The sequence below is a fragment of the Amblyomma mixtum genome, chromosome 1 (genome assembly GCF_055824585.1).
Source record: "Amblyomma mixtum isolate Tamu chromosome 1, ASM5582458v1, whole genome shotgun sequence".
In the NCBI taxonomy this organism is placed as follows: domain Eukaryota; kingdom Metazoa; phylum Arthropoda; class Arachnida; order Ixodida; family Ixodidae; genus Amblyomma; species Amblyomma mixtum.
The window spans coordinates 24,560,694-24,697,356 of record NC_143012.1 but is presented as its reverse complement, the minus strand read 5'-3'; the positions used below and the strand labels follow the sequence as shown (position 1 = coordinate 24,697,356).

Sequence of the window (136,663 nt, the reverse complement as noted above, 5' to 3'; positions counted from 1 at the left end):
AGGACGAGTGATCCATGCCCTGAATTTGAAGAACTGATGATCAACACCTTGAGGCTTCGGCTTGACATATGCAGACAGCATTGAAAACAAGAACACAGTACAGAGTGCTGGATTAACATGAAATAAATCGTTGAAGCTGAGAACCAGGCATAATCCGCGGGATACGTATTGAAGCTTCAACGCGAAAAATACAGATAGAAGATACATTAGGTAAGCCCCGAAACTCGGGCCATGTCCTTGAATAAAACCAAGGGGCTCAATCACCTAAGCGCTGTAAGGAAGCGACAACGAGAAGTAAAATTGCAGCACGGACGGACGTTACCTCCGGAGTGAAAAGCGACAGTTATCACAACAAAAGGCAGAGGGCAGTTCGACGACCCCTTCCCGATCTCTTCGAAAAGATCTTTGAATAGGAACATATTGGTAGCAACTAGAAGTCGTCTCTAGCTCCCGAAACGAGCATCCTCCTTTCCCCTTTTTGAGTGGGCCATTTTTATCAACCGAGCAGCGACTGCGCTGTGGCCTCTCATGAGACCGAGACCCTCGAAGACGCCCGGACACAACCGCTATCGATGAGAGCCCGCAGACGGAACAACCGATTAAGAGTGGTTGCTTTTGTCGATACGACTTATCGTCCTCTACCTGTCCGATGGACGCTGAGCTCTGATTGGCCCGCGGTGGTCACGTGGTCGCCGCGGCGGTTGTTATAAAATGGGCAGCCCGTGTCCAGGACTGGCAGCGGCTTGGTGCGGACGAGTCTCAGCTCCGTCCTGCTCCATACGGCGAACATGCGGCTACTATTGGGGCTGGCAGCCCTCGCGGCTGTTGCCGGTAAGTACGCCTTCGAAGTCTTCTCCCTATGGATTAGCACTGTGCTGGGTTTAGAACTTTGGTGAGCATATAATCGAGCTTTACTTCCAGAAGGTATTAGTACGGAGAATACATTTGTGAACGCAAAGACAGAAAGTTTTTTGGGTGAAGCACTTTCTTGGGAAAGTGTTTAACCCTTGCTGTGCCAAGGGTTAAAGGCGTAAAGACTGCGCAATGCAGAGACACAGAAAGGCATTTGATGATGATGATGACGTCCTCAGGCGTAATGGCACATACCCACGGCGGGGATTGGCCAGGGTGCATTTTCTAGAAAGGCATTTCCCGTTGACTCTCTTGAGTACGTCTTTTTTTGTTTCTTCAGCCTTCACAGAGAAATCTATGTAGGTCACAGAGAAATCTGTGAAAGTCAAAAAGTGGAATTGGGGCAGATTGTTTCAGGCTGTTATTCTACGCTAGTCCTTCTAAACGAATGAGAAAATTAGAGCTATAGGGGCGTTGATGAGGAGAAGAAAAGGTAGGATAGGCGCGAATCTGACATCAGCTGGATACTTGCAAACATCTAGGTAAGCGAAGTCCGCGATGTACCCAGCGCTCTGAGAAGGGTCTCTTATTGAGGCTTACTGCACTAGATATTCATTTGAATTTTAGGGCACAAAAAAAAGACGGCGCATTTTAATTATGGTTCTATCGATCACTTCTGTGTGTCCGGTGTTCTACGTCAATGCACGACCGTAACGACGCAAAAAGGTTTTATGTTTTGGGAAAATCTTACTTGAGTCGAAAGCCAGCCCGAATCACAAGAGGATAAACATGGGAGCACCCGTGAAGCGGGAAATTAAGACTAGAAGTGAGACCACGATGATAAGGGCTCAAACCAAGTAGTTGCCATTTCTTTGGACGTGCAAGCATACGTACGCAGTCTCTCACGTTGTTTTTCCCGAAAATCAAGGCTCTCCTAAATGGGTGATCGAAAGTCATAACCCCAATTGAAAGAGTTCTCTAAAACATAGGTAGCAAACTGCAATGAAAGGTACGGATGGGCATGAGTAGGCTGAAATAAACAGCGTTTTCTTGTTCCTCTAAAACCGAATGCATTTATTGTGACGCCTTAGAATCTTCAAAAGTGAATTTTTGTCGTAATTTTAAATATCATGGCACTTAGAGAAAACAACGATGAATAGGAGGGGACAGAGAAGGCTCCTGAGTAAAAAAGAAACAGGTTCTAGCTATTCTGTATAAACCGCCTATATGTTACTCGGTTTTGGGAGCAGATTTACAGAGTGAAAGGTGGCAGTAGAGCGCAGAAAATAGTTAATGAAATAGACGATATAGAAAGAAAAATCTAACCACCTAACTGAGTAGATGTATTGCAAGTGTAGGGCATAATTTCTGAACTTTTTTATACGGCCATAGTACCCAGGCCTTCTGTCTGCCACTGCTTTCATTAGTCATGGTAACTAAAGTTGTGTTAATTAGAGAAAGAATAGTTTGAACGTCGGGCTTCATGTCCCTTTCCATATTGATCAACACATTATGAGAGATTAAAAAATTCTTGATTGAAACGCCATGTCTCGATATAGTTTACCGGAACAGCTGAGGTATATTTAACCATGGCCCTTGGTATGTGCGGAGATGCTGGGGCTGTGGAAAGATAACTCATTATGAGTGACTAAAAGGCCTTATGAGCAAAGATATCAAGTTCAATCAAATAAAGACAAAAATAAATAAAATTAAAGAAGAGGAAAAGTACTGCGCAACAACAAGAACACAGAATATTTTGAAACTTGTGAATTGAAGGAACGTCATCGAAGCCGTAGCGTGGACATATATGCAAAACATTCATAGGAACTTGGAGGCGCTATATAGTCATGTACTCGTATGCTGAAATTGAAAAGATGTTTTTATGTTTTTGTTGCTTCCTCACTTTACGTGATTTTTTCTTTTTTTTCTTATTTCCAGTCTCCTTCACCTTCGGAAATGGTAAGACGTCTACCTCACGAGCGCTGTTTTCTCGCGTCGGGCGTAGATTGTTTCAATAAATGAGCCTTCCAATGCTGCGGATAGTTTTTGAGAGGAAACATTGAATGCATGAGCTTCTACCTCTCAATTGAGATTAAAAAAAAAAGCTTCAAAATTCTTCCGAGCATTGCACGGTATGATGTAGATAATGCAGTCTCCGCAGTGATAGAAGCGTTAAGGAATCGGTGAAGGCCACAAGTAGTTCATCGAAGCTGTCCATTGTGCAGCTTAGCTCAGTTAGCAGCTAGATTCAATTACGCAGAGTTTGAGTATGAAGGCCCTACTAAGAGCAAAACTTCGCCCTAGACCTTCAAAGGAAACACAAAAAGATGCTAACAAAAAATGTAAGAAATGAGAAGAGGAAGAAATACGGATTAAAAGCTTTTGAACAACGCAGCCATTCCAATCGTCTGCTTTTAGCAGCGGATGACAATTCTACTGGCACTATAAAACATGGAAGAACGCCCAAACCGTCAGCAACAAGGCTAAATGTTCCGGTGCGAACGTACCACAAGCCTGTTAATTGGGTATAAAGAAGCCGTGAATCACGCTTTTCATCGCGTGAAGCAAAGTGCAAATCAGAAACACATAGCATTCTCATTTCCATCTTACCTAAATGAAGTCTTGACAGGAAGAGATACTTCATCGCGAATGCATCTGATGCACTAAATCCACAGGCTACGAGATCGGACGAGAATATGTGTACACCTACTACGGTAACCTGCACACCATCATGCCGGGAATGAGCCAGCAGATCTCCGGCGTCGTCCTAAAGAGCAAGATCTTGGTCCAGCCGAAGAGGGACTACCTCATCTTCAAGGTTAGGAGTAACCCCTATCTATCCAGCATTGTGTTTTCTTGCATAGAGTCTGTTATTCTATCTAGATGTCAGTCGGTAAGAATAAGATAAGTGTAGTTAAATCTGCCGAGATGAGTAAGGCCCGCTGAAAGCGTTTCTTGATCCCGTTCTGCATCTCTCCCTTTAACACATTAAGAAGGGACCCTTCCTCTTACTGGAGTAGGAAGAGGCTTCGAAATCTCGTCTAGTAAGAGCTGTGAAATGAGGTGGTATTTTTATTAAAGTCTAAGAAGTTCAGTAGAACTACACTTATGGTGTTATTTGGCCCTGAGATGATTCCGAAACTACCTTAGCGTAAACATCTAAAGGATAATCAGATGACAGTTACTTTAGAAAAAGGGGGCTTTTTATTAATTTGACCATAGGTGCCGCAAGGGTAGTGCTACTATCATTCTACATTAAGAAGCTGCAGCATGCGAGGTAGGGTGACCCACAGGAGTACTTGGTAAACCTGTACGGCCTTTAAGAAAGATTTACAGGAAGAAAATGAGGCTGAGTCGGCAGAAAACGCGGGAGAAGTTAAAAGTAAAAAAAGAATTTCTTGTTGCAATCACTTTGCTTGGCCGCTGGGCTTGTTTCCTCAAAATTCCTGAGAATGGAATTTTTGTTAGGGCACGGCTTTGGCGCCGTCTTCTCATATGGAGACTCCACGTCAAAATGTCGCCTTTTTTCCCTCCTTTTCACTCAGGTGATTGACATGAAATTCGACAACGTTCACAAAGACGTGGATGACTTCTACGAGCACCCGTTCAACTACCGCACGGTTGACGAGCTCAGACGCTTCATTGAGAAGCCCTTCACCGCCCGCTACGACCACGGAAAGGTAGGTATTCCGGCTTGCTCGTTGATGTGCTTCGGTTATTGTCAGTAGTAAATGAGCCAGTAATCAATGCCTACATACAAGACCGCATTGGGCAATTCGAACAAATTAAATAATATAAACGGCGCATCGATGTTGTATCAAAGGCGACTCCAAGAAAAAATTTCTTGTGCAATAGGAGTTAAACCAACATGGTAAAGATTTTATATACGTTTAAGCTGTATCAAGTGCCGCTGCTGTGTGTAGGACGTATGATAGCTGTGGTGCTCGGATATGTTCACTTGAAGTCGAGCAGTAGAGCCAGCCAGTGAAGCAGTCAGGTCCATAACAAGTTGAAATGTTAGCACGCTTTTTGTTTATATTTTTAGAAACAAACAAACGCCCGCTCGATGGACCGTGCCGCAAAAGGCGTCTGTATATCATGTATTCTGATTGTATCATTAAGAGCCAAAATACGTGCCATGTGTCCCAAGACGTCCCGTAAGTATACTAAACACGTCCGGCCCAAATAACTCACTCAGTATTTACGATGGTACTGTGATGATAACGTGCACAACAATGATTTGAAAGATGCACCGCAAGTGCTGTGTAGAAGTGCCCCTATAATGCTACGGCGCTGTTGCACGTGAAAGTCTACAAGTGGTGTTAGAAGTAAATGTAGCGCGCCTTTAAAGTTACAATGCATAACGGCAGACTTTGTGGGACTTGCCACTTTTAGTGCGTCATTCGCACGCCGAAATACTAAGCGCCCAATTTCAATACTGTACTGCTGACTCCAGCCTAAATGGAAGACAAAGCTTGTTCCATTTGCTTTTTACCCGACCCGTTGCAAATGGAAACACATGCGTCGATTACAGCGGATACAAAGAATGTAAAACGAAGAACAAATAATTATGTCGAATTGCATGTGGCCGTCAACCGCGATCGAAGAAGCGAATTGTTTCTGTACATCGTCTGGAACATTTCATCACGAGTTAGGCTTAATGTCTCCTCTGCACCGCAGGTGATGAACATTCAAGTGACGCGCGGTGAGCCGGTGTGGTCCATCAACCTAAAAAAGGCCATCGTGAGCTTCTTCAACGTCGACCTGGAAGGCAACAACGCCATCCTGCCTAGGGAAGAGGCTTTCTACGCTGACTGCGAACGGGGCAACTGCATCGGTGGTGTGCGCACGGAGATGCCCGGCATGTACCGCATCTATGAGGTAGGCTGTTTGTAGAAATGTATACACTAGCGCGCGCTATTCCAGCAATTACAGTATACGAAAGACAGCTAGATAGAGCTCATGGAAGCACAGAGTGTCTTTGAATCGTTTCGAGGTTTAATCATTCCTTATGTGACAAAGGAACACACTAAGACATGATCCATAGGTCCATGAAGTTTATCTTGCTGTGGAACAGAGCCAAGCAAACAATGAAGCACTAAATTCATAGATCAAGTACTGAACCTTTATTTCACTAAAAGAATACAAGTGGTGAAAATGGATGACAGCACGAACGGTGTTCCTTTGGAACTTGGCAAGTTACGACCACCACCCATTGAAAATGATTTACTTGTCTGGTTTAAAGCAAAACAGTAATAATAATGAGCAAATAATTAGTCAATCCCGGGTTGTAAAAAGACATAATATTATGTATTACCAGAAGAAAATGCTGTGTTGATAGATGCTGCAAAGTTATAAAAGCGCAAGCAAACAGGAAAAATAAATTCGTGCTTATAGACACTAGTTTTCACGCGGGAAAAACAAAATGTATGACACTGATATCTTTCATGCTATGGCATATTATGATTACAAGAAAAATGTTCTCAGGTCTCGATCGTTTAGCATCACGGTACCAATACTTTGTTGATCAAAGAAGCTAACTCGGCTCGGTGGTTTATGGCTTACCGTCTGCCAGCTACTTTCAGTGCTTGAAAACGTTATTTACAACGATAATTGTAGATATGGTTACACCCCTTTTTCAGGTTAATGATAGGTTAAAATTAACCTAACCCAGTCGAAAAATACCCCAGAGCGCGCCCCAAAACACGACTAAAAAAATCTGTCCTGTCATTACGACAAATTTTTTGCGGTATGGAGAAGACATTTTTTTTGTCACGTCAGAACTGGCTCTGTCGTTACTACAGAGGACTTTACTACAGTATCGAAAATCCTGTTGTTACTACAATAATTTCAGTCGTCGGGTCCCAAAATGCTACAAGAAAATCGGTTGTGACAACAGAACACTTGCTATTCTGTGTTTCAATAGCAAAATTAGTGCAGGACATAATGAACTTCTCCGTGTTGTTTCGCAGGACGGCATTTACGGTGAATGCGAGACCCTGTACGACATCCAGAAGACCGCGTACCCAGAGAACCCTTTCGCCAACATCCTCAACGTGACCAAGATCAAGAACTACAAAAAGTGCCGCAACACGCCACAGATCTTCTTCGGGATGGGACACGGCACACGTTGCGTGGAGTGCACCGGGGACGAGACTGTGAGTGAACACAGTTCTATTCCTGCAAATCCTTGTTCAGAAAATATTCGAACTTCGAGCAAACAGGTGCACAACTGCTGAGAAAAATTTGCACCCTATTCTATTAAGTAACGTTCGAGAAGAACAGTTCTCCAGGACAATAAAGGCTTGTTTGTTGATTTGTATAATTTTGCACTTCAGTAGGAAAATATCAAGGAGACAGGCAGCCTCCTAAACCGCATTTTTATTTCTCTCGTTGGTGGCAATGATCGACCGGAGCCACAGTTTCAATAATAGCACCGTGGATCAATGTCTGTGAGTGCTATTTCAAGAGTGCACTGGTTTTAAAGCTTCCTTGGGGCCTCTGGGGCACTTCGAAACGCAAATTTTCTATGAAAAAAAAAAAAAAAACATGCGACCGTTCCTGTGTTAAGCATCGAAATCGTTTGACATGCAATTTATGTTTGCTGTTTCCTTTCATAATTGCAGCACCCTCTGACTTCCAACGCTGCTTATCACTATGACATCCGGGGTACCCGGCACAACTTCATCATCGAAAACGCCATTGCTGACGGCGAGATCATGTACAGCCCGTACACTCCCGACGGAAACGTCATTAGAATCATACTTAAGTAAGTCTTTGTTATTTGATCCCAACTTTTAAGCCCCGCGTCCACTCGTCTTAGGAACCTTGACCTTCGATTTCAACGCCTCGCCATCTGCCCAGAGCTGCAAACAATTAGAGCATCAGAAAGTTAAGACACCAACATACACAAGTGTACTTTTACGTATTAAATTATCTGCAGCAGTGTCGAGAGTAATGTGCCGTCATAAGCAGATCTAAGTGATCCCACAGACTATGTATCGCTAGGCCTGCAGTACTGGTGCGCTGGTCCTAACGCGAGAGATATATAACAATCCAAATTTCAGCTATAATTACCAGCTCAGTCTACGTTTAGAATGCTACAGTTACGGTCTTCGGATCGTCACTGCTGTGAGGTTCAAGCAATGATATTCTTATTGAAAAACACTATCATTCATTCGAGCCAACGATATAGCGACGGAGTGACAGGGCGGATATCGGGGGAAAAAAATGCCATCAAGATCGGTAGCGAATAAATTGAACCGACGTTACAAGATGCGTAGGGTTAAAGCGGCCACCCCTGGGGCAAAACAGAGGTTTAAAGATTGTTTCGAAGGCCGTACATAACTTGGCTGGCGACGATAAAGATATCAAGAAAAATTTACTGAATGGGGGTGTCTTTTTAGAGTGTTCAACTGTGCATAACTGGGCTTTCCGGTGCACAGCCGTACTCTGCACCTGGTGGAGATCCGCGACAGCATCAGCGACATGGTCTTCAACGAGGACCTGGTGACGTTCCCCAAGCTGACCTTCCTCTTCTCCGATGAGCATGGCACCAAGCGAGTGGTGGACCTCAAGAGCGCCCACCAACTGGTCGCTACATACGGACTCAAGGGAAATGTCGACGAGGTACGTGTGCTTGATGAAGTGGAGGTTAAGGAAGTAATTCGGTTGTAAGGTAAATTATGGAGTGACCTGAGTCGGCCAGGAATGTCTAACCCAACGTAGAAGCTTAGCCTACTGATATGCACCGCGGGAACCGTCATGATGGCCAGGAACTGGTCCACGCAATATCATATGCTAATGATGTTTGACAGCTCAGGATTTTCAAGATAGGATAAGACAATAAGAAGCGCATTTTTTAAAAACAAAGATGTGTTAGTGAATGCGTTATCGAGCACAAAGTTATCGAACAGTTCACAGAACCGCTGGACGAAGGAGAGCGGAAAATATATACTGTCAACTTAAATTCAGCGCTTTAGTAAGGCATCTAGGACTCCTCTAAGAGCGCGTCGGATGCGCTAGATTACGAGCGGAATGCGACAAGCTTGACACTCAATTATAAGAAAGGACTCCATGCAATGGAAAGCCAACAAACATGGAGCCCATCCAAACTTTTAAAGCAGGAAAACCGAGAACGGGAAGGCGATCTGATGCATGCATCAAGCTAATACGTGATACTACCTTTATCGAAAGTAACGAGCCCGAAAGGTTTCACTCTTAGTCTTGAAGGGGGGTTCTTGCATGCTCTGTGGAGGTCCTAACTTTACGAGAGGCGAGGACGAGGGTGCTTCTCAACTTCATGGCATATGGAACGCTGGCGATGCGTAACCGGTCACGCAGCGCGGCACAGCAGCTGATCCCTTGGCCTCTATACTTTTGACAAAGGCTGCACTCTATAGAAACATGAAGTGGGAATCAGTTCAGGGTAAGACGGCACAGAAGCAGTTCAAGAAAGCCGGAAGAGACTTTTGTCCCGCACTGGAAGTGAACATGGGGATGATGATGATTGTCACATTACAGATCAGAAATTATAAACTCTCAGTTTTCAATATTATTCTCACTTCGAAGCGTACTGAAAACTGAGTTGAAGAAAAAAGGCATCCGGAGGGAATCTCACCTAACGCCATGACGAGTGCTACAAAATAATCTCTTCGCAGGTGGGCCGGCTCTTCAAGAACCTTGTAGAGTGGGACTTCAGCGAAGAGGACCTGAAGGAGGCCATCAAGAAGGACATGCTGCCAATCAAATTCCTCGAGGTCATCTACTCTTTCGTCCTGCTCGACTACAACCAGATTGACGACTTCTACCACCGCTACGTCGAGTCTGGCTCCTCAGACCACAAGTACGTGTCCCCGGTCTACGCCTCTTCCGATTCATAGATTCGATATTTGATGATTTGAAGGAAAGAGCCAAAATGGTTGCAAGAGACCGTGACAGCAACTGTGAAGTTGCGCAGCATGAATAGCCAAGAAAACGTCGCTTTCAAGCAGGGAATAAAGGTGCGCTGGATTCGAAGAGTTGGCAAGCGTCGCAGGAGCCTGCAGAAAATTAGATGAGAGGATGAAATTGGAAAGCTTGCGAGGATAAGATGGTCGCAGCTGGGACAGAACCGGATTAAGTGGGGAGATATGGGAGAAGCCTTGCAGTGATGATGATGATTTAGACAACAAAAATGACAGAACGTTTGCGCGCTTCTATTGCCGTTTGCACGAATGAATGCGTAATATCGAGCGAAAGCTTATTAGTGGCACGACGGATAATGCAGAATATTTGGTATTAGCTAATATATATATTTAATCTCAAACCAGGAAGAGCGCTTGGCAGAATGCAGTTCGTACGAAACCTCGGTAAAGAGGGACCGGAGAAGATAGAATTCTTGAAAATTCAGAACAAATTGAACAAGGGTTAGAAGGCAAGCCGCAGTTTGCGAGCAAAAGCTTGTACAAGAGGACTCGTCTACGGCTGGGTGTTTATATGAAGTTGATGAGACATCGAGATGCGCTTCATGTTTAAAAGAAAGTAGCAGCTATTGAATGCATTTTTGAATACAATTTACCTTATCAGAATTCAACTATTCCTGTATTCAGTTCCTCACACTTATTTCGCATCTGCCATACATACATGTAAAGTGACCTACCGAGAAGCTCAAAAGCAACTAACCACTCTGAATGTGAAATTCTTACACTGTATTCTGTTCTTGACGCAGGGAGACCTTCCTCGAAGTGCTCACGGCTGCCGGAACCAACCCATCGTTCATGTACGCCAAGCACCTGATCCAGAGCAAGAAACTTGACGAGGACGAGGCCTCGGAGCTGCTGATCGACATTCCGCTGCACCTGCGCGAACCCACCGAGATCCTCTTCGACGAATTCTACGTAAGTGCCTACGCAGCTGCGCTTCTGGCCATCGTTGATGCCCCAAGAAGCGTAGCCTGTTTCATGCTTTTTCATAAGCAAGGAACGAACGTTGTGAAGCATTCAGGCTAATAACCAGGTTAAATCTGATGGCTTTGAAAAGTCAAGCATAAAAGAAACTGAGGACGCCACTGCAGTCATGCAGTCTTAACTGAATGTACCGAGTAATAACGATGAATAGGGGTTGTACCTTGCAACTATTTTTCTGTTTCCTTTAGCCGGCGGCTCGAGTATTCGTAGAGAATGTAACGTAATGGAGCAGCCAAATTATGTAGTTGTGATGTTGTATTATCTGTGTTGTTCCAGTAGAATTTTTCATTCGGAGAGTTGCCGATCTAAATTCGTAACAAAGGTGAATTTTTCCTTTCAAGGAATTTTATTAGGAAGAAAAATCTTGCTTGCCCCTGAATATATTAGAGACCACCTCGATAAATTTGAGCGCTGTGGCCCTCCCTCATCCCGAGGAACGGCAAGCATTAGTAAAAAAAATAGGCTACGAAATAACACTGCCAAAAACACAAAGATTTTCTGAACTGCCGAACGGAAAGCTGTCTCAAAACGGGATTTTTCGATCTGAATTTTGGGTTAGGCTTAGATAATCACCATCTAAACCGTCTACAAGGGAGCACCCCTGAACAGATTTTTTGCTCACAGCACCTGAAATAACTATGGCTGTTCTCTAAAGGTTTATTTTTTGTGGAAATTGTTGCATTATTTTCATAGAGACCTCATCTTTATGAGCCGTTCGGTTGTGAAAAAACGCCGTGGCGTCGCCGTCCTGAACTAGAGTTTGTTTCGTTTTATGTGCTGTCATGAAGGACGTCGCCGGCCGGTTCGAGACTCTAACAGAAACAGATGGTTTGAGCATCAATGACAGCGAAACGAAATCCCACCCTAACACTGCGCGAGATGGAGACAAAATGACCCATGAAAAGCAAACGCCATATTTTCTAAGCACATGCCCGAAGCACATAATAATTTGCTGACCCTTTAAGGGTGGCTGTTATGGTCTGACGTCTCTGTTAATCTCTTTTCTTGCAGCGCCTTTGCGAGGTCAGCTATGTGAAGGAGACGTTTACCCTTCACTCGGCCTGCCTGAAGGCACTCAGCACCCTGGTTTACGAGACATGCATCGTCGACTACCACAACACCTGGAATGATGCCAAGGAGCACGCTATCTGCACTCCTGAGCTCGCCACCAAGTACTTCAACGTGAGAACCCTGTTTGGTCTTAGATAGATTAAAGCTTAAAGCAAAGACTTAAGAGTTTTAGCTTTAAGAGCTAAGACTTAGCGAGCGCAGAAAATCTTACACTGCTCGATCGGGACATGAGAATGTGGACAAAAATAAAGAACCTCACTGAAAAAGGCAACAGAAAATTTTCTGTCGTCGCAACAAATTCTCTGCGACGTTTTTCCCATGAACTTGTGGTAACAACATAAATTTTTATAGTGAAGCAGAACTTTCTACAGTTACTGCAAAAAAGTACTACGAAACAACTGACTACGAAAAGTACTACAGAAGAAACCATAATACTACAGAAAATACTGCAAAAAGAACAGAAAAATCTGTCGTTATGACAAACAGACAAAACATTTTGTCGCATTTCTGACAGGCTCTATCGTTTATCTCGACCAGAAACTTTCGCGTAACCATTTCGATTAAGATACTCTGGTTAAAATATATAACTTCTTAGCTTAGCATGTCGCAACAACAGCCAAACGACGTCTCACTTCGTATTACTTGGCGTGCGAAAGTTTTAGTGAGTTCTTTTTTTCCCCAGTACCTGATACCCGTGTACGACAGAGAGATGAGCATTCCCGAGAGGATGCTCTACATCAAGGTAGCCGGAAACTTCGCCATCAAGGAATCCCTGGAGTACCTGGAGAAGTTTGCAAGAGACAAGATCAACAAGTACCCGGCTCACCTGAGGATGATCGCCATCTGGTCCCTCAGCAAGGCAGCTTTCCTGTACCCGGAGAAGGTAAGGCGAGAGTCCGCAGAGTACGTGCTACTCAGCAAGGCTGTGTGGTCAAACTGACACAAGGGAACGGATTAGGACGGAAAAATGAGTCGAATCAACAGAGAGCTGTCAGCATTCACATTGTTCATAAGCGTTTCCTAAGGGCAAGCCCGCTGACTCTATACCTTTAATGAGCAGTAATTGAGATCCTTTGCACACACGTGACGACGCAGCCTGTTTTGAAGCTCGGGTTATCACATACTTTGCAAGAACATGCTGTTGACTCAGGCCGGAAGCACCTAAACATCTATGCAATTTGTAGCAGGCTAACTTTGATAGAATGAAAACTGCTCTAACCTGTAACGTAGCTTCAGATATCGACTTTCAATGCAAGCGCAGCCGTCTTTCGTAATCAGGTCTGCAATATGACAGTGACGATGCTAGTAAAATACGGGGCTAATTTAGGGGGTTTGAGGTCAAGTGTGAGCTGATGGGAGGACTCATGTGTACCCTCCACGAACATAACTTTAGGCAGCACTCCAGCAAAGTTTTCAACATGTTTATCTTTATTTTCTGTTGGCCTGTGTAACATTTAACGGTGTTCCACATTTTTTCATTTTTGATCTGAAGCCGGTCCGATTACATCAGCAAGTCTAGTTAAGTTCGTGTGTTCCATTCTGTTCCGATGAGAACTCATCATGTACTACGTAAAAACGCGCTAAACCGCATCGCTCATCGCTTGAATATTTTTTTCTCCGCTGTAGCTCACCGGATTTTGCACCATTTCTCGACGCGCAGGTTCGCGAGATTGTTCTCCCCATCTACCGAAACTGGACAGAGACGCACGAGATTCGACTGGCCGCGTTCTCGGTCCTGATGAGGACGAAACCCGATCTCTACCTCCTCAAGTCTATCGCCGCCGACTTGATCTCGAAAGAGCCCAACACACAAGTCATCACATACGTCTACACCTCGTTCAAGAGCTTCGCCGAGTCTGAATACCCGTGCCACTTCGACCTGTAAGTTTAAAGACACTTCTCGGCTGTCCTGAGTGATTTAGTCGATGTAGAGCCGTCCTCAGAAAGCTATGCCTCCTTTAGCTGTTTCGGGCCAGGAGTGGTTGGAACAGAGGACTTCTAGGCAGTGTTATTCGCGGCATGTCAGATGCATGGTCAGTTGTGTATCGAACAAAACTAAATGAGATTTCTTCCAACCAAGATCAAATTCTTGCAATGAGAGCCGTGTCTGAAAAATAAGAGGTCAAAGTTTAATTACGCTGGTATTTGTAACTGTCTATAAAGGCTACAGAAATGTTCGCAGCCCTGGATGCTTGCAGCTGAGTTCTCTAAGTTGAAGCGATACAGTGGAGGCACGGCAGATTTCGTATAAAGTCAAACGATACTCTGGATTAGGTGCAGATTTCTAATCCCATGAAACTGCCTGACTTTCTTTCATGATTTCAATGGCGAGTGCAGCTACTGCAAATTCGGCAGTGAGATCTCGTAAAAACAGGCTTTACCTGAATACCAAAAGCAGTCTTTCTTTAATTAAAAAATCACCCATTTTTAGCAGGAATAAGTTTTCATAGAGTTGCTACTGGTTTCAACCGTTTAGTTGCCTTTCTTAAGTGGCGTTCCTCACGGGTACAATTCCGTCTTAAGGTCCCAACATATGCGGTACGTGATGCCCATCCTGGAAGAAAGCGAAGTGCTGAAGGACATCAACGAATGGACCTACTCCAAGATGCTCATGGACACTGGCTACGAGCGTAAGCGAGGCTTTGCACCTGCTATTTCATGCACGTAGTGATTTGCAGCAGGTGCGACACTTTTGGTTACATACAAAAGTGTCGCACCCATCGCGGTGGGTATGTGCCCACAAACGCTTTGGCCTTGTGCGTAAGGCTCTGTAAGCAGTGCAAGCGCACTAACAGAAAAAAGTTTGCCTTCGATTCATGCATGAAGTACAAATTTGAAAATAGACTCAGTGCTACGAACGGAACTGCCTTTGACTGATATCATGGCTGTCCAGCTTGGTGTGCTGAAATAGCCAGCAGTAGTTCTGCCTGTACTGAAAGCATTAGATTCATACCAAGACACAGGGAAGTGCGTTTAAAAAGCGTTGAGACACATTTTTGAGGCGTCAAGAATGAACTGATGGAAACTGTTCTGTCTCTAAGTAACAACTAAGAGTAAAATCTATTATATCGCGAACAACAACAAAAATAGTCCTTGCTAGTTAGGACAGCTCCACTGATGATGATTTCTTTGTCGCATAGAACGTGAAACTTATGTTTTGTACTTTTTTCCTGTCCAGCCGAGTACGACTACGGAGGCTTCACAATGCTCTCGTACATCATGGCCAACGACAGCTACCTGCCGCGCTCTGTACTGCTCAAGTTCAACGAGTACAAGAACAACATGAACTACCACAGCTTCGAGATGACCTTCGACAGCTGGGGTCTGGACCACGTGCTCGACAAGGTGTACGGACCCCGCGTCACCGGAGACGTCGACCCCGAGCGCAGCTTGTGGAACTTCTTCGGCCGCAAGAGGCCCACGCGCGACATCTCAGTCAACAAGGAAGTCAAGGAGATCGACCAGAACGTAAGTGAAAAAGCCTACACCACGGTACGGCTAGCTTTGCCGTATACGCAGTGCCTCATTTTATTCGGTGTAACTTTTCCGTGAAAATGCTTTGTACAATAGTTGCAGAGGAAAGCTTTCGAGGTTGCCTTATCGGCCAGGTAGAAATCTAACTGAAGCACATTTCCAAAAATCTATTAATAACAAAGCTAATATCTTCCCCTGAGTTAATGTGAGAGCATTGAAAACTTCATCGGGGAAAAAAAAACTTGTGGTCCGTCATAATATTCATCTATTGGCTGTAGGGAAGTGACTCCACCACATAGGAGGTGGCGTCACTTCCGGTGAATGTATCAACAGGTTCTAATGCTATCTCATTGCCAACACATAATGTAATTATGTGTCCCTGTCAGTTATGTACTGAGTAAACGAAACGAATTCGAATGTGAAAAATTGCCATGAATATGTGGAACCTAAGTATGCCAGGCAGACAATTTTTTGAGTATTTATTGTGCTTAGCGAACGAAAGTGACAAGTTCACAGGGTGAATTTTTTCTTTTCCCTGCACTGGTAGCTTCACATCGTGACACGCGATTACGAAGATGCGTACGTCAACTTCCGAATGGTTGCCTTCAACAATGAAATCATGAGCTTCAGTCTGAACCAGACCGACCTGGCTCCATTCTTCACTGAAGGTGAGATGAAATGCACCCCTGTTCGCTGTTTGAGTAGTGTACAGCCAATATCATCCATCACAGATCTGAATTAATTAGCTGTGCTTCCCTCCTCCAAAATGCTGCTTTCTCCGCCCGAATCTGGTATGTTGTTAAATGTATGCAGTAAACATTCCTCTTTACTGCTGACTTAATTTGTCCAAATAGCTATACAGGGCAACTATAGCCATAGCCTCATACATCGTACTGGACTGCAACACATAAACGTTTCAAGACTTTGTCTGAGCAGTGTCGATGTAATTCACATTGTGCTTGTGAATATTTCGCAATTGACAGATAATACTTCCATTTACTAATCATAGTCCGCTACATAACACGCACACAAACAGAGAAAGAATAAGTAATATATCAATGCAGAATGTGTAGTAGCTGGAAAGCCAGGTTATACCTCACAAGTAGACAGCACCCAAGGTTCCTTGCTAACCGTATAATAATACGTCTTCTATGGGTACAAACTTGAAATAGCTTTTGGAAGATGAGTGCTTGTGGCTCATCGCTTTTGTTCGAACAGTTGCGGTAGCTGCCGAGGTGAGCTCGCGCAAAATTAATTGGGCAGTTTAAGCAATCAAGGATGATTCACTCAACGTCAAAAAAAAAATTTAAACTCCAGCTCTGGAATCGTTTACTCAGAAGCTCAATCGCAAAGTGATAGGCCAGCCAACTCACACCCCTATAAACAAAAGTGGCTTCGTGAATGAAACTATGCTTCAAGGCATATCTCCTCTGTGAGAAACTAAGCGGCAAAAGTACTGCCGGTATACTGAAAGAACTGAGAGTTCTCTGGTACGTCACTTCCGTGAACGTCAGCTTGCCTCACAACTCTGTTACCCCCTCCAACCTTGCAGGAGCCGACCCCTTCGCGATGATCCACATCTTCGCCGGCGAGGTCAAGGACTTCAAGGTCCGCACCTTCATGATCGGCGAAGACATGTCTCTGTTCCTGCCCACCGAGCTCGGCCTGCCTTTCTACCTGGAGCAGAAGCAGCCAGTGTTCACGCACTTCAAGAACAAGGACTTGAAGTTGAACGTCAAGGTAACCGCAGACGGCCAGCACCTCGAGGAGATCGGCGCCAAGATCCAGGGACACATGCTGTAAGTGAACAGTGCTCCAGTTCGCATCTTTCTTTCTTTCTTTCTTTCTTTCTTTCTTTCTTTCTTTCTTTCTTTCTTTCTTTCTTTCTTTCTTTCTTTCTTTCTTTCTTTCTTTCTTTCTTTCTTTCTTTCTTTCTTTCTTTCTTTCTTTCTTTCTTTCTTTCTTTCTTTCTTTCTTTCTTTCTTTCTTTCTTTCTTTCTTTATTTCTTTTTTCTTTCTTTCTTCCTTTCTTTCTTTCTTTCTTTCCCTCTTTCCTTCTTTCTTTCTTTCTCTCTTTCCTTCTTTCTTCCTTTCTTCCTTTCTTCCTTTCTTCCTTTCTTTCTTTCTTTCTTTCTTTCTTTCTCTCTTTGTTTCTTTCTTTTATTGATGTCCATTTTTACAAAATGGAGGAGGCCGAGGTAAAAGCTGCAACAGTGCAGCTTGAGAGGCCCTCGACCTCTTCTACTTCTTGGTTCTAGTAGAAGCATTTGAGTTGTTGAGGCCACTTACCATGCCCGAACAGAAGCCATGCATGACTGAGAGGACTCTCAACAGACGCAATGAAGTAAAAATAAATCTTCCATTCTCTCCGCAGCAGCTCAGATTGACTACAATACCAGACGCACCTTGGTTAAGTGACTGAAAGATGCAATCTATACTTCAAGTTTAATGGAATTACATTAGGAAGGCCATGGATGCGAAAATTGTTCGGCATAGGTGCCTGTGTTATGCCTACAATTGCCATCCGTGGCAGGTGAGGTTTAAGGCGATTTGCCCTTCTACAGTTGTAGGGTGAGCAAGAAGAGGCCGGTCTGATAATGATTCAACAAAAGTGAATAAAAGGAGCAACTACGAATAGAATTCGAATAAGGATAGAAACATAATTAGAATAGAACAAAGTTGGAACAGTATCATAACTGGAATAGAATCGGAATTAGAATAGAATCAGAGGTGGAATGGATTAGTGAGTGGAAGATACTGGAATCACAACTAGGATTAGACAGGCACTGAAAGACGAATGCTATTGCATTTCCTTCGCATCAATCTAATTGATAGTCCTCCGAGGTGGCTTAGTGGTTATTGATAGTCCTCCGAGGTGGCTTAGTTGTCCTGGCGTTCGGCTGTGGAACCGAAAGACGCGGGTTCGATCCCGGCGCGGTGGCCGAATTTCGATGGAGGCGAAATTCTAGAGGCCCGTGTGATGTCAGTGCACGTTAAAGAACCACAGGTGGTCGAAATTTCTGGAGCACTTCACTACGGCGTCCCTCATAGCCTGAGTCGCTTTGGGACGTTCAACCCCGATAAACCATAAACAATTGATCTCCCTCAATATCTGTCCTGAAGCCTTCATATATATCACTGAAACTCATGCGCTCCTGAACAATTTTTTTGTGAAAGGAAGTTTGTTACGTATGCTCGCCATGCACTTAAGTACCACCGAATGAAAATTTGATTCGTGATATAAAACAGTTTTAATCACGATGCGTAGATGCAAAAAAGAAAACTTAAAAAGGATTCCCGGAAATAAGCTATCGTATCGTGATGCACAGAGCTAAGAGTGCCTGTTGAACTAAATATATATTGAACTTTCAGTACGGCGGTCGCTGTTCATCTAAAGAAAATACATCGCATTTCGCTCAATCCGAGCAAATAAGACTGTTGAAAATTTTTGCGCTGTCAGTATTGTCGCATGACGCTAAAACTTGAGGAGTTGCCACTAGCCGTCTGCCTATGCCTTCTTAAACGCCGAATGTCTGCCCAGAGCAATAGCCACCCATACTCGTGCTGACGTGTGGCGCCCTCTCTTGTTTCGGCAGTTACGACGCACACATGATCGAGACGGCCAGCATCCTGCTGCCCTTCGAGAGGGTGAGCGTGGGCGTGGGCTACGACAGCCGCAGCGCCGTCTCCTTCCCGATGAACATCGACACCGGCCTGAACTTCATCGATCGCAAGTTCAAGATCCACTCGCAGCCCATCACTCCACACGAAGTGTTCCACTACGAGTTCAAGCCGTTCAGCTTTGTCGAGAGCTTCGAGAACTCCCTCCCTGTCGTCCACGAGGAGACCAGGGTCGACCTCTTCCTGCCCGAGGACCTCCACAAGGTCAGTTCTTCTGAGAAGCTCTCAAGGACTAAGAGAGAGAAAAGCCGCCGTGGTGGCTCAGTGCTTATGTCATTCGGCTGCTGACCAGAAAGACGCAGGTTTGATCCCGGCCGCGGCGGTCGCATTTCGATAGAGGTGAAATTCTAGAGGCGTCTGTACTGTGCGATGTCAGTGCGCGTTGAAGAACCCCAGGTGGTTGAAATTTCCGGAGCCCTTCACTACGGCAGCCCTCATAGCCTGAGTCACTTTGGGACGTTAAACCTCTTTAACCAAACCACAAACCAAAGTAAGAAAGGGAAAGAACTGTATCCCAACGCATCTTTAAACATCTACGTTATCCTGCGCCAAGGTCAACAAAGCCAACTGGTCCGAGGCCATCGCCAAGTTCTATACGTTGGGGAAGAGGAGTGTGGGTAATGGAGAGTTCAATGGCAACGGGAATGGTCCAGATTAACATAGGGTTCAGGGCAACCTGCATTGCTCACAAGGCCTCTCCGCGCGTGCGCGTCTCATCTCTTCCTGCTCCATTGGTTGAAAATGAAACTGACTGCTCCTTCTGCGCATGAGCAATTTATGTTAGTGAGAGATGCATGCGACCGATGGCGGCAGCTATCAAGGACAAAAAAAAACTTGCCACTTCGAAGGCGCAGCTCGCTCCTCGTGGAACCATATGGCGCTTCAGTTTCCCACGTGCATTTGTTTTCAATCATTAGCAGATGAATTTTCGCCACTCCCAAGAGGGCGTCACATCTTGTGAAAAAGGCAGATTGTAGCATGCAGGTGAGGATCGGAGACGATGAAAGAAAGAACGGGCAAGGTGGGAAGTGTATTCATATGTATGCGCCGAAGAATGCGTAGTCTTGGGCGAGTGAGAGATTTTCCGGGAACACAAAAGACACGGAGAGATTCTCTAATGTCATAGTGAGGATTTATTTGGCTTTTTCCCCTTTATTTCAGGAGATCTAGGCAGCATCACTTGGGGCTAATTACTTATGCTTTGAATTTTTTAAAATAGGATAACGTGTTGTTAAATCGCTAAGTCGACGAGGAGAATAAAATGTGATTTAGGGTTCCTGCTTCGCGCAGGTTTTCTTCAAAAGATGTGACGTATTTGGCACTTGACGAAGGTCAATAATAAAGATAAAGCAATATGTCGCTACTTTAGAAAGATGCAGTGCTTCATGGAAGAATTAACGCTTCACCCCGAAAAATAAAGTAGAAATTCAACTGCGGACTTGAGCCTTTGTTAGGTTTCAATCAAGCAATAAATAAATAAATAAATCAGTTAATCACTCTATTAATCAACAAATTATTCAGCATTCTTCCGCATATAATAATGCTGATTCCGTCAGAAAATTTCCTAATCTCGTGGCCCCTTTCGACTTTGAAGGAACAAACAGCGCGACGAAACACGGACACACGTAGAAAAGACACACACACGAGCGCTCGTGTGTGTGTCTCGTGTGTGTGTCTTTTCTACGTGTGTCCGTGTTTCGTCGCGCTGTTTGTTCCTTCAAATGCATTACCAACTAGCCCGGAACCTTGCTCTTCTGAACCCTTTCGACTCTTCCCCGTTCTACTTAATCTACCTCCCTTTGACAACCTGACAGATTACCGGTTGCGCGTTCTGCGCACCTCATGTCCTGAGGTGCGCAGAATTTTTCTTCCTTCATTTCAGCTCGATTTCGACAGGCTCTTAGTTTTTAATTGATTTGTTTTATTTTCCCTTTATATCCCTGACATTTTGATCTCTATCCGTCACTGCGCTGTTCATAGCCTCATTTCCGTTTCTATCTATGATTTAAGCTCCCAAGTTTCCCAATGAATAACAGCTCACTAAATATGCGTCCTGTTCAGTAGCCGCCTACAGGCTACCACCCAAGGCATCTTGAAATTATTCTGGGAAGGACGAAATTCTGCTCAAAGGAAAGAGGGTACACACAATGACAAGAGGGCACACTATGAGAAGAGGACATGCACAATCTATGACAAGAGGGCACACATAATCGTGGCATTTCTACCTTTGCACTTTCAGTTCGAGAAGGAATATATGCACGACCAGCTGGGCGTCGGCATCAAGGTGGACGGCCACTACCTGGAGACGTACGACTTCTGGGGATCCTGGATGGACTTCTGGTACTTTGGTGACCTGCAGCAGAAGTTTGACTACATCACCGAGAACCCCATGTGGCACCCCAGGAAGCTGGAAGTGATGTTCACGCCGGCCAACCGCGACATCACCAGCGACGTAAGGGCCCAGCGTCATTTCTGGCATGAAAGATTCTTTTGTAAACCCGGAGTTACGTTGAGTTAGCACACGAGTACTCACGAAGACCGGCGGTTGGCTGGGACGAATTCAGACTGATGGCTGGTTAACCGTCAAAATCGCCTGAAATACCCGGGAAAAGGCGCTTAATATTAACACATCCCGTCCTTGCTTCAATACTTTTTAGGCTCTATAAACGGTAAACCCTGCGGCGTCGCGCATGTCGCCTGCTCTTGCTATAGTGTTGCATGTGCTCTCGTTTGGTCAAGGCTCAGTACAGATTTTAGGTAGATAAGATACGCTAAGTTATAAACACCGCGAGTAGCACTGTCCAAATGCAATGCTTCCTTCAGTTACAAAGTAGGCTTGGATAAATTCGCGATCTGGATTACCACGCAGTGCAATGGCATGAAGCAAAGGATTGTGATGTCAGTGAGCAAACGATACAGAGCTGAACAGACCCAGTGCCAGGAAGAATGATGCAGTTCAGGAAAACACAGCAGACGATACAGCATAAAGCGGATAGGTTGAAATCAAAACGCTTCATTGCTATCAGATGCCTCCTTGGCTTCTAAAAAGAAGAACGTGTTGACAAAACTTGCCAACTAATGACTGCTGAACATCAGGCGGCTAGAGCACAAGACAAATTAATACTAAGCGAAAGAAAAGTATAAAACGGTCAATGGCAACAAACGCTAAGAAGCTAACACTGACCAAAAGGGATGCTTTTGCGTGAACTCAGTAGAAAATATTTATTTGAACATTGCTTCTCAACTCTTTATGTAACGGGGGCGGTTCCAAGGTTCCAATACAGCGTCTTCAATATAACCAGATATACAGTCGAACTTCGTTATAACGGAAGGGCTTAAATGAAATAATGAATATAACGACGAAATGTTGATGAAATGAAACGAAGCTACGGCTATAACGAAGTAATCACCGTGCCCCTTCAACTTCGTTATAACGAGGTTCAACTGTAACTGAAATTCTGTCCCGAGTTATAACTGGCTACTGCGCCTTTTGCTGAACAGAAACAGCGGTTGTGACGAGATGCCGACTCTTCTTTCGGCCAGGTCGAGCTGAACATCGGCTGGAAATTCCTGACGCCCGAGACGCGCGGAAACCAAATCTTCACGTCCAAGTACGCCGCTCAAATCGGCGACCCGGCCTTCTCGGTGCGAGACGAGGCACGCTCCTACACGACAGTCATCGACGCCGAGCTGGTGCTCAGCGGACAGCGCGAGCGCAAGATCGTCTCCGAGCTGGTGTACACCAGGACCAGGGACCTCCTCCTGCACAACATCAACTTCATCTACGACCGCACGCCGTTCGCCATCGGGGAGACTGATCCCGTCAAGGTATGGTGCCCTACAATGCTACTGAGAAAGCTCCTCGTGTCTCCGACTGCGCGCTGCTTAACTGTGGACAGTAGACTCAGAGATCAGTAGTAGAAGTTAGAAAAACAGGTGCAGTGCTGAGTCCCTGGTCACGTCTGTGCGGAAACCAGTATCACGCCAGGGTATATAACTATATTAGGATAAAAATTAAAAAAAAAACAGCTGTTTTTTAACACTGGACCACGGTCCACGGCGTACTATTATTACTCCGCTAGCCAGTCACAACAGTAGACAAAATCAGCTTTTTAAGGCGGAAGCCTTTAATGCCTCATCGTTGTAAGCAGGAGTTGTCGACAGAAAATGTCACGCTTTTCAATTGGTCGAAATGCTCGTGACGTCACAGTGCGCGAATTTCAAATGAGGCCAATTCTACTTTGGCTAGTAACCATGCAACGAATCAAAGGGATCGTAAGTGATGCTCTAAGTGGGACTGAGTTTAGTTAATTGATTAATTAATCAATCAGCCTAATTAAGATAGAGGAGAATGAAGAGGTCAGAAGAAAGAGGAAAAGAGAAGAAAGACGCGCGTCGCAACGACAACAGCGTCCGCGGAAGGAGACGCTGCTGAAAAAACAGATAAGTACGAAGCCGCGTTCGCTCCACCACCACCACGCACTTCCCCACTCTGTTCGACGTTGCTCGTTTCATATACGTTGTGTCGAACATCCTAGACAGTTCCAACATTTGACAGGTGAATGACAGAACACGATGGATAGAAATACAATAATATAAGTATGAAATAGCCTAATTAATCTCTCTAGTTAGACCGCATAAATCAATAAAACCGAGAACGAAATTGGTCGAGTTGGGGAATCGAACCAGGGTCTCCGGAGTGCGATACGAGCACGCTAGCTACTCCGTAATGCCAGCTGAATGGTTTGGAATGAACAAAGGCGCGTCTAGCTAATACGGTGTCTTCGTTCACTCCCATTTTCCCCTTTCCCTTACGGCGAGGTGCAGGTGTCCACCCAGATATGCGAGAGAGATACATTTCCTTTCCTCAAAAAATAAATTTACCGTCCAGCAAGGCGTACAGCCGAATTGGCGATGGCGTTCTGTGGACTCCCTGGCAGCGTTGCAAGACGCTGTCGCGTTCCACTCTTACAGGCGAAGCTTAACATGTTAACCACACATCAGTAACACACGCAGACAGCCAATGGACGCGTCATTCGCTGGCAGCACTTGAATCATCATTCACAACCACATTCGTGGCAGAATGCTGTACTCAGGCTTTCGCCTTGCACCACTTTAGTCGCCAAAGTGACTCCTAATTTTTATTGTTTGACTTTATAAACGAGCCCGGTATCAAAATTCTCGAGCTTAAAACTTTTTTCTCTTGATCAGCCTCTTGCTTAGGCGACGAGAGAAGATTTAACAGCGGACTACTTTTTGCCGTGAAGGAATTCTGTGCGCCGGTCCTGAGTGTGGGCGGAGCTTTACTGCAGACTTAAGTTGTATCCGACTATAGTCCACACTCTTTTACTTTGGTCACTTGTTTGTCTTTCCCGTGCAAATTGTTACCAACATTGAGCGCGCTCGGTGGCGAAATAGTTTTTTTCGCGACTGCCAGTATAGCCCAGCTGTCAATAGAACGTTAGTTTTTGATCATGAAACGCCTGTAGCCAGTGCCGAGCAGGCTTCAGCCGAGCTCCAAGTATAGATTCGTAGTTATTGGCAGCGCCTCCTCAAAGAGCAGCCTGTTACCGATTGTGATGTAACAAGGGCAAGAAACCATGTAAAGCAGGTTCAGCGGATATCTAAACGTATGCCTTGGTGATTTCAAAACGTGGCCACATCAATTAAGTAATGTACCTATTAACGGCCAATATGTATTGGGAGGAACAAGGGATGTCGTGGTTTCAGTGTTCCGTACGTTGCTCTGAAAAATAAAATCTAGATGCTACACAGGAAGAAAGAAACGAGATTGAAGGCATCGCTGGCTTTCGACGGAACAAAGAGATATAAATGGTTTTAGATGCAGAAAAAGTATACAAGTAAGAACACCGACGAAGAAAATCGCGATGGCCTGCCTTTGTAACAGATAGCTCAGGACGGCCATTTCAATGGCTTCCGCATCCTTGCTGCCACGACTGACATGCAGGCACCGCAACTCGTTATTTCTCCACGTTCGGCCACGTCGATAAACTTTATCCCTTACATCCGTCTCAGATCTGCTTCCATGGCAGCATGAAGTTCCCGCAAATCGACTACGTCAAGATCAGCGAGTTGAACCTCGCCTCAGACAGCCACGCCGTCAGCACCAACTTCAATCTCAACTTCGGAAAGGACTGCAAGTCAGACAAAAAGGTGAGTCCACTCCGCTTCCGTAGTAAGGAAAAAAATATTCACGGGTTTCCCTAACACTAAAACCGACTCGTTGTCTATCAGTTGTCCAAGCGTAGTTTCATTGCCTCGGGGATTACTTTCATTCAGGAATATCATACTTGCCTTCAATTCTGCCTCATACTACTACTTGTAAAAGCAACACTGCTTCTAAAATTTCGATCGAGGCGAAATTCTAGAGGCCCGTATACTGTGAAATGTCAGTGCAGCTTAAAGAGCTCCAGATGGTGGAAATTTCTTGATCCCTTCACTACGGCGTTCCTCATAGCCTGAGTAGGTTTGGAACGTTAAACCCCGATAAACCATAAACTAGACCCCATTCTCTGTTGATATCGAATACACTAGACCAGGGGTTCTCAAACTGGGTTCCGCGGAACACAGGGGTTCCGCGGGCTGTCTTCTTGTGTTCCGCGAGAACCCTCACCGGCCCTGACCCGGCAGCTGATATGAGACTGGCTCTGAGTGCCACTGAGCCACGCTTTGACTTGCTCTCAAAAGGGAAGCAGTACCACCCATCACATTAGTATTTGTGTTAATCTGTGCAATAAACATTTAACTTTTGTAACTCTCTCTTTGCAAAAATGCACTCGACAACATTGCTGGTAAGTTAGTGATGGCGTGATGGCGTGATGGTTAGTGATGGCGAGGTGCTTGCTGATCTGCCAAATTTTTCTCTCTTTCGTTCAGATCGTAAAAACGCACGTGGTGGTGGTGTTCTGATTGCGGCAAGTAACGACTTATCATGCACTGCTCTAAACATTTCATCCGACCTTGAATTAATTTGGCTTATCTGTCGATCCGCACCACATTCCGTGCTGCTGGGTGTCTGCTACAGGCCGCCACACAACACTCCCCATTTTTGCCGCCAGCTGAACGCAACCTTGTCTAAATTAACCTCGCGGTATCCCAACGCTCACATTCTCCTCTTCGGGGATTTTAATTACCCGACTATTAACTGGCATAACCCGGTGCACTCCATAGATAATCGAGCGGATACAAGAGAATTTCTTGATATCTGTTCGAATTTTAATCTTGCCCAGCTTGTACTAGAACCTACGCGTGAAGTAAACGACACTGCAAATATTTTAGATTTAGTATTAACAAGCCATCCTGAAAGTTTCTCCTCCATGACTTACTTGCGGGAAATTAGTGACCATAAAGTCATCCACACAGTCTTTAATTTCAAACCAATTCCTCGCCACAGTCCGGGAAAGACAATCCGGCTGTACGATAAAGGCAACTATGAAGCAATAAATAGCGAGCTGCACGCCTTCTTTCCATCTTTTAACGCAACTTTTCAAAGCAGATCTATCCAGGAAAACTGGTCAATATTTAAACAAAAGCTTAACTCTCTGGCAGATAAATACATCCCGAAGACTACTTTTCATGACACTCGAAACCAGCCTTGGTTCACGAAGTCCCTGAAAAAACTCGAAAATAAAAAGAAACGCCTATTCCGCGCAGCTAAAGCCAATCACAGCACCTGCTCATGGGACAAATATTATGCCGCCGAGAGCTCGTATTTATCAGCTGTCAAAAACGCTAAGCAACACTTTTATCACGACGACTTGTCGAGAATCCTAAAAAGTAACACAAAAAAGTTCTGGCAAATTATAAACCCTACCAATACGCATTCAGTTACCCTGAATAAAGATTCAGGAGAGCCATTTAGCGATACTGAATGTGCTAATATCTTTTCAGTTGCTTTTTCCTCTGTCTTCACAAGCGAGCCTGATGAGCCCTTACCTATTCTGCCTACAACCATTCCGCACACCATGCCTGTAACCAATGTTTCTGCTAATGGAATAATGTCTTTAATAGATAAAATTAAACTTTCATCTGCAGCAGGCATTGACGAAATAAATTCTAAACTTTTAAAGAACACAAAGTGCATTTCTGCCGAATATTTATTGTTACTGTTTGCTCAGTCACTTTCCACAGGCACCATACCTGATGATTGGAAGAAGGGAAAGGTCGTTCCAGTCTACAAATCCGGTAACAAAAATTCACCTTTAAATTATCGTCCTATCTCGCTCACAAGTGTACCGTGTAAAATCATGGAGCATATCATCTACTCAGAAATCATGCAGTTCCTGGATGGTAACAAATTCTTTCACCCTGCACAACATGGATTTCGCAAAAACTATTCCTGTAACACACAATTAGCACTCTTTCTTCACGATCTGCATGCGAACCTCGACTTGAATATCCAGACTGACGCAATTTTTTTAGACTTTGCTAAAGCATTCGACAAAGTTCCCCACCGACGTTTGATGCTAAAACTATCGCAGCTGAACTTGCATCCTAACATCTTAAAATGGATTGAAGCATTTCTAACGTGTCGCTTTCAGTCAGTTGCTGTTAACATCCAGTCATCTCCTTCTGCCCCCGTAACCTCAGGCGTACCTCAGGGCTCTGTCCTAGGTCCTCTTTTCTTCTTAATATACATAAATGACTTGCCAGAACATCTATCATGCAATATCCGTTTATTCGCCGACGACTGCGTTATCTACCACTCAATAACTAACACTTCCGACCAAAAAGCCCTTCAGGATGATCTTAACCGCATTGAAAAATGGTGCGATGATTGGCTAATGACACTTAACCCTAACAAATGCAAGCTTATTTCGTTTCACCGCAGGCTTAATCCGTTGTCCTTTTCCTATAGAATTTCTAACAATCCAATAGAGCACATTCATTCATATAAATACTTAGGTATCACTGTGTGTCATGATCTAACTTGGCGGGAACATGTTACTAATGTTATTTCATCTGCAAACAGAACCCTTGGATATCTGAAGCGCCATTTACGTCACGCAACAAAAGAGGTAAAATTACTCGCTTACACATCATTGGTAAGACCAAAACTAGAATACGCATCCCCCATTTGGAGCCCCCATCAAGCATATCTAATCGATGCACTTGAAGCCGTGCAAAATCGCGCCGCCCGTTTCATTCACTCCCAATATTCATACGAAGTCAGTGTGTCATCCCTGAAATCACTGTCCAACTTACGAAGTCTTTCTTGCCGTCGTCGCGTCGCAACCCTATCTCTTTTTCATAAATTTTATTACAGCTCACTCGGCCATGAACCATACATCTGCGCACCTCCGCCGCGCATATCACATCGCACTGGTCACCCCCTTCAAGTTACTCGTCCACGTGCCCGTACCGTAACCTTTTCCACCTCCTTCTTTCCACGAGCCGCGTCAGACTGGAACGGCCTCTCCCACTCCGCTGCTGCTATCACCTGCCCGTCACTCTTCAACGCCAACATTGAACTTCATATGTCATCGTGAAAAAATGTACCAAATTTTTGATTAACCCACCCCTTATGTAATACCCCGAAAGGGGCCTTTAAGGTAAATAAATGAAATGAAATGAAATGAAATGAAATGAAAAAGTGAAAGAAAGGTGGAGGCGGGGGGGGGGGGGGGGGTTCCCTGGAACTTATTGAAGGCTTTTGGGGTTCCTCCAAGCAAAAAAGTTTGAGAACCCCTGCACTAGACCACCCTCAATGACTTTACATCAAGGTACCGTGTCCCGTTCGCTTCTGACGAGGTGGGATCTTGGCCGCTTCTTTGCAGATCACAATGCGCGCCATCTGGGAGCACACAGAGGAACAGAACCACCTCCTGGCGACTCGCGACCACGAGGAGCCGGTGGGCAAGTTCATGAAGAACCCGTACAGCGAGCTGTGGAAGGAGTGCAAATACCACGCGGGCAACGGCATCCCCTGGAGCAAGGCCTGCGACGAGTTCCTCTTCGACGCCACCGTACTCAAGAAGTTCACCGCCGACATCGAGTACGAGCACGTGAGTATGCGTGCTCGCTCTCTCTCTGGGCTCAACAAATAGATAGATCTTGTTGGCATTCCCTCTGAATTAGGACAGTGGCGAGCGCCACCTTGTCTAGGAAATTAATCTGACTTCTTTATTTATTTCGTATTTTTGAAAACTTACAATTTCGTTTTTTGGTTCTTTGTAATGCTCAGATTTTTTCTTCTCAAGTTCTAAGCTATATTATTTCGATTTCGACTTCCACCGCATCCATGCCCCTATAGGTGTCTGAGCTTTCTACGTGCTCCCCACAGTGATTAAGAATAGCCTAACACACTATAAACACGAAACGGGTGAGAAAGGGGTAAACTGTCCTATAGCGCACTCCTTTTTATAAAAAGTAGTGCGCTAGTGGACAGCTTACTTCATTTTTACTGCCATATAGGTGTATTTGGGCTTGGAGTGCACAATCTATGGCTATTCGGCTCAGCCACCACGTGCATTACACCATGGTGCACAACCCAACGCTACTTGCTTTTTCGGTGCGTTGTCTATGAAGAAAGCCTAAAGCAGGGGAGTTACGCCACTAGTTTGATTGCTATGTGCATGCGTCCCCGTCAGGTAATGACAGAAGTGCTGCGAGCACAGTCAATTTAAATTAAATGTCGGGAATGGAGGAATAATTACTTCATTACACTTGTCATGAAACTGTTTCAGCTTTCATGGAGTTAGCTGTCAGTTAATTCCGTTACAAAACAAGCACAATGAAAGTCCAGCCCTGAAGGCGGGTTACTAAGCATATCATCAAAGAGGAGCTCAGGAATGCCTTAAAGGCAAGGTCTTTTCGAAAAGTTATTGATCACTCGTGGCCCACCTCTCCGGTAATTTTTGTGTACTGTTTAACTCCTCCAGCAGAAAAAGGGAAGTGGCTATAACTCATGGCGTAATGAAAGTGTAGATAAATTTGGCCGCCTGGGGTCCCTATTGCACATAGAAATCAATCGATCAATGAATGTAACTTTATTTCTCAGTCCCTGTTGCACATCGGAAGCAATCAATCAATACATAAATCCATCAATCAATCAATCAATCAATCAATCAATCAATCAATCAATCAATCAATCAATCAATCAAGGTAACTTTATTTCTCAAGTTTGCCAGTACACGAGAACATATTTCACTTTTTCCCCACCGAAATAGGTGGGGTGGGATTCATGTTTCCTCTGTCCACGGTTGCCTACTACCGAAAACCGCTCTCACTTCACTGGTGATTCTCCATTTCCCTCTTCCAGCTGTCCAAGGAGTTCGTCAAGTTCATGCACGAGATCCGCCGTCACGTGCGCTACAGCTACTTCCCGTGGCTGTACGACCTGGAAGACTTCGACGTGGCCAACCCCGAGGGCAAGATGCGAATCATCGGCAACGTGAGCGCCTTCCACGACATGTGGGACCTGCACATCACCCTGCCCAAGGAGAACATCAAGTACAAGCAGGCACCACTGCCCGCGTGGTTCATCACCCCGCGTTACTACCCAATGTTCGAGTATTCCAACCTCGAGCAGTACTCGTCGATCTTCAGGCACCGTGAGTCTCCTCTGCCGGTTTCTCTCAAAACACTTCAAATCCGCTCTCGTCGCGGTTATTTACCCGGATGAGACGCAAATAATCAGTCTAGCTGCAGGCTCTCTTAACTGCACCCGAAGCGAAGAAGGTTATACTGCCGATAAGCATGAAACTGGGAACCTGCTTTTCGATTTTACACTTTGTACTAGGCTAGTTTCTTAAATTTTACAGCGAAAGCTCTACTTTTCGCACTACAGCACCCAAGGTCAAGCTTTGTGTGCGTTTCGCCTTGAGCCGGCGCTGCGGAAGTGAGGCAAGTGACGTCATACCACGTGACTCGCTGTGGAGAGGCGCGCAGCTGCGCTGGCTCGGAGCCTCGCCTCTGCTGTATCACGTGACCAGCAGGGGTAGCACAGCTGCTTCGCTGGCGCTCGGGTGCTCAGTCTCCCCGCGGATGAGGAGCGCGCCGGACAGACTCCGGCGCCAAACCATGCTGAGATTATGGGTCCATATCAGGCTTGTTCCATCCCCGGTCGTTCAACCCAGCTCCATGGTTTTGCCCTCAGGGATCTCTTCCAGTGGGCAGAGGCCCGAAACATCTCCGGAATCCTCTGTTCCTTTGACCAAGAGAAGGCTTTCGACGTTGTTAGCCATCCATACATGTTCCAAGTCCTGGATGAAGCTGGCATATGCCCTGAGTTCCAACATATGGTCAGGGCATTGTATTCCAGGCCAGTTTCCTCAGTTAGTGTACAGGGTCGTGTCAGTGAGGCTTTTGATGTGGGCCGTGGAGTCCGGCAGGGGTGTCCCCTATCACCTGCCCTCTACGTCCTAGCATTTGAGCCTCTCCTCCAAAGATTGGCTCGTGACAGTCGCACCAATAGGTTCCCGCTTCCACCTGGTTCCCCGCCAGCTCCCATTTTTGCCTATGCAGATGACCTCACCATCGTTGTCCCAGATGAGGCTTCAGTCTCCTCTGTTTTGGATGTGATGGAGGGGTACTGCAGGGCGAGTGGGGCTAGGCTTAATCGGTCGAAGAGTGCCGCCTTGTATTTTGGCCGTGCACCCTCCAGCCCCCAGCCTGCTCACGGCCTTCCCGTGAAGGCTGAGGTTCGCATTTTAGGTTTCTACTTCAACTCGTCTGGTCTATCTCCGTCCAATTGGTCTATAGCAGAAGACAGGATCGTAGACAGGGCTCGGGCATATGGGACACTATCATGCCCGCTCACGGCTCGCGCTACGGTCACGAGGTCCCTCCTGTTTTCAGTACTGACATATGTCGCCGGCATAACACCTCTGTCGGCTCGTACGAAGCTCCGCCTGGAACGAATTCTCTTTCGCTTCCTTTGGAACGGAGCTCCAGACTGTGTCGCGAGGCCTGTAGTGAAGCTGCCCAAGGACAAGGGAGGCCTTGGCATTCCCGACCTGGGCATCGTAGCTTCAGCCTTGCACGTCAGGTGGACCCAAGTAGCTCTGAGCTCGGACATGTCCCTAACCCGTAGTCTTGCTTCATACTTCCTAAGCACTAGGCTCCGCTTGTTCTCGCAGAGCACGCTATCTCACTGCGTGCCACGGTCAGGTTCTCCATCCGCCTTCTACTCTCAGGCAGCCAACTGCCTTGAGCAGCTCCGCAGTGTCAAGGCAGACATCAACGTTGTTGCGGTTCCATTGAAACGGTTGGTCGAGATCCTCACCCCCAGGCTTCCACCCCGTTATCGCCAGCACGAGCTCTTGAACGAGCGTCCAAGCTGGAAGCTAATCACAGCGGACTTCTTGGAAGCAAGCAGGGCCTCCTTCATGTACCGTCTGGCCAGGGGATTCCTCCCCATCAAAGCCAAGGCGTTCACCCGGGCCAGCTTGCGACCTACCTGTCCGTTCTGTGGTGGTAGAGAGGACGCTGTGCACATCTTCTCACAGTGTCTTCTTCCAGAAGCTCTCCTCCGTCGTGTAGCTGACCTGTTCCAGCTTCCAGGTGTACCGTACCAGACCGTGCGATACTTGAACCCGTTACCAGGTCGTGCCATTAACCAGTTTGTGCTCTTGCTTGTCGAGTGCTCGTACCAAGTCTGGCTGGCACGCTGTTCGGCCGCCTACAACAGCAGGGTCCCGGGCCTCCATGAAGTGCTTGCAAAAGTGCGGAAGGAGGTCTGGTTCCATTTGCAACGGCTAAGGCGTGTGCACGGCGAGCAGAGATTTCTAGACACTTGGTGCCGGCCACCTGTGATTTGTACGGTTCATGGTAAAACACTTTCTGTGTCACTATGAGCACCACACAGGGAATGGTTGTCCTATGCGACACTTTTGTGTTTGACAGAGGTCTGATCACCCTGCTGGCTTGCAGCCGCAGCGGTGACTACGGCCGCTTCTGTGTATGGTGTCCACTTTTTCAGGAGGTGCCACACAGCGGCCGCCCGTGCCCGGGAAGGGCCTTCGCCCGGTACAAAAAATCTCCCCCCTGTCCCCCCTTGGCCCAGGGGGGGGGGGTTGCCGCGGGTGTCGTATGAATGATGAGGGGCTGATGGGTTATGTGCGACCCTGGGACAAGGCACTTTCGGGTGCCAAGTCCCCTTCCCTTCTGACAACGGCAACCATGCTTGACCATGCTTAACAGAGCTTTCGCTCGTATCACTAGGTTTAACAAGCGCTAAACCTCTGCTAGTTGTTTCCTTGAATTGTGTGCTTCGCCGCTCGGCACGGCAGAACTAAAGCCGTCTTTACAGCTAGCGCAAGGCCGCATGAATTAATTGTCCTAGTGGTTTTTGCTCGCAGCGAGCTCCAAAATGTGTCATGGAGACCTTTACAACGTTTCTTTAGGCTGCACGCAATTTTGTTCACCGGGATAGGTTCTTCAACATTTATATTTTCAACTGCCAGATACTCGTATTCTATTTCCAACTGCCAGACACTGCTATCTTCAACAGCGCATACGAACGATGCGAGATGTGTGAACACATTGTGCGTTATTGAAAGGGACTTTCGCTACGCTTTCCTTCTGTCAGGATTCTGCGATGCCCAAGGTCCAATGATCAAGACATTCGACGAAGTCTTCTACGACCTGCCTGAGACTGACTGCTACAAAGTACTTGCGAAGGACTGCTCGGAGAACCAGCACTTCCTCGTTCTCGGAGCCAAGTCTAAGAACGCCAACTATCCTAAGGTAAAAACTGCCGTGCAATGCCAGTCAGAAGTGCGCTTTATGCTCAGAACAGATCACATGACATGCTGACTGTTTCTTTCTATAGTGAGTGTTTTTACAATCCCGAAGCGTGTTTCGTTAAACACAAATCGTACGTTGAGGATTACTGTGCACAGTTTTAGGCTGCAGTACTTCAACATATGTTACATTACAAGCACATCCGCGGTAATGAAAGAATCAGTGCATTAATCAATCACAAATCAAGGATTGTAGGAACGAGTAAAACAACGTGCTTTCGAACAACTGATCCGTCATACAATGTTCTGCTTTCACACTCGACATAACGCTTTGTTTCAGGAACATTCACTCAGGCATTCGGTTCGAGCTATCCAAGTTACCCATTGGTCTCAGCGCAATCTCCGTTCGCAGGTCTACGTACATGCCCAAATGTTCTACTGTTGCCCGCGTACATACGGGAAGCTGCAGGTTGTCAAACTCCCGTTAAGCAGTTTTTTTCTCTAAATGTCCTTTGTTTCGAAGGACCGTGGAACAGTCTGCATTCGAGTTTGCTTTTAGTTGAGGGTGTCGAACTATTAATCAGGATACCGCGGACTGATTCAATTAGGTAGCTCTGTTTTAGTCATCACAAGCGGTTCTCTTGGTCTTGGAGTTGTCCATGATGGCCAGGGTGCTAGCGAGGAGCCTGTTAAGCGCAGATTCAGCTCTTACGCATGTACAGAAAGGCTTATGAGATACAGGAAGAATTTAGAAGAGTCTTTGCTATCCCGAGCTCTCATTAAGTACTCATATCCCTTTCTATATTTTGTGCAGGCCATGCGCATGTTCCTGCACACGTTCAAGATCGAGGTGCTGCCAGTGTCCGGAGACAGCGTGCCCATCGCTCGCGTCAACGGCAAGAAGGTGCCGGTGACGCCCGACGAGCCCTTCCGCCAGTTCATCAACACGGGCGTCCGCGACATCGAGCTGTTCCGCATCGAGACTTACGGCCCGCAGCCCATCTACAAGGTCCTTTCGGAGAGCTTCGGCGTGCGCGTCTCCTACGACGGCAAGGGCATCTTCATCCAGGTGCGTACCACTGGGACATGTGTGCGACTTCAAATAAGCGCAGCTCACCATTAGGAGAGCAATGCACACTCGAGTGGGCAGATCATGTAAACAAGATCGGGTCCTTGCATGCTTTTAAGAATGTTTAAGACTGTATGCGACTGTAAACCGTCCTATCGTTGCGATTTCTACAGCACTAAGCCCTCTATGAACAATCTTTGACGCTGTTACGAACTCCCAAGGCCGTAATGCAGCCACAATTGCTTTAAATAAGGAATTCCATAACATACTTATGCTCAACTAATAAGCTTTTCTTGTAACTTAACTCACCCTATTCGCCACCGCAAGCACGGATCCTGTTGTTAGGTAAACTGTATTCGCTGGAAAATAGACGCTTGTACTGACACTGATGCTTACTCGCTAATTTCTTCAAAAGCTTTTGGCGTCCTAATCTATGTACTCCAGAGCACCGAAATCACATGATTATGGAACAACGCGAAAGCATAGTAGTCTGCCAAGCCTTAACAATTTCTTTTATGCCTGTAAACCCATTGCACGTTTGTATCGTCCCCCTGAGAATTGTATGGCTCTCTCCACAGCTGGCACCGTTCTACCGCGGCAAAGTGTGCGGTCTTTGCGGCGACTACAACTTCAACAAATTCCGCGAGTTCATCGGCCCTGACAAGTGCCTGCACCACAACTCGACCACCTTCGGCAACAGCTATGTGATCCCCTCGGACAACTGCAAGGCTCCCGAGTACCGAAACCCATGCGTCTACACCGGTAAGTGTCCTTCTAACGCCACCGCGACTCTGTAAGTACTGGATAATAAATTATGCTCTCATCGCTAACATAAAACGGTCAATAAAAAGCACTGGCACGATGTCCGGGTTTTTTCAGCCAAGCTCTGGAATCCAGAAATACGACTGGCTTTAACTTGGTATTCCAACCCGGTGGACTTGTAACCTACATCACATAGCTGGAAGGGACTTACCTAGTGCTTCTTAGACCAAAACGAAAAAGCAGTCCAGGGACATTTGTCCTAAAATGTTTGCAACTAAAAACAAAAGAACCGTAGGAGGTAGGATGGATTTCACTTTGAGAGGCATTCACAACTGCCACAGAGGTGCGCAGAGCTATCGACAGCTGGCGCTCAGAAAGGAGCCAACTGAAAAGGAGGCCCCTGGGCCACCAGCTATGACACCTGGCGGGCAAGAAAGCAACTATTTTTCTTCCTCTCGCAGCTGGCGAGCAGTGCACCGTGATGCGCACCATCACCCGCGAGCGAGGTGAGGGCAAGGACCGCGAAGTGTGCTTCTCGCTGACGCCGCTGCCCAAGTGCTCGGATTCTTGCATCGAGACCCGCCTCATGAGCACCGAGATGGGCTTCCACTGCCTGCCGGCCCGCGACGCCACCACCAAGCACCTGCTGCAGCAGGCCTCCATGCGGCCACTCACCGAGTTCCGCCGCAAGCGCCAGTACCTCAAGGCCACCGTCTACTTCCCGGAGAGCTGCTACAGGCCCTGAGCGTAGCTGGCATTCTTAGAGCCGATTGCTTGCAATCGTGTAGTTCTCTCCTTTCAAGTAGAATTCTCCTACGGAGAGGTAGCTTAGGCTGTGTGATCTTAAACTGCCTTCCCCCATGTGTTCTTCATCGCCTACTCGGTAATACTCGTGCGCACTGTAGAAGTCGACGATTTCGTGATGAAATAAAGCTGCTGTGATTGCTTACTCTCTTTTCTGTGCAAAATTCGTTTTCTCTGTGTCCATTGCACACAGTGGCAGAGAGGTAGGTGACTCCTGTCATGATAGCGGGAACCGCAGACGGGGGCATGCTTTCTGCTACATCTGCCGATGTCGAAGCTACATTTCTGACTTCAATCACATCAGCTGCTGTCAGGTCTAGTAAACAAGCTTGTCAAGGGCATCAGGGATTTACTCCACGAACAACAGTAATGCGGCATTCGTGTGAAGCCTTCTACGTGTACATCGGTTTCGTGCTGCGATGGAGTTCGACTCACTGCTTACACAAATGCTGAGCAATGTCCAAGGCTGAAGACCACATCTATATAACCGTGCAAAAAGGAAACAGATGATGACTGTCTTTCAGTTAGTCTTCAGACAGCTGACAGTTCATTTATGCTGTTAAGTTAGGTTACATGTAATAGGGGCTTCACAGAGCCTAAACATCGTCACAGCCATCCGTTGGCTCCTAGCTGGCCTCACAGGATACAAAGCTGGCGCAGTCAGCGAGCACAGAGACGCAGTTTTTAAATATGATATGCCAAGGTGGGATCAGCTTCTTTGATCATCACGAGGAGACTGTGCATGATGCACTGACGCGTGTGCAGGCGAATATTTCTCTTCAATATCTCCAACCTTGAGTTTGTTCCTCAACGCTGCAATGCACCAGGTTTTAGAGCGGAAAGCTCTACTCCTTCCATGCTGAACCTGAAGGTCATGTGGCTCTTGGATTTGACCTCTAACGGAAGGCACACCTCATGTCAAAAATCGCACATGGCAGGTCTCTCGATCTTCGTCGGCACAGCACGCGCTTAGCATCGACGCCCACCGCTGTTCTGGCTGCTGCTCGACCGCTCCTCTTCGCCAGTTGTGGCATGCAATGTGTCACGTGATTCGCACTTGCGCTTAGCAGTCACGTGCGTTTCTGCGCCGACCGCCGCTCAGGACGCTCGCTCTTGCACTAGCTTCCCATGATGCATGACATGATTTTCTCTTGCTGAAGTCTTGAAACAATAGAGATCAACCAAAGCTAAACTGCATCTAACCATGCTTAAGAGAGCTTTCGCTCTGTATATCCTGGCTCAGCTGAGTTTAGTCACAGCCATTTTTTACCCAATATCCCCTATCTTCCCCCGTTTTCCTTATTAAAGGAACCTTGAGGAAAAACTGAAGTTGGCCTTTATCGATAGACTACGGCACTGTAACGATAGAGATATCCTTCTAGCAGAAAACGGAGCTCTTATAAGCCAGAAAAGACAAAAAAGACACAGATGATTACTTCGATTCGTGCGGAACAGTATGCGTTAGCATTTCAGCTCCTCCTGACGCGGGTGGGTGGCGTGATCCAGTCCAACAATCACAGTGTGCCACGCCGTACCCACTCGCCACTTTCCCCACCCCTCGACTCTGACTGGCGGCCATGATTTCTTTTCCGCCACCCGTCACCTCCCACTGACTCCCTCTATCCACTTTCCCTCGCCATCTCCATCTTCTAGTTCTAATGTTCTAATGGAATCCTAATGCTAATGCATTTAAAAGTGATAGGGTTTTAACTTTGTTAAACTGAGTAGACGTGAGAAAGCGTGTGTCCATTCTTCGCCTCTTCTCTCCGGCATCTGCATGCACACGCAACCGCCATTCTCGCTCTTCATCTTCCGACCTTCTCTCCACTCGGCGGCAGCTGGTGCTACACCCTCCTCCCATTGGCTACAGCTGGCGCGACAATCATCTGCACTTACCTGAGCTTGCTCCATTGGTTGCAGCTTTCGCGATGCTCCTCAGTACTAACCATAGTTACTCCGAGGCTTCACGCAAGATTCTTGGCTGTCACCATATTAAGCATTGCTTTCGCACTAAACCGAACTACAGGTGGCGCCATCACCGGCCGATTCTGGAAGTAAACTGCGCGCGTCTACACCAAACATTCAGCGCGGACACCAGAGAATATGCTACACCGCCATTCACAGCAAAATGCCTGCGAATGTCACGAGTGGATGTCACGAGTTCAGATTGAGTGAAGATATTTAAATCCAATTTTCTCCGTCATACTTTTTCTTTTTTGCTGGTGAACAAACGTTAATATAGGCAGGAAGAGCTACATAATAAGTTTTTGTTAAGAAAGATAATTCGATTGAGTCGTCCTCTGTATCCCTTTGTTACCACGCTAATTGATTGATTACAAACATCTTTATTTCTTCAATGTTCTCAGAACATGTGGGTGGGCCGCCTAGTCCGGTAGTCCACTGGCTGCTGCTGCTGCGCTGGCCCTCCCCACCAGCCATTGCTGACGGTCAGGATCATCGCTGAGCAGAATAGCCTCCCACTGCTCCTCCGAGGAGTTGGGAATGGGGTCAACTAAGGGATTATATTGGCATGCCCACACCATATGGTAGAGGTTAGCTACCGCTCCACAATGTGGACACTGCGGAGAGTATAGTGTAGGGTACCACTGGTGTAATTTAGCTGGTGTTGGGTATGTGTTGGTTTGTAGTCTCCTAAGGGTGTTCTCTTCTAACTTGTTGAGGGATTTGTGTGGTGTTGGGTACTCCTTTCTGGCTGTTCTGTATGGCGCAAGATTGTCAGCATACACTGCTAAACCTATTAGGTCGCGGCACCCTTCATGGTCATCAAGCGGAGACGCCCGGTATAGAAGAGCTCGGGCATGCCTGTGGGCGGCTTCGTTTCCTCCTGGTAGTTCCAGGTGACCGGGGAACCAGATGACTGAGACCTGGTTGGGTGGATGCTTAGTCAGCAATGACAACCCTGACTTGTGAATTAATCCGTTATTGAAGTTGCGACAGGCGTTCTGGGAATCAGTGAGCACAACGGCGTTGGGGTTAGATGCTACAGCTAATGCAATAGCTGCCTCCTCTGCGTGAATGGGGTTAGATGTTTTCACCGAGGCGCAGTTCACCATCGACCCTGAAGGCGTTGAGACCACAATAGTCATGACTCCATTCTTTGGTCCTGCTGCGTCCACGTAAAGGGTGTTAATTTGCTTGTCCCATTTCTTCTGCAGGGATTCACCTCTTGCTTTCCTCCTCTCGGTGTTATATGCGGGATGCATATTCCGCGGAATGGGGTGCACGTTTATGCGTCTTCTCACATCGCGTGGGACCTCTTCCCTTTGGTCAATTGTATAGGGCAGACTAACATGGATTTTATCGAGCAGTTCTCTGCCGGGTTTTGTAAGTGCGAGCCGATTCAGTTGTGACAGCCATTGTGCTTCCCACATCTCTTTGAGGGTATTATGTACTCCTAGAGCCATGACCCAGGCAGCACAACAACATTGGCCGAACGTCGCGCAAGTGTTGGCAAAACTTGGCACGAACATCGGTCCTACACTGGCATTTGGGCCACATTGGCCTTACTTTCATGCCAGTTTTGGGCCAACGCTCGGCCGATCAAGCGGCCAACGCAGTCCCGATGTTCGTTCTGCAGCATGGACCAGCAAAGGTCTCATACTGGCATCCAACTTTCAAACATTGGTAGCCAACTTTCAAACATTGGTAGCCAGCTTTCGAATAATGGTTTCCAGCTTTCGAATAATGGTTTCCAGCTTTCGAATATTGGCATCCAGCTTTCGAATAATGGTTTCCAGCTTTCGAATAATGGCATCCAGCTTTCGAACGCTGGCACATGCAATTAACCCACTCGCCAATGACCGGCACTGTGGATAGATGTACACACATAACATTCTACCTCGCAAATATTCATAAATGAGGGTGCGAAAGAATTCCAGAAAAAAGACCCGTTTATTGCTTTGAGTTACAAGAATCACGCTTCTAGCGCACACAGGATGGTTTGCGCTACCACCAGCCACCCTGGGGAGTAAAGAAAAGGGGCCCAAGAGCATGGTGGCAGAGGCTGTGGGAAAACAATTTATTTTCAAGTTTAGTGAGTGCCGATCAGGTTGGACAAAGCATCTCGGCAAGCTGCTGCGGCACGGCTAAGGCATCCATAAAGCGCTCAACGGAGCTGTCCTCCAGTGAACTGATCAGTCATATCCGAAGTAATCGTTGCACTCCACTTGCAAGGGGGCTGCTGGACTGCATTCAAACAAATTCCTCGTCCAGTTCTTGCACGATGGCCTCACGAAGTGCCAAGCCTGCAAAGAGATGCATGATGTCATGGTAAGTTGAATTATGGCCATCACAGAAGAAAAACAAACATAACATAAAAAACATAACAAAAATAACACCGAATTTTGTGAAACACAGTCATCGTGAAGACACTAGCAACATATTTTACAGGATAATTTTTAATTTATTCTTAAGAACCAGCCCCACATTAGTTGCACAAAGTGGAATTTAATTTACTAAGCTTCCCTTATACCAAATGGTTTAATTTAGTTTAATGCGTCGTGTCGCTCTCCCAGTAAATATATTCAATGCGAGATAAGCAAATTCATGTGATATTGAAAACAGATTAATGTATTATTTTGTTTTAATATCATAACTCGTATCTCTAAATTGCGAGGTAATTTTTTATTCCAGTAAATATGCACAGGTTGTAGCGTCTCTTCCACATGGAGGTCAAAACAACATTTTTGATTAGTTTTATTTAATGGGGTCAAAAATGCGGCTTGCGACTTTTGACGAAATACGCTGAACGCAAGGAACTCAGGGCACCTTTGTTTTACCTTAGTTGCTTCGCATGCATGCTACAGTTGGATTCGAAACTGCAACTTGAAAACCACACAAAAATACTAGTCTGATAGTCCAGAGTAATGCCCTTTTTCATTGCGAGAGAACTTGGGCAAAAGCTTTAACCAGTAATTGCGGATTTTCTATTGAGTCTGCAATAGTAGAAGGCAAAAAGAAACACTACCGAAGTATTACACATATCCTTACCAACTAGTCTGCAGTGGAAAATTAATTAAGCGGTTCTGATTTCCGTCGTGCATAAGCGGTAAAGGACATATTCCCGAATGCATCCTATCTCAATTCATATGAGTTCAAACCCGCTGTTAGCCAAAGTAGTGAATCTTTAGTGAGTTCATCTCACCAAAGACGAAAAATTAAATTCTCACCATTCGGCCACAATTCCACTGCGCACGACGTCAAGCAAGCCATTTCGCAATGAGAGTGGGTACACAGAAGTCGTCCTCGTGCTTTTTGGCCCGCTCTCTTCTCCTGCCGAAAAAATAAAGGCGCATGTAGTCAAAGCAACATTTACTACAAAAACCACTTTAACTTCCAGACGTATATCAAGATAAAAGAGTTTTAGTACTTACAAAAGATCTTGCAGGCGGTACGAACAGCGTCGGAGCTCTCCTAATATATGAGTGTGGCTTTTCGCGTGCGCAGACTATGAACGGTGCTAGCTCGAGTGTGCATGCATTTTCGTCGCGTTGGTTTGCACCTGGTTGAGCTCCGCCGTGCAGTCAAGAATGTCTTTTTGTGATGAGTCGCGCGGTTCCAAGACGAGCAGTGGAGACGATGGTGTGGGGGGGGGGTTGGCTGGAGGGGAGAGAGTAATTTTCCTTTACACAGGTTTTGTGGTTCCGAGAAAAGTCCTCGAGCTGAAAGGTGGAGACAGGGAGGTGGAGGAACAGCGAAGCGCGTATCTGCGCGCGAGGGAAAACAGGTTTGAGAAAGTGACAACCAAAAAGAAAAAATAGCGCTTCGCGGGGTGGGGGGTTAGCCCGCTACCTGGAAAAGGGCACGGCCGGGAGAACAGGTGGGGAGATATTGGACTTGAAGACTTGAAAGAGAGAGGGAAAGAGGCCACAACACGTGAAAAGGGTTTGGAATTTTTGGAGAATGAGTCACATGGCCACAGGCAGTACAGAAAGCAATATCTACAAGAGAGAAGTGGATGGGAAACACGGAAGCGTCAAAGTATTGCTACAAAGTTGCAGCAAAAGCCTGAAAATTTTGAAGCGAAAAACTTGGAGCTTCAAGATGCATTTCGCCAAAACGACTTGAGACACTCGCGTATTTTGTGGGGCCGTATGATGTGGCTTCTGTTAGTTCAAGATAGCTTAAAATGTTACCACATAATAACAAAAATATAAAGCAAAAAAAATATCCAAGCAGAATGCGCGCTCTTTCATAGTTTCATGTACCGTACATGCGCCAAACAAGCTAGGTTAACATGCGTCTAACGCCAGTTGTCAGTCCATTTATTCAGTGGTCGTCGAAGAATCCTCAAATTGTTTGTTGGTGTGGAAGTTTCGCGCAAAAAAAGCAAAAACAAACAAAGGCATGTTGAATTGTGGTTCGCAACTACTTTCGACGGTTTTCATCAAGAAAGGTCATGTTCGAAAGAAAAAAAAAACTTGCGAGTAAATATGCAAGGACGTGAGCAAGAGCTATATTGCCCCCAATGCAAATTACGCAACAGAAGTATAAAATGGTCAAAAACAACAATTTCCAACACAACGATTTGCAGAAAAGGAAGGAAATAGCAAATCAGAAAACACGGGAAAGGCGCGATCACAGGGCACGACGTAGGGAAGCGTAGGAATCGCTTAGCACGTGTCCGCGTGCGTTTATGAAGCACCCGCCTAATATTTCACGAGCGCAACGCATAATTCGAAATTACGAGGGGACTGCTTCGTTTCTGGACGTTGCCAAAACTGAGCACAATTTCGGTTTAGCGAATGCACTTGCGCTAATCTATTACGTTTGTATCGCGATCTCCCTGAAGCAGACACCAGCTGCGCACTGCGGCAGTGAATTCCTAGAGCGAATAAAAAAAGTGATTTTTTTATTCCAAAAATTTAATCAAATGAAACTTATTTGATTTTTGTTGAAGGCACCTGTTCACAATTTTTGTTGAAGGCGTCTCGGGTGTAATCAGAACGTTAATTCTGATCAACATGACTTCGATCGCAATTCTAAACGTATTATTGCTGCTCACTGCGCAACCAGAGTGCAGCTTTTCCAACGGAATCATGGGTAGCTTTGCTCACAAACTGCAAAAGTGTTCGGTTAAAATATAATACTAAATAAAACCAAATCTTTGAACTCGCATGTTTTAGCGCGTTCGAAAATTATGAACTGCCGATATGGTACTCGACAATAAAATTAATTTTGAACCCATTTTAATGGATGACACAATGTTTACCAACGTTTGCCAGTATACTTTGAACACTGGATAAGCGGTGGTAATCCTAGGCCAATATAGCCAGCTCCCGGAAATGGCATAGCCAATTCTGGCAAAGAGTGGAACAACACTGGCTAACATGGCCCATGATAGCCATGATTCGATGATGGCACAGCCAGGAATGGCAAACAGTGGGGCAATCCTGGCTAACCTGGCCCATGATAGCCAGGATCTAATGAGGGCTCAGCCAATACTGGTAAAGCGACGGACAACCAGGGCCATTGTTGGATGTGCTAAGGAGTGGCACAACCAATATCGGATGCTCACTGGCAACTCTGGGCCTAGTTAGGGCCACGCTTTGCCAGTGGATTTCCAATATTGGCCCGCCGTCGTGTGCTACCTGGGGAGCTTTGCCGTTGGCGTGGAGTTCGGTAGCCCCAGTGCCTTCTTGTAGGCTTTCCTGATGAGTACCTTCAACTTTTCAATTTCCGACCTGGAGAGGTTAAGGAATGCCGTCCCGTACATTATCCGAGAGATCACGAAAGCTTGCACTAAGCGGATGGTGTCCCTTTCCTTCATGCCATGGTGTTTATTTCGGATACGATGTATCATGCGGAGGATTTGCTCGGTGGATGTTGTAAGCTTCTTCATAGTGGTGGTGTTCTGTCGCCCCTGCGGGATATACTGCCCTAGGATCTTGATCTCCGTGGGTTTCTGTACTGGGTGGTTCTCTATATACACCGAAATGTTCTGCGCTAGAGGTGTCCTCGGGTTCTTCAGGATTAGCAACTCGGACTTTTCCGGCGCACACTGGAGGCCTCTCTCCCTGGCGTACCGGTCCACCGTGTCGGCTGCTGCTTGAAGACGCTCCTCGATCTCGGCGTCACTCCCCGAGTTGCACCAGACAGTGATATCATCCGCATACAATGTGTGTTTGATGCCGGGAATTTCGGAAAGAAGGCCTGGTAGATCTTTCATAGCCAAATTGAACAAGAGGGGTGACAGTACCGCCCCTTGCGGAGTTCCCCTCGGGCCTAGAGTGATGGGATCTGATTTTATTCCACCGAAGTTTAGAGTGGCTTGCCTGGCTGATAAGAATTTTTTGATATAGTTGTAGGTTCCTGCGCCACAGTTGGTATCGGTGAGGCTTTGCAGGATGTTTTTATGTAAAACGTTATCGAACGCTCCTTTCAAATCAAGTGCCAGGATGGGCTTTGTCTGTGACTTGGAAGGTGTCTCAAGGAGGTCTTTGTACAGATACAAGAGGGCGTCCTGTGTCGATAGGTGAGGGCGAAAGCCGAATTGAGTATTAGGTAAGAGGTTGTTTTCTTCTAAGTATCTACTCAGTCTCGTGTTGATGACCCTCTCTATGAGCTTCCCCAAACACGAGGTCAGCGATGTCGGTCTTAGATTATCCAGTTTAAGGGGTTTGTTCGGCTTCGGAATGAACCGAACCTCGGCTGTCTTCGAGGATATTCGTAACGTTCCTGTAGCCCAATGCTGTTCGTTGAAGCATTTCACCAGCGAGGTGATGGTGTCATCGCTGAGGTTAAATAAGAGCTTCGCTGTTATTTGATCTGGACGATGGTGTCATCGCTGAGGTTAAATAAGAGCTTCGCTGCTATTTGATCTGGACCTGGAGCTGCATTTTTTCTCATGGCCGCGATTTCTGCTTTGATTTCTTCTTTCGTGAGTGGGATGTCCAGCTTGGGATTTGGCAGTCCAGAATACTCCGGCTGTTCCACGACTTGGTCCGTGCATAGATACCTGGTCTTGAGCTTTTCCATAAACTCTGTGTCCGTACCCGGGGTGGTGTGTACGATCTTCGTGAGCCTGTCTTTAGTGGCCGACTTGCTGCTGCTGGGGTCGATTAGGGCACGTAGGAGCTTCCAAGTCTTTGACACACCTAGCTTCCCCTGAATACCATCGCAGAGCGAATTCCAGTTCTGTCTGGTTAAGGATATGGCATAGGATTCTGCCTTTTTGTTTACGTCCTCTATTTTTTTCTTGAGTTTGCGGTTAAGCCGTTGTCTGCGCCATCTCTTTGTCAATGAGTGCCTCGCTTCCCATAAATGTAGAAGGTGCGGATCGACCGGAGGGCAATCTTCTGTCGTGCAGACCTCTTTTGTAAAGGCTTTCAAAGAGTGCACCTCATCTTTAACCCATTCCTCTAGGTCGGTAATAGGGTTTGCAGTAGATGCCTTGGCCTTTCTCCACCTGTCCCAGTTCGTAACTCTTGCGATACCTATTTTGCGCTTGCACGCGTTTGTGCTTATCTCCAGAGAGAGTATGAAGTGATCGCTTCCCAGGTGCTGTTCGGTATTCTTCCAAATGGCGTTTTGTATGTTCTTGGTGAACGTCAGGTCAGGACATGTATCTCTACTGACACTGTTTCCCAGCCTCGTAGGGTAAGTGGGATCGGTGAGGATCGATAACCCCTCTTGCGCCACTACTTCTTCCAGTTTTCTGCCTTTTGGTGTCGCCGCCGGGTAGCCCCATGAAGGGTGTGCTGCGTTGAAGTCGCCTCCAATCACGCAGGGGGCATGGCCCGCTAAGGTCAGAAATTCCTTTATGAGGGAACCCAATTTTGCGTGCCTGTCTTTTGGAGGGCTGTAGACATTCAATACGTGCGTGCTTGCCGCTCCTCTTTGGAGAGGAAGAATAGGTATATAGCAATGCGCAATGTCCAGCTGGAAAGAATCATGCAATATGGCAGTGCATAATTTGTGCACTAACGTGGCAGTGAACTGGTCGTGCTGATAAGTCACATAGTCTTGGAGTTTAATAGGCACTAGGTGGGGTTCTTGAATTAGGATAGCTGCCGGTGGGTCAGATTCCTGAGATACAGGAGAAAGCAGGCTGCTCTTAATCTCCTTCTTACCACCCTAGGACTCGATAATTTCCCACCCTGCGCTAAGGCCCGTGCTCGTCTGATACCAAACTTTTGGAGCGAAATCTCTACTCTTAGGTGCACAACTTCTGATTTCAATATGGGTGAGACAATGACCTTCAATACCTCACAAGGTCGAACTTATCTGCGTGATGGTATGGCCCAAGCTATGGTAGTAGGACCACGTGATCATATGACTATGACTATTGGGTGGCTGACCTTGACATTTGATTTCAGACAGTGGAGACCATACTTAACAGAGCTAGGTTCCAGTCATGTGCCCAGCCGTTTGTGCGGTTTGTGCAGTCCAGCCGTTCGTGCAGTCATCTTTATCAAGAAGCTCCGAGAAACGCGTGGGCACCATATGCGCCAGCTTCGGAGTGAGGTATGGAGTGAGGCATTGGTGGCCCTCTGCACTTTTGTTTCTTCATCATGTACTGACGACCCCGCATAAATAACGGCCGCTATCGTAAGGAACGCTGGCTTATCGCATACAAAGGTAGCGCTACCATCAAATAATATATTAGGGCAATGACACTGATTCTTATGGCGCACTGTACCCACCGGATCGAGAAAGTTTTCTTGTTCCGCGAAATCAAAGGTCGTGTTTCAATGAGCCATTTGGATTCAGATTTCCTAGTTGTGATTTAACCGCGATGCTATGGTCCCTAGACTCCGCAAACGCCTTGCCCTGTCGCGGATTCAGAGAGCTGCTTCGGATCACCCACTGGAAAATGCCATTAGATACAGCGAACAACTGTGGCCGCACCATTCGATTAGAGCGAACGAGTGGGCGCCCTGAACTCACTGCCGCAGTCGATAAACGCACTTCATCCAGCTCTGCCGAACGAACAGCGTCACGTAGCCCCGGTGGCTTGGCCCGGAAAGCATTTGGCGACGCAATAAAGCGATAAAAAGGGTGACAGTGAAACTGGAGATAACCGCCGGTCAAGCTCGCGCCGAAATTCGGCGAGGCACACGAGGCAGTCAGTGTATTCGTGTATGATGACTTGCCATAATGTCTGAGAGGAAGGAGAAGCGGGGTGGACGGGAGACAGGGGCAGCGTCGAAAGCAGAAACGCGTGCGCTCGGCGATTAGCTAATGGTCGCGATAAGCGAGGTCTGAATTCAAGTCACGTGGTATGTCTTGGTGGCCGGTTACATGGCATGCCCTACCAAACCGGCTTTCCACATGCCGCGCTGCTATCGCGTGCAAGCAACGCTCAGACGGTGCGGTTGATTTGTTCTGCGGTCACGCGGTCACATACGCTTCAGCTCCTTCGCTGCGGGGCCCATGAAAGGCAGATGACGCTGTCGAAAACCCACGCGACAGGATGCGTGCTGATCTACGGTAAGCTGTTGCTGACGCAAAATGGCCTGATGTTACGTCGCCTCGGATGGCTTAACTTGCTGGTACGGATGAAGACGCCGACATGGTGAGTCCACGTACTACGAACTTGTGCAACGAACGCAATTCGTTACAGTCGTGTTCGTTGTATAAGCTGGAATGTACACGCTTTAAGCGCCCTTGAGCAGTTCATGTATATGTTCGGTTTGATGGGGTTCAAAGTCCAAAAGTGACTCAGGCTTTGAGGGACGCCGTAGTGGAGGGCTCCGGCAATTTCGACCACCTGAGGTTCTTCAATGTGCACTGACAACGCACAGTACACGGGCCTCTAGAATTTCGCCTTGTATATGCTGAAACTGGAGGGACACTCAGAAAGGCTTCAGGTTTTGGACCAATTAGTGTTATGGATTTTCAATCATAAGCACCGAACTGAAGTTGTGGATTCAGTATAATGAAATGGTTTTTGTCCGATTTATTTAGGACACGTTGCATCGGTTTGCATGGGTCTGAGTCTATTCAGCGAAGAAGATGGTGAGCTTGCATCCGCAGAACACGTCAAGTTCACCGCCTGAGCGCTCCCTGCACGTGACATTAGCGCATAAGGTGGACAGCCGATTGATCAGGCAAGTTCCAGCGTTGCAGACTCGTGTCGATGTGTTCGCCCAAGTGGTTATGGCACTCGGCTGCTCATCCGAAAGACGCGGATTCGATCCAGGCAGCGGCGGTCGAATTTTGATGGAGGCGAAATTCTAAAGGGCCGCGTCCTAAGCCATATCACTGCATGTTAAAGAAACTCCAGGTGGTCGGAACTTCCGGAGCCTTTCACTAAGGCGTCCGTCATAGCTTGAGTTGCTTTGGGGCGTTGAACCCCAATAAAATATTTTAAATCTGCATTGTTTTAGTAGAAGTAATAGTGCTTAATAGTACTAGAGACAGGAAGGAGACTTTCTGTTTTTTAGCGCAGGTTTTTCAACTTCACTGATGGCGTAAATGCGTAAGTTCGCTTTTGGGTGGACTCCAGGCTCGTACAATTTTTCTTGCATTATAATTCTTCCGAAAGTACGATAAAGTTCAGATTTCTCTCATTTGCAACCTGCGTCACACGCTTTGTAGTATAATATACGATGGGTCTTTCCTTACTCGCTGAAAACCATCCTTATCATTGGAACCAGTTTCGCAATGTACCACGTATTTTTCGTCGTCGTATACTGCAGTTTGGTCATGTTTCGCTCATCTTGCTCACCCTCTGCTGCTCCAGACGATTCTATTTACTTGCTCATGTTTGCAGCACACAAGTCACGGCAGACTGAAATTACGCAGCGGACACTAAAATTTATATGTGCAGTGAAAGGATAAGAAATTCACACGGACGCCTGATTCCCTTACGTGTTGGCAATGCGATTGCTGTAGCAACTGTTCATGCCTTCACCGGAAGCGACGTCCCTACCGACCTGGTGCCGTCACTCCCCGTTTGGAGGTCTCACTTCTCTCGAGCAACCAGGAATTCCCGGTCTGGTGACGTCATTTCCATCCAGCCAATTAGCGAGTTTCATGGCCGACGATGAGTTTTGGCCACGTGGTGCTTCTAACGAATATCTCAAGTTTTCTTTCACACCGCAGCAGCCATCATGTTCATGAGGCTAAGTTACTATCTACTATTAGACACCTTTACCATACCGCGTTGCCATTACCGGTACCGAAGTACCGGGAACCCGCACGCAACCAGTGCGCATGTGCAAATCACCTTCGTGGCGCCAGATGGCGCCAGGTACCCGGCAGCTGCGCGCTCTCCTGCAGCATCGGGACCAATCAGCGCCTGCGCACCGGTGGTGGGCGGGTTTCCGGTACTCCGGCAACGCTAACACGGTGCACGGCATGGAGGAAGGAAAAAGAGAGGAGAGCCCGTCATGTGACATTTTGTGAAGCCGGAAACCAGCTCGGCGCCATCTTGTCCGGGCTGACGTCATCGCATAAGTCCCGCCCTCGACTACTGCGCGCGCGTTTCAAAGCCAACGAAGGAGCGTGCTACCGCAGGGGCACAGATCCCCGCGCTGGTGGCGCTTGGCTGCTTACCGGCCGGTTTAGGGCGCCCTATGCCGGTGTTCGTCAGCGGAAAAGTTAATAAAGCGGAAATACCCGTGTGAGACAGGCGGCTACTTTCAGTTACTGCTTCGTACTGCGTCGTCTCCGCGCCGTCTCCGACTGCTCGGCCCTGGTCACAATTAGTAGCAGCCGAGAAAAATACTTATCTCAGCTCTTGCAAGCGCGGGAAGTGACCTTCGCTTTCAACTACTGCGGTGGCCCATCTTGCGGTGGTTATCTGCGGTGGCCCCCCTTTGGCAACGCCCGTCCCTGGGACTCTGAAGTTGAAGGCTGCATTCGATGAAACTAGTATACTTGCTTGTTTAGCTCAGCGCTCGAAATTAGCCTTCACCGGGTGAGGTGAAGGACACGCGAGAAACGTGGGCCCCTCGTCGCGCGAAACCACACGACGGCCACCGATGCCCGGGAAGGGCATTCGTCCGGTATCGAAAATCTCCTCCCTGTTCCTCAACTCTTGTAAGCACGGGAAGTGACCGTCGCTTTCAATTACTGCGGTGGGCGAAGGACAATTAAGCACACGCGAGAAATGCGGGCCCCTAGCCGCGCGAATTCCACACGAGCAGTGGTGTAGCCAGAAATTTTGTTCGAGGGGGGCACATGTTTGATTTATTTATTGGAAACGAAAATAAATGTGGAAACGAAATTTGGAAACCGTCGCACGGCGCACGGCGTATAGCACTCCCTTTAATTCTAGGCACAGTTCACCCCATTATTAACAGACCTTTTTACGTCAGTTTACTTTTTAATCCTTTGCATTCTCCTCAAATGAAGGTATCGCGAAAATAAAAAGTGTTTTTATTTTAAAGGACCTGCAGCCGAGCGCAGGTTTGCGTATGGGGTTAAAGTTTTGACAAATGTGATTTATTTGCAGTTGATGACTTTGTTATAGAGCAGAAGCTTTTGTGTTGTTGTATATGATGTGAAGATATTGTAAATAGCCATGTTTTTTCGTGCGAGTTGTTTTTTGTGAGAAAATAAATGTTTTTTACAAATGAAGTTCTCGGCATCCTGTGTGCATTCGTATCTTTATGTAGATATTGCAGTGAACAAAACTAACCCTTCGCCTTTATTAAAGAAAAAAAAATCTCTAAGGTATTGTTTAAGCGCAGGGTCTCTTTCTTTTCATTTTTACCGGCGGCGTATAACAGGGGCGTGCAAGCATGCAAAGCGAGCGCAGCGGCTTCCTTTAAAATATCGCCCTCCACCGATGTCATGGCCCCCGCTGCTCACACAAGCGCAATCGCGAAAAACGAAAATAGTTACACTAACACCAGTGACGATCACTAGAGCGTTGCAAGAGCACGCCTAATAGCAACGAGGTTTCACTGCCGATGGAAACGGGAGCGCGAATGGCACACGCACACTGCACGCACAGGACGCGAAACGTCCGCGCAATACGCCGACGACCTCTCTAGCGCACGGCGTATTGAATCACTGGTAAACGAACAGCGCGAGTGCTCCTCAGTAAGCAGCGGCGGTCTCCCGACGGCTCCGAGCAGTGACGCAGTTGACGAAATGCCCGTGCGATCGTGGTCGAGCACGTTGAAATCAATGCACGCAACAACGAGAGTTTCGCAGCGAATTCCGTCTGAGATATGAGTGAACGGCGCCAACGTAAGCTTGTGAGCACGATCAAAAACAAACTCGAGCAGTTGAGAAAAGTACGCCGCACCGCAACTGCTACGCCGCACCGCAACTGCTACGCCGCGGTCGTCTGCTACCGCCCGGCTTGCAAGCAGCAACTACGACGCCGTTGCTAAGCTGCCCGGACTAGGTGGCCTCCCGATCGCGAAAAAAACCACGTGATTTCCTCCACATTTTTCTCCCATGGTGTTGTGTGGAAAGGGCCTCTCCTCTCTTTTTCCTTCCTCCATGGTGCACGGTGTGCTAAAGGTGTTATTAAGGGTTCATTTAGGCAGTCACCTCCCTGAGAGAAGAAACCATCCCCTGAGCTTTTCTAAACGACTCGCAAAGGACAGCAGTCCGCAGTGTATCTGTCTATTTTTCTTCTTGAAACTAGCATTTATACATTCCGTAGATGTTATTAGGCTGCACAGCGCCTAAAAACTCAATAGATTTCCCCGAAAAGAAGGCATTTTAATCTCCAAACAACTACGAAAAATATTCAATCTTGGGGTAAATCCCCAAGGTTCACTGCATGCAACGCGTGCTCCGTATTCTGCCAGCGAGGCATTCCACATGAGTTGTATTCAGACTTCTGGTATCGCTGGCAGTGGCAAACGACCGACCGTTGGCATGTAGTTTCGCCTCGCGCCCATCGCGCTTCTTCCATGCTCGTCGTTTTGCCCGGCCAGCTCACATGCACACACAGACTGACCTTGCTGTCTTGTCCCCCAATAAGCGCACGCGCTAGACCGCCAGTCATCTAAAGTTTCACTGTCACATTTTTATCGCTTTCCTGTGTCGCCAAGTTCTTCCCGGGACTGTGTCACCGGGGCTCCGTGATGCTCTTCGGTCTGTGCACTTGATTTAAGCGCGTTTTTCAACTGCGGGAGTGATATCACAGCGCCTCGCAGAGCTCGCTCTAGGCGAGCAGTTAGGCCACAGTTCATTCGTTTTACCTTAGACGCAGTGTTATTGACCAAAAAATATCTATCGGTACCACCACGCTTGTTCGTAATAGCGAGCGTTCGTTATAACTGCGGCCGTCCCACGTGGGCGGCCGTCCCACTATACTTAGTTAACGTTAAGGCGTCACTCTGCTCACACGACCTCTAAACGAGAAGATACAGTGCGAAACATTCCGATGACCGCTGCAGGTCGAGAGCGGTGTGACGTGGAAACGGCTGATCAAACTTGAGCAGTTGATAAACCTTATCTGTCTAGTCCTCACAAGGCGCACATACTGCGCCTGGGTGCTTTATCTTGTTTCCTTTGCACTTCCGGTTGTGCGTAATCATCAATCTCGGTGAGACAGGACGCTGTCACGACACAGCTGTTTACGCAACTATGAGAGCCAGTGCAAGGTTGGCAGTGTTTGGCTACGACGACCTTACGCTCCCTCTTCAAGCACTGGACACGAGCGAGTCGGCTGTTCTTCTGTCCTCATTGTCTTATCTAACCCCCACTTGAGGCATGCACGTCGGTGGGTCATTGGACCTGAAAGTTATTGAACCCTAGTGGCTCCAGCTAAGGCTAGGAGAATGGAGGACGGAGAAACGGGGATCATTGCAGGTTGCTGCACACATGCAAGCCTACAAGGACTGAAGCTGATCGCAAAGTGGAAGAGTGATTAATTCTATCCCAACAAGGCGGTAACTCCGATTAAAAACGTCTTGCACTAAAAACAGAAATTAGTTAAAAGCCAGTAATGTGTCATCTAGCGAACTATCTTTTGTAAAAGGGAGTGCTACGGAGGACAGCTTAGAACCTTTTTACCCCCGTAGAGCCGTATTCGTGTTTGGAGTGTAGCGTTTGTGTAATTCCCTCTGCAGTAGAGGTAAGCCAACCAAAGGAATGACATAAAACAACGAACACTAGTACTGCTACGGATATCGTGACGACAGTCGCAGACGATGACGTCTGCTAAACAAGGGCAGGCTGGAGGGAAAATCAAGATCTTTAATAAGTGGACTCGTTCCCAGAAAGAACTGACCGACTCGGAGGCCACAATAGCAGCAATCTGCGCTCGGCGAAGTCGAAGATCCGAATCATCGCAGCTAAGGCGCGGCTTGATTTAAAAGTGACGAAGAACTTTCGAGGCAATGCGCTGAAAACAGCGACAGCCATCCCAAGGACATGGAAACTCGAACCTCGAAACTCGAACGTGCAAGCTCGAAACCTCCCCAAAAAAGTGGCTGTGGCTCAACTCAGCTGAGCCAGGATATACAGAGCGAAAGCTCTATTAAGGTTTGGTTTGGTTTATGGGGTTTAACGTCCCAAAGCGACTAAGGCTATGAGAGACGCCGTAGTGGAGGGCTCCGGAGATTTCGACCACCTGGGGTTCTCTAACGTGCACTGACATCGCACAGTACACGGGCTTCTAGAATTTCTCCTCCAAAGAAATTCTAGCCGCCTGGGTCGGGATCGAAGCCGCGTCTTTATTGTTTCAAGACCTCAGCGAGAGCAAATTGTTTCAGCGAGAGCGAATCACGTGATGCATCACGTGCCCCAAGTGCAAGAGCGAGCGTCCAGAGCGTCGGTCGCCTAAGCGGCGGAAGTGACTGCCAAGCTCAAGAGCGAGTCACGTGACAAATCACATGCACAACTGGCGAGGAGGAGCGGTCGAACAGCAGCCAGCGTAGCAGTGGCGGACGTGACTACCAAGCGCGCAGCGGTGGCTTCGGCGAGTCACATGGCATGACGTAAGAACCACATGCGACACGCCTCCCGTTAGAGGTCAAATCTAAGAGCCAGTTGACCTTCAGGCTCAGCATGGGCGGAGTAGAGCTTTCCACCCTAAATGTTGACTCGATGGCTGTAACGCGCATCTAGGGTGCATGAGCGCGGTCCCTGCTAGACTACGCGGATGCGCATACAGACCCACAAGGTCTCCATTTTCGAGATTAACCTGCGCTACGAGCGAAGCTCAGAGAATCAAGGATGTGGAGGCCACTGGGTTACGAAGCTGCGAGACCGCGCACTTCACTCATGCAGGTGGTCGAAATTCCCGGAGACCTCCACTACGGCGTCTCTCATAGCCTTAGTCGCTTTGGGACGTTAAACCCCATAAAACGAAAACCAAACAAATCAAGCACAGAGGAAAGTTGTCTCCAGCGGAGCCCTGGACTGAGGGCAACCGACCACTGCTTAGAGGCGGACGACTTCGACAGAGAAGGCTCTTGGGGGTAGAACCAAGACGTCTCTGAAGATGCCCCCAAACCGCAGGAAAAACCATTAGTATAAATAAAGTTTTCCCTTCCTTCGTATCCGTGGCAGGTGTTTCCAACGCAGCTCGCTGCTCGTGCGGTGTAGACACGCGTGGGCAGGCTCCAAGCACGCGGCATCTGCAGCGGCGGCACGCGAACATTTTAAAGAAAAGAAAATGGTGGTCGATTTGCGTAATTCGGCCAGAGAGAGAAACAACTTTATTGCCATAGATTGGCGAGATTTAGGGCAGGTGGGCTTGGTGTGGCCCCCAGGTGGGGGCGACTTCCTGGGCCCACGAAATGAGTGCCAGTTGGATGCTCTTGTCTGGCCTTCTGAGGAGTTGGTTCCATCCTTCTTCGGAGGGAGCTGGCAGTAAGGTTCGAGGAGGCGGATTTCCCGCGCAACCCCAGAGGATGTGTGCCTGGGTTGCGATTTCTCCCTGGTAACAATTTTGGCAGGCGGGGTCGTATTCCCCGTCTGTGATGAGTGAAAGTCTAGAATGGCTAAGGATAGAGTGTGTCTGCAACCTGCGGAGCAAGGTGGCTTGTGCTCGATTCAAGTCGGGGTGTGGAGGCGGGAACTGGCGTCTCATCTCTCTGTAGAGGTTGGTAATTTCGGCAAAGGTCTGGGGAGCCTCGGCAAGAGCGTCTGGGTCCGTGGGGCCGGCCGCCCGGTTGGTTAGTCCTCGGGCTAGTCGGTCGACCCCTTCGTTTCCAGAGTTTCCCGCGTGGGCGGGTACCCAGACCAGGTTGATCTTATGGTCGGGAGTGCAGCCGAGAAGGATGCGTGCAGCGGGGTGGCAGATAAAACCTGCCGAGTAATTTTGCATTGCTCTTTTGGAGTCGCTGAGGACTGTGCGCGTACGTGGGTCAGCGATGGCCAGCGCGATGGAGGTTTCTTCTGCCGCTGTCGGAGAGTGAGCTACTACTGTGGCGGCGGTGACGAGAGTAGACTGTGGCGTGGTTGCACAAGCCACGTATGTGTTTGCACTTTGCCGTGCAGCATCTACGTATATTGCGTGTTCGTCGGCAAGGTATGTGGCATCTAGTTCTTGGGCTTTCAGCTGATGGCGCGTATCATGGCGGCCAGGTAGCATGTTTTTGGGGGTTGGTTTTATAACTAGGCGGCTATAGACCCCTATCGGAATGGGCGTCGTGGGGTGGACGTAGCCTATGGGGTTGATGTTGAGACGGTCAAGTATGAGCCGCCCGTGTTTAGTGCGGGAGAGGCGGTGGATTTGGGCGGTCTTGTGTGCCTCTATGAGTTCTGTGAGCGTGTTGTAGATGCCGAGTTGGAGGAGGTGCTGTGTGCTGGCGTACTGAGGTAGCCCCAGTGCCGCTTTGTACGCTGAACGTATAATGCTGTTCACAGCTTCCTCGTCCTTCCGGCGGAGGTGATAGTAGGGGTAGGAGTAGACTATCCTGCTAATGAGGAAAGCTTGCGTGAGCCGACAGAGGTCATCCTCCGTCATACCTCTGCGGCGGGTGCTGATGCGGCGGATAAGGCCGTTGATCTGATTGGCTGTGGTGCGGAGGCGCTGAATGGCCTCCGAGTTTTGCGTGTTGTTCTGTATTAACATACCCAGAACGCGGATAGTGCGGACCGGAGGTATGGGATGTGTGTCGACTTGAAGGACAATAGGTTCTTGCGGGTCGGGGACGGGCAGGCGAGCTCCCTGATGACTAGTAATTCGGACTTCGTGGAGGAGCATGTGAGCCCGTTCGCCTGTACAAAGGAGTGTACTTTATCGATTGCTGTTTGGAGGGAGTTTTGGATTTCCCCGTCAGAGCCAGAGTTGGTCCATAGGGTAATGTCATCGGCATATATTGAGTGTTTAATGAGAGGTATCTCTTCCAGGAGCGGAGGGAGGCCTCTCATTGTAGTGTTGAAAAGGAACGGAGATAGGACTGCTCCTTGTGGTGTTCCTCGGGTGCCTAGTGTGATCTTCTCGCTGTGGAGGTCTGCAATGTGAAGTTCTGCTGTACGGTTATGAAGAAAGTCGGCGATGTAGTTGTAAGTGCGAGTGCCTACATTCATTTGTGAGAGGTTTGCCAGGATGGAAGCATGTGACACGTTGTCGAAAGCCTTGCTGACATCTAGGCTTAGGATGGTTCGTGTAGCTCGGATGGGTCTCGGATCGAGGATGTCGTGTTGGATTTGCCACATAATGTCTTGAGTGGAGAGGCCGGTTCTGAAGCCGATCATAGTGGGGGAAAAAGGTCCTCTTGGTCTACGTGAGTGGTAATTCGGCCAAATGCGAGTAAGGTGCGCCGGCATTTCAGTTTCACTTTCGGTACCGCGTTTCAGATCCAGTGTTCACTGCTGGGAGTTGTTCGGATAGTGATAATGGGTTAATATCGGTATATGCGGCATTGGTCATTCTCTCCATTCATAGTGCCCTAGGAGTCTTCGTACAACTCTTGGCGCAGTGGTGCAGCGGTGAAGCGATGCGCCACTGCCCTGCGATGGCAGGTGCTGCTTCCATCGGTGAGATTTGAGTTGGGTTGTGACCCAAGTTGCTCTTCCCGAGCAGCCTCTCATAATTAAATGAGCTGCCGCCTGACACTGTGGGCATATATATACAGGGCTTGGACCAAGGTTTATAAAAAAACTAAGCGTCCTTCAGGACTGAAATTGCGTGGATGTTGTTAGGGTTTATCTAAAGTTACAGTACCATTTTTTCGCTCCTCCTATTCGAATAATTAGTCGGGATAAATAAATTAACTTTTCAAATATAGCTTGAAACGTTCAAGCGTCAATAGGCAAGTTGTGGAGCTCCACAACTATTGTCCAACTTAGGTAGTTGCAACGAGATAGACTTATGGTGGCCGTTTTTATTCGGGAAAAACGAAAGCCCGCGCAGTTTAAAAAATACCACGTGAAAAATACCGTGCTTTGCAAAAAACATCATCCGCTTCGCGCCTTTCGTGCTGCCCAAGACAGGGCTTCGCGTTGTGCTTGGTTCCAAAAAGCGCCCGTGGGTTCGGGCGGCAGTTGACAGAAATCTCGGCGCCTGTGTTTCGACGTAATTCACACGACGTTATCAGGCTTGTTACATGCGTCTTTGCTTGTTGGGATGTTGCTCCCAAGTTCAAACTCATGAGATTGTCATCGTTCCTCCGCATGCATTCTGCTAACGTGAGAGCGCAATTATCGCTGCAGAAACGGGAGCAGCTCTTGCTTTCAACTGCCACCCGAATCCGCTGGCGCTTCTATTACCTACCACCCGCAGGTGAGCAGCCTGCCACGAAAATGGCTTCAGACAGCATACACACAAACAGAAATGCGGGGAATGGCCACTACGACTTCTAGCGCTTAAAAAAAAAATTCGCAGATTCGTCTTGTTAATGCGCCTCTGCGCTGTCGCTCTCACTACCTACTAAGGCGAAAATGCAGGCCACGTGGAAGCCACCAGTGGCCTTAAATTCAAAATAAAGCAAAGAAAGAAGAACATAGAGAGCAGCTCCTTCGCTTGTCCGAATGAATGCGTCGCAAAGAGGGAGATATATCTGCCAGGAGACAAGAGTGCAGCAGCTAACTCACTTTTCTTCCCTTCTCGTTGATCACAGAGAGTAGTATAACGAAAAAAAAAATCTGCCTTATCGGCCGGTCGCGATAGCAGTGTGTATCGCGTATCCCCGAGCCGAACCGGCGGGTGTAACCTAAGGCCGCGGTAAGCCAAGCCGCCTGTCACTGACGTCATTCACGCCATGCCTGGAGGGGCCCGACGTAGGAGCGAGCTCGCGGCCGCAACCGTAAGAAGGAGCCATTATCAGCGAGAGTCAGCGCTATATCCCCGAGACGAAAATGTGAAAGGAAAACGAAAGGCAGAGCGCGGATGCGTCATATCTAACCCAGAAGAGCGCAAAAGGCGGGGAAGCTTTCAGCGGGAGAAACAGGCTATACAGGCGTCCCCTTTGTTACCACGTATCATCCAAGATGGGCTCTGGAAAAAGCGGTCTCCACGCATTCGTCTTCAGTGCGACTCCGACGCCCCTTTTCCAGACGAGGCTCCGTGTTTCAACTGTAGAGCTTTGCAAGTGATCATGCAGGTTTCCACAGAAGTTTTCGGAACACGAAAACTGGAACTAAGCCTAATTACAGGGCAGCCTAAGCATGCAGCCATGAACTGAAGTGTGTGCTTTGTAGTTCTCAGCGCGACCTGGAGAATGTACCCCTCAGTGACTGGTTGCGCACTTAGTCAGCTAGGAAATTGATGTTTTTCGTGCTTTCCGCGTTCCGAAAACTTTTGTGGGCACCTGTGCATGTTTCACGATAACAGCTCGGGTCAGTTGGTGACTCACAGTTATGTTGTGAACAGCGCGGCACGAGATGGAAGAAAATATAAGACAGCACAAATGCCAAAGGTGTCGCTACAGAGCGTTGACGTCTTGTCGAGCCTTTGTAGCTCTCATCATCATCATCATCATCAGCAGCAACCTGACTACGCCCACTGCAGGGCAAAGGCCTCTCCCATGTCTCTCCAATTAACCCTGTCCTTCGCCAGTTGCGGCCCCCGTATTCCCACAAACTTCTTAATCTCATCCACCCACCTAACTTCCTGCCGCCCCCTGCTACGCTTGCCTTCTCTTGGAATCCATTCCGTTACCCTCAAAGACCAGCGGTCATCTTGTCTTCGCATTGCATGCCCTGCCCAAGCCCATTTCTTCCTACCTCTAATGAAATCATGATGTGCAGCCGACCCTGTAAAATTCGTAGACCTTGTTTGCTGGCCCCTACTTCCTTCCTAAATTAAAGCTGCAGTAAGTGGTTAACATACACTAGACTATTAAGGAAAGAAGAATGTATGCTGTCGGCCGTTTAACAGTGTGTAGTGTTACCCGCCATGACAACTCGGTGGCCGATGCATTCGGCTGCTAAGCCCAATGTCACGAGTTCGAGTCCCGGTCAAGTTTCGAAGGATGCGAAATCCAGAAGTCGTCAGTGGACTGTGCGATGCCGGCGCCCAATAAATAACTACAGGTTGCCGAAATAATTCGGAGCCCTTCCTCTACGACTTCCTGTGCCGCCGACAGTGCAGCTTCGTACCACACCTTATGACTAGTTACGGAGATATATACCATGCGCGACTTTAGGGTATGTGGTATGTTCAAAAAGAAACACCAACATCAAGCACCACGCCACACTCGCTTGATTCGAGCACTGTTCAGGAAGCAGACTTTGGAAGTCCTGGAATACGTGGCTGGCTCCTTGAAAAGAGCACGTCTTTTCCTCCGGCAAGTTACAAATTAGGACTAGACGCTCGTTATTGCAGAGCTCTAAGAAACGCCGTTATCGGGCTGAGGCGATACAGATGTTTTCAGCGACGTAAACGGGCCTCTTTGAAGAGACAGGACTGCAGCAAGAGATTGTCACAAACAGGAAGCCCTCCCTCCCTTCCGTCGCCCCAGCAACCGTCGAATCAGCAGCGTTCGCTCAGCGCGACTCTCTAAGCGAGATCGGACGGCGCCGACGTCTGGAACGCGCTTCGCACAGCTGGACCGCAGGTCTTGGCGACACACATTCTACCAGACGTTCTTGGTCCGAGGGCGGATTACTCTCTCTGCTAAGGGCGACGCGAGCGGCTTTTCCCGCTCCTATCAGCTTCTGAGGTCCGCCGCCGTCCGTCGAGTAGCGGTCCACTGCCAAGGCTACTTAAGGGGGCTCGGCCGGCGCTGAGCTTGTCTTTTCTTCGCTCGGTGTCTGGCGGAACGACGGTGTCAGGCCGCCATGAGGGCAATCGTCGCCGCCGTCGGCGTGCTCCTCACCACCCTGGGACCTGTCATAGGTGAGTGTACTTCCTCAGGGTAGATTTTGAAGATCTCCGCGGCTCACGATAAAGCCCAGATCACTGCAAGTGAGAAAAACCGGTGAGTGTTTTGCTGGAACGCGCTGAAAAGTAGTAGACATCGTCATGGACTGCGTGTGTCGCTCATGTCAGTCACTTAGCACCGTCCCTTCTATGGTCTGCCTTCCGCAGCGTTTATCACAGACAGCATGGTTTGGTGACTAGTTGGTGCGTGATTACGAACTATAGAAGATGGCAGCACAAACAAGGAGCGACCGAGATAGAAGAACACCTACAACACTGCGGACGCCTGTTGCCAACGAAAATTTCATTCCGAGATGTACAGCTGGATAAACAACCAAATCATTGCTTGGTTAGATTGTTCAGACTTGTTGATCCAGGAAAGCTTCTGGCTATTGCTTTTTCTTTTTTATTTCTTCGACAGATCATGCTCTGGCGCGGATATCACCACTCTCCCCGAAGCGAAAAGCCCCTATCATAGGATGCTTTCTATCCTGCTGACGAATTTTGTGTTTTATTATTCGGGGAACAATCGCACGGATTTCAAAGATCACCTAAAGTCCTCATGACAGTCTTCAGGCTAACATAGGTTATATTCATGGGCTCTATCATTGTGACACCGACCGATCTACCATATGCTCATACACTCATCCGTGGCTTAGGGGTATCTTGTGTACCACGTACAGCTCTCAGTGTACAATAGTGCTTGCTCGTCCACGCAAATATTGGTACCTCTTTTTGGGAACTCGTGTAACTTTTATCACTTGTTTTCTACAGTTCCAAACCACATTGTCGTATGACATCAATATGTAAAATGCAAGCGTTTCCCTTTTGTAATGCAGAAAATCTACCGATATTTTGCGGTATCTGTTTTGTCCCCTCAGTCTAAAGCTGGAGGAAGCACTAGCTGTAGTCAAGACAGGCACACAGCAAAAAAAAAAAAAAAAATGGCGCAGGCCAGATATAAATCTAATAAACAAAAAAGTAAATTTGCACAGACACCTAGTATCCTTATGTGTTGAATTTATTAGCCGGGTTGATGACATCATGACTCCATTATGTCGGTTTCCATTGTGTGTCGGTTCGATGACATCACTTCACTCCAGCCAATGGGAATGCTCCGTTCCTGTTGATAACAATCATCTCCAGCCAAAGGGAATGCTCTGGTTCTGGTGATACTTGCTAGTAGTTGAATCTGCATGCTCACAAGTAAAGAGAAATACACGCTCGAACGATTCAAATGTGAACCAACTGAAGGAGAAAACGAAACTCATGACAACAATCAATGCCTTTTCACATCTTAACCACAGAAGGAAACGTACCGGCGAACACTGCTGTTGCGTAAAACCGCGTTCCAAATTAAACAAACTCAGGAAATCTGGACGATAACTTCAGTCTCCATGGCTGCCATCGCGAGGCGCTGATCACTCAAAATTATACGCGGGAAATTCGAATGTTCAGTACATCTCTTTGTTCTTCTAAGGCTGACGGAAATAGTTGCTGCGGGCGCAGGTATAATTTCAAAGGTCAGGTTTTGCAGCAAGGACGAAGAGTTCGCTATGATAATCACACTGTTCCAGCGGAATCGCTGGAGACTTCCTGGTTTATTAAACAAAATTGGCAGTGGCTTAGCTCGGCTATGCCAGGATGTACGTTGCGAAAGCTTGGTTTTCAATCTTCCGACATGTTATCAAGCATGCGACACTGCTGGCGAAGCGAGCAGAGGCGAGCGCAACGACGAGGCAAGCGGTGTGACGTCATACCAGACGGCGGCGGTGGTTCCGCGGCGAGGCGCGCGGTGTGACGTCATGCCAGATGGCGCTGCGAGCGCGCGGCGTCCGCCAGGTGCGGCGGTTGCTAGGCAACGGCTCAAGGTCGGTCTCTGTACCTCCTTCGAGCACCGCCGCAGCGAAATCACAAGTGCGTGGCCAATGTAGTTGTCGCTACAGAACTGCAAGCTTAAGATATTCTCATTTAGCTATGCAGTGTTCGCTACTGGGTGACGACAGATGGCGGTGGTTCCTGAATATCCAGGAAATCTGGGCATATTTGTAAGGCAAACACCTGCAACAGCCCTCCCTGACTTTCTCTGTATACGTTATCTCTTCAGCGGTCTCTAGTGCTCAAAGATTAAAAAAAAAACAGATAAAAAACATATATTTTGTGCTATTGTTTGTGCAACCCGAGAAACAACAATACCTGAGCTTACTTTCTCTCTTGCAGGGTTTGAAAACGGCAAAGAGTACGTGTACAACTATGAGGGAAGGGTACAGACTCTCAATTTGGATCAGCCACTACATTCCAATGGCATCGCTTTCCGGAGTAAGATAGCGATGCAGCCTCGGGGTGAGCTGACGTTCTTCAAGGTAAGAAGGTCCGAATTATGCAACTAGGTTATGTATAGGATGCATGAGAAAATGGAGAATTTCTTCTTGGTTCTTGCTATTGTTTCTCACTGAAAACGTTATGTTAGTTACATTAACATGAAGAACCTCAAAAAATGAAGTTAAATTTATGTACTGTTTAATGGCATGCATTTCAAGTAGAAATATTGGGCAGTAGTGTGAATGAATATCTAATAATGAGTATTTATGACTTTAGGGTTCGTAACGCCGAGAAAAATCTCGCAGAAATTTTTAAATGTACTGAACGTTTCTTGCACTGCATAAAAGACCTGATCGTTTTACTGCTTTCACTTACAAATACCTCACGCTACCAAAAAAAAATTGTTTCCTCATGTTTGTGTGCCCGAAACTCCTCTACTTTACCTTGAGGTTTGCTCGGGAAGAACAACCTGGGTCGCACAAGCCCCACCGCTGGGAGCACCTGCCATCGCAGGACACAGGGTCCCTGCGCCATGAGTGGCGTGAGGACTCTCAGAGATCTATGAATGTTAACCTATTAAGACCTGCCGATGGCGTCCACCTCCAAAAACTGCTTTCGCGCAATATTTCGTGTTTGGCGATGCTAAACCACCAGCAGTTTTTTTTTAGGTTGCTTACTCACGATTGGCATTTGGAAATAATAGTCGTGTGGACTGAAATCTTATGAGCGCTGTTTAAGAAAAAAAGTTGGATAACATCGTTACACCTCGTCTCCCGTATGCTTCACCGCACGGAGATAATTGCCTACAGGGAGCATCAGCATGCAGGGGGCCGGTTATTTTTTCGAGCAGAACGGTTGTAGCTGTGACATGGCGGTGCCAAATGTTTGCCGCATAATCTAGACAGACGGCAAATAGTGACCATACTGCTGAGAACATTCCATTACAAATTGGGTGGTACTAAAAATTAATGCAGTGTTACCTACTATAGCAGGTACAAAACTACGCTCCCCAATAGGACACTAGTTGATGTTTAGGGCTGGTTTCTTGAGGTACTCATCGTTAAAACTAAAACCAGACTATATGACATCATCCTGAGGCTCATTGCTGCTACTAGCACTCAATATGATTTATAGCGACGTCCATAAAAGGAGAAAACTATAGGTGGTTTGCAAGACGGTCCGGTTACTGGGGATTTTCCAACCTGAATAAGAAAAATTGCGCACCGCGCTCACCAGTACCGCAGAAAAATTCACTGCTTCGTAGCAGGGTTAGAAATTACTTTGAAGCTGGAAGATGACATCTTTGGCTGCGTAACTGATAGCGTAAGAGTCGGAAAGGCCATTGATAGCATTAAAATAGAGCGAAATATCTATGAGTAAGCGGTGACTCGTTCTCATTGGACAAGGTGCGGAAATAGTAAAGGATTCCGGCAGGTTTTTCAAGTACGCGTATAAGAAATTAAGTTCCATGGGGTACATGGTTACTGACACTGCGGAACAAAGGGTAAGAATTGCTTGGTTTGGTTTGGTTTGGTTTATGGGGTTTAACGTCCCAAAGCGACTAAGGCTATGAGAGACGCCGTAGTGGAGGGCTCCGGAAATTTCGACCACCTGGGGTTCTTTAACGTGCACTGACATCGCACAGTACACGGGCCTCGAATTTCTCCTCCAAAGAAATTCAACCGCCGCGGCCGGGATCGAACCCGCGTCTTTCGGGCCAGCAGCCGAGCACCATAGCCACTGAGCCACCGCGGCGGCGGTAAGAATTGCGTTAAGAGCAATTTAATTACTCATAGTTGTATCCATAAATTTTAGTAAGAAGCTAAGCAGCCAGAAATACCATATGGTTCCGTCTACTGTGGATGGTGTAGTGGATCGGCTTGGTGGAGAAGCGTGCCATATGAAACCAAACAAACGTGCAAAGAGACTACATAGCTGCAAATTAGGCCCACGGAAATAAAAGTACGCGTGGACTCTTCTTGCTTTCGCCGATCACTACGTATCACTCCGCCGATGGCAGAGCGGCAAGCCGCCACGGGACTGGGTGAAAGGTTGGTCCACTCCTCCCACCGTATGCGGGGAATTCAAAAAAAAAGAAAAGGCGGGAGCCCGACGTTAATCCGATTTAAATTAGGGAAATAGGCCGCACAGGGCAAAAGTTCGAAGTTTATAAGATAGCTTGCAACGTGCAGATGTAGCTCCCACGGTAAAAAAGACGAGTTCAGATTCCTCTTCAGTGCACCTTTAATGATATCGCATTCTACTTTTTAAGTAGATAATTTGTCACAAAGCTTAAATGAAGATTATTGCACTCTGAGCGTACTGCGATTAAAATGTATCCGCACCATGTTCTGGCTGTCGGTGCAAAGCACTGCTAAAATGAACTGAACAACGAGCAACTGCTCGTCGATTTTAAGTTGTTCTGCCAAACCACACACGAGAAGATAACGGTGTCTACCTTGTGCTCTGCAAAGACCGCGCACGCAGACTCTTTTCTCATGTCTTCCTTAGATCTCGGACTTTGTGTTCGACCTGTTTCACGGCGAAACGATCGACCTGAGGACCCATGAGTTCAACTTCCGCCAGGATGATGCGCTGACGAACTACCTGGAAAGGCCCTTCGCCGCAGCGTTCAAGGATGGAAAGGTGCGCTCCGGTTCGCTTCTGTGAATGAGGTTCAAGGGATGAGGTTGAGAAAAAGTGGCACCACTGCAACAGCGCCAGCTATCGAGCGAATTTTCTACAGCGACAGCTGGTAAATGCCAGTTCTCTGGGCATAGCATCGTCGTCGTAGTAGTAGTAGTTGTAGTAGGGGTAACCAGATGGCGGTAACCACGGTGAAGAGGAACAGCAGGGTTACTGGGTAAAGAGGAGGGTATAGCGAGTGCGGAGGACTGCGTAACCAGGAGTTGGTACTGCGCGCGGAACCAGAATGGATCCAGATGGTGGGGTATTTGGAGGAATGTTCTGAAAGGACTAACGCTTGGAAACAAGCTACAAAGGTTCAGCACAAGTCATGAACGGGCCCAGCATGCAAGCCCGCTCAAAAACTAAACAAAAATGCAATCTTTAGGCATCCCCTTGACTGCTTAGTCCATTCACATGCTGATTGGCCGTGCTGGAAGAAGAGGAAGACGATTTAATGTATTAGGAACGAGGTTACCGGATCTTAGAAACTACAGTGCCTGATGGAAGTAACAAATACGAAAACATGAAAGTCAAGCGTGCCGAGGATTTGAGAGATTGCAAACAGCTGAACGCATTACGGGCAACAACCATGGCGCAGTTCGAGCATGCTGAGTTCGGCAAGGAGGAACCGCACTGGTCGCACAACATCAAGAGGGGCATCCTCAGCCTGTTTCAGCTGGACCTGACCAAGCGCAGTCAGATCAACCCCCTGGGCAACGAGTTCGTAGTGACCGAGGTAAGGAGGCGAATCATGGGACGCGCTGTGTCACGTCGTCATCTCTTATACAAAACTAACCCTCAAAAAACAGCATCTGTCCTCATTATTACATAGTAGCGTGATTAGACCAATAAAGTATTGCCTCCGTGCATGTGCTTCAAGCAGCTCTGTGTGAAGAAAGGTTAGAGGTCACGTTGAAAGCAGCATGGTGGGGGCTTGTCCACAATGAACTTTTCCCTGAAACGTCAATTGTTTCCCGACTCATCGTAGGAGCTTAACGATGCTTTCAGTACTTTAAATTTCAAGCAGTGAATCAGCTTATATTATTTCATTCACAATATTACCCCGGAAAAGAAAACATTAAATGGCAAATACTGTAACGCCAGAAACTGATCGGCTTTCGCTGAATTCGTGGGTTAAGGATAGCTACTGTAAGGGACAGCAGACCGTGGGAAATCAATAAATGCCATCACCATCAGCAGCATCAGCCTAACTGCGTCCACTGCAGGAAAAATGTCTCTCCATATCCTTCCAGTTAATCCCGACCTGTGCCAACTGCGACCGCCTTATCCCCACGAAGTTCTTAATCTAACATGTTCTACTACGCTTGCAATTAACGTGCATGGCGTACATTCCGTCCACGACAGGACGGCCTCACTGGTAACTGCCACACGACCTACGTGGTGAGCGAGCAAGAAGACCGGCTGGAGGTGACAAAGATCAAGGACCTGGAGAAATGCGACAAGATGCCATTCCACTGCACAGGCACACACAAGGGACGGCCCTGCGTGAACTGCAAGTCGGAGAAATGGGTGAGGACGCTAACCTTAGGGCCCCATTTGTGGTTACCCTAGTAAAACTCTTGTTTGGGCTAGTTGTTTCATGGTGAAAGTCATCTTAGGCGGTGCTACTAAAGGGGACAGAAATGACACACAAACAACAGGACATGTCTCTCCTGTTCCCGTTGGTCGCACTGTGTTCATATTCTTTCGCCATGAACCAACTAGCTGAAACATGAGTTTGACTCGAGCATATATCTTCTGCATTAGGCCCTTTCCTTCGTCGAAGCTTCCGCACCGAAGCTGACATTAGGCGCTGGTCCTATCATTTGTGTGTCTTTTCTGTCCTCGTTGGAAGCGCCGTCTTCATATTAGTTTCACTGAGGTTACTCAACCCATGGAAATAAAGGTAACAGGACTGCCACTCCTTTGCTGGAAATTAGCCCTCATGCATGAGTTGAACACAGCAGGTTAGATATATATTGCTTAGAAGTGAGACTAGAGGTGACACAGTTCTTTAAAAATTTATTTAAAACAATAAAGAGCTTCGTCATTACTATTTTTGTGTGTTTCCATATGAAGACAGCATTCAGTAAGTTGGTTTAGGTCTCTGTCTTAAGTATACAAGAAATATGTAGTTATGTAAAAAAAACTAATTGTACAGTTATGCTAGAACACTGAAAGAGACAACACTTCAAAATAGAAAGAATGAGAAGAGTCTCTCACATTCTGCGGGTTGGTTGTTTAACGGGTCGTGGCACTCAGTACAGAAATGGAGGTTGTACGACTGCAGAGGTGCCTTCTCTTGCTATGAAAGGTAATACTTCGTCACCGACTGTCCCTAAAATGTCCAAAATAGTAATAATATCATCTCTGGACAAAATGTCGTGTAAGGTAAGAATAAAGGACCTCTCACGTTCGGCTAATGTACCACCGACGGGTATGGCCCCTTGACAAACCCGCCTTGAAGACATTAAAAAAAAAATATTTTCACGGTGTCAGGAAGAACGACACTACTGCGCACGCAATGCCTGCAGCTAAAACGGACTCACCTGTGCGTGCAAGAGCGCGTAAGGATACAGGCGTTTTCAGCACGTCCCTGGCTTTCTGCAGGTAGAGTTTTTTAGATAGCTCTGTGCATGAGGCTACACTTTGTAAATTTGCTCGAAGCTAACCCCCACTCCACTCGTAAGTAGGCCCGCCATTGTTTATGCTTCGTTTAAATAAGCGCGAACATGTATTCCGAACACACATGCACGACATCTCCGCCCCCCTCCACCCCCACCCCCCAGCCAAAAAGAAAAAAAAGAAGGTAGAGAAAAAACGGCCGCGACTACATTTACTCTAGCTGCATATGTCGCACATGACTCCAGCTCAATGTCACACCATTGTAGGTGCCTGTCATCTAGCAATAAAGTGTTTATTCCGAAGTCCGGAATCCCAAGCTCGAAGTTGTACTTAGCCGTACATTATTTAAGTTATATTTGTATTTATCACTTACCTGACCAAGAAATACAAGAACAGAGACGTAATAATGCAAGTGGCTACTTTAATGGACCACCTGTTCTCGTGTAAATTGTATCTCAAGGGATTGACGTCATGCTGCGATGTTAAGATGAACCACTGTAGGCGGTAGCAGCCGCTACTAACCGGACAATGCCACAGGCGAGATCGCAACTATCCTCCTGGTATGCTTTGTAGATATAAGTTTGGTGCATCTTCAAAGGAGTTTTTGGTATATCCAAGACGATATTATTGAGTCGGAGCCCGAACTTCCAATCACCACGTAACAAAAAAATAATGTAACGCAGTGGATCTAAAATTTCACACTGCGATGGAAATATTTTCGTGACCACGAGAAACACTTCCATTGCCAATCTATAGAATTTCTACAAACTTTGTATTGCAATGTTTATTGCGCGAACAAGCTTACCAAATTTTAACGCACCTTTTTGGGTCGGTAGTAGGTGACGTATGCCGCGTCCCTACATGTGTCAGTAGGTATTTGCCTAGCCATGTACCTACTGAAATACTCACACTGCTATAATCAACTCCAGAAACCATAGGCTGCGAGTGCGATAATCAACCTAAGCTCAAAACTCAAAGCCGACTGATAGCGGGCTAAGGACTTAACGCCTTCGTTTATATTCTAATACAATAGACATCAGATTAATGCTCACTGGCGGCCTTTCTCTGTGACTTGGCTATACCTTGGCTAAGGCCCATTGATATTCAAATCTAGCAACCTAGTAACCAATGGTTCCAGTTCTGATTATTGGTCAGACTAAAGCTACTTGATCGCGTACATTATACCCTAAGCCTAACGCTTACTCTTTGGAGTACTTAGAAACTTGTAATTACACCGGGAGCGTCACAGACAAGCATGCTAGGTGTTTGCGATAACACTCGGGATGGGGTGTGCAATGCTTTTTATTCCAAAACGTGAAGCTTAGTGGTGATTTTATTCGCAGCTGCCGCTGACAATGACGGCAGAGGTGAAATACCGCCTGAAAGGCAGCAGAGAAAACTACGTCATCAGCTGTGCATGCGGAACCTCCGACCAAGTGCTGGCGCCTTACGGGGACGGCAAGACCTTCCACGTGCAAATCAAGTAAGAAGACCGCCGGCACCGCTCAACGTTTGCAACGTCATGTTGCAACGTTTATCAAAAATATAGTTCACTGGATAGAGCAGGTGCTTCCTCAAGCTAATCAGCTCGAGATAAACTCGAGTAGATTGGGTTTTTAAGGAAAACAATTACCGCCTCTCTCATCAAAACCTTGACTGCATCAAGGCTATGTCTCTGTCGTTCTCTTACATTCCGCGTTTGTAAAGCTTTTTCTTTTTGAACAGGCACACCCATAAGGGTTGAAATCCCTAAAGTGAAAAACACTCGTCGACGATTACCACGCTGGAGTAACGTGACCTTGAACGACTGCCTTTTTTCGTTAGAGAAGTTTTCTCCGTTCTTTTTATTCTCTTTTTTCTATTTTTGTTCTGGTCTTGGTCTGACGAGGCGTGGCCACTCAGAACGCGACACGCGCGAACGGCGCGAGCACTAGTTTGCGCCGCTGCCCACAGAGGGCACAAGAGGTTCGTGCACTGTGCGATGTCAGTGCACGTTAAAGAACCTCCGGTGGTCGAAATTTCCAGAGACCTTCACTACAGCATCCTACGTAGCCTGAGTCGCTTTGAGACGTTAAACAAAAATAAAGCATCGAATAGGAGAAAAAAAAAAGAATAGTTGATGTCATGCGGCCCGCAGATATCTCAAGAAACAATCCTGGAAGCTTTTTTTTCGTTGCCTAAGCTGAAATCACTGCGTGAATGCTTTGACTTTATTTTCTGCAGGTGTGCTGCAGTGTGTACGATTGAAAATCAGTGCGGTAGGTGTCTATGACTGTGCTTCACTCTGCTACAATGCCGCCACAATGAGGCAGCTAGGCAGATAATAATAATAATAATAATTTATTTTCCGGTTTGGAACAGAGCATGATGCAGTCTTTGCCAAAAGTAACCAGGCAACGGGGTTTGGTTATCAACTGTATAGTGGAGCCCTTGCGGTATCCCTATAGGCCAAAACATCTCTATAGGTGAAAACAAGAGTTCCTTTTTTCATCAAACGTCTTTACAGGTTTATATATGCTATAAGTGTTCCGCTACACCGCTAAGAAACAAACGCCATATAGTGGTTATTTTGGGCAAGGCCTGTAAACTATCAGGCATGCTAAAAGCCAACACTACCTTGTTAGGCAAATAATATACCAATCATCCCAGCCATTGAGCATCAGTTAAGCCTGGTTTGGGCCAGACGCGGCCGCCTTGTTCCGCGCCTTAAGGTAAGGAAATAAATACGCACGTAAATAATAAGCGTTCTTTCTAAGCCTAATCCGAAGTGCACGTAAGCACTGGAGCACGGCCTCAGAGTGGGCGGCTAACGGGTAGCCCGGTTGCATCGCAGTAACACAGCCACGCTCCTCGAGGAACATGACAACGCCGCGGAGATCTTGCTGCCCGAAGTGGAGAGCCACCAGCGACTGACGCACGTATTTCCCATATCAGAGGACGCCGTGAGCGGCGTGGAGCTGCACTCGCCCAACCACTACGTCCAGGAGTTCGGACTCACGGGAAGCAAGGAAACGGTAAGCTGCGTCCAACGCTGCAGTGGTGGTTTGGAGACAGACATGCATTTGGAAGCGAATATACCTGAACGGAGAATTTGGCATTCAGTAAAGAGAGTGGGCGTCACCACTGGTGTCGCCATCTTATCGGTAACTGTTCTTCTGGGTCATAGAATGCTAGCGAGCTGAACCAGAAGTGGGTGGTGTTCTCAAGAGTGCTCCTTCACGAAACCAGGAGCTTGTGTAGATCTTGGTGTCAGCCTCTTATCGGTGACTGATCTTCTGGGCTCAGAATGCTAGCGAGGTGACCCAGAAGTGGGTAGTGGTCTCAAGAGTGTTCCTTCAGGAAACCAGGAGCTTGTGTAGATCTTGGTGTCAGCCTCTTATCGGTGACTGATCCCTTGGGCTCATAGAATGCTAGCGAGCTGAACCAGAAGTGGGTGGTGTTCTCAAGAGTGGTCCTTCAGGAAACCAGGAGCTTGTGTAGGTCTTGTTGTCAGCCTCTTATCGGTGACTGATCTTCTGGGCTCAGAATGCTAGCGAGGTGACCCAGAAGTGGGTAGTGGTCTCAAGAGTGTTCCTTCAGGAAACCAGGAGCTTGTGTAGATCTTGGTGTCAGCCTCTTATCGGTGACTGATCCCTTGGGCTCATAGAATGCTAGCGATGTGAACCAAAAATGGGTGGTGGTCTCAAGAGTGGTCCTTTAGGAAACCAGGAGCTTGTGTAGGTCTTGTTGTCAGCCCCTTATCGGTGACTGATCTTCTGGGTTCATAGAATGCTAGCGCGGTGAACCAGAAGTGGGTGGTGTTCTCAAGAGTGGTCCTTCAGGAAACCAGGAGATTGTGTAGATCTTGGTGTCAGCCTCTTATCGCGTCACTGATCTTTTGGGCTCATAGAATGCTAGCGAGATGAACCAGAAGTGGGTCGTGGTCTCAAGAGTGGTCCTTCAGGAAACCAGGAGCTTGTGTATATCTTGGTGTCAGCCTTCTTTTGGCGTACTCGAGGCTTCAGCCTGTACGGTCACGACCACTTCACGGTAGCGTATAATAGGATGTGGGCTTTCTGGAGTGGCCCTATGGATAAAAAACTGCTCTGCCTGGAGAATATTGTTACGTAGCCGTTGGGGCTCGTAACCAAAAGGCTTTAATGGGGGTTGACTTGGACGGCACTGGAGAGCAAGCCAAGAGCATAGCACCCAGAGGAGGCCGGGGTCGAGCTTCTTCCTCTTTCACGCGCCGGTGCACGAGACTTGCGAAGACTTGTGGAAACGTGGCAATATTATGTGCTGTAACACGATTGAGTAAGTGCTGTTGTGGAGAAGTGGAATGTAGTAGCTTGCGTGGTGACTGCTCCCAGGGGACGGAAAAGTAATGAGATTTGGCACTAGATACTCTTACGTGAGTCAAAAGCACATGCAGTAAAACCAACTCATGGAATAATATGATGCTACTATACCGGGAAAATCAAAGCATGGTACAGCAACAATCAGTTTTCATCAACAAAGTTTGGCAAGCATCATCAGTTTAAGGAGGGTGAAATGCTATCTACACTTGTAAGCAAGTCCTGGGTCTCCACACACATGAAACAACAACGTTTTGCACAAAGCATCCTTGCTTCAACGGCGTACGTCTATATATACTATAGCTTTTGTGCCAAACCTAGTACTGTCAGCAACGAATGAAACGCAAACAAGAAAACTGAGGAAGCTACACAAATACCCCAACATATTGGCTCCTAGAGACCAAATACAAGGGAGGTTGATTAACACTTCTATAGAAGTGTCTTCGCGCTTTCGAAATCACATTGCTCTCCGCTAGTACAGAGCTTCCCATGCTTAAGAATTTGTTATTTTTCTTTTCGCGGATCAGTTGTCTTGCTTGCGTTTTATTTCTTGGTGATAGTACAGGAACAAGTGACCTGTATTACACATGTGTATAATAGTGGTTACAATTCGAAAAACTGCACGCCTGCAAGGAATGAACGCCCCAGAAAACCTATAAAATGAAATGGAGATAGTTATGAGAGAAAAAATAGCTGGCAAAAACTAATTAGCGCAAAACTTTCGCTGAAGATTCACTTTAACGAAGCTCCGACTGTGAAGAGCTACGTTGCCACAAGGGGTTTTTTTTTGTTCTTCCATGCGATAAGTGTACAAGCAGGCAGCAAGATTAGCTATGCAATGAATGGGATTAAAGCGCATGCTCACCGAGCCAACCTCTTCGTTCTATAATATTTATTTAAGATGACATACTCAACACACTGCGATATAAATGTACTCCCATATCTAGTTCAAATCAAGTTTCAATTCAAGTTTATTTCATATTTACAGTACATGGTTATGGAGTATATACATCAGGAGGCCCAAAAGTCGAGATTGCAAATAGGGCCTCCTATGGCTACATGATCAGAATACATAAACCGGCGCATGCACAACAATCCGAGGTAAAAAAGAAAAAAGAAAAAGGAAGGCAAATAAAGAGACAAAAAGGAAAGAAGTGTACAGCAAATGAATGTTACATAGTGATTGCAAACACAACAACGTTATTAAACATCTAAGGATTCAAACAAGTGGTGTTTTAACATTTTTTTTTGAATTTGTACAATGACATGGGGGATTTCAGTGAAGGGAGCAAATTATTCAAGTGGAGATGGCAAAGAACGATGTAGTTTTCTTTCCATAATTAGTCCGTACTTTTGGCAACAATAAATTGTTCGACAAAGCAAAACGCGTGACGTTGTTATTAGTAATTATATTTTCAGGGAAAAAATTAACACATATATCCTTATTGATGACTTTGAAAAGAAAAACCAGGACCTGAAATTTGTGTAGATGTTCATGGGGCAGGACATGTAGTGAATGGAACAAAGGTGCAGACGGCTGGGTAAAAGAAGAGAAATTGATGATTCTAAGTGCTTGTTTTTGCATGGAAATGAGTATAGAAAGATGAATTCTGTATGTACTACCCCGTTAAGAGTTAAGCTAACTCTGACTAGATTCCTCTTGCGTCTTTTCTGATTAGTTCATCGAGGGCCTGAAGAGACTGGCCGGCACCGAGTACAACGAAGAGGACTACAAGAACATGCGGGAGAAGCCTAGCGCCAGTTTGCTGTTCCTGCAACTCTTCTCCAACTTCCTGACCTTCTCTTACGACGAGATATCGGAAATCTACAACCAGCACGTGCTCAACGCACCTGAGGGAAGCAAGAAGCACATCAAGTTGGTACACCTCGAAACATCAGCTAGCTTTACCTTGAGTGAGATGCCCATTTATCGAAAGCAAGGTACAGGGTAAATCACACTTAGAGGGAACATGGCTCCGTGTGGTCACGTACCTGTGGAGTGCAATTGCATCTAACCCGCTCATGAATCAATGCAGAGTGGTGCACGAGAAGAGAGACCTTGACTTTGTGCTTCGTGTCGTCTGTCCCTTTGCACGGGTTTGCTACTGGCTTCATCGCAATAACGCCCTGCATGCGCGCAGCCACGCGGAGAGGTGTTCCCTCTAAGTGTGATTGACCCTGTAGATGACCTAAGCCACTATCTTGCCTCTCCTCACTGGGGGATTCTTCATTAGGTATCGATGGGGACGAGAATAATGGGGTAGATTTTTGGCGGCAAACTCACAGTAACTCATATTTTAATCTCATGCATAGAACTTGAAACACTCGGAAACAAGTTTTTTACCCCGTTTTACAACCAAGACATCCCTTTTCATCCGTCATTGATTTTAGGTGAAGAAGCTCTTATTGATAAGTCAAGTGGTTTTAACTTTTTAAAAGAAGCCAATGTACTACAAAAACTCTAAATTTCTATCCTGTGCTTTACAATTTATTGACGCACCTCAGCCACCCTCCCGTCGCGAGAAGACGGCTGAGGTCACTATTACATCGGTTGGGGACCTCGAGATCCTTGCACAGCCAAGGATGGCTGCTGAGGTTGCCAACCCTTTTTAAAGCATTTACCATAAGTCTCTTCTAAAATTTTGTCATATTTTTACTAGGTTGCACGAATTAACTTTTTAGGCCCTTAACACCACCGTTCATTTAGACTTTTATATAACATCTATCTAGAAGAATTTTCTATACCCGGAGCTTGGCGCATGATAGCCTTAGTCGCTTATGCGCCAATAAACTCAACTCAACTCAACTCTTTTGGCGGCAAAAAAAGCACCACCATTTAGCCCTAAGCACGAGTGAATACAGTAAAACCGGTATATATCGAACACGAAGGGGATTGCGAAATATTTCGATATATCGATCCAAAATGGAAGCAGATAGGCATATGTAATCTAGAATCAAGGCTGCATTGAAGCCACACTAGTTACGCGCTTGCAGCGACGTGCCGCTTGCCATCATGCTGGTAGCCCACGGCTCTTTGGGCGTTGGTGGCAATAACGAGCTTCGCGTCGAAGCAGCAGCGGACGGTTTTGGGAACTAGCCGCTGCATATTATAAGATGTGTAATTCTGTTTTTAACACAATGTATACATGGAGTAATCTCTTATTAGAATTCAGGTACAGTTGGCTTCCTCAACACGTTCGGCAGCGAAGCTCGCCAGAGAACCGCCGCTAGGCGTAGTTAGGTTGGCTTTTCCGCATGACAGCCATGAGGCGCGGGAAATGAGCACCAATTGTGACCGAAGCTCAGTCCCAACAACGCCCCGCGTTCATCTCGCCACACCGTTTCGCAGTCACAGCGCTGCCAGCAGGAGCCCAGGGCTGTGCAGCCGACACGCCGGCCTGCGCGGAAAGTGTCGTTAGGAGAAGCGCCACTTGTAGGGATGCGGGGCAGTTCGATGTATCGAATGAGCGACTAGATAGTAGCTCGATATACGGCGCGAGTTTCCCTTACTTTCAGGCAGGATATTCAAGAGGATAATCTGTGTGTTCGATTTAGCCAGTACTTTGAAATATCCGAGTTCAATATATCCGGACTCGATTCTGATATCCTATTTTGCATGTATGTACACCCGGCCAAATCTCTAACTGGCTCGGGTGTTGCATCGCTAAATACACCTTGTAAAAGGTTCTTTTCGGCTACAACGCTGGCACATTCATGCTGTAATTTCACGCATGAGATAGCATTTTGTGCTTAATTTTGGTCCATATGAGGTTTTAGTGGAGTACTTGCGCGTTTAGATCAAAGTTATCAGAAATATTCATCGTCTGCCACTGCGAAGAGCCGAAACAAGCGGCATACGCAGCAATGGTTCTGATCCCTATGGCCTCCTCCTCTGGGTAACTCCTTTCATGGCGGACAAGTCGCTTACCCAGAGCAATCGCAAATGCGCTACGAGAACCATTGCTGCGTATTCCGCATGTTTCGGGTCTTTGTAGTGGCAGACGATGAATATTTCTGATAACTTTGATCTAAACACGCAAGTACTCCATTCAAACATTATACGATCAAAAAGGAACCACTAAATTCCATCTCACGCGTCAAATTACAGCATGAATATGCCAGCGGTGTAGCCGAAAAGAACCTTTTACAAGGTGCATTTAGCGATGCAACACCCGAGCCAGTTAAAGATTCGGCCGGGTGTACTGCGTAAAGAGCATAAAAGATGGTTTGTTAAGACCACATACAGGATACCTGTAGGGAAGGAAGTTCTAACCCGTGGTTGGTGGGCTGCCAGATGGGGAGGTGAGACTAGGAGGTTGGTTGGCGTACAATAAGAGGCCAAAGAAAAACGCTTTTGTCCTCGCTCGTGAGGGTAACACAACAAATTCCTCCTTCGCAGGAACACTTTCCTCGACCTTCTGGCCGCGTCAGGAAACAACCCGCACGTCGCCTTCGCTCTGAAGCTGGTCAACGCTGGACAGCTTAGTCTGGACGAAGCGGACCGTCTGCTGGTCAAACTCATCAAAAACCTGAAGGAGTACAGCGTCGCTGTAGTCAGCGAAATCGCGGTGAGCAGATGGTAGCCTACGGCATACCGTATATGTACGACGGCAATTCTAATGCAGAACGAAGAATAAGGGTCAAATAAGCAGTATCAAACGCTTAAGCTTTCCCCTACCCCCTCCTTTTTTATTTATTTATTTATTTATTTCTTGTGCACCTCAAATGCTCCTGAATCTGGGAAAAGAAGGAATTAAGGTGCGCAGTGGTGCTTGCGCGGGGGGTGGGGGGGTGGGGGGGGGATAAACGGCTTTGCTGTGACTGGTGCGAGGGGACACGTGATGAGCTGGTTTTAGATCTGCGAGGGATAAGTGATAAAACTTGTGGAAAAGGATGAGTCGGCAGATTTTGCGTCGCAGCTCGAGATCAGGCAGGTTAGCTTTTGACTTCATGGCAGTCACACTAGAATGATAAGAGTAGTCTGAATGGATGAATCTAGCTGCACGGTTTTGCACTGATTCAAGTGCTTTAGTTAGATAACAAATGTGAGGGTCCCAAATTGCGCATGCATAATCCAGCTTGGGACGAACAACGTTATGTAGGCGAGAGTTTTAATAGACGAAGAAGCTACTCGCAAATTACGTCGTAAGTAAGACAGGACACGATTAGCTTCATTAGTAAACGATTTGCACAATAGGAATAGGGTGCACTTTAGTCCATGTATGTCTAGCGTTCTGCATACAAGACATGGCTTTTTTTGCACAGTAACCCCAGAAGTTTACTGCGTAAAACCTTGGTTTCGCTAGTGTAGTGTGAAGAGGGCCTAAATTTTCCTGCGCAAGGGTTGTGCTCTACACAAAAGATCCTCCAGACTTCTCTGGAAGCCGTTTTTGAAATTCCACAACATCGACTACAGTGTAATTCTGCAGAAAAAAAAAACGATTTTTGCGCATTGTTAGAAGGTTTGGTTTGGTTTGGTTTGGTTTATGGGGTTTAACGTCCCAAAGCGACTAAGGCTATGAGAGACGCCGTAGTGGAGGGCTCCGGAAATTTCGACCACCTGGGGTTCTTTAACGTGCACTGACATCGCACAGTACACGGGCCTCTAGAATTTCTCCTCCAAAGAAATTCCAGCCGCCGCGGCCGGGATCGAACCCGCGTCTTTCGGGTCAGCAGCCGAGCACCATAACCGCTGAGCCACCGCGGCGGCATCATTGTTAGAAGGGAAGTACCGCACGTGGTGTGAAATGTAATTTTAAAGTTGACGCCAAATGTTTGAAGCTTTAAGACACGCAACAAGTAGCAGTTTGCCTAGTAACCTACAGCGTAGGACGTCTCAAAAGTCTGTATTGAGGAAAATATTTTATTAATAAAAGGATGGTTTTGGATTGTGAAGTGCAATGAATATTTTAAATATTTAAAGTATTCGAAAATATTTCAAATAGGTATTATACTTTCTGCATACATAGGTTAGAGGAAAGCATAATTTCACTGCAAAGTTCCCTCCCAAAACTCGACAAGGTACCAGTTTTGCCGATTTCCATATGATCTAACAGTTTCACGAATTTCTGGCTTTGTCATTGGAGAACACGTTAACCCAGTAACATTGGTTGCTGGTAACTCCTTCATGCGCACCAAACAGCTAGGCTGCAGGAGCCGTGGACGAAGGAACCCTTCCAGATCGTTGGGCTCAAAGCTCTTTAACGAAAAAATTTTTATCATCCTCTTCGTGTCATCACGTCAGGAATGATAACGTTAATGGAAAAATGGAAATAAACGCTTAATAACGAGCAGGAATAATCACAGTAAATGCTGAGTAATCAATAAACACAATAAATTGGCAATATACAATAGGCAGAAAAACAAAATGCCAGTGGCTTAGCTCGGCTATGCGACGATATACGTAGCGAATGCGAGCGCAACGGCGAGGCGCATGGTGTGACGTCATGCCAGATGGCGCGGCGAGCGCGCGGCGTCCGCCAGCTGCGGCGGTTGCTGGGCAACGGCTCAAGGTCGGTCTCTGTGCCTCCTCGGAGCGCCGCCACAGCTAAATCGCAAAGTTCGTGGCCAATGTAGCTTTCGCTACAAAAATAACGTAACAATGGGCGCGCACTTAAGAGCGTCGTAATAAGCAATGGTATAAAAACATTAAAATAGGCAGGGACACATGGACGTTAGGGTAAGGTAATAATCGAAAGCGCATGACCATCAATCTTTAAATTTTAAGGCGAAAGCCTTTAATGCCTCATACTGTCGTTAGCAGACGCTGTCGGCAGCCGTGTCGACAGACGCGTCGGCAGCCGTGTCGAAAGACGCGTCGACAGATTTGTCCGCCTTTCGGCGTCACTGGGAATCGAACCAGAGCCTTTGGCATTTGAAGCGGAGGTGCTAACGCTCCGCCACGAGGGCTTTTTTTTCTTTATTGCATTTTCACAGCGGGTACAAAGAAGTAAAACTTGTCAGCAACACTTGCACTGACACGGCAGGTTAAAATTTCGAGCATGAATAAAGGCGCATCAAGTGAATGCATGGGTTTCATAAATAAAAAAGGAATAAAGTGAAGGAAAGTAAAAATAAAAATAAAGATAAGAAAATGAACAAAAGTAAGAACAAAATAAAAATAAGATATGCAAATCAAAGTAAAACAATAAAAATGAGTAAAAGAACAAAAAAAATTAAAGAATAACAAAATATGACAAGAAATAAAATGTAAACGAAAACAAACAGTGCGCCAGGAAACGCTTTCGCCTTGCAGCACTTTAGAGAGCCAAAGTGCCCCCTGAATTTTGTTGTCGATGAACGCGCTCATATTATTGCGCGGAGCCTGTCGATTTTATGCGTGCGACTCCCCTTTGTTTCAGAGCGTGTGCAACTCGGAGTTCGTGTCCGCCAGCGAGCCGCTGCGATCCACGTGCATTCTGTCCGTGAGCACTTTGGCGGGTGGCGAAAGATGCCACCGGTCCACAAACCTCCTGGAAGCAGACTCAGGCCTCTGCTCACCCCACATTGTGGAACTCTTCTTCAACGTGAGTGCTGCCCAGTTCGTTCACCGCGGACGCTTCCATCCCGATATTCCCACCAGTCCCGCTTAATAGCTACGATCACACTTCCAATCATGAAACTGCCCCGATAACACGCGCTCATCGCTTTTCTCGTAATAGTCACCCTAACGCCGTCTACCCTGAACGGGCCCGCACCGAAACATATAGAGAGTCATTTTTTCTTCAAACAGCCAACGACTGGAATGACCATCCGTCCGAAGTGGCGACCATCATCCGTCCTGTTCCATTCAAAACCGCCATTGAAGACCATCTGTGTTCATATTAACTCTTTTGTTTGCCCACCCCTCATGTAATGTCCCCTGTGGACCCTTGAGGAAACAATAAATAAATAAATAAATAAATAAATAAATAAATAAATAAATAAATAAATAAATAAATAGCGATGATGACAGCATTCAGTATCAATGTTTACTGCCAGATAAGTGCGATTTATTTTAATTGCATTTATTTGAGTACACCGTCCATCAAAAGTTTTGGAAGGTGGCTGTGTTGAAAATATTTTTTTTGTCTCCAAGGGGTAATGCTTCAGATTTAATGGTGCACTGTATAGTTTGCCAAATCGCAATTAGGCTGCATATATCTATTCCAGTCTCCATGAAAAGACGGCGATAAAAATCCGTTTTGTCGCTAATATTCAGTTACATTAATAGTTTGTCTGCCAGGGTATATACTGCAGACCACGGTTAAGTCGCGTTCGGAATAAGGCGGTAACAAACGAATGCCCGAGGCGCAAGCGAGCATTTCTGAGCGCGCACTCCTCGCCGCAGTACTCGGTGACGCCGGAGGACGTGCGAAGCAGATCTGACCAGCGGGTCACCTACTACATCAACGCGGCCGGCAACTTGGCCACCTCGTCGGCGGTGAGGTACCTGCAACGCTTCGCCGACCCCCGGCAACCCATCACCCGGAGGACGGCGGCCCTGTGGGCTCTCTCCCGTACCGCACCCATGAACGGCCCGCTGGTGAGTGCTCCTCCTCACCTCTCTCTCTCCCTTCCTCACCGACTTGCCTCTTTTCTCGTAGAGATTTATCCCGAGACGAGACGTCCGCCACACCATCTTTCTTCCTTCTTTCTTTCTGTCTTTCTTTCTTTCTTTGTTTCTTTGTTCTTTTCTTTCTTTCTCACCTTCTTTCTTTCCTTCTTTCTCTCCTTCTTTCTTTCCTTCTTTCTTTCCTTCTTTCTTCCTCTCTTTCTTTCCTTCTGTCCTTCTTCCTTTCTTTCCTTCTTTCTTTCTTTCCTTCTTTCTTACCTTCTTCCCTTCTTTCTTTCTTTCTTTCTTTCTTTCTTCCCTTCTTCCCTGTTTTCTTCCTTTCTTTCTTCCTTTCCTTCTTTCTTCCTCTCTTTCTTTCTCGCTTTCTTTCTTTCCTTCTTTCTTTCTTTCCTTCTTTCTTCCTCTCTTTCTTTCTCGCTTCCTTTCTTTCCTTCTTTCTTTCTTTCTTTCTTTCTTCCTCTCTTTCTTTCTCGCTTTCTTTCTTTCTCTCCTCCTTTATTTCTTCCTTTCTTTACTTCTTTCTTTATTTCTTTCTTTGTTTGTTTATTTCTTTCTTTTCTCTTCCTTTTTTTCTTCCTTCCTTTCATTCTTTCTCCCTTTCTTTCTTTCTTTCGTTCACTCCTTGCTCCCTGCCCTGACGACGCGGTTGAGGTATCTACTGGGAACTGATACAGCTACTGCGTCTGTCCTTGCCTAATAAAAACGACATCAATGAAATTCCTTCTTTCCTTCTTTCTTTCTTACCTTCTTCCCTTCTTTCTTTCTTTCTTTCTTTCTTACCTTCTTCGCTTCTTTCTTTCTTACCTTCTTTCTTTCTTTCTTTTTCCTCTCTTTCTTTCTTTCTTTCTTTCTCTCCTCCTTTATTTCTTTCTTTATTTCGTTCTTTCTTTGTTTATTTATTTCTTTTCTCTTGCTTTCTTTTTTCCTTTCTCCCTTTCTTTCGTTCACTCCTTGCTCCCTGCCCTGACGACGCGGTTGAGGTATCTACTGGGAACTGATACAGCTACTGCGTCTGTCCTTAACTAATAAAAACGGCATCAATGAAATTTTACTGTGGAGCGAAAAATTGCAAGTGGAGTTATCGATATGTGGTTAATCTTTCATTCTTCTCACAACTCCCAGTTAGCCGGTGCTCGGGCGGCGGCATGGACGCCATTGTTACCCCGGGCAGTCTCGTGAGCTGGTGTCGGTATGAGAGTGACTTGAACTTTTAAGGCGGAAGCCTTTAATGCCTCATCGTTGTAAGCAGGAGCTGTCGACAGAAATGTCACGCTTTTCATTTGGTCGAAACGGTCGTGACATCACAGTGCGCGAATTTCAAACGGGGCGAATTGTACTTTGGCTACTAACCACGCAGTCAATTAAAGGGATCGTATAGTGATGCTCCAAGTAAGTTTGACTGAGTTTAGTTAATTGCTTACTTAACCAATTAGTCTAACCTTTCAAGTCAGACCAGATAAATAAATAAAACCGAGTAAGAAATTGGACGACCTTGGGAATCGAGCCCCGGTCTCCGGAGTGCGAGTCGAGTACGCTACCACTCCGCCATGCCAGCTCGATGGTTTGGAATGAACGAAGGTGCGTCTAGTGAATACGGTGTTTTCGTTCACTCCCATCTTCCTCCCTTCCCGTTACGCCGAGGTTTAGGTGTCCACAGAGATATGAGAGGCAGATACATTTCCTTTCCTCAAAAACCAATTTACCAACGAGCAAGGCGTATTTGTCCGCGTTTCAGATTGGTCCAAATTGTCGTGACGTCACCGCGCGCGAATTTTGATGGGTGTCCACCGAAATATGTGAGACAGTTACTGCGCAATTTTCTTTCCTCAAATACAATTTTCGACTAGTGTCTACTGAGATATGTGAGACAGTTAATGAGTAATTCCCTTTCCTCAAATACAATTTTCATTTTCTTCATTATGGCCCCTCTTTCTCCTTTCACTCACACTTCCTCCCTTCCTGTACGGTGCGGCTCAGGTGTCCACCGAGATGACAGAGAATTACTGCGCCATTTCCTTTCCTCAAAGAGCGTTGCGTTCAAAGGGCAACGCATCGCGCCGAACGGGTGGTGGCGTTTCTTGGACTCTGTGGCAGCGCTACAACACGCTGTCGCGTTCCACTCCTAAAGGCGAAGTTTAAGCGTCATTAATTGGCAGTTAATTAATGCACCAACGAAATGTGCAGTGAACAATCGCGTAGCAGAATGCAGCTCTCAGGCTTTCGCCTTTCACCACTTTAGCCGCTAAAGTTCCTCGTAATTTTTGTTTCAGGATTGTTGCAGTTTTTTTGGCAACTCTATCTTTGATGAGGTTTCTGTATGCGACTTGAGAGTTCGCTATTAGAATCTGGTTATTGAAGTCTTCTATGGCTATCGCTACCTCCTCGACTTCATCCGCTTTGGCCCTTTTAAATGTTACTGCTGTTCTGATTTCGTTTATTATCTACCGCCTATTGCGGTCATCGCATCTGGATTACGAGCCTTTTTTTCGCAAAGACTTCGGCTTGTGCACTGTCGGCATTTGCGGCGTTACATGAAGTTAACGAGAGCAAGGATACCTACTGATTGTAGAACAGCATATAAGATACGGCGTAGTTTCCAGCTTAACGAAACCATCCTTGAATGACCATTAGTTAACAATTAAAACTCGATTTAACAAACTGATGAGCAACCACGATTTAGTTAGTTAAACCGGGAAATCCGTAAAATCAAGGAAGGTATTTTTCCGCCCTTCGAGATCTAAAGTTGTAACATAGCCGCACACCAAAAGCTACCACGTCATCGCGTTCGCCGGCAACCTGCGCCTGTTCGTATGAAAAGTCCACGAAATTAGCCCGAACCAGTTGTGCGTGGAAGCGCCATACGGCAAAACGGATTCGAAGCCAACGTGGAAAGCGCCACCAACTACCGAGTCCTATATTCCGTGTTGTGGTGCAGCTTGCTGCCGCCTCAAGAGAAAACCAGGGCCGTATCTGCGGCGCGTAGATTTTACTGCAGCCATGATGCCAACATGCTGCCAGACATCGTGGGTAAAATAAGTGAAAAATCACTTTTTTTTTCTCATTTATTCCTGGGAAAACTTCGTTATATCCGGTTTCCTGGTCGCCTGTTTCGTTATATTGAATTATTGAGCACATTGAACTCTACGGACACTTGCCAGCGAGTCATAATTTCTTCGTTTTATCGGGAACTTCGTAAAATCGGCTTTCGTTCGATCGAGTTTGAACTGTACTTCATTAATTATTTTTTTGTAAGCATAAATTACCGCCCGCCAATAGTATCTGCGAAACTGTTCACTGATCTTTGAAAAGTACCGACATTACGTAGAAAGTGCAGATTGTTTCAGTGAATCGATCGCGTCCACTTATTCTTGACATAACCATATGCGCGAACTGGTTCGCTTTCATAGCTCGGGCGCTGAGGTGCCCCGAATTAAGCGACTAGAAATTGTTGCGAAGTGATGAAACGTTTTGAAGCTAAAACAATATTTTACCCAGCTTCCGTGTTGTTTACCACTTTGAAAATAATCGTAAATTTAATAAAAAAAAATTGCCTTGTGATATAGATGTCTGAAGGTGCCGTGCACTGCTACACTACTGGTCTGTCAGCAGAATATACTGAATCACTCGCTGATTTATAAACCCACTTGCCATTTCAAAAAGAAAATGAAGATGCTTTTTATGCGTACGACTGACCCATCAAATACTTGTGATATGTAGTGTTTACAGTGATAGCCTCACTCCTGTCATATTTTCTATTGTGTTGCGAACTGTAGCATTACTGGTCTTTTCTCTTTGTAATCCCATGTGTCTTCATTGACTTTCAACTACTGTGAAAATTAACTAAAGAGCTTGTTGAGTTTTAATTAATGTAACCACACTTCTGCCTTTGATGTGTGACCCGGGGTGAGGCCTCGTCAGGAAGAATGCCAGCAGCTTCTTCCTTTTGTCTCATCTCGTGGGCATGTACTGTGCATACAAGTTCATGTCTGAATAAAATGATGATTGTTTGATTGATTGACAATGATAGCAGACAGTTCTAGCATATTGCGATCCACGGTCCGCTACTATGATCCGCTTAAGTGAGTAGTTAGCTGCGCATGTGCAGATAGCTCACCGCGAATCACGGATGCTGCTATGCTAAAACTCTCCTAATGCTAATTGCACGTCAAACGCCGCAGTGCACTCTCAGCGAAAATATGAACTCGCTTTTATGAGCAGAAATTAGGGCTCTCCGGAAACTAGATACAAGCAGTAACACGGCGCCGACCATCAGCTATTCGATAAAAAGCGTACGCTACTAACCGCCTGTGTAACTATAACGGAACCCACCTGCTGTTGCCTGAAATGAACGGTGTCTATCACAGGTGCGCTCCATCGCGCTGCCCATCTATGAGAACACGAGCGAGCCGATGGTCGTCCGGGCGGCGGCCTTCATCAACATCCTGCTGACCGATCCGGACCTGTTCGTGCTACGCCACATCGCGCGCAGCCTCATCGATGACCCCAGTGACCAGCTGGCCTCATTCGTGAGCAGCACTCTTCGAGGAATACTCGACTCCAAGTTCCCCTGCGCGCACGCCATGTGAGCCCAGCTCGGAGCTGCCCTGATTAGGGCATCTCGATAACCATTATTCCGTACAGGTCACGGGGCCGGTATCGAGAGCAGCTCATGCGTCATGCAGTGTAGCTCCGCGTAGCTAGTGAAATTCGTTGGAATGTTGGCCACATCTGGTTTAGGACAGGATCAATTGAAAATCAATGACCGATGCTTTTGATCTCCAGTGGGCGCAGTTAGGTTGATGAGTAGCAGAGTAGACATTTGGGCTAGTTGGTGTGAATTTATGGTGGAATAACGGCGCAAACATAGACAGAGATCAGTAAGGCATGTTGACGGGCTAGCTGGTTTTTCATCTTGAAACTTGGGAAAAAACCCACCTAGGCGCAAATGATTTCACGACACAAAAAGAGACGAGGAGACGAGGCGCCTGTCCGTTGTCTCCTCGTCTCTTTTTGTGTCGTGAATTCATTTGCGCCTAGGTGGGTTTTTTCCCAAGTTTCAAGATAGACAGAGAACACAGAACTAGAGGCGAGACACTACAAGCGCTTCCTCGCAACTAAGGTTTATCAGAAAAACAGAACAGAATATATACAGTAGCCACCCAAGACTGCTAACGTCATAACCATGCATGTTATCTTTCTCCTCGTGGTTATGACGTTAGCAGTCTTAGGTGGTTACTGTATATATTCTGTTCTGTTTTTCTAATAAACCTTAGTTGCGAGTCAGCGCTTGTAGTGTCTCCCCTCTTGCTGTGTGTTCTCTAAGTTTGCGCTGTTATTCCACCATGAGTAGGTTGATGACAATGATGATGATGCAGATAATCTGGTCGTGCGACCAACTAAGATGTGTATCCCGCTAACGAAGTGTGTTGGATGGTTAATACGCGGCGCTCGTTATTTCACGATGCAGGGCGGAGAAGCTGCGCTATGTGCTTCCTCTTTGGGACAACGTGAGGAGACTCAACCAGCCAGTGGACATCACAAAGTCAGCCACGTACATAACTTCGGGATACAGCCGTAAGTTGCGTACAAAACACGTCCTGTTCTTGTCTGTTCGCCCTACTCGTCCGCTAACATAAGGCCTAGGGAAAAGTTCGACGGAACTTCATCTGGTCAGGTATCACAATGCAAACGAAGTGAGGCAGTTCATGACCAAGTCATAGATGACCGAATTGACGTTTCGGAGCACATACGGGTTGTTCATAATGTAATTGAGAAGTGGTAGTCCCTTATTTCAATTCCGAAGATGTGGTGTTGTGCGTGTGGACAAATAATTGACATGTTGTCACCTGTACTCATGTGTGGGGTTTAAAATGAGGGAGATAAACACGTTCTCCCCGCTTAAGCGCGGCTGACTCAGTTCAAAACCGCGCGGACCCCACCCCGTGGTCGCGAGCGCTACCGAGCGCTCGCCGACTACGGCGGGCCTTGCTCTGCGGGAACAAAGGAACGACACACTGGCTGACACAAACAAGGCATTTATTTCTATAACAACAATAACGCCAGCTAGCAACAAAATACACTTAGGAATCGAGGATGTTCGACTCAACAGCATGGTTACGAGCGAACGTTCGCCCACGCTAGGGCAAAGGGAATATCTCCGAGGACGGCGGGACGAGCTGAGGGGAACATGTTTCCACACGAGGACGCCCGCGGCGAGAGCGGAGCTTTGCGCGTGAACGTCCAACACGCTTCCCTGTCCCAGGGAGAAGAGAGCCAGCTATTCCTCGCGCGCGCGCAGCAAAACGCCATCCGTGGCGCTGGTGTCACTGCGACGCGAGCGTCCTCCCCTGTTAATTAAAAGTAACCGAACCGAGAGGAGTGCTTTGCGGGGGGAGCTAACCACAGGGAACTAGTGAGTTGATGGAAAGCGAGCGCAGGGGACGAAGGCGTCCCCACATCCCCCCAACCTTAAATAGACCCACGCGCCTGCAAGTTACATGCTATGGAGGAGTCTCCTGGTCTTCATGCACTTGAGGCAGGTCTTGCAGCGGAGGTCACGCCGACGGCGTGCACGCAGTCTTCCGCGGTATTCCGAAGGCGGCGTGAAGGTCTCCGCTGGGACGACTCGCATGGCCCGCGGACTACGAGTCCGCAGGCCCCGCGAAAAGGACGGCCGGTTGACCACTGCAGGCCAGGATCCTGCAGTAGTCGCCACGGTAACAGCAGCCGGAGGTGGCTGCTGTCTGGTCTCGCCACGGCTGCCCCGGATGGATGCGCCGAACAGGATACAGGCCGCTCCGTCGCAGCAGGTGGCAGCGAGACGATGTGCACAGGACAGCAAGCCGGAGTGGCTCCACTGGATCTGCAAAATTTCCGAAACACACTCCGCATGCCTTTAACGTAGGTCACGGGAGGGGAAACGGCGTACACAAGGGCCTCGTGGCTCAAATGCTCAACTCGCTAGCAAAACGTGTCGGGCGGCAGTGCAACGCAAAGTTCGAGTGAACCAGGCCCTTTCTTGAGTTGAACGAGAATGCTCGGTTCATGCGAGGTTAAAAAAAACGGGCGGCCAGCAAAGTGCGGCCCCTCTCAACACCACTGTCCGGTGGTCGTGTCACTTTTGACAAGGTGCAGGCAGCTATGAATAGCTTTAGGCCTCACTACCATAGTGACGGTCGATGACCCCCAACAAAAGAAAGACACGAAACGGGTTTCGTGCGCGCAGCCGTGACGAGACATCAGCTTTGTGGGGTGGTCCTCCCCGCTCACTGCACAAAGCAGCTTCTGAGCGATCGGCGCCCACCGTATCGGACGGTGTCGGAGCGCCCGGTGCCGAGCTGCAATACCAGCGAGCTCGTAGAGGCACCCGTGGCCTCAGGCCACCCGGCTCCCGGAGCCGCGACTCCCAGAGTCGAAAAAGAGACAGCGAGAAAATATATACAGAAAACTCGGACTATCCACGCGGCATCCGTACTCACTCGCTTCGGGCTCGGCAACTCCGCGGGCGCTAGGCCTCGCGCTCCCTCGATGCGGACCAAGTGGTTCTTGAAGAAACTCCAGGAAGAAAAACTTCACAAAAAAACTGCTGAGCATGTCGAAAAGTTCAAACATGCTGCAGCGCAATACACCTCGCACTCAAGAAAGCATGCCGCAGGTCCTAGCGATCAAAATTCACACTAGGCCTACCACTTGTCAAGTCCGGACAAAGAGCGTTCCTCGAACCGGACAGACAGTCGTCCAATGTTCCAAGAGCAGGCCCCACGTTGGGCGCCAGATGTGGGGTTTAAAATGGGGGAGATAAACACGTTCTCCCCGCTTAAGCGCGGCTGACTAAGTTCAAAACCGCGCGGACCCCACCCCGTGGTCGCGAGCGCTACCGAGCGCTCGCCGACCACGGCGGGCCTTGCTCTGCGGGAACAAAGGAACGACACACTGGCTGACACAAACAAGGCATTTATTGCTATAACAACAATAACGCCAGCTAGCAACAAAATACACTTAGGAATCGAGGATGTCCGACTCACCAGCAAGGCTACGAGCGAACGTTCGCCCACGCTAGGGCAAAGGGAATATCTCCGAGGCCGGCGGGACGAGCTGAGGGGAACATGTTTCCACACGAGGACGCCCGCGGCGGAGAGCGGAGCTTTGCGCGTGAACGTCCAACACGCTTCCCTGTCCCAGGGAGAAGAGAGCCAGCTATCCCTCGCGCGCGCGCAGCAAAACGCCATCCGTGGCGCTGGTGTCACTGCGACGCGAGCGCCCTCCCCTGTTAATTAAAAGTAACCGAACCGAGAGGAGTGCTTTGCGGGGGGAGCTAACCACAGGGAACTAGTGAGTTGAGGGAAAGCGAGCGCAGGGGACGAAGGCGTCCCCACACATGACAGTGCAATGCGTTTATAAACCGCCAAGACAGAGTAGATTTCAATTCGGTAGTAATTACTCATTAGCATCCCCATGAGCGCAGCTCTGTGGCTACATAGAAAAGCTATATATAGAACTTTGTCAAACCATTTAGGGTTCGAGAACTTCCTAATGGTAGTGTGGGATGTCGTCTACACTCTTAAAAAAAAAGTTAGTAAAAAGGTAGTAAGTCCAGCAGTTTGTTTTACTACTTTTTATCAGCTATTTACTACCCTCTTCAAGGTATAGTTGCTAAAAGTAGCCCTTGCTACCTTTTTACTAACTATGGTCGCTAGTTACTACCTAGTTAGTAACCGTTCCTTTAACCCTAAAATAAAGTCAAAGAATATCAACTGACACCCATTGTCGTGCTAATAAACTGGTTTTGTAATTAAGCATTTCTGAAGGGGCATATAGTTAGGTACACTAAGCTGTTTCTACAATCTCAACTTCATAAATAACGCTGGTATCTTAGCTCAACCGGTAAGAGCCACTAGCCCGTAATTGAGAGGGTGATTTACAGAGTATATAAGACTGAGAAAGATTGCGCACGTTAAGGTTCTTGATGACATCACCTCGCATAATTTCTACATGTAAGCGCGATAAGCTTAAACCTAAGTGTGTGATTTACGGCCAGCACGCTTGATAGCTTTGTCTGGATTCCAGAATTAGTCAAATTGAGTGTGAAGCATTTTTTTTATTTTTCGAGTACGCATAAATTTGACAAGCCACGCCAGCACACCGTACGATGAATCTAGCTACATTTGCGAGCTTCTGTTCATTTTCTTAGTTAATACTACGCGCTTCCCGTTACTGACTGTGGGCAGCAGCCGTTACTAACTCAATGGGTTAGTAATTGTTACTAACCTTCCTGTTACTAACTGCAGTTACTAACAGGGTAGTAACATATGTGACAACCAGTTACTACCCCAAAAGTTAGTAAGTACTATAGTAAGATACAACTTAAAAAAAACAGCAGTTGCTAACACTGGGCCGCGGTCCGCGGCATCCTGTATTACTCCGCTGGCCAATCGCAACAATAAAGGAAATCGCCTTTTTAATGTTTGACTACCTCAAACAATCCATGTATCAAAATTCTAGAGCCCATAATTTTTTTTCTTGTGATAAGCTTCTTGTTTACGTAACAAGAAACGTTAAACCAGCGGACTACTTTTTCGTCGTGGAGGAATTCTGTGCGCGGAGGCTGAATGTGGGCGGAGCTTCACTGCAGACTTAAGTTGTATACGACTATACTACCTTTTTTCTAAGAGCGTAGATCTGCAGCGCCTCGTGAAAGAGGTGCGTTGTCACATTTCTCTTCCTAGCCCCAACAGTGGCGTCTTCTCTTGCGATGCAGTCCCAAGCAGTATAAATCGGCCCAGTATTGGAAATGGGTGCTTTCACTCTCGCCCTTTGTCGGACCTGCCTTAGCCAATACGTTTCCAATATTAATTGGGTTGATTGCCTGTGCTGCTTGTGATGAGTTTGAAGTTGAGAATTCTTGACAAGAGCGTTTGATGACGCTGCTTCCGGAAATTCTCACGGTTTGTTATCAGTTGAGGTTGCCTTATACCTCTGCGCTCCTTAGCCTGCAGAAGGAGCATTTTAGTGCTTCCGCTGTTAACGAAATTGTGTCTCGGTTTGTCTGTAATTTAGTGTACAAGTTAGAAGCCACAGGATTGTTATTCATGTTTTGAAGGCACTTTAAAAACAGCGTTTTCATAAATATTGCTTTCAGTTACTGCCCTTGAAAATATTTAACTAGCAAAAATATGAAAATGCTGCCTTTCATTCATTTTTTAAACTAATTTATAGAAGAATTGTGTCCACTATTGCGTGACGGTTTGCTCTTAAAATCTTTGCCTATTTATTTATTTATTTATTTATTTATTTATTTATTTATTTATTTATTTATTTATTTATTTATTTATTTATTTATTTATTTATTTATTTATACTGCAGCGCGATTATATGCGCTATGGCAGGCGTGGGAAAAACACAAAATGCAAGGTAACAAAATGCAGCAAAATGTACAAAGTGAACACTACAGCCGCCGCGGTGGCTCAGTGGTTATGGTGCTCGGCTGCTGACCCGAAAGACGCGGGTTCGATCCCGGCCGCGGCGGTTGAATTTCTCTGGAGGAGAAATTCTAGAGGCCCGTGTACTGTGCGATGTCAGTACACGTTAAAGAACCCCAGGTGGTCGAAATTTCCGGAGCCCTCCACTACGGCGTCTCTCATAGCCTTAGTCGCTTTGGGACGTTAAACCCCGTAAACTAAACTAACAAAAAAGTTAAAATCACAAACGAAATATCAAACAAGAAAGGAACTGTTAACGACCGGGTAAGGATACACAGCTATTTTGCGTCTTCAACGGCAGTTACAAAGTTTTGAAATGGACAAGAACGAATGGACCCAGTTAGAGAATTCCAGGCTTCTATTGAACGGGGAAAAAAACTGAATTTGAACAAATTAGCATGCGAAAAATACGGTATCAAATTAAGCTCGTGATGACTTCTTGTAGATGGTAATGGTGCAAAGTGAATGTAGTGGTTAGCTGAGAGCCTTACCGAGGAATTGACGATACAATGTAAGAATTTTAATGATTCAGTGTGGCGACGGGCAGACAGCGTGGTTAAATTCAACGAGAGAAGTGTAGAAGAGGGTGAGAAATCGCGATCATAACGATGACATATAAAACGCACAGCTTTCTTCTGGACTGCTTCTAACATGTTAATTTCGAATTGCTTGTACGGGTTCCACACTACAGCTGCGTAATCAAGAACAGGGCGGATTAGAGATCGGCAATTCCGCAGAATCCCCCCCCCCCCTCCCCCATCGGACGTTCCACTTAACCTGTCCTGCTTCGCAGATCAGTTCGACACTGGCAGCCAGACCATTGTGTCCATTCTCCGCTCCGAAGACAGCTTCCTGCCTCACAACATCTATGCCAGCAGCCAGGTGTACGCCGCAGGCAACGTGTACGAGCTGTTCGCCCTCACTTTCGAGCAGTGGGGCCTCGACCGGCTGGTCAAGGACCTGGTGGGGCCGCAACCCGGTTCCACTAGGAACCTGTGGAACATTCTCGGAAGGCGTCGCTTTACTCGAGAAGCCTCGGAGACGAACCGCAAGCACATCGAGCAAGCTGTGAGTTTCTCTGTACCAACCTTATAATGCTATATGATCTGGAGAGCTGAACGCACTGTGATGTTGGAAGATTGCCAGGCTTCTGCGCTTAATTTTGGATACTGAGTACAGCCTACACTACCAGAGCACAGTGGCACGAGGAGCATTGAAACGCGAACCATTGTCAACGTTGCTTAGAGCTGTAGGGATTGACGGCATCCCTCACTTATTAAATTTTTAGCCGCATAAAATTCGTTGAAGGCAGGTAGCTTAGGCAGTGATCATTGAAGACACTGTCTAAAGCAGTATTGAGGAAGGCCTGTTTTCACTAATTATTTAAGCAGACAGCGCACTGTCCAAAGCATTACGCAACATTATCAGCCGCCGCGGTGGCTCAGTGGTTATGGTGCTCGGCTGCTGACCCGAAAGACGCGGGTTCGATCCCGGCCGCGGCGGTTGAATTTCTTTGGAGGAGAAATTCTAGAGGCCCGTGTACTGTGCGATGTCAGTGCACGTTAAAGAACCCCAGGTGGTCGAAATTTCCGGAGCCCTCCACCACGGCGTCTCTCATAGCCTGAGTCGCTTTGGGACGTTAAACCCCATAAACCAACCATAAACTAACCAACCAGCAACATTATCAATACTAATTGAGCACAGCCCTCACTACCTAAACCCTCTAGAGAATCAAGGGTAATACCCCCCCCCCCCCTCCCCACCCTTTGCGCCCGTAGCCCTGGGGCAGCGAAGTGCTAAGCTTGAAGTAGTGGGGCTGCAGGGAATAATGCTAGCCCCATGGCCTGAAGGTCCAATAGCCAATAATAATAAACATCGTTGCGAGAGAAGGGAAGGCGGAATAACTGTCGCAGTAGCGATGGACGCCCAAAGAGCGCCAATGACTAAAACATTAGAAATATAAAAAAACCAGCGCTTCCTCAACACACTCCACACTGTCTACATTCTCTTAGGTACATCTAAGACTGAAACGTGATACGGAGCCCATATTCGCCGAGGTTCAGTAAAGCAATAGTTTTGGCCAGTTGGTTCAACACGATTTTCGGGAGGCACAGCTATAAGAGGAAAGGACACAGGAAGACCGACACATCACTTCTGCCTTGCGGTCCCTCACTGCCAATGTGCTGTCGCTGTGCGCTGTGCTCTCCACATACTCATCAAAGGATAACGTCTAACTCCTCCTGTTGAGTACCACTTGGACACCACCTCGTGGTTCTGCAACTGTAAACGACAGTGCCATACATGCAATGGTCATAGAGCAACGGAACTTACGGCAAACGCGTGTGCAGTGTAGAATTCTATGACCCAAAGTTATTTAAATATTTAAGCAGGCTTTGAGTGTTAAAGAAGGTCCGCTTTCTCGGAGCTTTGTTTTAAACAGAGCTGCGAGAAGTTGGCAAAGCGAGTGACTCACATGAAAACATTTGCTGGTTATCCGGTTTAACTACCTGAAATGGTAGGTGACGCTTACTAGCGTAGTTGCCACGACATTGAGCAAGAAGTGGACACCCACCGGTTTCTAGGATTCTGGCAGACAATTACACGAAGAGGAATAGCAGTACAGAACAGCTGCCAGGAGCCCCACCATACTTCGAAAGTTGTAAAGGCGGCCTTGAGCATTTGACATCATGCAGTTGCCTGCTTATGTACGTGAAATGACTTTTCACTCCTCGCAGACCGTTCAGGAAAGGAGGTCAAAGGTTTTGTAGGGCGACTGTGAAGCGAGGCAGGGAGTTGTTCTCATACCTTCTCGTTGAATGAAAAAAAAAACGGCAGTAAATGATACATTAGTATTAACGTTTGTGAAGACATTACAATGCAGGCGGAATTAACCTGCACCATTTATATCAGTGAGGTAGCTTCCTGTCTTCATCCGAGTGTGAAAAAAAACTTATGACACAAGCCCGGCAAAGCATTGTCTCCTAAACTCTTTAGGAAGTTCAAGATCTTCATGTGCTCTGCTATATAGTTCAAATTGTTTATGAAAAATCTCTGAGGCGTCAGTAAGTTTTTGCAGATATATATATATTTGTCCTTTAAATCTAGCCGGGCGCTGTCTTAGGAAAGGTTAAGTCGTCCTCTCGGTTATATCTAATTAAATGTGACATATCCCATAATCCACGAATTCGTAATTGCAGCTAGTGATTAACCGACGCTTTTCTCGCTGTGTACAAAATATAAACTGTCTCTCGTTGACTGTGGTGATTTCATAGACCGCTATTCTCATTGACACGCCTGAAGCGTCAGAGTGTGCAGTCGTTGAACCTTAGTGTTGAATACCTTAGTGAGCAGGCGCTGAAAGGGAGCTCCAGTTCTTAAGGGCTAACTTCTTTACTTTGCAGCTTCCCATCGCCAACCGCAATTACGAGCCTATTTACGGACGACTGAACCTGCAGCTCTTCGGACGCAGTGTGAAGCTGTTGCAGTTTGACGAGTCCGCACTCGCGGCAATCGGCTCTAACGGTAAGCACGGCCGTTGGCAATCATGCACAGCACGGATGCTTTACAAACGAGGACGGGATAATATCGTTCACTGCGCATTACTGCGCATTTGGTAGCTGGTACCTCACCTCTTTGAAGCAACATGCGAGCTCTCACTAAGGGTTTCAAAGGAAAGATTAGGCAGTAGCAGCCTACAGTTATTGCTGTCACGTCTCTTCACAAGGAAATAGAATGGCTTGGGAATTTTACGCACGTTTCATGCCGAATCTTTTGTAAAGGCACCGTTCCTATGTCTTCAGAGCACATACTGTCTACGCTACCCGCACCGCAGCAATAAATACCCATTATATTGGTCCCTGAGCATCAAGAAATCCCTGGAAATGATTGCGTTTGTGAGTTTTTCAGCGAAGTTAGCGTTCAGGTGGCGTTGGATGACCTCTCCAACCCACAACTGTGTTTTCATACACCTAAAATGAGCCCCTTCGGCTACCGCGTCGTCATATATGTACAGTCTTTGTCAAAAGTAACCAGGCTGCATGATTTGCATCTAGCTCGTACAGTGGAGCCCTTACAGCTTCCTTGAAGCTGAAACGGTCGTTAAAGGTAGGGAGGGGGGGTCTTCTCCCCTTCCAACATCTTTTGATCTTTAGGAAAGTCACAAGGGCTCCACTATACCAGCTAGAAGCAAACCATGCAGCCTGGTTACTTTTGACAAAGATGGTACCTCACTACTGGCAAAGCCGCATCATATACCCTCTTCCTCACTCAGCACTGGATCACTTACAAAGCACACACTGGAGGCGACTTCAAACCAACTCATTCCCATCCCCTTAGTTTGCCCACTTGCCCCACCACACCCTCTTCCCTCCGTACTGCAGCACTTGCGGACCCAGTCCCCCCGCACTCTATCACAACATCTGGAAAAACCCACATCCAGACTGTGTCCCACCCGTTCACTACCCAGCCCTGACCTCCTGGGAGACCGCCCTTCTGGCAGCAGCAGCCGGTGAACAGCTCAAGCTAATCGACGGGACCAGGCTGGAGGTGCAGGCCAGTGGCTTCTTGGACTGAGAAGCCCACTCGGGGTGGTTTTTAACTTTTCCAATAAATTAAGTTTATTGACCCTGTCTTTCGACAAGCATGAAGTAGCCCAATAGCGTTTAGGACGAAATGAAGCTGGTCGGCCATTTTGGCAGGCAAACTGCGGTGACGCCGGGAGAGTTTCTTTGGGAGCGGATCTCAGAGGCCAGGCTAAGCTGCCATCCACCTACAGTCGGTGATCATGAAATGCCTTCTAGTATTGATGTCACGACTTTTCTGTCGAGTGACGGCGAAAAAAAATGTTCTCTTTGTATATCCCATTTTGTAGCAACAAATTGCTTTCTTTTTCGGCCAAACATCACCACAACCAGAAAGAACCGTGCGGTCAATTTTCAGCAAAACAAAAATGGTATTTAGTTGCCCTCAAGTCTAGTTTAGAATGTTTAGGCTTCTATTGAAGACCTCCTAGCCCAAAAACGGTTTGGCAGCTGTTTGACATCGTATAAAGTGATTGTGGTGGAAACTGGGCGGTCTTCTATGGTTATGTAATGCTGCCGTTACTTTCCCTTATTTTTATTACCCTCCCCATTATTTCTCGACTGCTTAGCTCCCCTCAGACTCGGTAGATAGACAGTTAGTGGAGCAAGCGCTCTTTTTCATGGAGCTTCAGTTATTGTCTTTGTTGGCCTCTATTGGTTTTTATTGGTTTAGAAGGTTCCCTTACCCTCCTCCTCATTGCAACAGAGCCTCCTACAGCTACGCTGGCTCACATGTTGGGAGAGGAGGTGCACTCGAAGCACTTCCACCTGGTCGAAGATCTGATCGTGCTGGTGCCAACGGAAGTGGGCATCCCGACTTATTTCGACGTCAAGACGGCCGAATTCACCTACGGCAACAGGGCCAAGCTGGACTTCGAACACACCGAGGACGGAAAGTTCGTGGTGGACTTCAAGCGCCACTACGTGTGAGTTTCTGCGGACTGCCCTCTTCGATGGGCATTCGCAAAACACTGAGTTTAAAGTCCATGCATTCCAAGCTTGCACCCAAGTTAGGAGTCCATCGCTCGCGCACTTTACGCTCATCACTAGAACATGTGATTTGGGTCGATTATTTAAAGATCGTTTTCATAATCCATTCGTATTTTGAACTTGCAGTTCTTTGCCATAGGTTGACACGTCGCCATACCCTGCGTTTCTTTTTCCTTACTGGCTGAAGCCAACGGCTTCAGCCAATGTCAAAAGGAGGAAAATTCAAAACTAGAAATGGAATTAATCGCTATGCTTACATCGACCTTGATTTCTAACCAATGTTAGCAGCAACGGGCATGTGAATTCACTGTCACCACAATTCGAGACTTTGAAAACACAAACAAAGCAGAAATAGGACCATTCACATGCGTCTAAACGTATAGGCGCATTCGCAAATGAAGTCGGAGCAGCACGCTGGTGTTAGTTTGCAGTGTTCTATTTGGTAGAATATTTTATTTCCTTGACAGTGTTTATAGGTGTATGAAAAGGGCCTTTGTCCTGCAGTGGTTGTTGTTAAGCTGATTATGATGATCATGTATTTCATTTCATCTACTTTCTCTCTTTTTAAAGACAGCAACAACAAAGGCACAAACACAAAAGTATTACTTGCTGCAATTGGGCTTGTATGCACTTTTGTTGTACGCTGTATGCCCGAAGTGTATCTCGTTTTGAAGTGTCTAAAACTTATCAAGTTTTGCAGAAAATCACTGAAATTAAAAGTATTTTTAACATATTAGGCATTAACATATTGACATATTAACATATTAAACATATTAAAAATTAGGGTAAATATATACCATAATGCAGGTCGCGAGAATCTGCTACTTTCTTACGGTTGTATACCTTACTAACTGCAGTCAAAACTCGCATATTGCGCGCTTGTTATTTCAGTCTTGTTTTCCCTCTTACGTATTGTCTCAAGGCATGACGAAGGCCTCCTGGTAAACAAATAGAATTCAACTCGAAAAATATTATTCTACGAAATAATGGGAGGATATCTGGTGTTTCACCTAGGATGTGTGCGATTATTTCTCTTTTTTTTAGTTGAAAGAGCGCTTTTTGCGCCTTTGCATTGTCAGCGATGCTGCGCATCGGAATACAGCTAAGGCTGCTGACTACTAGGCGCGTTAACAAATATTGCGCGATAAACTTTTTAACTATTGTGGTAGTCTCCTTATTTATTGATAGACGTGTAGCCCACCGTAAGTAATACTAATATGAGTGTTTAAAATCTCTAAAACACAATTACGTTAGGCGATGCGGCCCAACAACTTTTGGCTATTTCGACGAGTCACGCAAACGGGGGATTTCCTTTGCCTGCAAGCTTTTCGAAAGCGCACGTATTTTGGCTTGAAGTAGGCACGATTTGTTGGGCTACAGTTCCGAGGGCAACGGTGTTTTATGCGAAGCATATTACTAGAGCTACACTACAGCCCGTCGAGCGCGGCGGTGGAGCTACCATTGACCTTTAGCGTGACCACGTGACACCACGTGACAACATGACGTCACAGCAGAGGAGAGATGGGCTGCCGGCTCGCGCGGTCGGCCGCGGCGGTGGAGGCTCCACATCAGAGGCGCGGCGGCTGACCACGTGACGACGTGACGTCACAGCAGAGGAGAGATGGGCTGCCGGCTCGCGCGGTCGGCCGCGGCGGTGGAGGCTCCACATCAGAGGCGCTGCAGCTGACCACGTGACGCTACAGCAGCGGTATAAAGCTGAGCTTGCCTCGCTCTCCGGGCACTTACGAGGCGGCCAGGTGTTGGGGTGCCGCCTAGAAGCAGGGCTGATTTGAACGAGAAGCGAAAGCTTCAGCGTGCCACAGAGACCGATGAAGAGCGGGATGAACGTCTGGCTAAGCGGCGTGCTACACTTCTAGTGGTTGTATTAAAATGACCAAGTATTCAACCAAGGAAAGCCATGTATTACCAAGCCTAGCCATCAATATGCTTCGCATCTGACTAGGCTTAACCTTAGCTAAGCCTCAGCCAATTTTTATTTGAACTAAAAGCAGGTGTGGATATTACTTATGGTGTACTAGACGCATTTCAATAAATAAGGAAATTTCTGAAGGTAATTCTGAGAAAGTTCACCACTGAGTATTAGTTAAACAGCCTGCTAGTTAGCTCGTCTTAGCTGTATTCGGATGCGCTACACCGTTAACAATGCTATGGTGAAAAAAGCACTCTTCTAATTCAAAAAGCCTATATTTAAAAACTGAAGAAAATCTTAGGTGGAACACCTGGTATACGTAGGTTTCGAACAGGAAAGAGGGCCCTCCTTTTTTAGATTTTTGTAAGCATGCGTGCTGCCTTTTCTCTGCCAACTCGCGCAGGCACGAGAGTCGCTCGTACAAGATGCTCGGCATAGCGCTCACCTTCAGCCGGATGGCGCTGGGCACGGGCTACGATTCGCGCCAGCTCCTGTCGGTGCCGTTGGAGCTGCAGATCACCCTGGACCCTGCGCAGCGCAAGCTGAACATCAAGCGTCCCGTGTCTCTTCCCATAGACCTGTTCAGCTACCACTTCTTGCCGTACAGCTTCCAGCTACCCTACGACCGTAGCTCTATCGACGTCCCTACGCTGCCCGGGTACCCCCTCTACGGCGGCGACGACCTCTACCGGGTTAGTGAACGGCCACTGCACGACGCAGTCCTCTAGCCACTTTTCTTCATGCTGCATTTCTCAATCCTTATTTGTATGCCCGGCTGTTCAAATTATGAACTACTGTTCCGTTGCGATACTGTTTAACATTACTTTGGCTTTCTGCATGTTAATTTTAAGACCTACCGTTCTGCTCTGCCTGCCTAGCTCATTGATCATGCTTTGCAATTCATCCGCCGGGTGATCCAACGCACTCCCTACTGAAACATTCCTTATGGGCCGCTCGCATGGAATTGGTTTGGTTTGGTTTATGGGGTTTAAGGTCCCAAAGCGACTAAGGCTATGAGAGACGCCGTAGTGAAGGGCTCCGGAAATTTCGACCACCTGGGGTTCTTTAACGTGCACTGACATCGCACAGTACACGGGCCTCTAGAATTTCTCATCCAAAGAAATTTTAGCCGCCGCTGCCGGGATCGAACCCACGTCTTTTGGGTCAGCAGCCGAGCACCATAACCACTGAGCCACCGCGGCGGCGCTCGCATGGAATTGTGGGAATATGGGGTCCATACTATACGGAAGAATATATGTACAATCAATCAAGTCTTTATTTTCCTTGGAATAAGGATGCGGCAGTCGCAAAAAGCTGCTCCAAATGGCAGCTTGACGAGGCGACTGCCCCTACATCTTGGCAGCATTTGGCATCACATTATACATAATTTTCATACATTTGAAAACGAAATGACAAACGCACTGAGTTAAAATACACTCACTATAGATAAACGGCATCACTGGCTTTGTAATGATAACTCATACTATGTAATTAAGCAGAAAAGAAACAACTAACAGTAATAACATACATGAAAGCAAGAACAAAGAAGGAAAAATGGAAATACAAAAAATACATGCAAAATATCCATATTCATGAATATCCATATCTCGTCTGTACGGAGTCCATAAGCATTCCACATAACTTATATACGGTTTCCATACATTGTACATGACGTCATAACAGTCCGTAAGTTTCTATACGGGCTACCATACGGTCTGTACCGGCTTAGTATGCCCCATACTGACTCCATAGAATTTCTTATGGAAACGCATGAAGTTCTGGAACTCGTTATATGGAAACTTTCAGTAGGGCTGCTACTCCGCCTAGCCGTATTCTTAATGGCGTTCAAACAGTTAGCCTAAAGTAGTGCTTTTTTTATAAACTTTAATAGCCGTAGTCACCACTAATCATCTCCGCGGTGCACTTTAGCAAAACTGTAGCAAAACTGTTCTATTTTTCTGCTCTTGAATGTTAACTTTTTTTTCCCCGTCGAGATTATTGCACACTCCGTATCACTTTAAGCTGCGTCAAAGCGACAAAATGGCCGTTTGTGTGAGCAATGCCACGATGTACGAGAAAGTTATGAATGGACACCTGAGAATCCACTAGAGAAACTGTGGCTGCCAACCCGATTTCAAGCATTATGACGTAATCACTGGAAATGGAAGCCAACTTGCTAGGGACGTCAATGTCGTGTTTACCATATCATATGTCACCATGTAATCATTGCTTTTATGGGGCAGACACATCCTGTCAACCAACAAATGGAACTTTAGCTCATGATGTTTCTTTTTAGGACGCTTCCGTTTTTCATAATTGGTAGTATTTGTGGTCACTCTCGCTTTTTCTTTCGCATGTTTTCTTTTGCGATGTCTGCGTATTTAACAAGCGTGTGTACGCAGTAAGAAGGGTACTTGTAAGTCAGAACTCATATGCATATCTCGTGTTTCGGTCCGTCGTCTTTGAACCGCATTGACCATGCTCAACTACTGATCTGCCCAGGGGCGCTATGCCGGAAGGCCCGAGTTTGGCGCTCGCCCGAGTTTCATCCGAGTTTGCGATGACGGCAGTCAGTGAACGAAGATAGCGCGGAACGTGCGCAGGCAGCGGACAATAAAATGTAGAGATAAAGCCACGTAAAGGCGATACAAGCGCACCCTGCGCGCCTGTTTCACACTTCAAACACAATACACTGCGCAATACCAGGCCGCAGCGCTACCTGAAGTTATCAGCGCCATATCAGCAATCGCGAAATCGTGACTTCTCTGCTATCTATCTGCACACTCGCCGCTAGCTGTTTGACACGCCTTTTCGGGCGCGTCAAAGGCGTGTCTTCTCTTTCAGGCTCTATCTGTCTCTCCATTTCCGAAGACGAACAGTGCGCACTAGGTGCACTCTGTGTCAACCCTTTCTCTTCTCTCGAATACGTTAAAAGGCAACAGATAATATTATGAACATTTTGTTCATTTCCAAATGTATTTTAAAATCTGAATCCAATGAAGCGTTGTTGAAAAGCATAGCTTTAGGAAATTAAGAAATATTTGACACTTCCTGCCGCTAGAGGCGATAGTGAGGCCATTGCTTGCAGCGTGGCTTGCACTAGAGCTGCAGCCCACCGTGTCGAAAACGAGAGAGCTCCTGCGCTGACACGCCGCCGGTAGCGCTGCCTTCGAATGGAAAGACTGGGCAACTACTACACGCTGAATCTGTCTTATTTTTCGGCCATTGCGATAATATATTTTATTGTGTCGTATATCAGAATATAACAGTCATGCATCTTCTGGCTTGCATAATAAACAAAAGCAAAAAACTGAACTTCACTGCACCCCCGCGTCACTGCTGCTCTCTGCAGTGACCTCAGGTAGAGCTCTCGGCTGCTACGGCCGCTGCCGCACCTCGCTATGGCCAACCATTGCTTTTAGTACGCTCTTGCCCAATCTCAGCGGTAGAAATTGGTCGTGCGAGCGGCTGTGATGCGGTGTGAGAAAAAAATTGCTGTTTGGCTGTATCCAATGATTCATTACGTATGCCTGTTGTGTGTGACGCCTCTTTAGTGCACTGCGGATGCGAAGAGCGTGCTACCCAGCGACACAACTCATCCTATGTCATCAGACGCTGACTAAAAGCTGTGAAGGGGGTGGCGCGCGTATCTGCGTAGTAATTGTTAACGTCGCGCACTTCAAGGTTTTGCGGACTGGTTTGGTCCCTAACGTCGATCGCCGTTGTATACCGCAGGGACATCGCATTAATATCATTCGGGCAGGTGAGGGATCCTGTTTGTAATGATGGAATCGGACTTATAATAGAGAAAGGTGTTACGGTTGTGAAGTACGCAGTGCTTGCGTGCTCGAAATTACAAACACTTTATTGCACTGGGTCTGGAGCAGCGATCGTTTGTCGATCCCAGATGTGTTTGACACGTTGATGCTGAGCTTTATCACCGATAAAAGGACGGCCAAGCCAAACACCTGTGATGCGATGTTGTTGGAGTAGGACGTGCTCCAAGAACCGGTTCGTCGTCGTGCTCCGTGTTTGACGCCTTGCAAGCAGGTGTGACGCGCCTTCAGCGTTGTGCTGTGTCTTACGTGGTTGCAACAGGCTATAGTGTTGTGCAATCTTGGTATGGGAGCGAAGAAATCGGCGGCTTTCGCCACGTTGCGTGTCCTTCGCAGAGGTGCTTAGATTTATCAGCGATGACGTCCGTTTTGCCTGTTATATTTCGATGGTCAACATCGTCGATGTCTGTCAGCAATCAGCACAGCCGCGCAGCATACCTGTAGCCGGGAGGGATGTTGGGAGTGGCCCACCCATAGCGCGTACGCCTATAATTTATGTACGGCACACCGGGGGCGTGACCAATGGTTTTGACTGACAGGTGAACTCGGAGCTAAACTCGTGAACGGTGAAGTGCCCCGAATTCATCTCGGGACTGTCATGGCGGCAGCAGCAGCAGCCTGGGTCATCGCTTCCTCTGACGGCGAATGTCAGTACGGCCGGCTGGACCCGTTTACTGCCTTAGCCGACGACGAATCCCAGCGACATTTTCGCCTCTCCAAAAAATCGGTACGATGGTTGTGTAAATAGTTAGGCGACGACCCACGCCTGCGGAGAGTGCGTACCGGGCTTCATTCGCTTTCGGTCGAAGAGCAAGTCCTCTGCACCCTCCGGTTCTTCGCGACCGGGAGCTTCCAGGGGACCGTCGGCGCAGACCGCTTTATTGGACGCCAATAAAGCACTGTGAGCCGCTGTGTGAGGGACGTCTCCGACGCGCTTATCGACGCGGCTGTGCAGAAGCGGTGGCTCGCTTTGCCCACGACTGCGGCCGAGCGTGCGTATGTTGAGGAGCGTTTCCTTCTACGCGGCGGCATCACAGACGTCGTGGGGTGCGTCCACTGGACCAACATTGGCGTAAAGGCCCCTTCGAAGTCCAGCCCTGACATGGTGAAGGCCAACTATTTCACGAGGAAGGCACATTATGCATTGAACATTGCAATCAGTAAAAAATAATTTTTCTCGCCAAGTCCTTTGGGCTACTCTACAGCACAGTGCCAAAGTCGGTCCCAGACTCTTTTGGCGAAGACTGGATCAGCCGCTAACCGTTTCCACAGAACAATTCATAACATGCCAGGTGCCTTAAGAGAGGCCCACAAAAAAAAGTGGGCTCCTCGGCAACGACGAAATCGAAAGTTGCACATGGCCACTTGTTAATCGGGCCACTGCAGAGCACTCACCACTGTGCTAATTAATTAAATCCAACGAATGAATGTCATCTTTCGCACAAACCTCTCACTTGCATCTAAAAAGTATAGTCCCAATGCTGCAGAATCGGGAAAATAACCGCCACTGCTGACCAAAAGCCGGTGCGAGCTCATTGACAGCGAATTTAGGACAGCTCACATTAACGCGGTATGCATGAAATGAACAGATGCATGCAGTTCATTTCAGAACATGGCATAATATTCAAGCGATTCTGAACAAAACGCGTTTTCTCATTCAAGTCACGCGAAATTCAACTTGCGATGAAAAAAAAAATGTTAGATAAAAAAGTTTCACCATGCGGGATTTGAACCCACGCGATCCCATTGCCTGTCGACTCTCCGGAGCGACGCGTTAGACCATACGGCCACAGAACAGCGCGGAGTGATACACCTCTATTTTTTGGGGGGGACTACTTCCGTAGCCTTCACAGCGTCGCACATGTACCTCGTCGCCATTGGCGGTCAGCTGATGACGGCAGTGACTCTAGATGACGGGCGTTGGTAGCGTTCCCTCGCGGTACAAAGCAAAATTTAATAATGCATAAATCACTCCAAAGCGCTTTAAATCCAAGTCTTGCACACTATAAAAAGCTTATAAAGGTGTATTAAGTGCATTATAAAATTCAACAAAACTCGTTTGTCTAATTGCACACGCAGTGCACTTGGTGGAGCGACACACAAATGAAAAGTGCACCGGCGGTTGGCTCACGTGACCCGTTCTTTGTAGACTGCCCAAGAAGCCGATGCGGGTGGCGCCGATGTGATGATAAAGCACGAAATATATCCAGATAACCCAATGGAGTTTGAGGCGTGGCGAGGGTGGGATTTTGTCTTGCTACCATTAGTTCACTCATCTGAGGGCGTCGCCAGAGCTCGGGAAGATTCCGAGTTTCAGCAAACTCGGGCCTTCCAGCATAGCGCTCCAGAACTGTAGCAGATGCGAAAATCCTGGTTTGTCACCTCAAGCTTAATTATTACTTCGTATTTCCATATGCTTGGTAAAGGGTCGTGTTATGTGCACTCAGAAAGATAACCCATGCGTTATTCTCAAATGGGAGTTTTTGAGCAGCACGCAGTACTCTGGTAAACAGTAGCCCTACCCAGGCGCCCTAACACAAACATCAAATACAGCTACTTGCAGCCAGAACAACGAGTAACATTTGCTTAAACGCAATTCTGCCAGAATTATCTTTCCTGTCTTCAACATTGCTTAAAAACTGTCATAGCAACAATGCGTTTTGTCGTTAAGCGAAGTTTACCAGTGTTGGAGACAATGAAAAAGTTCAGGAGCCCCAGCAGCGCCCATCGTAATTCAGGACACTCAGCTTTTTTTGTTGCCATGCTGTGCAGTAGCATTTTACGTTACTAGACCACTGAAACATGATCGCCGTGGCCTCTAGCTAAAAGTAGGGTGTCCGGTCAAATTACTATTGCTATTCTTGATCTCGAAACAGTATGTAGCACGTGCGTGTATTAGCGACATGGAAGGAAACCCTTTCTCCACATTCAAATCTAAAGACTAAAGACTTTTGCTGCTCCATCGAACTTGAAAACAGTTATGTGCTCATGTATTAACAGTAAAAACTACACACGAATAAATAATGGACATGCTTCCCAGTTATATCTTGGAAGTAACTACAGTGAGCGCGGCGATCAAATGTTCTTTAATTTTCATTCGATTTCTATCAGCAGTTAACACTGTACTATCAATGGTTTGGGATTGCAAAAATAATAATACCGGGTTCTTCGCGTTCATTGAGTACAACAGGCTCTCTTTCTTGCTCACGGCGGTGGTGCTGTACTCTGTCGTGTAAGAATCGCGTCAAAAAATTATGCTTCTGCAGCCGAGTTCCATCGCGCTGTAAGGTCACCCCTCTCTCTTTCTCAGTTCGATCGGACCTACCTGAACGACACCCTGGGAGTCGCCCTGAACGTGCAAGGGCATGCCCTGAAGAAGGACCTGAAGGACAGCTGGCAGGACTTCTTGCACAATATGGACTTCAGCGAGAAGCTCCAGTACCTAGTCATCAACCCGCAATGGAGTCCGCGCAACTTCCACGTCCAGCTTCTGCCTGCCGAGCACGACGCCACCAATCTGGTGAGTGCTGCTGCATGTGCTCTGGCTCTCTCGTGGCAACACATCGCCCGAGGAATTAGGCGCGCTTTCTTGCTGAAGTCAATGCAGGCTGGTTTTCAACGATTTGCGGGTGAAACACTGCCCTCGCAACGCTTATTTAGACAGTCTGTAGATTTCTTATAGACTTTATTTCCTTCCTATTAGATATTTCTTTTGTCTATCTGTAGACTATAGACTGTCTATAGACAAAAGTCTTCTAGAAGTGTATGGTCATAAATCTATAGATCGCCAATAGAGTGTCTATAGTATTTGTGCTGCCTATAGACTGTCCTCTAGGATTTGTCTATAGAGAGTATATAGACATTACAGAGAGATATCTAATCACAGTCTATATACTGTTGAAAAAAAAATTTTATAAGGGAAGTTTCTACATCGAAGATTGGACAGTGCCATGACATGGGACAAAGCAGCGGCAGTGTTTGAGCTGGTTGGTTGTGCGTTAAACGATCATTAAAACTCTAAAAATAATTCTTAAGGGTAAACAGCGCGAAAGATGGTAGATGGAAAGCAGAGGAAATACAGGACAAGCGCTGCAGCACTTGTCTGCGTTTAGGACGCGCAGATAGAATCCTAGAATCAATCTTTACTAAAAACAAAAGGTGCATGAAGCTATCCTCAGTGTCCCATTAACGTGCACTGATATCGCTTATCCGAGTCATGAGAGGGAATTAAGTAGAAGAATATTAATAGAGTGGAGCGCATATGGCACCTTCTCGGAGATTATGAATGCCAGTTTACCAATATCCCTCAAGAGAAAAGTATACAACAGCTGTATCTTACCGGTACTCACCTATGGGGCACAAACGAGGAGGCTAACAAAGAGGGTTCAGCTTAGGTTAAGGACAACGCAGCGAGCTATGTAAAGAAAAATGATAGGTGTAACGTTAAGAGATCGGAAGCGGGCAGAGTGGGTGAGGGAACAAACGCGGGTTAATGACATCCTAGTCGACATCAGGAGGAAAAAACTGACTTGCGCCGGGCATGTAATGCAAAGGCAAGATAGCCGCTGGTCGTTTAGGGTAACGGAGTGGATTCCAAGACATGGCAAGCGTAGTAGGAAAACTTAGGTTGGGAGATGAGATTATGAAGTATGCGGGGATACGGGGGCCGCAGCTGGCAAAGGACAGGTTTAATTGGAGAGACATGGGAGAGGCCTTTGACCTGCAGTGGCCGTAGTCAGGCTGACGATGATGATTATTGTATCGCACAACACAAGGATATCTGTTTCATTTAGCCCCATCTAAATGGGGGCGAAATAGGAAGGCACCCAGTTAAAGTGCCCACCTTCTCTAATACAGCAGGAGCTGTATCATGTCAGTTTAGGTTTCTTTTTCTTTTTTTCGGTTGAACAAGAGAACGCGGTGACCGTTAATCTGCCTCGTCTTTTTTTTGCAAAACACTTTCAGATGACAGCAGAGGTGACATGCAGTCGTGTATATTTCCCCGCTCCGCAGCATGATGGCTAGCTTCTTCGCTTCAATGCCATAAGTACACTAAACTTTACGCTGCGCTTGACTCTTCAGAAACCCCATGCAAACCCGCTCATGTACGGATCCGAACACGGCCGTGGGCCCACGACTTCAATAAGGTCGACCTGAGCCACGTCCGTCAAAACGTCACATTTTCCGGCCGACCCGCGGTGCAGCCCAGTCGAAGAAAAAACGACAGAACTATGTCAAAAATAGGAAAAAATATTTTGTAGTTTTGTCGTAACGGCAAATTTTGTTTTTGTAGCATTTTTTGTGGTACGGCAGCTTTTGTGAAGGACTTTTCGGTAGTCCATAGTTCTGTAGTACATTTTTGTAGTAATTACGCAAAATTCTGTCACTGCAACAAAAATCTGTATTCCTAAGACAAGTTTCAGTCAAGAAGATTGCGAAAAATCGGTCGTCACGACAGAAACCTGAGTGTTCTGTTTTCTGACGGGGAGGTAAGGCCGGGCCTATGCAGCGCTGTAGTGTGAAGTCATAACTGGGTTCAACAGAATCATAGACAATGACTTGACACACATGCTTGATCAACCCAGATTTTTATCTGGAAAATTAGAAAAAAAAAGTTACCTGACGTTTCCCTTGCAGTAATGCGAATTTCAGCGACCGCTCGGGTGGTGCGAAATGCCGCTGCCAATCGCAGTGTAACTCAAGGTGCGAGCCATCTCGAGTGACGTGATTGTGCACGTGTCAGTCAGCGATTCACACGCTGATCAATCAGAGTGGTGCATTGTCATGACGGCACTCTTTTGTGACCAATGAGCATCGCGCGTTGCACCTGATATGCTACACCAACAACACCGACACCACGCAAGTAGAAGCGTGCCACTAACATCTGCCGCGGTCAAAATATCCGCCCATATCTTGTCGTGCAGGTGGAGTTGGACCTGTCGCATCACTTTTACAAGCCGGAGGACACGGAGAGGGAGACGTCTTTCGATCTGTCGGACGCGCCACCTGAGAGCTCGGAGCGTCCATACACGCATGCTCTGATTGGCCAGCTAGCCTACAAGGGCGGCGCTCGCGAGCGGAAGGTGTCTTGGGAGTTGCGCTATTCATTCGGGAAAGACCAGCTCCGGCACAACCTGCTCTTCTACTACGACAGGCTTCCTTTCTCCCTTTCCGAGCAGAACCACACCAAGGTAGGAGCCGCGGCATACCCATTTCTCTCCTCACTTCGGACACAGACATGTAGGAAGTCAGACCTTTCAGCAAGTATAGTCGATGGCTTGACGACGTATAACGTCTTGTCAGGAAACGCAGTTGAAGGATTTCAAAGGTCGCTGACAAGTTCCATGGGGAAAAAAATGACGTTCAGGGAATGCTACGGCTCCCTCGGTCACTATGAAGGTGGCTTTGGTGTCAACAATGGAGCCGTAGAGTTACAGAAACGTTAACGTTTGTTCTTAAACTTCTTCGTCCTTTCAGCAAGATAACTTTCGCTACCTCGTTTATAGCATAAGCTGTATTCGTTATCATTCAATAGCAGCTGCATATACTTCTGTGGACACTCCTAGGACGGGGTTGTGTGGAGTAAAGAAAAGGACATGATTTAATGAAATCCAAATTAAATCCTACCAGGTCCATTCCCGCAACCTCTAATACTGCACACGTTTTAGTCCTTGCCGAACATGACAAAGGTCTGCAAAACTGTTTTCAGGTATGCCTCATTGCCTCCGCCAAGTTCCCGAAGATTGACCACACAAAGCTGGGTCAGCTCGCAGCCTTCCATCGAGGAAACGAGATACAGGCGTACATGAAGCTGTACTACGGCAGCGAGTGCAAAGACGACTCTGTGGTGAGGAATCCTATGGCGGTTTTGAAAGGAGAGTTTTCAGAACGCACGAAAACTAGCCGCCGTGCACGAATTCATCCTGTGAACTTGTCTTTGTAGTGAATTCAGCTTCAGCTGCGCTAGTATGCCTGAACTCGTAGCTGAATCATGTTACCACCCCAGATCGGCGCAAAGTATCCTGCGCAAGTATATATTAGAAGTAGACGGAGCTTGAGGCATTTGTATTAGATACTTAATTTCTCTTCGTGCTCTCCTCTTGGGTCGTCACGTTAGCATCGCGGAGGTTGAAATTTTAGCTCCCTGTCAATAAGAATTATTTTTAAGCTGTCACCTGTCCATTACACTGCGTTTTCTAACCATGAAAGGCAACACTCTTTTTGCCCCGTAAACCTTAAACTATGAATGATACACCACCTCATTGCGCTCTTGCAGTAAACCTTCCATAGTTTCAGCCTTCCTCAGCTCTTCCACAATAAATTTGCGAGAGCATTCTCAATTTCCATGGACTTGCTTCGCGCTTGCGTAATTGCAGATTCTTTAAGTCGTCATCCTGCAATACACCGAATTGTAAATGAATCACCGCCTTTAGGAATCTTCAAAGAAAATGTGAACGTGTATTTGTTGTCGCTTCAAGAATGATTATTTATTTCTAAACTGCCGATTGCAATGAATATTTCTGTTATGTACTGCATTTACGTTCCATTTGGACTATGGAAGTTTGCTGATATTATGTACTTGACTGTTGTGTCTACTTTGGAAGGACCGGGAAAGGGGTCTGACATTGAATCAGGCCTTCGTGCCTTTTTGTCAGCCTTTTAGACAGAGCTTCTCGTATTTTATGCGAGGGCATTATATGGTTCATCGGCCATGTGACTCGGTGTCGGCGTTGACAGCAGCAGTTGTACCGAAAATCTCAGATGACGTCACCGTGGTATCAAAGGAAAATAAAATTTATTCCGAAGTTGCACGGTATTCAACCCAGGACTTCCCGATTGCGAGACGAGCTCGCAAACCGTAGGCCACAAAACAACATGCTTCTCTGTGAACAAAGGTGGACCTAGTACATGCGTTTCCGCCCAGATCTACTTCAGCGGCAAGTACACGCACACGGACGAAGACCTCAAGGAGATTGAAGCCATCGCCTCCGGTGCCACGGGGTCCTCCAAGAGGCCAAGCAAACTGCGCGAGCTGTACGCGAAGTGCGCTCATGACAGGGAGCAGGGAATCTTTCTCAGCTACCACTGCGTTCACTACCTCTACGTGACCAGCCGCCTCGGGAAGCTGATCCTCAACGTGCAGTACAAAACCCCGAAACCGGTGAGATTACTCCACCTTGTGCCGCGGGCTCAGCGTGACCAATGCTTACTCTTGCAGGCTGCCACCCACTTAATCTCGTATCGTTCGAACAGGACAGAGCCGTAAGAGTAGACTTGGGCCTCGAGGTTCAAGAATAAAGCGAGAAGGGACATTGAGAGCCCGTCCATGCCGAAGAATACTCTTGACGTAAAACCAGTATGAATGTATACGAGTTGCAGAGAAGGACACAGATAGCCGACAAGGATTTTAGTTAAGTGTACTTCAAAAGCAGCCCCTCAAGGCAGTGCCCGATGAAAAAAAAAATCTGCTAAAAACTTCACGAACGTAAGTTCGGTACTGGAGGCGTGCTATTCCACGTAATCGGGATGTCAGCAAAAATGCACTGCCGATATCTTTCGGGGACATAGAAGTTAATCTTTCATTTGAGGCTTTGCTGACGAACGATGGTGTCTTTCATTTTGACCGAAAGATCATCATCATCATCATCAGCCTGACTACACCCACTGCAGGGCAAAGGCCTCTCCCATGTCTCTCCAATTAACCCTGTCCTTTGTCAGTTGTCGCCACTGTATCCCCGCAAATTTCTTAATCTCATCCACCCACCTAATTTTCTGCCGCCCCCTGCTACGCTTGCCTTCTCTTGGAATCCACTCCGTTACCCTTAAGGACCAGCGGTTATCTTGCCTTCGCATTACATGCCCTGCCCAAGCCCATTTCTTCCTCTTGATTTCATCTAAGATGTCATTAACCCACGTTTGTTCCCTCACCCACTCCGTCCTCTTCCGATCTCTTAACGTTACACCTATCATTTTCCTTTCCATAGCTCGCTGCGTTGTTCTTAACTTAATCTGAACCCTCTTTGTTAGCCTCCACGTTTCTGCCCCATAGGTGAGTACCGGTAAGATACACCTGTTGTATACTTTTCTCTTGGGGGATAAGGGTAAACTGCCATTCATGATCAGAGAGAACCTGCCACATGCGCTCCACCCCATTCTTATTCTTCTAGTTATTTCCCTCTCTAAAGATCACTACGGTGGAATCATCACCGGCAAGGATAGCGATAGTCCTCCCTGTAATTCCTCAGACATGCACCCTAAAAAGAATATTCAATGACGACCTAGCGGACGCCATTTTGCTGTTTGTGGAGGACTGCTGAAGCTACGCATTGGAGAACAAAATGGCGCCCGTGAAGTCGCATGGATACTCCCTATACTCCAGCCTGTAAATCGCGACCACCTCTATCTCACAGACCGCAGTTGCAAAATTACTTTTGAAGAGTAATTAAATTACAGCACTAATAGGTATCTCAAAAATTCCGTAAATATACTTAAATTACGAATTCCTGTTCGCGAAAAGTAATGCATTTACTTTTAAAGTAATTATTAAGTTTCCACGAGCCAATGAAGTACATTGGCGACACCTCTTACAAGCATTTCAAATTTATTATTTTACTGTGCAGCCGTAGCGATCAAAGTGGCTTGATAATTCTGCCCCCCTTTGCAGGCACGAAAACCAGCGCGCTGACTTGATAAAATAATTTCTAAACGCATTACTATTTCTGAGAAATTACTGCGCCGATCTAATTTAATACAATACTGAATTACACCATAAAATTATTTTATAAAATTGCAGATCATAGGAAAGAGCAATTTACTTACTGCAATTTTATCAGAGTACATTTATTAAGGAGAAAGCCTTTAGCGCTCATACTCGCGGCCATGAGTATCCGTCCTTTACATCTGAAGTGAAAGTCGTAACTAGTCATTACTAGTCGCAAGTCATGACTGACCAGTAGCAGTTAGTCATTAACCAGTCATCACCACTTAGTCATTTACCAATCATGACTAGTTATCAACTAAGTTGTCATGACTAGTCATTAACCAATCATGTCTAGTTGGTCATGACTGGTTTGTCATGACCAGCTAGTCATTAACCAGTCATGACTAGTTATATTGTAACCGCGCAAAACGACGCAGGACGAAGAGAGGAAAGCACAGGACAAGACGCGTCTTGTCCTGTGCTTTCCTCTCTTCGTCCTGCGTCGTTTTGCGCGGTTGCAATATGCACTCACTTCATTGTCAACCACCAACTAGCCCGCCTTCACTTGTTACATGACTAGTTAGTAATTAACTAATTAGCCATGACTTGTTAGTCATTAACCAGTCGTGACTTGTTAGCCATTAACCAATCATGACCAGTTAGTCACCAACTAATAGTCATGACTAACTATTCATTAACTAGTCATGAACTAATTAGTCGGACTAGGTAGTCCTAGTCAGGACTAACCAATCCAAGTCTCCCGATAGCCGCCTCGTGTGTGCCTACGGCCGTCGTCTCGTTGGTGGCAAGGCTTTTTTTGCCTCGCGCACTTTACATCGTCAAAGTTCCCCCTGGATTTTTCATTCCCGTGTCCGCCCCAGTTTCTCCCGGCTGTGGCGCGGCACTACCTGGCCTACACCCGAAGCCATCCGGGCCGCGGCGGCTTCCTCAGCACCGTGGCCTCCCACATGACGGGGCCGTCGGGCGAGCTTCACGTGGAGTCGCAGGTGCCCGGCTACTGCGGGAGAACCCCTCATGCCGAGGTGGAGGTCACCGGGCCGGACGGTCGCGTTCACCGCTACTACCACGTGCCCACTTACACGCACCTCCTGGAGCCTCGTGTGTTCGTCGCCTTCCGTTACTCGAACGTCGCCGAGTACTCGGCCTACTACAGACACCGTGAGTGTGTGTGTTTATGTGAACAACGCTGCATACAGGGCAGCCTGGGCCAGATTGGGAAGAGCTTAATTGATGACCGTCTGCAGTTGAGCCGGTTGGGTTGGGGATATGTTTATAGAAGAGCGCTTAGAAACTGAAAGAGAAAGGGACGTACTGTTGGCCTTTGGGTGGTATCCGCTGATTATGTTCGCGCATTCATACGGCTGAAGGCTGCGCTCGACGTACGTGAAAACTCACTCGAACGCAACAGCGGCAAGCGACGAGCGACGCCGTCGCGCGAAGCGCAATGCCTGTGTCGCTTGTCGTGTCACCCGGATCTGCACTCACAGAAAATTTTGCTTGTCGCCCGGAAGTTGCTCACGCGATTAGCCAATAGCAGCTAAGCGGGCAGCAGCGTACGTCACTGCCAGTAATTTCGCGCGCTTTCTCGAAAGTGCCGCATTTTGCGTTGGAAAGCTTTTTCGAGTGCCCGTAGGTACTACACTTGCACTACCATGGCGCACGCTCAAGCCCAAGGCTTCAATGGGAGGCTCCTCGACGCCTTGAAGTGCGGGCGGGTTCTTTGGGACCTGCAGCAAAAAAAAATATAAGGCGCGCTTCGTTTCAGAAGGAGAAAAGAGCAGGAGAAAACAGCCAAAACCAGAACTCCACAACCAGGTACCAAAAAATTACGCCAGCGTTCAGTGAAACAGTTTGTATTCAATGACAAAGCTGTAAACACATTTTATTTCGCATTTTTCTGCCCAAAATTTTAATCCTTACAAATAATGTGGCTCTTGTTATAGGCGCGTACAGCTTTGCGGTGTATTATGCCAGCAACACTGATCGCCGTCTCTATATCGCGTTCTCGTTGTCGCAACGCATGGAGTTTGGCCGGTGGGCGACGGAGCGAACGCCAGCCGTCGTCGCCGCGCCGCCTCATCGCGTCGCTTACTTTTTCGCCTACATGGAGCTCAGTCTTAATGCATTCTCACATATTACGATAGGGAACTACCCACGCCAAGATTCTCCCCGACCGGCTGCCCCGTAATATGGGAGGCTACGGTAGGAACAAGTCGGAACGAACGCAAGTCACACAGTCGCCCCTGCTGTGTGGATTCCTCCCTGGGTGTTCGCCCTCCTGGAGGGGGAAGAGATATGCGGCCTGCTTAAAATCGCGGGTAAAGACGTGAGCCGACAAAAACACGTGGGACCAAAGTTGCAGTATTTGATAGATCAGAACGACTCAGTTTAGAAAGGCCAGAACAGAATCCCATTCTGAGCCTGTGGTTTTACCATAAAATGCTACCAAACAAAGCATATTTTAAAAAATTCCGAACTTCTTTTTTAACACCCTCTACCGCGAATATCAGCATTCTGTAAGCTACACCTATTCGATTGTTTAAAGCGAAGAAAAATTATAGTCTAGGTCTGATGCAATGTTGTATGGTTATTACAAAATGTGGCCCTCTAAGAATCCCAGTAATCAGAGCAAAAACTCTACACAGCCCATTTAGGTCTGCACTGCCTTGCTCGAGCGGAAATCAAAACCAAAATAAAATCGGCTACAGCCTCATCTGAGAAGTCGCTTCACAAAATATGGTCAGAGTCGCGTAACTACAGAGACGATTATCGGAACCACGTGAAACAGATTTCAAGGGGCGCTAATATGAGCTGAGTTACTTTTCACCCTGAACCTTTTAAAGAGTTAATCTTAGTTGACCTCTTTATAGGCTCCTGGTCTTGCAGTATGTACCAAAATACTTTCGTACGTAGCGCAGCTATAAATTCGTATTGCTCTCTAAAGCTTAAAAGGTGCATTTTCTAGCCAGGTGGAGGTTGCCATCCAAAGCCGCACGAAGTCTACTCCGCAGCCAAGGCCGATCCTCCTGCATCTGACTCACTACTACTACTGTTATTACTAGTAACTAATACTACTGTAACTACTGTTGTGCATTCGTGTTTCCAACTTTCAGGGTACTGTGACGTGCACGACCACAGCGCGAAGACCTTCGATGGAGTGATCGTCCAACTGCCCAGAACAGACTGCTACAAGGTGGTCGCGCGGGACTGCTCCGTGGACAAGCGGTTCGTCGTCTTGGCGAGGACGCTGCCCAACCCTGCCTTCCCCAAGGTAAAAGCTCTATGCCGTTCAGGAAAACTTAGTACAGCTTAGCGATCTATCGTGACACGGAGGGCTCAATCAGGAACTGACTTCAAGCGGCATAATGACCTCTGGAGCACAGGACTCCCATAAATTGCACGTTCGGGCTGATTTGCTGTCAATTCAACCGTCTTTTATGAGAAATGAGGGGTCTTTTTCTACATTCCTTGACTGCGGTAGGCTATGGAGTAGAATCGTGACGATCATTGAACAGCCAATGACTTCTTGACGGTGGTAAGCAAGTGGTGCAATAACAACGTGGTATTACTTGCTGTAGCAAGGTGTCACGTGTGTGACACGCTTCCGCAAAGGCATGGCATGTCGCAGGGCAACACGTGACAATAACGGTCGGAGTTTTGGTGCTCTCAAAGCGCTTCAAGTGCTAACTTCGCTGCTTTAGATGCACTTGTTCACATTCCTCGAGAGAGCATGTAGCAGCGTGACATCACGGACAAGAGGGCTATCGAGAAGTCATGGGAACAAGTAACCTTGACGAGCACTTCAATCTCTCATTATTATCTAGTATTTATTTACTTTCTCTGATGTTAATACAGCCTCCACAGTGAATCGACAGGGTAGAACCGCATGCTCCTGTCTCTCCAGCGAGGCAAGTACACGCGTTCATTCTCCAAACTTATGTCGAAATATCTTCCCTAGTGGCTTTTCGCTTTTGTTATTCTTCTGACTACAATTTAGCTCATCCGCAATGTGTTAATTCACTGAACTGATAATGCGAAATTGAGTTCAGCAGTCATAGCATATACAGTCAAACAATGAAAAATACACCCGAGATAAAAGAAGATACTACATAAGTACTAGATACATTAGATGAATACATGAGAGATACAACGATAAAGATCTAACAGCGAAACTGTTAAAGGCACGCTTTCCGGTTCTGTGGTGTTGGCGTAATGGTGCGATGTGCTGATTGTGGACAGGCGTCTGCAATGCTCCACGTTAAGCGGTTGAGTGTAGATAAATACTGAATGAACAAACAATGTTATAACCACTGCAAGGAGCTGTCGCTGAACTTCGCGTTATATGGCAGAAAATGCGCAGTAATTTTTTTCTAGTGTCGCAATGTCCTTGCTGTAATGCTAAAAATTGGCTGTGGCTTAGCTTGGTTAAGCCTCGCAATCTCCTTGCTGTAATGCTAAAAATTGGCTGTGGCTTAGCTTGGTTAACCCCGGTAATTGCGAAAGCAATATCCGTAGCTACGCCATGGTTCAGCTGGTAGTGTAGCTGGTGGTGGTGCTTGTGGTGATGCATCGGTTATACAATCCAATGCAATCCAATCCAATCTAATGCAATGCAATCCAATCCAATTCATTCCAATGCAATGCAATGCAATCCAGTGCAATGCAATCCAATCCAATCAAATCAAATCCGCTAGGCACGCCGCGCGCGGCGGGTGCAGGAGTTAGGCAGCAGCCACCACGCGCGGCCTCGCCTCGCGACGGCACCAGTTGGAGCCCTGCTCTGCAGCTGTGACGTCACACCGCTAGGCGCGCCGCGCGCGGCGGGCGCAGGAGCTAGGCAGCAGCTGCCAAGCGAGGCCTCGCCGAGCGAGGGCAGAAGTTGGGCCCCTGGTTTTTCCGGCAGATGTTATGACGTCATAGCAGAGGTCAAGCTAAAGGTCAATGGTAGCTACCGCGGCCTCGCCACGCGAGGAGCTGAAAGTGAAAGTAGTATTGCTTTTGCAATAAAAACTAGTTTTCTTGCGCGCGTACTCCACTGCAGGCTCTCAAGGTATTCATCCACAACACGGAGGTCGAGATCCTTCCAGCCGGTGACGGAGGCCAGGCCGTGGTGAAGGTGGACGGCGCTCCCGTGACGTTCGGCGATGATGGAGTCTACGCACACGCACTCAACGGTGCAGAACTCTTCACCGTATCGATATCGTACGGCCTATACAACATAGCGTCGAAGTCATACGGCCTCGACGTCTTTTTCAGCGGCAAGGTACTCTTCGTACAGGTAAGTCGAGCTGCACTCTCTACAGTCAGTGGCCGTTGCTTTCGACTGGAATGGTTCGGTTGTTCAGGCACTTTTCTAGTCCAGCAGTGTCCCACTCCATTCGGCTCCTTGTGCATATCGTAAATTTATACGACTTGTGTGGTATTCATGCCAACGCAAACGGCGCACTGTTGAGTTTGTGGAAAAGCGTTAGTGGGCGGGTGGCTCCTCAAGCCTCAAAAGTAGCCAGGGCGGGTCATGGGCGCTGCTCAGTTCGATGAGTATAAATGGTGTAATCAGCGAATGGTGTGTAAAATGGCATATGAGACTAAACTGAAATAAAACTGTCTGTATGACATTTACCAGAAAGAAAAATCCTCGCTTGAGCAGCTATAATCTACATGGTAGAAGATTAAATCAAGTTTCTGAGTATAAATACTTAGGTGTTTACTTTACACCTCAAGTAAAGTGGCAGAGACAGGTTGATTATGTTGGATCCAGAGCTGCGAAAGCTTTGGGCCTTCTGCGTAGAAATGCCAGGTCTTTTCCACTATCTACAAAAGAATTGTTATATAAAACCAATGTTAGGTCAATTCTTGAATATGCCTGCACGATTTGGGACCCTCTAGCGGTGCGAGATACAGCCAAATTAGAAAGGGTTCAGAACTTAGCTGCTCGGTTTGTGTCAGTGATTTACTGAAAAGATATCTCTGCCAAGACTTTGACAGAAAAACTGCAATGAGAGCATTTGGAAATCCGTCGACGTAGGTTGCGGCTCAAGTTTTTTCACGCGATTTATCATTGTTCTGTTGGAATTGAAAGAGCGAAGTGTATACTGACACCTCATTATATATATCTGACCGCGTGGACCATAGTTTCAAAGTACGGGAGATTGCCTCAAAAACTGATGTATTTCGATTGTCTTTTTTTCCCAGAATAATACGCGATTGGAACAAATTGTCTTCAGACACTGCTTGTATTATGTGTAATGATGTTTTCTTTTCTACCTTATAACAACCATTGCAGTTTCGTGGTTCTGTGAAATTTTTATCTGTTTTTGTTTTTATTTGTTTTGATGCAATTTGTACTTGTTTCCGTGGCTGACACTGCTTATGTTATGTTTGTTTTTTATGTGTACCCTCCCCCACTGTAATGCCGCTTGGCGCTGTGGGTAAATAAATAAATAAATGACAAAGGGCAGCCCGTCCAGCATCAAAAGGACATATCGAGTACCCGAGTGGGGCTATGCTATCAAGTGAACTAGAATCTGCTACGCCTGTCCTGCAAAATGACATGGCCGGTACCCTAGTGGGGCTGTTCCATATATGAGGGTGCATAGAATGTGCTGCGCCTGTTCCGCATAAAATCGGTTGGAGGACAGTGAGTGGCCTTCACGAAGCGGAAGACCATAATTTTTTTTTTCTGCCGGCAGGTGGCTCCGTTCTACCGAGGCAAAGTGTGCGGTCTGTGCGGGGACTACAACTACGAGCGGCATCGCGAGCTTGTGGGCTCCAACCTTCACCTGTACGAGGACACACTGAGCTTCGCCAAGAGCTACGTGGTTCCCTCGGGAGACTGCACGCCGCCCTGAACAACTCCTCGCCCGGCGTACGTGCAACGGTCGGCCGACAGACGCGGAGGCGGACCTCGGATATCGATCTCGCACGCGCGGCGACTTCTTTGCGACCAACTGTAAAAACTCATCCCGTCAACAGTCGCTGCATAGTTGTATAGTCTTCCTGTACTCGAGTGTCTCGCCTGGTTGACCTTGAAACAAGTCTAGTGGGCTCATCGTTTGTGGCTGGAAATGCGGCTCGACCTGGCTAATCGCAAAAAAAAACGATTTGTGCGCAACTCTTGGAGTAGGCGGCTTGAGGGCGGGGGATCCATTTTGCGGCAATCGAATGAAACGATGTTTTTCACGACGCTGGTACGGTGGCGACAGTCGTTGCCAATCGTTACCGCTGATACAGCTGAAATAAGCGACGAGATTTAGAGGCAGAGCGGCGAGCCTTAGCAGTGTTGCCTGGTTCCGGCAGCTTCAGTGTGAAGTCAGCTGGCATTATCAGGCAAGCAGAAATTTGGTAATACCCGTTTTTTTTTAATATTAAAACAGATAAAGCACAATAAAAGCGGTAAGAAATTTTTCTGCGGCAACGCATTGCTTTCTTAATAAAATGTATGGGTTAAAGGAACACTGCGAAGTGGCGTATAACTGCATTTCTGATGTGGTAAGGCTCGAAATGAATGAGCGACATGCCTTGCTCCATCTGTCTCTGTTCCACTAATTCTGTCAAACTTTCATTATGCAGTTTCGATGCTCGAGTCATGACGAATAGAGCGTCGGCAACTCCTTCGTAGAAACTGCTCAAGAAAAACGAACATCACTCGCGGAATTGATCCGAGGTCACGCACCCGCAAAGCCTGTTGTTTCTCAGTCCGGTGAGCCACTACCGGGCGATGGGCAAAACTTTCTGCAACCTCAGCGGCGCGATGTACAGCAGCGTCTCATCGGCTCATAGCGCATCACGCGTCGCGTCTCCTCGAATTGCCGCATGTGTTTAACGCTTTTTGTGAAATGCCCTTTTTTTCAGCTTTAATCGCAGAGAAAAGGGAGATTAGCGTGGTTTTTTAGCAGAATATTTGTTGATTGGATGGAGAAGGGGCCGACAACCCTCCTTGAAATCCGGTCCCAAACTCTTGGTGGGCACATAAGGACAACTATAATAAATGGCAACGCAGTCAATTTTCGTTTTTGCTTAAACAGGCCATAAAATACACTGTTAAGCCTAAAGAGAGGTCTTTATGTCAACAGCAGGCAACGATCACTTCTATGGTCAGGATTTGGCCGGAGGCTTCTTGAGAAATTTAGGAAAGGCGAAGAAAATGTCTTTGTTTTGTGGCAATGCTTGCGCGGCAAACGTAGCAAATATAAAAAAACTGCCTCTTTAGCCATGACAAGCATACAAATGATGTAAATGGCATTTATGAAGTTTTCATACGCGACAATGAACCTGTGAGCTAGAAATTTCGCTGAAGGGTCGGAGCACAGAGACATAGTCAGCCGTTTCGTACCACCACATTTTGCAGCATAATTATGGCGACGCTCGAAGTCTCTGATTGGTCGCAAAACAGTCGCACTGTGTCAGATCAGTATTGAGCAGCGGGACAGTTTGTGCGCGTAGTTGGAACGGGCAAAAAAGTCGGGATCCGACTGGAAGTGAAAACCTACGATGGGTTTATTCAGTGAACAAAAACAAGAATGAACCAGCCACTAACGATGGGTCGCAATGATTGATGTAAAGGTGTCGAGTGCGTCAATAAAGATTTGTTGGCAACCAACACAAAACTGAACACACTTGTTCAATTTCTTTTGCTAGGTTTCGATGCACCGAAAACTGCTAGTGTCTATATTTCCAAGAACTTTTCCCTGTAAGCCCCGTGTCCCTCTTTGAAGTGTCTGAGTCTCGCTTTCGATGGGAGGGACTCTTAAAAGCGGCCCTATAAACCATATTCAGGTGACGTTAATCATTAAACGCGCGGAACGCCTATGCAGGAAACCATGGCGCCCAACAACATGGTGGTCGCATTGGGTCGCGGCCACACGAGCGAGGCAATGTTGTTATCCCACAAATACTGTAATGACCTCCATCTCAAGGTATGACGGAGGGGACTTTGTCAGCGCCCTCCAGTGAATGTCATCTGCGAAACACGCTGCTGCATATGAGATTAAACTCTCCACCTGCTTTGGTGCAGTGCATTTTGGGCCGCAAACAGCCCTCATTTTAAGCTTTCAGTTCCGAACGTCACGACAATATGGCAGCTGGCGGGGAACAGGTTCGCCTCGCACGAGCCTCTTGCCACCCTCCTAATCTGAGACTGATTAGGGTCTATAGACGAATAATAAATCCAGCTAGATTTTCATTTCATTTCATTTCATTTCATTTATTGTTCCCTTAAAGGCCCGAAGGCATTACATAAGGGGGGGGGACATATTGGTTTACAACGGCGATGATGGGAACATGCATAGCAATAAAAAGAACGAACATACAAACAAACATAAAAGGTGTTGCAGTCATATCAGGGTTCCCCAGCAGGTGATACATCATTCATTAAATATCAAGCAATACTCGCTACAAAGAGCGCACAAGTGATCAAGATCTACGTGAGGTGAATTTTATTTTCTCGCGGAATGATTTGTGGTCAGTGCATGAAGCGATGTCGTTAGGCAGTGAATTCCAGAGTGCTACTGCGTTGGGAAAAAATGAGTTGTTGTAAGCAGACGTGCGGGCATCCCATGCATGCTATCGGGTTACCGTGACTGAGCCCGGAGGACGTTCGTAGTGGGGCGGTTAACAGAGCGTGCCGTGATCTTGTGTTATGATAAAATGTATGAAGTAAGCATAGGCGGGAAACGACGCGGCGTGATTCTAGTGTTGAGAGACGGAGGGACTGCTTGAGGGCGGTGACACTGGCTTCTCTTGAGTAATATGAAGTGATGAACCGAGCTGCACGATTTTGGATTGATTCCAATTCGATGGTGAGATACGATTGCCACGGGTGCCAGATGGATGATGCATACTCTAATTTTGGCCGCACAAATGTTTCATACGCGAGTTGTTTTATGTTAGGGGATGCAGATTTCAGATTTCTTCTCAGGTAGCCAAGTGTGCGTGAAGTGTCGGAGCAAATGGTTCTAATGTGGGTGACCCAAGAAAGTGTTGATGTGAGATGTACACCTAGATATTTATAAGAATTTGCAATGGTTATAGGGACTGATGAAATGCTGTGTGATTCGTCAAGATGTGTTTGTGAGTGAAGGACAACGATTGAGAGAAAAGTGTCTGAAGATTGAGAGTGTTATTACTACCACAAGTACTACTCGGATGAGCCATAAAATTAAATTCAAGGAAAGGGCTAGCAACAACCCCCGTCAAATTCTTTAACAGCGCCTGGACAAGGACATTTTTCGCATCTCATGACTGGCTTGTCGCTCTCCCCTGCAACACTCTTTCAACCGAAAGTACCCGCGGAAGAGGAAAGCAGCACGACTTTTCGCGAGACACAAGAACGCGAAGCGCAGCTCACTTCACATTCCGCCCATTGTAGGCATGTGTGAAGCCTTCGTTTTCAGCAACTTCAGAAGCGTCAGCCAAGCGAGAGCTCGTTGGCATTCTACGTGGTAGGCAGGGTTTCATCGTAAACAGAACAGCGGCGCCATCTGTTGATAAGTATTCTAACAAATGCGCATGTAATCGGCCGGAAAAGCGTTTGACTGGCCAAGAGATCCGCCATTTTGCCTCATTTGCATGACGTCATAAAAGGCACGACGTCATAAAAATGAAGTGACAACAGTGCCGTTTTCTGGAATTGGAGACTTCGCTCTCAGCATCGAAGTTACATTTTGAGCGGAAAACACACTAGCAGTGTTCTCGAAAACCTTCGAATCAGCCTAACGTCCCTGTTTTCATTGAACACAACTGACGAATCAAGATTGAAGAGATGCTAGAGCAAAACCCTGAGCAGGGATTCCCATTCGTTGTCCCATTTTTTTTTGCATCTCGCTTACCCTTCCTTCTTGGAAGAATCTCTCTTTTTTTTGCTTATTCATTCGCCACAACTTCTCATTAAACCACAGTGCACTTTTTCTGAATATGATGGAAGTGACAGGCAGGAAGTTGTGCTAAGGTTCATTAGCATATTTTTATGTGTTTTGATTTTTTTCGATGGAGGGACAAGAACAGTGACTCTGAAATGGAGCAAAAAAAAATTTATTCAAGCTTAAATATGTCGGTCAGCTCTGTTATAACGTCTCAGATCATTAGTTGTGATTTTTCTTTAATTAAAGCAACGTATAATGTGTCTGTTTAGACATCGGTATCTGAAATGGCCAACAAATGAATTTCAGTCGAGCCCACTTATAATGAACCTGACGGTCGCACGGATTCCGTGTGTTGTGTCAAATGTTCGTTGTAAGTCCGAAGTCCGTAGTAGTCTGATGAAAGCGGCGTTTATTTTCAAGACAAGTACGTTATGCGCGTGCGCTTCTTCAATAAAGACCCTATCAAGGCACTTTTTAAGCTCTCCAGAGCAATCGCAGATGTGTTTCTCGCCGAGTCCCTAGGTACTAACAAGCTGCTGTAACTCTTTCCTTATCGTGAGAAAAGAAGCAATTTAAGGTGCTGTGCTTACAAATTTAGGTAACCCATAAATTGCTAAATATTGTTTTGTTGCGGCTCGTAACTGTGTGGCTAATAGATCTGTTTTGTAATGACATAAAGAAAAAGACAAGATATATATTGCTTACGAAGAAAAACATTGAATTGGCGAAATTTGAGAGAGTCGCACGAAAATTAACAAATATATATATTAAGTGCACCAGGTGACATAATGAGTGAATTAAAAATCTAGGGCATACGTTTTATGTTGTACTATGTCATAAAAAATTACGCAGAGTTACAGAACTGTTCATCCAATATTTTCCGAACAGAAAAAAAAATCATCTGCACGCGCGAAGCGCTTTGAGAGACCTCGCTGTGCAATGCAAAAGTCGACGCCGGGCAGTCTGTAGGATAAAACTAAACCCGCTACACTGCAAGTGGCACATAATCGTTCCGAACAAACCGGATGCCTTCAGAGAGGCTTGGAAAGGAACAAATTTCCTGGGCAAAGGCAAAAAGTTACAGACGTGTACGCGTAGTCTGCGCTGGGAGGAAAAGCCACCTCTGTCCGAGCTAAAATCAGACGAATGGACGTCATCTTACATTATGATGTAAGTACAAGGAAGCCACAGAAAGCTGTAGCTTCAGTGTACAGTCAGGCCGGAATGAAACGCGAACACGCATATGTCATACATTTCTGCTTTGCAGCGAGATATTCCTTTACAACCTATTTTCGATTATGCATTTCAGTAGGCCCTTTACCCAGACACATGAATCAGGCTAGTTGTACACTTCAGCTGAAAGTAGGCAGGTAAAATATTTTGTTTTCTTGACATGCTCTGTTCGCGTTTCATTTCGGCCTGACTGTACACAGTCAAGTTTCGATGCTGCGTAATTGCAAGAACACCGCCGTTGCAGAGTAGGGTCGGCGAGAGACAAGGAAGCCACCATGGACAGTGGGGGACAAAAGTCTCCGGACCACGTGTTCCTCAAACGAAGCTTATAGCTCTACTATCAGACAGCGGCTGGATACCGTACTTGTGGAGATAAAAGAACAGAAATTTACCTTTTACCTCCACAAGTGTGGTCTCCACCCGCCGACTAATAGCAGAACTATCGGCTTCGTTAGAGGAACCCGTGGTCCGGAGACTTTTGTCCCCGACTGGATGTCTCCATGATCGTTCCGCTCTGAACGATTTCAAGGGAAGTTTACAAATACTCCCTAATATGGCTAGCGAAAACAAAAAATCATAAACTGAGATTTAGCTCTTCTGCAACACAGTGCATGCTTATACTTCCCCAGAAGCCGCCAAGATCACGCATAATGGGCCATTTCGAGCCATCGTTAAAACAGAACGATTCGAATAGGATCGAGCGGCAAGAACAGTCTAGAACGATAAACGATACAACTGTAGTGGATACAACTCAAGGATGAAGCGGCACAAGCCTCTCAAAGGAGTCTCTACAGCCAATGGCGTTGACCGATACTAACCCTTGACCAATTCTCCACCTCTACCCTTGACCACTCCCCTTGGACCCCCCGTTACCGTGAAATCGCAGGAGGTGTCTTCCGTCTGTAGAAGGGTAGATTCTTGAGCTTGTTGGTTCATGACTGAGCGAAGAAACGTAGTGCAAAAATAAGACAAGGGCTTTCCTCGACGGACGAATAAGACAGACAAAGACTATCTTCCCCAGTCCTTGTCTTTTTTTTTTGTGCGCGGCGTTTTTTCCCTGGACGATATAACTAATCGCCGTTGAAGCGTTCGTTGGAAGTGGCGGCAGATTGGCCTCCTCGTCACTGTCATGAATTCTTGGCAGTTGAGGAGCGCTCGTCTTTCTAGCAAACTGGATTCGCCACTGTAAGGCTCTGCGACGCCAACGTCATGATCCCCACCAACGCAGTCATCCGAGGCGAAATCATGTCCGGCTGTCTGTGCAGAAGCAACGCGTTGCTACAAATCCGCACGTATCTCGATGACGCTCCGATGATAAGTCATTGAGCGCGTGAACTGCGCCCGTGTCCGGTGCCCGGATCTTGCAATTGGTATTCCGCAGCGAAAGGATCATTGTCACCACAGTCAGAGAAGCGAACACGTCGTTCGTCGCAAAGTTGTCCAGCACGAGCAGGTGCTAGTAACTTTGTAACTACCTCATGGTAAAACCCGGCAAGCCCCCCTGCGAGCAAATCCTGCGTGATACTCATCGCCTCATTAAACCCTAGGCCATGGCTTCACGCTCGGGGAATGAGAACAAAAAGTCACGCGATATCCAGGTCTGTCGTGCTTGGTCAGCAGCGTAGAAAAACGCAGCTCCCAAAGCATCACAGCTGGCAAGTCTTGCCGATGACACAGCCGGTCGTTGCCGTCCGTCCCCGGGCACATAAAGACGTTAACGCAAAAGCTTGGCGCGCCTTCCACCAGTGCCACCATCGAGTTGTCATCGTCGTCATCGCCACAGTATAAGGCTGCCGCTGCTGCAGAGGCTCCGTCGAGTCTTTGGTGCGTGAAAAACCCTGCGCAAGCTTTCCACTTCTCGCGGGGGCCGCCAGGAGCGCTGTGAGTGAGTGTGACTTCACCGTTCTTCCTTGAGGAAGCGGAGTTGAAAGTTTCCATTGGGCTCTTGGGTTTCTGGGAGCAGTACGGAGTGACGCCGTCACATGGATGGTATAAGAGCGGGCTCTATCGCATTTCATTCTTTTAAGGCGGAGCTTAAGCGTCTCCCAAGTTTTTTTATTGTGTTTCTGAGTCCGCACGTTCTTTGCGGCAGCGTGCGTCACGGAAGCTCTTCAATCTCCGCGCTTACAGCGAGTTTTTCGACTGCGTGGCAGAGTGTACTGCGCCTTTTCCTTCGTTCTGAGTTACGTCACCACGACTGTTCGTTGTATCTGAGGTGTATTTTCGTTGCCCTAATGCATATTTTAATGGTAAAACCGCCCTCGTTCGTAATAAGCGAGTGTTAGTTACAGCTGCAGACGCTATAAGTAGCCTGGACACATCCGCACCGCAGCGATGGCAGTGGTTCGTACATCCGCTTCGTATGCGGGGGTACGGGGTTCGATCTCAAGTGCCGCTGGGTACCCGCCTGCTTGAACTCTATATAGCTATAAACTTTCCCAGAACTATACGCTGATAAAATGGGTACCTAAATGCACATTGTGTGAACCGAAACACCTTTTGCCATAGCGCTATTTAGCTAAGCAAATTTTGCGCCATTAAAACTCGCAATTTATATCCGAGCATGACATGATGAATATTTGTTAAAATTATATAGACTGTTAAAAGCGTTTGATTATGTAAGGACCGAATTATTGCTCCCCACTGAAACCCTCTGTTCAACGCCAGCGTACACATCGTTCATGCCCACTAAAGGAACCAACCAGACATCCCGACCTTCAGTATCGTTCAGCGTGGCTAAATTGTCGTCGCTTAAAGTCGCGCCAAAATTGCGGACTAAAAATGGCCTAATTTTTTTTCGTATGGACCCAATGACAACGGCGTCCAACGTAGAACTCCTGACTGATGTAGTGAGTGAGAAAGTGATTACGTGTGCGAGACGGTAAATGAGGTACAGTCGTGAGAATTAAAGGAGGCAACAAACATTTTGCACAAAATACCAAACTTTTCTGGCCATTTCTCCACTACACTTAACAATGCCTATTGGTCATAATGCGCCAAGACGAAAACAGAGAAGACTTAATTATGGAGTAATCAATTAATGAATGCTCAAACTTTGTTCCCTCTCAAACTTCTCACGACTGTACGATAAGCATATAGTTTCTTCCATGTCTCTGTGGATGAGCATTTGCACCGAGCTTGTAAAAAACTGAAGTGTGGCCTAGTGCATGGCTGCTTATTTCGCCCGTTTTGTGGACATCTGTTGCACTCACGACGCGTTGTTGTATTTAACACCAGTATAAGCCCGTTTTATGATGGCACAGAAGTCAGTTTGAATTATCCAAACACGAGACGGCTAAAAAGCAAAACTGACGTTTGCAACTGAGTGCCAATGTTAAACAGATGTTATATGACTGACAGAAACAGTGGATTTCGTCTCTCGGGGGCATTTGCTGTCTTCGGGTCTGGCAGAAATTACTTCGGCCAGATTAAATACAGTGGTCGAGTTCTTATCGCCTGAAGAATGGAACTAAGTCCGTTTGGAAAAGAAGACATTGAGTCCTTTTTGGTTTGGTTTATGGGGTTTGATGTCCTAAATTGACTCAGGCTATGAGAGACGCCGTAGTGAAGGGCTCCGGAAATTCCGACCACATGGGGATCTTTGACGTGCGCACTGACATCGCACAGTACACGGGCCTCTAGAATTTGGCCTCCATCGAAATTCATCCGCCGCGGCCGGGATCGAACCCGCGTCTTTCGGGCCAGAAACCGAACCACTGATCCACCGCGGCGGGTTACCTTGAGACTTGTGAAAAATGTTTGTGACTGAAAATTCGCCCATTCCCCCGTATTACATGGTAAGTGAGGTAGCGCAAAACGGGACAAGGGACAGAGAAAGACTCACAAAACGCAGGCGCTACCCCCGTACCACAACTCAAGGAGGGGTTCTACAGGGGGTTCCTACCCCCGTATTACAACTCAAATACGTCACTGGGTTTTATGACTTATTTTATTACTTTTATTACATTGTCCTTGCGTCACGAAGCATTTTTCGAATCTTGAGAGCAATACTGGTATTGCAAAGCCCAAAGAAGATAATTATGGAGATATTAATGCTCCTAAAGACGAATGGGTAACTGATTAGTAGTAATTGCTATGACGTGTGTAGAAAAGCCAAATGTTAGATAGATTTTATTCATTTTCATAGGTCAGCACTGACTCCATAGCGTGTGAAAGTGTGGCTGAGCAGGAAGTTCTGTCAGCGATTCTAAAGCTTAAGCCTTATTTTTCATTAGGAGTCGGTGAAATTCCCAGCTTCGTAACAAAAGGATGTGCTGGAATTTCTGCTCCTGCTTTGACCTATTTGTTTAACTTCTCTGTGCGCTGATGTTTTTCTACGTGATTTGAAGTTGTCAGTGCTTCTTCCTGTATTTAAGCCTAGCAATCTCTGTGATTTGGAACAACTGTCGATCACTACCCTTCCATTCGTGGCTTTGCAGAAGTTTTCGAATTGCTGATGTATGAACGCATGAGTTCTCATTTCAGTAAAAAAAAATTAATCTCATCAGCGTGGTTTTCTGCAAGAAACAATTAGAAAAAAATCGAGTTTAAGCCATTTCCCCAGGTGCAGTTGGTCACTTGTCTTTAATCGCGGCCAGGTAAGCGCAATCTATTTTGACGTGACAAAAGCATTTGTCACAGTTCCAAGTTAGGTTCTTCCACCAAAGCTGGAAATATATGGACTCTGTCCCTTATACCTTAAATGAATCAGATGCTAAATTCATAACCATCACAATTAGGTTAGATTCTTCGGCTGCGTATCCGGTCAGTTTGTATCGACATCAGGACTGCCTCAAGCTTCGAGCTCAGGACCACTGTTGCTTTTAGTATTTAATATTTACTTGGCACTACACATCATGAACTAGAGAGCATTGTTCTCTGCTGATGATTGAAAATATTCAGCGAAGCTGAGAACTTGGAAGACTACCGTGGTCTGCAAGCTCGTATTAACAACACTGAGCAATGATGCTTCATGGATAAGTTTCAAGCAAACATGAAAAAAGCTGTGTTGTCCATCACTAGGAAACGCGACATATTGTTATGTGCACCTAGAAGGGCAAATGCCCCGTGCCCTTCCCTTGTGCGAGGTTCTGGTGTTATGAGTGCGCTGGGATTAGATGGGTCACTTGCGAAAAAGCCGCTTTGTCGGGGTGAAGGCTTCGCCTGTAAGCCGTTGCATGTGGCCGGTGGTTTTTAGGGGTATTTCCTTCCCTCCACCTGCTAAGGTAGAGAGAGGGAAATCTTCCTCTCCATATGTAGAAAAGAGTGCGGAGAAGCCGGACCAAGAATGACTCAGCAAATATGAAAACGGCTCAGAATAGCTCAGAGAAGTTAAATGCGTCTGCAAAGCATGGCCCAAACTGCTCAAGAGAAATTGCTGCAGAGAATTTCGAAGAGAAATTGCTGATGTGCGGCAGCGGGCGCTGAAGAAAATAGTAGTGGATGTCCTCCGCATCAATCCAACTTATCGGCCCTAAAAGGGCGAACATGCTAGCGCACCGAAGCCGCATTTAGAGCAACCTGGAAAAATTTAGGGCCAGTTGTTTCTTCCATTCTTCCAGCATTTGTTTAAAGAGGACTTAAAGATGCACCTCTTTGAAACCGAAATAATGCACAACATCATCAGCTTTATTTGCCTTTTTCCTGCTTAACATTTACTGATAACGCTGCATGCAGTATGGTCGGTTCTCTTTTTCGCTTATTTTCATTTGCTTGTGCTGAATCTTCCTATTTAACATGTCGCTGCTTAAAATTTGGCTTTTTTCTGACCGGAAGTTGCTCACTTTCAACCAACGTGGAGCAGAATATTATTGCATAGAAATGGTGTCATTCGGTACAACTAAAACAGTGATCTCGAGCCAGTACTCGCGCCATAGCCTCTGCGCTTAGGGCTCTCTCTAACATCTGCGCTTCAATCTGGAGTATTCTATAAAAAGAATCAACGTCCGTTTCGCCACATGAAGGGGCCCGACAGAGAGGGCACATTCGCCGACACTTTCGTCCGCAGCCTCCTGCTTATCATGGCGAGCGCGACGCTTACACAAGGTCTCGCTACGCAGCCCGCTTGATATCGGTGTCTAGTTTCTGGCGCCAGGGGTGGCTGCACTTTTGATACCAAGAGCAGTGCACAAATGCAGCGCGTGCGCGCTGATACTGCTTCCAGACACCGGAGGCTCAAGAGGGCATTGCACGTGTCGACGGAGCATCGCGAAAGGCACTGCAGGATGCATGAAGTAAGAATATCGGTGCACTGAGAGTGTGCTGAGTGTGCACTGAGGATGGACGGAGTAGGAAAGGTAATCGGCCCAGTATTGGAAATTGATGGCTTCACTCCGGTCCTTTGTAGGGCTGGTCTTTGCCGATACATTTCCGATATTGGACCGATTAGCAGTGCTGCTGAGATGGGATTGCGCATAGCGCACAAGTGCACACGATGTGACTAAAATTACAGAGTGTCTACTACATTAGAATCAGTGAGATAGCATGGATTTTTGCTATCTAGAAGACGACGATTCAATTAAATTCAATTTCAGTTTTATTCAACATCTTGAGGATGTTGGGTGCACCGAAAAAAGCCAGAGAGAAGGCTTGACAGAGGTCGACGCACCCTACAATAGCTTGACAGCAGCACCAGAAGGTATACAGTCCACGGCAAGTGAGCACACAGGAAAAAAATACAAATCATGAGTACAAATCTCCATGACACGAAGTGCCGACGGTACCTAGGGTTGCAACAATTTAGATGCCTTATTTAATGAGCATGGATGAGTAGAGCAAAGCATGTGGTGACATAATTCGTTCGAGTTTTTGGGACGAACCATGTGAAACCAGTACGGGTGGCGTACTTCCGTTCTTTACATTTTGAGCTTGACAGGTTCATCATAAATGGATTGTTTTGTCTAACACTTGTTTTATACCGCCTTAACAGTATACTTTAGAAAACTTGTGGGAGGAGGGTGATGCTAAGAGATGAAAAAATCGATTCGGTGTGTTCAAATCGTGAAGCATTAACAATATTCCGAACAATTTTCTTCTGAAGTATATGTACCCGTTTAATATGAATAAATGATGTCGTGCCCAATACCAAAATAAAATAATTAACAACAGAAGAAAACAGTGCATTGTACAGCATTTCAGCGTTAGCGGGCAGTGCCGCGGAACGGAGCGCTCGAGCTAGGCCAGCTTCGGACATGCAAGAGACGATTTTTCTCGGGTCAGAACCAGCGGATTGCTGGCACTATACCCTTACGAAATTTCTTTAGACAGTTATAGACTGTCCATAGACTCCTGTCTATAAAAAGTCTATAGATCCTCAATAGACAAATTCTAGAGAATAGCCTATAGGCAATACAAATCCTATAGACAGTCTATGGACAATCTATAGACTTATGGCCATATGCTTTTGGAAGACTTATTCTAATGCATCATTTCACCCAGTACAGTCAACGCAACAGTTATATTGAAAGTGCAAGGAAATTAACAGGATGCAATAAAGCACTCTCTTTCGTACAAACTACCAAGTGATCATACGAAGGTCGTATTCGAGAGCTTCCACACATGATTTAGAAGGCACCTTTAATGCTGAAATAGGCACCCAGTGACAACAGCATACCAGTAGCAAAGTGACTGTAATACCGTCCGTCGCCGTGTGGTGTCTCTGGCGCAGTTCTCAATTTGACACTTTTTTACGAAGCGTAAGTTCTGCGTGGGCTGTGCACTCTGAATCCCGAGACACGTCAAGCCGTTCCAGAAGCAGCGATGCAAAAACTTGCGCCTGGAACTAGGGTTGGTATGGCGAAGAGGAACCGGGAAAGGAACATACGGAACAGAGGAGAACGGAGCGCGAGGACAAAGCATAAGCAGGCAACAAAATTTAATGCTGATACAATGTTAGCAGCAGCGCGCAAAGAAACTGCGTGATTTAAACAAGTCGGCGAAAGCCAGTGTAAGCGCAGCTATGCGAAGCTAGTTTTCCTGCGAAAACTAAGTACTTGTACTTTTAAGGAAGTATACGCTACTAGAGTTCTTGTTGTAGCAATAAAAAGTGTAGCCTTTTATGGAATTGTGAACCACAGATGTATAACATTATACAATTTTTTCTTTATTTTTCTTCTTTCTCTTTCTTTCCCTTTCCTGCTGGAGCTTCGTACTTGTACGTATGCGTGGCATCTTCGGCACAATGGACCGTTGATGATGATGATGATGTGCTCACGCTTAATGGCACATGCCCAGGGCGGGGGATTGGCCACGGTGGACAGTTGGAAGTCAACGCTCTTTTCACTTTGTCTCTATTATCGTCCCTTATTTTTATTCGCGCAGTTACATAAGTCACAATGAACCAAGGAGCTCGTCAAGCAACCATTGCACAAATATACGCTCAAATAGTTTCTTCCATTCATGTTTGTACGCTCAGTCTATTAATGGCGCTTCGATCCCCCGCCGACACTCTACGCTCCTCGGCACTTCGTTTCAGACCGCATTCAAGCCCCGGCTTCGCGACCCATTCCAATGGACCCTGGCCCTCATCTGCAGCCGCCTCGTGGTGTAGCACCGCAAGTAATGCATAAAGTGCGGCCACAGTGTATTAGCAGTGCTCAATCGCTGTCTGGGCAGCTGAGAGCAATGTTGCTCAGCTGACGCGTTCGATGTGTGAGCTTAGACGGGTGCGCCACGGTCGCTACTGCACGGGCCGTACGAGCTGCCACTGCGTATACAGCCGCCACGGGGCTGTATGGAGTTGTGTGCGCCAAACTTCGTTAGTTTTTTGGCCGTTGAGGGCGCTGCATTACCCTGTTCGTCCCTGTTCGGGAATGCAGTTCTGTGCTTAAGGGCAGAAGTTCAGTCGAGATTAGACGTAAATCAGAGAGCTGTTGGAAGATTAGCACTAGGTGCCCACGGCAAAACCACAAACGAGGCAGTACAAGGGGATATGGGCTGGGCATCGTTCGAAGCACGGGAAGCTAAGAGTACGAGGTCTGTTAGAAAAGTATCCGACCTTTGGCCGTAGAAAAAAAAACTGGCGTAACTGGAGCGTTCTAAACCTAGTCACCTTCAAAGTAGTCTACTTGGGACTCCTCACACTTCTCCCAGCAGTGCTGCCATTTTGGGAAGTATTCCGAAAAGTCCCCTTTTGGAATGGAGTTTAGCTCAGCTGTCGTTGCAGCCATAATGTCCTCTCTTGTCTGAAATCGCGCTCCTTTCAATGGCCTTTTGATTTTGGGAACCAGCCAGAAATCGCAGGGGCCATATCAGGAGAGTAAGGAGTCTGTTGAACTACAGGAGTCTGGTTTTTCGCCAAAAAAGTCTGAATCAAGTGCGAAGCATGTGCAGAAGCATTGTCGTGATGGATGCGCCACTTTCCTGTTGGCCTCAACTCCGGGTTCTTGCGCCGCACAGCATCACGTAGGCAATAAAGGACATCCCTGTAGCACTCTTTGGTTATTGCTGGACCCTGTGGAGTGCGTACTCGTGGTCTGCCACACAGAGGGTGTCAAAGAAAGCAGTCAGCATCATTTTCACATTGCTGCGCACTTGGCGGGCCTTCTGAAGTCTTGGTGACGTGGAATGCTTCCACTGTGACGACTGGGATCTGGTTTCCGGGTCGTACCTGTACACCCAAGACTCGTCACCAGTTATGATGTTGATGAAGTCGGGGTCACTGTTTGCGGAATCCAGCATGTCTTGTGAGACTTCAACACGAAGCTGCTTTTGCTCCACCGTGACCAGCTTCGGCACGAATTTCGCCGCAACTCTCTCCATGGCCAAATCTTCGGTGATAATGGAATGTGCGAAACAATTGCTGATGTCCACCTCTTCCTCAATTTCTCGGATAGTCACGCGACGGTCCCGCATCACCACAGCGTTCAGTTCGGCAATGACCTGGTCATTTCGGCATGTTGATGGCCGATTAGAGCGTGGCTCGATCTCCACCGGTGTGCGGCCATCTTTAAATCAATTGTACCACTGCTTAATCTGTGTGCTGCTCAAAGCATCGTCAATGAAAGCCGTCTGAATATTCCGAATGGTTTCCACTTGGTTGTCGCCCAGTTTATGGCAAAATTTGATGCAGTAGCACTGCTCCTGTCACTCCGCCATTTTCCTTGCAATAAAAAACCGACGAGAGCACTGCGCACCGCCTCACTCAAATGCTGCGTCCCGGCGACTGACGCTATCGGCAGGCGGGAAAAAATTCGTGCATGCGCACGAAGGTTCAAGGTCACGTGATGCAAGCGCACTTGTTTCATATCCATCAGGTGTTCGCAAAAAAAAAATAAAGTCGGATACTTTTCTAACAGACCTCGTAAAATACTATATGAAGAACGCCTGAGGAAATTGGACGATAACAGATGGGCAGCTAAGGTATTTAAATATTTATACAGAAAGAGCATTGACTCACAGTGGCGGAAAAGAACTAGAAAGCTAACCAGTAAGTATGCCGGTCATGAGGACGGAGAAAGAAAGAGCATTAAACGACAGGTTAAAAACGCGGAAGTTAAAAATTGGATGAATTCAATGGAAAAGAAGCATAGTGTAGAACTATATCGATACTGGAAAAGGCACATCAGGAAAGAATTTTTCTATGATAACTCAAGATGCAGTGCCCTACTCTTTGAAGCTAGGTCAAGGTGTGTTAAAACGCACAGCTACGAAAAGAATTCAACGAAGATGATGACACATGTGCAGTGTGTGGTAGGTCTGTGGAAACAGTTGAACACCTCATAATCAAATGTGATGGTATCCATCCGGATGTCGATGCAGGCACATTCACTCTTCCTGAGGCCCTAGGGTTTAAAGATAACAATGGTCATGTAAATAAATCTGCAGTGGAAGTTAGCAAAAAGCGATTGGAGGATTGGTGGCTGAAAAGTAGAGACGTGACATGAGGTTACAAGTGTAAGAAACCGTAGTGAAGAAGGTTGCGAATCTTAATGAGAATTGGCAACACACTTTAAAAAAAAATAAAGAAAGAAAAGCTGAGCACGGTGGCCATTGCCACCACCCCGTTTCAAAAGGGGCGCTCCTATCCATCCATCCACCCATCGCCTGTTATGATCATCTTATCCGTCACGTATTTCATGGATGCAATTCAAGTAAATTTACTTTGTCTCTCCCTGCCCTCTCAATATCAGCTATGAAAGCAGCCTAAATTTGACTTTTCAAAACTCTAGGATAAAAATAAGCTTCTTTCCTTTTTATTCATCGACACCATCCCGCTTAGCGCAGATAAATGGATCATATTGATTATGTGGATAAATGGTAAAAATGCCCTCTTGAAATAAAATGATCCAGGAGGCCATTTTCCGAACAGGCATACATAGGTTATATACAGACTAGAAAAGGAAAAATGTGTTCCAGCACAACTGGTATACTGGGTGGTTCACCTAAGACTACAATTTTTTAAAAAGGCTTTTTGAGTTAAATAGTGCTTTTTTCGGCATAGCATTATCAGCGGTGCAGTACATCAGAATACAGGTACAACGTGCCAACTAGCACGCTGGCTAACTAAAACTGAATAGTTAACTTTTTAAGTGTCACCGTTAGGCTGCATAATTATTGAGAGGCGTGCAGCCCACCGTAAGTAATGTCCATATCAATTTTTAGATTTTCGAAAACGTTTTTACCCTCGGCGCTGTGGCCCTAACAAGTTCTGGCTACATCGCGCCAAAATACAAGCACTATCCAGAAGCTTGTAGGCAAAGCAACCTCTCCTGACAGCCGTAGCCGTAGCTCAGAGGTAGAGCACCGGACGCGTAATTCGGAGGTCGTGGGTTCGGATCCCACCGGCGGCATGTGGTTGTTTTTTCTTCGGCTTTTCTAATCAATTAGCTTTAAGCCATAACATATTCAGTAAAATTCTAAATTGATCAACACCACAAAATAAATAAATAAATTTAAAAAAATCCCCCGTGCCCGTTGGTTTCTGTGGCTGTTGGCTTCTGTCATATTTATAACGAG

General features: G+C 46.9%; 2 protein-coding genes across 2 annotated transcripts; both read left to right on the top strand.

Annotated features, from left to right (window-relative positions):
- The first annotated feature begins 730 nt into the window (after positions 1-730).
- LOC149365768 (vitellogenin-6-like) lies at positions 731-36,513 on the top strand. Its single transcript, XM_089545931.1, has 27 exons — positions 731-831; positions 2,791-2,811; positions 3,528-3,670; positions 4,398-4,532; positions 5,533-5,733; positions 6,825-7,010; positions 7,479-7,621; positions 8,298-8,481; positions 9,513-9,697; positions 10,562-10,730; positions 11,811-11,981; positions 12,553-12,753; positions 13,531-13,751; positions 14,394-14,500; positions 15,049-15,338; positions 15,892-16,012; positions 16,897-17,143; positions 18,941-19,229; positions 21,265-21,477; positions 22,569-22,853; positions 25,062-25,199; positions 28,823-29,050; positions 30,307-30,598; positions 33,577-33,734; positions 34,545-34,799; positions 35,378-35,561; positions 36,023-36,513. The coding sequence occupies exons 1-27, from the start codon at positions 789-791 to the stop codon at positions 36,304-36,306; spliced, it is 5,094 nt and encodes a 1,697-aa protein (XP_089402057.1). The 5' UTR covers positions 731-788; the 3' UTR covers positions 36,307-36,513.
- Positions 36,514-60,193: 23,680 nt separating this feature from the next.
- LOC149365767 (vitellogenin-6-like) lies at positions 60,194-121,227 on the top strand. The gene is made up of 25 exons (XM_089545922.1): positions 60,194-60,534; positions 62,779-62,921; positions 65,392-65,526; positions 66,167-66,304; positions 66,934-67,098; positions 69,537-69,676; positions 71,027-71,207; positions 74,207-74,403; positions 76,927-77,095; positions 79,889-80,053; positions 80,857-81,051; positions 85,446-85,663; positions 86,549-86,655; positions 92,353-92,627; positions 94,961-95,081; positions 96,846-97,065; positions 99,463-99,751; positions 106,206-106,415; positions 108,820-109,086; positions 109,605-109,742; positions 110,820-111,056; positions 113,477-113,774; positions 115,730-115,887; positions 117,658-117,894; positions 119,306-121,227. Exons 1-25 carry the CDS (start codon positions 60,477-60,479, stop codon positions 119,462-119,464), a joined length of 4,620 nt encoding a protein of 1,539 aa, XP_089402048.1. The 5' UTR covers positions 60,194-60,476; the 3' UTR covers positions 119,465-121,227.
- Positions 121,228-136,663: the final 15,436 nt, after the last annotated feature.

Bases quoted from the DNA above. Each gene is read 5' to 3' on its own strand.
- LOC149365767 (XM_089545922.1), top strand. From the start codon at position 60,477: ATGAGGGCAATCGTCGCCGCCGTCGGCGTGCTCCTCACCACCCTGGGA. The intron at 95,082-96,845 runs GTAAGCACGGCC...TCATTGCAACAG, and splicing joins CGCGGCAATCGGCTCTAACG to AGCCTCCTACAGCTACGCTG. The intron at 106,416-108,819 runs GTGAGTGCTGCT...CTTGTCGTGCAG, and splicing joins AGCACGACGCCACCAATCTG to GTGGAGTTGGACCTGTCGCA.
- LOC149365768 (XM_089545931.1), top strand. From the start codon at position 789: ATGCGGCTACTATTGGGGCTGGCAGCCCTCGCGGCTGTTGCCG. The intron at 14,501-15,048 runs GTAAGCGAGGCT...TTTCCTGTCCAG, and splicing joins CATGGACACTGGCTACGAGC to CCGAGTACGACTACGGAGGC. The intron at 17,144-18,940 runs GTAAGTGAACAG...TTGTTTCGGCAG, and splicing joins AAGATCCAGGGACACATGCT to TTACGACGCACACATGATCG.